Source organism: Salmo trutta, chromosome 1 (genome assembly GCF_901001165.1).
Source record: "Salmo trutta chromosome 1, fSalTru1.1, whole genome shotgun sequence".
In the NCBI taxonomy this organism is placed as follows: domain Eukaryota; kingdom Metazoa; phylum Chordata; class Actinopteri; order Salmoniformes; family Salmonidae; genus Salmo; species Salmo trutta.
In genome coordinates, this window is record NC_042957.1 from 31,531,679 (window position 1) to 31,643,630 (window position 111,952).

Genomic DNA, 111,952 nt, shown 5'->3' on the forward strand with positions numbered 1-111,952 from the left:
GGTGGGTTTACATTGGTCTGTGAGAGCCAGGCCATGGAAATCAACATATCTCATATGCTTAAATAAGAATCTTGCAATATCCTTCTAACAATATTGATTGACATATTGTTATTGTGATGTATCCGAGGAGATGAATTACAACAAGTTACCATGATTCATCAATGAAGTCACCAATCTTGGCAGCTGCTGGCTGATAGGGCTCAGTACACTCTGACAGTGTGCTTTCCCACACACAGTGATGAAAAAGACTCCCTCTTGTGGTCTTCAGAGAAAATACAACTTAAGATTACTGTTGAACTCACAAAGTTAACGTAACGTTTTTTTTTCTATTACAGAGCTTGTGCAGTGACTCTCACCTGATAACAAACGCCCTGCAGCTTATCAGCCAACATGTGACTGCCATTGCTGAGCTGTCCCTTTGCAAACTAATGGAGTTGACGATGTGCTCGACGAGTTGTGAGGTGATTGTATGAGCCGCAGGCTGTGTGTGTGCGTGTGTCGGTCTGACCGTAGAGTTCCTCTGTAACAAGCTGGCACTGGTGCCTCATCCCAGCTGCAGGCCTGCCCTGTGTTCATGCAGCAGTCATTTAGCACCTCCTTAGGTGCCTGCTGACCCTCCCCTCATCAGATGTCAAAAGGTGTAACTTCTTTAAATCCCTTCTGTTTCACCGTGGAGCAGCGTGGTCATGAAGGCAGAGATGGACAGGCCTGTTGGATTATGCCCTGACACACACAGCGACAGACGCAGAAATTCCATAGCATCAAATAATATATAAAATAAGTGGAAAGAGTGTAAAATGTTTATTGTTCTTTTTGAGTTTCAAATGCCAAATCACTGAATTAACAAAACAGAAAATGTTAACGGAAAAACAGAAGAATTAAACTAGGAAGGCTACTGACACTTAAAACCGTTAAGCTGTAAAACCGACGCTGGAGCTCAATCTTAAACAGACCCTTATTAGCACTTAAAACTATCGTAAGATAAGAACAAATACTACATTTAGATTAGACAAGGTCAAACTTTACAGCCGGCTGCTTCACCAGTGTCTTTGCAACGTTCCCCCTGAAGATACAATACACCCCGTTCCTCAAAGATCTCTCCATTAAGGTTAAATAAAACATACTCTGAAACAGGAGACGCAAGACTTCAGATATCCGCGTCAGTTTAAACATAAAAAAGGTAAAGTCATCCAAAGGAAGTGGTCCATAAATGAGCTGAGGAAGGATCCTACTGGTGGTGCTGTGCTGCACAGACAGACAGACAGACAGACAGACAGACAGACAGACAGACAAGCAGACAGACAGGCAGACGGACGGACCCAGTGTGGGACATGAGTTTGAGGAGCAGTTGGATGGGGACATGTCACTGTTCACAGAGGGAGGAAGAGACGTTACCCACTAAGACTTCCCAGTACATGGCTTCACAGCATGGAGGAAACAAGGACCGTGAGATGGATGCCTTGGAATGGCTGTTAAAATGGAACTCCGTATACAAGTTTAAATAAGACCATTAAAAGCAGAGATTAACATCTTTCTCTTCTTAAATAAACATCATGTCCTTCCAGTATACACTAAATAATACCTGGAAAGACCAATTTTATCCCCCATTATTTATTTTTCTTAAAACCTGGTAAGCGAGAAGAGATATGTTCAAAAGTATAATTCGCACACATTTGGCTGTAATTACAAAATGTAACATACATTATTTGTAAAATAACTTTGTTACGGCATTAGCCTAACATCTATTACTTTGAGGAGGACAAAACTATTTTACAAGGATGAACAAAATAAAAGCAAAATCATATCAAACTAAATTCATGAGGTGCAAAAGAAATCTCTACGGAGTATTTTGTCATGCTTGCCTCAAGTCCCTGTGAAACAGACGACTTTGCCCCCAAAATTATTTATACACTGAGGCGATACACTCAGGACTGGTGTTCTTATTTATTATTATACATGAGTAAAACCGCAAAAAGGAAATAAATAATTTATGGAGGTGTTCATTAAATTGCCCCCAAAATAATAATAAAAAAATATTAGCTTTGATAGGCATGTCCTGTATATTCTGGATTAGAAGTGACAAGATATCATTGACCATTTTCTTTACCATCATCATCATCATGGAGAAAATCAGTCAAAATGCCATCAGAAGCAAACAAACCAACAAAACATAAACCAAAAGTTAAGCAGACTAGCTGTTCATATTTACATTGAATACAGGCATTTCATTACATCATAACTAGCCCAACCACCCCCAAACCTCCCTCCCTCCCTCCCTCCCTCCCTCCCTCCTAATTGGTATCCAGTCTGTTGAGTCTGTCTCAGGGTTTGCCATGGAGAGTGTTTGAGAGTGTTGGGAGTTGGAGGAGAGTTGAGACAAGATGCTCTGTTGAGCTGAGGAAGATGTACAGGTCCCTGGTGTGGCTCCAGAGAACTACGGTTCAGTCCAGTCCCAGCCCAGAGCTCTGTGTTTAGAGGTTGTCCCCTGGCTGGTACTGCGGCTCCGTGGCCGTGAAGTAGTCCTCCAGGAAGGCCTGCAGGTACTCGAAGGTGGGCCTCTCCTCGGCGTCCTTCTTCCAGCACTGCACCATGAGCTCGTGGAGGGAGATGGGGCAGTCCTGGGGACAGGGCATCCTGTAGCCTCGCTCCACCTGCTCCAGCACCTCCCGGTTGTTCATCCCTACACACATGCAGACAGACGGACAGGCATAAGGAAAGAAAAAGGCTCTTCAAGTAATGGATAAGTCGGTTCAACGAAAGAGATCTGTTTAGACTTTACCTCTACTGAGTGACCTTAATGACACAGACATTGAGCTTTCAACCTCATACTGTAGATGCTGATCTTAAGGCAACATTTGGACCTGGGAAAAGCTTTCTCGTAACACAGGGGTCAAACGTTTTACAACCTGGGGACGTTGGAGTGGCTTGCCATCTATTTTTCACTTGCTACGAGATGTGGCTTCGGCATCAACAAGAACAGTCCGGAGGGAGGGCCTCAGAAAGCTGCTAAGACATCTTTCAGGATGATGCTATTATCCCCTAAATCCCAGCTCGGCCCCCATAGCGTGCAAACCCTCTCCCCTCACTTCCCCTCCCTCCCTCTTTTCGCACACCAGCCCAGCCCAGTGCAGCGTGGCCCATCTGGACAAACATGTGTTCCCCATCCCCCCTCCCTCCCACTCTCTCTCTCTCTCTCTCTCTCTCCCTCTCTCTCAGTGAGGCTGATCTCTGTCAACTCCCTGCCCAAGACCAGCCCTCTCACATGGACTAGCAGCGGCCCAGAGGCAGGCCCTGGATTACGGTTGTAAATCTCAGATTGTGTCAGGAAAACAAAGTTACTCAGCCGTGTTTAAAGACCCCTTCTTTTCTTTAACGTTCAGTAAACAGCAGGAGCTGCCTGCCACTTGTTATATAAGCTCTTGTTGTGGTGTATAATTGCATCATAGTCCTCTACCTATTTGCAATACAAGTGAGCACTCAACTCAGAATGTGGACATTACATCACAAGGGTTGCGTCCAAAAAAGGCCCCAGGACCCTAGTGTTCTAGAAACTAAATAGGGTGCCATTGGAGACGTGACCATTGAATCTCTGGTTATTTGACCCTCCTCACCTGGGTAGGGTACACGTCCCTTGGTGACCAGCTCTGTGAGCAGGATGCCAAACGACCACACGTCGGACTTGATGGTGAACTTTCCGTACAGCGCCGCCTCCGGGGCCGTCCACTTAATCGGGAACTTAGCACCTGGGAGAGAACAGAGGGGGAGATATGAATAAATGACAGAATGTAAGTTAGCTATGGTATTCTTTCTCTCTAGAGCTGGGAGTGTCTCTCAGTGTCTCTGTTCCAGTCTGTAGTACAGTGGAATAGGCAGACAGTGAGCACATGTTTGGATCTGAAATGGGAGCCATTGACATCCTGTCAGGGTGTGATGATGCGCACATTATGGCCAGTGTTGGAAGAAATCCCTTCGTGACCTGAAGGCAATCATTAGTGTGTGTCTCTGATTCGTTCTTGTGTGTGACCTCACCTTGCCGTGCTGTGTACTCGTTGTCCTCAATCAGCCTGGCCAGTCCGAAGTCGGCGATCTTACATACCAGGTTGTCCCCGACTAGGATGTTAGCCGAGCGCAGGTCTCTGTGGATGTAGTTCATCCTCTCGATATACGCCATGCCTGCTGCCACCTGGAACACACACACACACACACACACACAGTAAGCACAGTAAAAGCACTGCGTTCGACTTAGTTCCAGAGAGAGTGCTGCACACGGTGACACACCGCTGTCTTGACGTTTCAGTGCTGCTGAGTCGTCTTGTTTGTGAAGTCACTCAGAGTTCCGTTATAGAAACACCGAGCGGAACGAGTGACATTTTTTTTTATCAGGGCTTTACCTGGGCTGCCATGTCAACCAGATTGGGCAGTTTCAGTCCTCGTCCCTCCCCGTCCTTCAGGAAATCCAGGAGGCTTCCTAAACAACAGGAGATTTCTGTTGTCAAGAACATGCATTTGAAATAGCAGCTCTTTATTGAAACGTCCGTTGACAGTCTGACCAACATGTGGGATTCCTTCCCAGCCTGCCAACGAAACAATGATCACATCAAAAGTTTCCATCCCAGCTTTTTCTATACTTAATTCATGGATCTGAAGCTCTTTCATGTGGTGCTCGTAAAATGTCAGCTTCTTGGCCGACTCCGTCATAGTTAAATATAGGCTCTCATTATCGTCGTAATGAATAAAAACAATGCTCCAGAGTGGTAACAACTACCGGGCCGGCAACAAGGCAGACGATTACATAGTCGATCTAGCTAGACCTACAACGTGTCACCGAAGGTGGTGGTTCACCACACTGTCAATGTTGGATTGGGTGCTCCGGTCTGTTTTTCTCCATGGCATCGTCGCAGAGTACGTGGACAAAGGTATTGCGTGTGGGTTTGTGTGTGTCCTTCACAACATGAACTGTGTGTGGGTGGGAGTGTGTGTTACACCATGTATAGCGTGTGTGTGTGTGTGTGTGTCTGACTATGTGTACATGCGTCCACTCGTGTGTGTGAGAGTGACAATACCTTTGCCCATGTACTCAGTGACGATGTAGATGGGTTCCTCAGACACCACAGCGTAGAGCTGCACCAGCTTGTCATGCCGGAGCTTCTTCATGATCTGGGCTTCTTCCAGGAAGGACTCAGGAGACATGGTGCCCGGCTTCAGCGTCTTCACCGCCACCTTAGTGGTGCCGTTCCACGTTCCTGTTACCCACCAACGACAAAGAATTAGTACAGCCGTCACATCTCACAAGTCCCGGGGCCGGTGTCCTAGACCCGGTTCAAGCCTAGTGTTGGACTAAGAAGTTATTCAAATGGAGTATATCCGTGAAGCGTGCTTTTTAGTCCAAGACTAGACTTAATCTGGAAAATGGTCCAATTATGTATACGGTACATCATGTCACAAAGCAAGACGTGACCCCACTTCGTTGTGAATTTAATTAGGTATTGCTGTTGTACAATCTAGTATGTTCATATCTAAAAACAGTCTTGCTTTGGCATACTAACAACACAGCACACAACCCAGAAATGGACATTCAAGTCTGCTTGCCTTTAAAGGTTGTGCTGAGGGACGCGTCAATGTGCATCACATTTCTAGCGACCCTTCATTTCAAAACGGCTTTCAAAAGCCGCGGGAGAGATCTGGTGAGGTTTTAAACCCCACAATATACCAACACGGGGAAGGATAATCCATTGTAGGATGATTAACAAAAGCAACATCCTCATAACTAAAAGCCCTCTGCGGAGCTGTGCCTGTTACTGCACTGTAGTGGCCATGCCAATGTTCTTCTCTACAGTACTTTACATACACCCAATACTGAACCATTGAAATCATGGTTGATTCTTCATACAAGGTCATTTAGCTTGTTCTGTGGCTCAGTCGCAAATTGCACAATATTCCCTATATAGTGCAGCAGTTTAGACCAGGGCCCATAGGGCTCTGTTCAAAAAGTATTGCACCATATACAGTAAGGAATATGATGCCATTTGGGATGTGGTCTGTGTCAGTAAATAATGCAGAAATATCAGCTTTGACCTAAAGGCAAGACAGACCTCCAGTCATTCTGCGACATTTGGAATTCACATGCGTTTCTACTGTGGTGGGTTTAATTTAAGAGCGCACTCAGAAATCCTTGAGAGCAGTGTTGATTAGTGACACAGCTATGGCTGCTGGGCCTCGTCGGCCATTTTGTGGCCTGGCGCTGTGCAGTTACTGTGCTGAGGTCACCCGCTGGGTTCTGAGGTAATGGTATCCCAGGGGGCTGGGTGTCACTAGCAGCAGGGTGTGGGGCTAGCAGCTGGGACTAGCCCCAACCTAAACTCCAAACCCCTAAACAGCCCGTTGAAATGTTACAACAGGACAGGACACACCCCTGATTTCTGGATTTAAAAGTAGTCCATGTAGCCAGTTCTACACAGGATACATTCAAATAATAGTGAGATTGTATGCTTAAAAGTCAACCTAAGACTATTGATTTAAGCCTGAAGCCTCAACTGAAGCATGATACAAATAATATTTGCAAAAATCTAGGGTATCCTGGAAAAAGATGATAACGTACATGTTTACTAACCATTATAATACAGAACAGAATTACCTGCACAAAAGTTTCCTTTTGTGTTTTGCTGACTGGACTGAAAAAGTCCTCAGGTGATTCAATAAAACCCCTTTACATTTAGAAATAAATACATGTAAGTTATCCAATTTCCCTCCTGGACACCCATCAATAGAAATGAAAAGAACGGAATGGAACTATTTTGTTCTTACCACACCACACCTCAGCAAAACATCCCGCCCCCAGCTTTACTTCGAACTCAAGTGAGTCTCTGGCGATTTCCCAGGAATCGTGAGTCAGGCCCATAGTATCAGGGGTGCAGTTCACACACACACCCGTTAAATTAAAGCACAAACCATCCGCACTCTCTACAGGGGAAGGAACAGGGAAGTCAAGGCACACAGGGTTAACTACTAGGGAGAGGAACATGCAAAAAGGCAGATGGAAGGCGGCCATATTGAACTGAGAGAGCGGAGCTTGTAGACATTGACAGACGATCTCATTTAACAGTAAAGACACAAATGTCGTTTTTTTTTTGGTTTCCGCCTTTTTTCCCTCAAAGAGAGAGGTTGTGAGTAGAGTGTCAATCTGTTCTCGGTTTGATGTCTCTGCTTGCTCAGTCAGTGGCCCCCTTCCACGCAGCCTGTGGTCGGACGTTTACGGAGGCGACTCTGCCCGTACCCATCCAGACCTCCCCAAACTGCCCATTCCCCAGACGCTTGATGAGCTGCAGTGACTCCCGGGGGATCTCCCACACGTCTTTGGTTTTGACGGACAGGTCGGTGAGGCGGGGCATCCCTTTGTGGCAGGGCACCACCAAGCGACAGCACAGCCCCGCGGCCCGCTCTGCACACAGGCACAAGGAGCACGCGCGCACACACACGCACGCACACGCATACAGAGACACAGGGTGAGATAGAGAAGGAAGGGGGTTGAAAGAAAGCAGTTAGCAAAGCGCTGTGAAGAGAGAGAGAGGAGGGGGAGAGAGAGAGAAGCTGCAGTAGACAGGAAGTTAAAGGGATATGCCATAGCGGAACAGTTCCAGGTGCATCCGGCAGTGAGCTCAGGTAAGCACCACAGCAGCCAGTCAATGTGTCCCACTAGATGTCTCAGACAGTGTCTGTCCCCAGGCCATAAGGTCAAGAATGAATCTGTCTAATGCCCTCTTAGCTACTGTTCATCAAATCACACTGAGTGCTGTTCCAACCTCCATCCTCCCCCCTACAGTACTGCACTAGGGTTCTGTCAGCTCCGTTGATGACACGCGTAACCAGAGGTTTTTACCAGCTGCACCGTACCTCTTTGAATGTAAGGAATTCCGTAAGGAATTCATTAAGGAATTCAAAACTAAATTGAAGGGTCAATATCGCTCAGGTTGCAGCCTGTTTCGAGGTTGCTCTTAGTTAAAGCTAGAACCCACTGCGCACTGGCGTCAGTTCAACGTCTAGTTTTGATTCAGACTCGGTTAACTTGTCAAATAACGTTAATTCAACATGAAACCAACAAACATTTCACCATGTCATTGGATTTTAGGGTAAAAGTTGGGTGAAACAAAGACGAAATACCCTTATGTTTTCCACGTTGATTCTTGATTTTTTTTTTTTTGGCAAAGCAGCCTGCTATAGATGACCACGTGAATGGTTCTACTTTGGCTAATGGCATGTGTGACTCCCAATGCTTTACAATAACGACTATAATTGTTTCGAGACGTGGCTAGTCAATCACTCCAGATGCACTACACGGTGCATTACATCTAGGACGTTTTAATGTTCATGCGTACTACGTAGTGAAGGAGGCTACTGTAATCTAGATTTGAGTCGGGGACAACAGAAGCCATTGTGGCTGGCAGCTGTGTCCATTACCGTGTGTGAGGATGAACACACGTCCTCTCATCCCTGACATGAAAATTGGCGTTTCTCCTTTCCGCAGTGGAAGTAGCTGTTTGCCCACCGCCGATTAAAAAGCGAGGCATGGGAATGGTGCTTCCGCCTACTTCCCTTCCACTTTGATTCCACTGACATTAAGCGTGCCACCTTCCTATGCTAGGGGCCCCGGGCCCCCCCGGAGATAAGGACCAGGCTGTTTGCTCAGGGCAGTAAAGGGGAGATAAAGGCTCACCATCGGGGGTGTTGTGTTCTGACTGCACGCCAGCCATTAAAGCCCATCGGTACCTGCTGCTGTGGCCAGGTATCAATACTGTACTTTATGTCTCAGTGTCACTATCATAAAACATGTCACTACGGCAAATGGGAGAGGCTGGCGTTGGACACACTGCATGCACACAATAGGTATCAAAACTATTATTAACCCTTGTTGGCTATTAAAAATAAGTGGTATTTCCAAGGAAAGGATTTCATAATTTTTTTAAAGATAGTTTGGGCTGGTGTTGTTTTTGACAACAGTATGTGATTGCTGTGTGACTGCTGTGGAAAGATGCGTTGATAATCTAGAAATTGAATCTCGATTAAAAAACCCAAGTGAGAGATTGTGAGAAAGCAAAAGGGTAATTCCACGAAATGAGTCCTTTTGCATTCCTTTGATATTTTAATTAGACATTTTTTCACCAATATTGGATTTTAAAAGCGTGTTATATTAAACGAGGTGCCCTTTAAAGCGGCAATCAGCAGTTGAAACAATAACAAATTGTCCTGCCAGGCCCTGTTTCAGTAAAAAGTTGAGGGAGGGGGCTGGAGAAATGTAACCACTTCCAAATTCATAGACAGAGCTATGGATCCAAGGACTGACCATCCATGATATTAAAATGATAGATTTAACCATGTTTTGAGGCTATTTAGTGTTTGTTTACATTAACATTGTTTACAAACATTGAAGTAAAGCAAGCTTGTATTTTTGGTTTTGACGGGGTATGACAGTTGAACTAAGTTCATGAGGCATTTACAAGTGATATTCTTCAAGAATCAATGGGTACATATCATTAATTTATTCTATAAATATGGATATAGGCTTGCTAAAATGCCAAAATTCAGCAATTTGGCATGTCCCTCTGTGCACTCTCCGACTTCTCTGAGGATTTTAACCCACTTAACCCCAACATATCTCATTTCTCACCATCATTATAAAGCCCTAGTTATTTTGTTGCTTTGAAAGTCATTTCTGAAGAATATTGTTCATTTCATGTGATTAGTGATTCATTTTAAGGTAAAAAAAACAACAACCTGTCCCTCAATTTAAGGTCAACTCTGTTACGTGAACTGAACTCTCATTTTATAAATGGTGAAAGTTTTCCTTAAAAAAAAAATTGTTTTTTTTTTGTAAAGAAAGATTGAACATCTAATAGTCAAATCATAGTATAAAATCAGGTGAGCTGGTCCAACACTTTTTGGACATTTTCTGATGTTTTGTGGTGGAAAACTGAGTGGGTTGAGCATAACAAGTCAACCCTGTTACCTGTAGATAGACAGGCTAGAAATGTTTTAACAATGAAAACTTTTTTTGTGAACACTGCATTCAATTGCCCCTCCCTGTTGCACACAACAAGCTTCCATTCCACCCTGTTACAAGGAGATTCATGGCTGTTTTACTCGTCAACCCTGTTACAAGGGGATTCATGGCTGTTTTACTCGTCAACCCTGTTACAGTCAACCCTGTTACTTTATTTGGCACTTAATAGGCACTTACTATAGTAATAGTCGTTTTTATTGAACCTCTTGAGATGGGAAAACGTGCATGTCAAGACCCAATGCTAAAATTACAATAATCTTTTTTTTTTTACCAACTTACACTACCCAAAAAGGGACTCATTTTGTGGAGCGACCCAAAAGGCAACAAGAAGCACAAGCCCTGGAAGAAAACAGCAGTCAAGGTCATTTGAAGAGGTGTGTTTGAACTTCACATATGTTCTCTGGAGTGGCGATAAGGGGGGAAAAAAATGGACAGTTAATGCACGGTGACACAAACATACACACAAAATCCATACTGTTCATTTCCAATGGGCTAAGTGGAGAGAGACGGACGGGAGAGAGAGACAGACACACACAGAGGGAGAGTGATCCGTAAAGAGAGAGGGAGAGAGAGAAAGAGAGAGCGTAGAGAGAGAAACAGTGGCGGAGAAAAAGAGAGAGTGATATACTGTATATAGAGAGAGAGACGTGGAGAGAGAGAGAGAGATGTCTCATCTGACACCAACACATGCTCATGAATGCAGTCTGTCGTCATCACAGAGTGACGTTCAACTTTCCTCGTGGTCTGTACAACTGGGACACTCAATAGCATGGTGACGGTACAGTACAGACCAGCGTTATTAAACGGGCTCATTACTCTCTACTGGGTGAGATAATAAGGCCCCTGTCTCACATTAAGACAAACAGTAGACTACCTCATCCCATCAGGGTCCCCTTTTCAAACCACAATAAGTGGCGCCGGAGTCAATCTAAAATGTATTCCTCTCAATATTTGTTGAATAGTTGATTTCAAACCACGCCACTTCATCCCTCCTTGAATCACTCAGCTGTTGCATTCTCAACAGTTTTCTGAAAGTTTGAAAGTACTTCGCTCAGTATTTGACGTTTGTGTTTATGGATCACATTACACCAGGCGTCACTTCAATTTCACTTCAGTTTCACTCGATTCCCTTCTGAAATGTTAAGTGTCAGCATCACTTTCTCTTTCTGCTGTTGAAGAGGCGTCCCCAGTGTAAATCACATTATACTGATTGTGTCAGCAGAATACACTTCTGGATTAATCCAAGGAATTGGACGCCAGGCCGAGGAGAAGCCTCTTGTATCTATTTGTTTTGAAATGACGTCTCCACTATAACACCAACATCCCTACAGCTATTAAAAAGAAAGGAGGACTAAGGTGCTCTTCATATAATTCATTAAAATACCTTTATTTGTATGGCGTGTTAAGTGTAAAGAAAGATTAAAAACTCTGACGCGTTTCAGCTGCATGGTCTTCTGTCTACAAAAACCTACTATTGTGCACTTTAGTAACTTCTGTCTACAAAAACCTACTATTGTGTACTTTAGTAACTTCTGTCTACAAAAACCTACTATTGTGTACCTTAGTAACTTCTGTCTACAAAAACCTACTATTGTGCACTTTAGTAACTTCTGTCTACAAAAACCTACTATTGTGTACCTTAGTAACTTCTGTCTACAAAAACCTACTATTGTGTACCTTAGTAACTTCTGTCTACAAAAACCTACTATTGTGTACCTTAGTAACTTCTGTCTACAAAAACCTACTATTGTGTACTTTAGTAACTTCTGTCTACAAAAACCTACTATTGTGTACTTTAGTAACTTCTGTCTACAAAAACCTACTATTGTGTACCTTAGTAACTTCTGTCTACAAAAACCTACTATTGTGTACTTTAGTAACTTCTGTCTACAAAAACCTACTATTGTGTACTTTAGTAACCTCTGTCTACAAAAACCTACTATTGTGTACTTTAGTAACTTCTGTCTACAAAAACCTACTATTGTGTACCTTAGTAACTTCTGTCTACAAAAACCTACTATTGTGGACTTTAGTAACTTCTGTCTACAAAAACCTACTATTGTGTACTTTAGTAACTTCTGTCTACAAAAACCTACTATTGTGTACCTTAGTAACTTCTGTCTACAAAAACCTACTATTGTGCACTTTAGTAACTTCTGTCTACAAAAACCTACTATTGTGTACCTTAGTAACTTCTGTCTACAAAAACCTACTATTGTGCACTTTAGTAACTTCTGTCTACAAAAACCTACTATTGTGTACTTTAGTAACTTCTGTCTACAAAAACCTACTATTGTGTACCTTAGTAACTTCTGTCTACAAAAACCTACTATTGTGTACCTTAGTAACTTCTGTCTACAAAAACCTACTATTGTGTACCTTAGTAACTTCTGTCTACAAAAACCTACTATTGTGTACTTTAGTAACTTCTGTCTACAAAAACCTACTATTGTGTACTTTAGTAACCTCTGTCTACAAAAACCTACTATTGTGTACCTTAGTAACTTCTGTCTACAAAAACCTACTATTGTGTACTTTAGTAACCTCTGTCTACAAAAACCTACTATTGTGTACCTTAGTAACGTCTGTCTACAAAAACCTACTATTGTGTACCTTAGTAACTTCTGTCTACAAAAACCTACTATTGTGGACTTTAGTAACTTCTGTCTACAAAAACCTACTATTGTGTACTTTAGTAACCTCTGTCTACAAAAACCTACTATTGTGTACCTTAGTAACCTCTGTCTACAAAAACCTACTATTGTGTACTTTAGTAACCTCTGTCTACAAAAACCTACTATTGTGTACCTTAGTAACGTCTGTCTACAAAAACCTACTATTGTGTACCTTAGTAACTTCTGTCTACAAAAACCTACTATTGTGGACTTTAGTAACTTCTGTCTACAAAAACCTACTATTGTGTACCTTAGTAACCTCTGTCTACAAAAACCTACTATTGTGTACCTTAGTAACTTCTGTCTACAAAAACCTACTATTGTGTACTTTAGTAACTTCTTTGAACTGTACCTTACTTTAACTCTAGGCCTACATACGGTATATTCTCATCATCGGTATAAACTTTGCACTCATAAAGGTCTTATAAACATTGTAATGGTGTATGAATGGTAGGTGTAATAAATGATATGTATACTTTTGCATCTGCCTCAGTTTAGGATATTTTCAACGTGCAGCACAGGAGGTTGCTGGTCCTTTATTTGGGGAGAATGAGTTCATGGTAATGACCGGAGCGGAATCAGTGGAACGGGATCATGTTTCCAAGTGTTTGATGCCATTCCATTCGCTCCGTTCCGGCCATTACTATGAGCCGTTGGTGTGCAGGCATACATATTTTCCATAATAAACATGGCCATAGCGGTGTATGAACGGTGTATGAACGGCGGGTGTAGTAATGTTCTATTAACGGTGTATCTTGGACCATTTCTGACTCTTACCCGAGTAGTGCTGTACCAGCTGCTGCAGGGTCTCAAACTGAGCCCTGGTGGTGATGTAGTAACCGCCGCTGTCCAGCTTACGGATCTTATAATGCTTCACGTGGTCCCCCTTCACGTCATCCCAGTCTCGTATGGACAGGGAGAAGGCACCTACAGAACACAGATGTGGAGGGGAGTGAGTCACTGGGAAAACATTCACTTACCTCATGCATTAATAATAATTGTGGTCATAGCGAACGGTTGATAGTATTACCAGATGCAGAAATAGCCCATCGGGAAAATATTCTGACGTCATTTCAACCAATTTTACCCGCCGGATAGTTTTTCTAGAACACTAGGCTGCTCCTCAAGTTGGGTACATCATGCATCCTATTACAGTGCCGTCCTGACAGTCTCTTGAGGTTACCTTTAGTGGTTTCACTCTCCCTGATGAGATAGGTGCCGCGGGGATTGCCAGTGAACAGAAGTTGCCTCTCTGCATCCTTCCGGCCCAGTTTCCCAAAGTACCAGCTACAGAGAGAGGGTTGAACACAGGGACAGGTCAATAATGAGTGAGGGAAGCCATTGTATAAGCCATCTATCCGGATCGATTCGAGCGCGGAAAGCCGTCTTTTGAAGTTGAAAATGACGATCTGACATACAGAGCTGAGAGACACAGGTCACAAGGCCAGTTGAAATTCTCACTATAAACCCTGTCAATAAAAATCACCCTTTGGCTGTGGTTTCTCAGACTAGAGGCGGAACAATGGCTAACTGCATGTTGAGAGTGAACAGGGGATTTAATACCCTGCATGAAATGTCTCCCCTTGTCTTACAGTAATAAGCCAGTGTTGGTAAATTGAGCCACACCCAAAGCAAACCCTGGCTGTGCTTAAATCCAGCATTAATGAGAGTTTGCCTTGTGGTGCGCCATTAGAATAATGACATCATTATTCCTCAGAGAGTCTGACGAGGAGGGAGGTGGGAGGGCCTGTAGCACCGTCAGACTCCCAGGTTCATTCACACATGACCCAGACAAAGCTCTAATACATTCTCTATGACATTTCAAATATCGGAACACACACACACAGCATTTAACGCAACTCTCCTGTCTTTTATAGTGTCTAATAAAAGTCGCTTTAATGAGCTGGGGAAAGTGCCAGCTCTGCAGAGACATACACATCCCCAGTATGATTAAATATCTGCTCAGAGCCTTGTGTTGACTGTTAACGCCAGACGCTGAGAGAAAGAGAGGACGTCTGCGCTTGTCTTATCTTCTGACATCTTCCTCTCGCCCTGTTGTCTCAGACAGTGAAGAGAATGAAGAGAGGAGAGAGAACCAGCGCTTGACTTGGGCAGGAGCTCACCGGAGCAGAGTACCGGCACCTCAAATGTTCTACTGCTTGAGCGCCTGTTCTTCTTATAGAATATTAGCTCAAAAGTATTGTGGAGCTCCTGTGCCTAAATATAAACAGTACCAGCACCCAAAATGAGTACCGGCAACTATTTTAGTCCAACTCAAGCGCTGGAGAAAAGACAGAGAGAGTGTGTGTGTGTTCAATCATTTAATTTTTCATTTCATTCTCTTTTTTTCATGCCATGTAGTCAGCTCTGTCAGAGCGTGTCCCATTGAAACTCAGTATGACAGACTGCTACTCACTCCTCAGCCTGGATGGAGTCCACTGGAGCCACGTAATTACTGGGAATGTAGCCATTTCCACCGGTGGTGAGGGAACGAGCATCCCACCAGTCCCCTTCACTGAGGGAGAGAGGGAGGGAGAGAGAAGGGGGGAGTCAGATGGTTTCATGTACAGAGTGTATTATTAGAGCGGCGAGAACACAAACCACTATGTTCAATAATGCAGTTGACAATGTGAATACATTGAAAGCAGTATATGCCTTGTTCATATGGAATCGTGGAGGGAGGTAGTATTTGGCAGCACTGGCTGATTACAAGCAGAGGAGGGAGGAAGACGGATGTAGAGAGGAGAGAGCACCTTGAGAGAGCTCGCATGCCTACACAGCCATTACTGCCTCTCTCATGTCCTCCCTCTTTCCCTAACTGCCTCCTCTCCTACTCTCCCTCCCTCCTTCCCTCCATCACTCTCACTTGTCTGTCCTCCAAACACACTGCCCTCTTTTACATCTCCCTCTCCCTCGCACATTTCATCTTTCTTTTTGCGCGAGCTAGTCTTTCATTTATCCTGAATAAAAACATGATGGGAGGGGGGGGGGGGGGGGCTAGGGTACGACATCACAGCAAGAAATGGGGCCGGTTTCCTTTGTTCTGAGAGCAGAATGGAGGTTCCCCCCGGAGGGCTAGTGTGTTCACCCTAACACGCTAACGCTAACAGCTGGGAGGAAGGATGGATTGCTGGGAGGAAAGCAAGATAGAGAGAGAGAGAGAGAGAGAGAGAGACGGGAGGGGCCCGTCTGTCTTCTTCAACCCTCTTCAAACCATCTCGACTCCGCCGCAAAGACAGAAAACAACAACATGTAAACAAAGGGAGAGCCATCCTCCTCCCATCTCCAGAAGTATTGTAATGCTCTGACTAGCCCCCCTTCCCTGTGGTCACTGCCGATGACAGACTAATGAGTGGATTGTGTCGACAGACTGGAGTCAGGCTGGTATCCACTAGCATAGTATTCATAGTTGGAACATGTACAAAAACAATACCCAATTTACTAACCATTAAGACTTGAACCATTGAACAACAAATCAGAGCTATTTCCTGCATATTTCTGAGGCCATTTTTCAGTCAGAGAAAAGTGTGCTCAATATGCCATTGTATTATAAACACTTATGAATGTGTCTTTATTTCAAAACTGCTATAGGAAACTATCACAAGCAATCAAACTGGAGCATTATAAAGACTTGAGTCTTATTGTTTAGGATGGTTCCCTGGAACGTGACGGACGCATACACCAAGCTCAGTGTTCCCTAGAGGATACCACCACATCGCAACACAACAGTCCCTTCACTCCCTGCTCGGTGCCCAGGGTGTCCGATGGAGTCCCAGGGCTTCTCACGTAAGCCCTGCCTGAACAGGCATCTGCCGTGGACTGTCTGTGCGCCAGGCAGCCCTGACTAAGAGGGAGAGACAGGGTCTGGGACTGGGTTGGGTGCAACTAGTCTTCTCTCCAGGAGGGGGCAGTGTACCCAGTTAGAGGTTCCTGCCAGGAAGGGAGGTAGGGAAGCAGCAGGCGTGGGCGGACTGAGGACGGACGATGGTGGGTGGTGGATGCAGCTCTTTCTGGCCACTGCCCAGGAGGAGGAGGAGGAGAGACGAGGAGAGGATAGGGAGGGTTACTAATGATGGTGCTCTTCCTGCCTTTTGCTCTAGATGGGGAAGGCGGTGGGTGGAAAGGGGAAAGGTGTGCTGCTGGGGTATGAGGAGGAAGAGCAGCCCTTCCGCATGGGGTGAGAGAACAGGATGTTAAAGCAGTATGAATGGGTGTGGTGACTAGAGAGGAGAGAAGACACTGTGCTGGGACTGGAGTTTAGGTTAAACAACTACAGGGGTGAACCTGGACATGGGGACAATAGAAGAGATAGGAAATCCCAAACCTAAAACAGACCCAGTCACACACGCTCCTGAGAGAAATATCAATTTTTATTTCGCAGTGCGCAGGCTATCAATTCAGCTGAGTGGAGTCTTTCACATAGAAAAAAAAAGCAGCATGTTTGAAATATCAGCTGTCTTCCCATTGGCTGGTCTGAGACAGTTTTGCTGACAGAAGGGTAACTGTACCCAACATGGCCGTAGAGTAGGCACAGGAAATAGGGCGTCTGCACTTCGTGTCAGACAGTTCAAAGCGAAAGTCCACACCAGACCAGAGCAGACTGAAGAACAACACAGAAGCATTCCACGTCACCCACTGCAATCTAAAAGACCCCTGGCTGCTCCACCCAGTTTAAATGTAGACGTAACCGCTGCTGTTCGTGGTTGAAAATGTAAATACAACCGCTGTCCCAGCCGCCATTCAATCACCACTTTCCCCGATCAAAATGCCTTACCTTGACAGCCAGACTGCAAAAGAGTGATTGCAATATGCATTCTAATTTACATACATAATATAGACCTGCCCCCCCCCCCTCGGCGCAGTGGGTGTGATGTGTGATGAGCATCTTTACTGTCACTGTACTTACGTGCTGTTGATTATCTGAAACTTCTCCCCTTTCCTGAAGCTGAGGTCGTCCTCTGTCCGGGCCTCGTAGTCGTAAAGTGCCACGAAGAGGGTGACTCCTGCCAAGAGAAAACACACGGCGTCAGCACTCACGCGATTAGGACGAGCAGCGAATGAACCTGAGAGCCTGACAGACTCACGTTGAACCGGCTGGCACGGAGAGGGAGGCTGGGTGCACTGTAAGCTTTTATACCAGAGACAGCAGCCATTTCTGGATGCAGTGGATACACTGTGTGTGAGCTATATTGAATTCAAATGTGAAATCGTCCATTTTATGGGCATAACTAGCTGGAAATTAGCCTTGGTACAGTACTGTACATCTTCCACCTAGAAGGTAGCACACAAATACTGCAGAAATGACGCAGGGGAAATAACCTCTCAGCAGACACGTCCGGTAAATAACATATAATAGCAGAGTTCTGTCAAATAGGAAAAACACATTCCTTTCCAAGATTAGACTGAGACTGAGACAAGTGTGAAAGCCTCCTAGTCCCTGGGGAAGTGTGTAGGGACTCCAGACAGACTGGGCTGAGAGAGGGGCTGAGCTCCATCTACCCAGGCGGGCCTGCTGAATCTCTCAGGATAAGCCTCCAAAAGTCTAAAGAGCTTTCTTTATTCATCTCATTTCCCTTATCTGAAAAGACTTCATGCATCACAGCAATATGGTGGAAGCCTACACAGTCTTAGACATCTAGTTTCAACACAGTGACAGTGGGTCAAATACAACCATGGACCTACAGAGATATCACACACTAACAGTGGTACTGCCTGGCTGCTCCACTGCAGTCTCCCAATCTCCACAAATACAGACAGACATAGCCAGAGGTATCATAATCCAGCCTTTCAAACGGGACTCTTTTTTTTATCAAAGAGCCTGTGGCTAATGCTGGCCTTGGCCTCCACACACTTGAGGATAGAAGGATGTCAGTGAGTTGTGGCCGTGATTGGGCAGGAACCAGGAAGGAACATCAAGAGGCATGATGTATGTTGACCTCGCAAGCTGGGCCGGCCTGATCTTTACCCATGCTGCCTGCAGGTGACCAGAGGAGCTAGCTGATTGGCTTGAAAGGGCTGATGAGGAAGCTGAGTGTGCTCTTCTTGTTCCTCAAGGGCCTCATCATCACATTTACCTCAGGTCACTTCATTGACCCTTTGGGGGCGGAAGGGACAATGTGTTCTGCGGAAATGATGAGCCTGTGCTTTGAGAGCAGGGCCCTTGATGATATCAGCAGTGAGAAGAGCACAAGCTGCTTGCTGCCTTTCACATGACACAGTACAGAGACAGAGAGAAAGAGAGAGACAGAGAGAGAGACAGAGTGAGAAACGGAGACACAGAGAGAGCACACTGGGGGCTTTTGAGAGCCACATCTCTGATGCATCTACCCGCCACACCAGTCCCAAGATACAGACTGCATCACTTTTGCAACAATAACTCCACATCTCCACCATTTACAAGAAACCCACAGAGCAAGCCACAAAACAACAACCAGGCTTGGTTATGCAGAATCTTAGAATCTTGGTATGTGAAGCCCATTCAATTCAGTTACATAAGGTCATGGGACAAACGACACTAGCTGTGAATTTCCATTCTGACTATTAACTAAGTGCATACAGATGAAGCTATGAGGCTGATCGGACAAGGCAGTACCATTATTTTGTCATTAAAGTGGTTGAGAGAGAGAGAGGGACAGCTTGTACCAAAGTTCCCAACTAGGAAGAAATGCTAAAGTTAAACCCCCTGGTCCACTGCGACCGCCTGTGTGGATTTGGACCACTTTGGGACAGAAATAATCCACACTTTGAGGGAAGCCGTGTTTAGTTAAGTGGAAACGCTAAGTTCTTCTTGTAACAGCTGTGGCTCAGTAAAACATGAAGGATATCCTGACTGGAAATATTCCCTATGTAAACAATGAAACCACACACAAAAGGCTGTGCAAAGCGCCGGCCGGACGTTCCAACACGGGGCGAGGCGCCGGGACGGGGCAGTGAGGTGAAGAGAGTCGGGGGAAATCCGTAAAGGGGTAAAAGGGAACATATCAAAACCCCTACCTGTTCCGCCACGGGTGCGGAGGGTCCCGGTGTGGGAGGAGGTGTGGACCCCTCCGAAAACCGTTATCCCCTGGCCAACGGGTGCCTGGAAGTTGTTGAAGTTTGGGATGGCGGTGACCCCGAAGCTGGGGTAGTGCTGGTGCTGTGGCGTGGGGTCGGCGCCATAGCGGTAGCCCGCGGCACTCTGGGAGGTACTGGTGTCTCGGTCGTCCGTGAGTTTCGTTGCTTCTTTATCCTTGCATTGCACACAGCCCATCATCTATATTCTACAAAGTCAAGGAGAAACACAGAGAGAGAAGAAGGATTATCAACTTGACTGGAAATCGATTGTACAACCAGTCTGAAAATGAAGTTAACAGGGGAGATGAGTAGTAATACATGCAATAGAGGTGAACTTTAGCATTGTTCTTGGTGTGCTCTCCCATCTCCTCAGATCACATTTCCTTGGGATGCTTTCTCTCAGGAACCACTGGGAAGTTTATAGCCTGATACACACACAAGCACGCACACACACACACACACACACACACACACACACACACACACACACACACACACACACACACACACACACACAGACAGAGCAGACTACTGGGAAGTTTATAGCCTGACACACACATACAGACACAGACGACACACGCAGCAGAGCTCCGGATGACTCTCTCTCACACACACAGTGTCTCTTTCATGGCCAGGAGAAAAACCACACTGTGATACACACTGGGCTTGGGGAAGGAGAGCTAGTCGGGGAGCAGGGGACCCATGGAGGAAGGGTCACAGGGATATTAGTGCATCGATTATTTCCATGATCACATCACTGCCAGCATCGACCATCCGTACGGTCAAATGGGCTCCAGTCAGCGGAAGGGTGGGAAGTGGGGATGGTGAGAGGAGAGCAACTGTAGTGTTGATGTTACTTCTGTCAGTTAAAGAGACAGGACATACTTCCAGTAGGACATCTCTATGTTCCTACCACTCATTGTTCAGCCAAGGGTAGTGTACTTCTATGGTATAAACTAGGTCATTAAACACCAGTATATAAACACACCTACATACAACGACAAAAATATATACCTTCAGTAGACTATTTATGCGTTAGCTGAGATGGTATTTGCACTGTCAAAACGAAAGCGTAAAGTTAATGAGCTGCCGAGAGCCGAGCTCTACTACTGTGGTGCTGGGGAAGATTACCACTGGACAGTTTTATTCACCCTGCGAGAATGAATGTCATCTCATTTCCAGTGTGCAAAACAAACACGGACATAACACTTTGTCTGTGTAGTAGATCAGTGGAGACAAATAGACTGTAAATTGCAGTGTTCCTATGGAGACAGACTGCTGATCTAGCCTTCAGCTAAAGCCACTGACTGCCCTCGAAACGTGTCATTTGAAAATATTCAGGATTTAAACAAGAGCCCTGTTTTTCTCTCTCTGTCTCTTTTATCCCTCCCTCCATCGCCCTCCTTCTCTCTCTCTCTCCCCCTCATTCCAAGCCTCCTGGCTCTTCCATCTCTTCTGAGTGGAGCAGGACGTGCTGTCTGCAGTCACTGAAGACACATGCAAGGAGAAAAGACTGGCTCAGTACGCTTCCCTTTGGTCAAAGGGAAAAAATAAGGCCCAAATTATAGGCAACCCTCCTCCTCTCCATCAATCAGCACAGCAGCAGGACAATGGCCACCCATAGAGCATGGCCGTGGCCCAGACCCTTCTTCCGTCATCGTCACTGACTGACTAGCGCCCGCTTGGCCAATGGAGAGAGAGAGAAAGAGAGGACAGCGAGAGAGACAGACAGACAGAGAAATAAAGAACATCAGGGTTCCAAATCTATTAAAGTAGAAACAACTAAGCTACATATTGGATTATATGTGTAGATTAAGGCTGAATCCACACAGATACAGAGATCAGATGAAAAGGTATCTCGGTGACGTCATCCAATCTCATAAACTACATAACATATCAGAGCATCGTATTTGCCCTGTGACCGTGACCTGGCAAACCAACCTGGCTCCGCAAAAAGGGCGTGCGAATGCAGTAAATGCCACAATGACTCAGCGGTCTAACTCTGTAATCCAAGTCGACAAGCCCTGAGTGGGAAGAGGAATCAGATAACTGCTATGGTCAGTGGTGGATTCCACAGCAGTTCTAATCGCCTAGCTACACCTACAACTTTTAGCATCACTGAAAATGCTCAAAAGTTGCTCGATAATCTACCTCACAACATAGCCGCCCAGCAGCAGAGGGAGATTGGATTGGCTGTTGGACATTGACATTTTCATTGATCTCTGTTAGCCGGTCAGAAGGCTTGGCTTGTGTTGTGGTAAATGTCAGCGTAATCTGTGGAAGCGGTATGTTGTTGACTAGATACAGTCAAAGCTGCCTCTGATAGCAGCACAGTATTATAGGTGATTCCAAAGGAGCCAGTTGGAATAGGTTGCTGCTATGTAGATGATGGGAGATGCTAAGAGTGGCAAGCGCGTACACACACACACACACACACACACACACACACACAGCAGTGTGTAGTCAGCTTCAACCATATCCCAGAGTACTGCAGGACCACTCCCAGTATTGTTATTCTATCCTGCAGTAGGCAGCTATAAGACAGTCCTCATAGCAGGAGACCGTCAGCCATGAACTAACAGAGCCTCAGCCCAGCACTACAAACACTGTTCACCATGGACCCCTCAACACTGCTCACCATGGACCCCTCAACACTGCTCACCGTGGACCCCTCAACACTGCTCACCGTGGACCCCTCAACACTGCTCACCGTGGACCCCTCAACACTGCTCACCATGGACCCCTCAACACTGCTCACCATGGACCCCTCAACACTGCTCACCATGGACCCCTCAACACTGCTCACCATGGACCCCTCAACACAGGCTAGGGACTGAGCTCAGCATCACTGCTCCCTTAGTTTGAACCCAACCTCTCATCTCTTTCTTTGCCCCCTTCCCTCTTTCTTTCTCCCTCCCCCCCTCTCTCTTGCTCTCTCCACTGATTAATTATTCCCTCCTGTTCAGAAAACAGAAAACACCTGCTAGCCGTAGGCGCTTGTATTGCTGTTTACTCCTCCCCTTCCTGCTGCAGAATAACAGCCTGAAAGCGACTGAAAGCCATCAGCACAGTGTTTCATATAGAAACCCACATCCTCCTCACTCTTCTTCTCCTCCTCAGATTGGTTCAGCCAATCAGATCAATGGTCCTTCAGGCAAAATCAATTATAAAGCAGAACGTGACCAGAAGCAGAGTAGCAGTTGGGTCTATAATTAGTTAAAATAAAGGCCATTTATTTAGGGTCTATATGGACCAAATTCATTAAGATTTTTAATTCAAAGCCAAAGATCTAAAGATTTAAAGAATCTAAGGCTCCTGTTCATTAAATAAAAAGCAAAAGGGACGAAAATTGATTAAATCAAGAAGGTGACATGTTCGAGCATATATCCGGCAATCAGTCTCTAAAGAGAAGAAAGAGATAGAAAAAAGATCCATCCACAGTGAACTCACGCTGGCTCAGAAAAGATCCATCCACAGTGAACACACGCTGGCTCAGAAAAAGATCCATCCACAGTGAACACACGCTGGCTCAGAAAAAGATCCATCCACAGTGAACACACGCTGGCTCAGAAAAAGATCCATCCACAGTGAACACACGCTGGCTCAGAAAAAGATCCATCCACAGTGAACACACGCTGGCTCAGAAAAAGATCCATCCACAGTGAACACACGCTGGCTCAGAAAAAGATCCATCCACAGTGAACACACGCTGGCTCAGAAAAAGATCCATCCACAGTGAACACACGCTGGCTCGGAAAAAGATCCATCCACAGTGAACACACGCTGGCTCAGAAAAAGATCCATCCACAGTGAACTCACGCTGGCTCAGAAAAAGATCCATCCACAGTGAAAACACGTTCATTCAGATCCATGTCAATTATTCATGGGACAGTTGTGCAAAATCAAGGTAGGCATGCCTCAGAGTCGGTGTTGGGCCAGCTGCAAAAGAACTGAGGGGGGAACGCCCTGGATGGAGTCATGTATATTTCATAGGGGGTGATGAACCATTAGCAAGGGGGGGGGGGCGCTACACTATCACGTTATGCACTGGGGGGGGTCTGGACCCTCATGGGACCCCCTCTATCTGGACAGAACACAGTAGGCCTTTACAGGATGCCATCATCTCTGAGCAGAGAGCAGGGAGGAGATGAGGGAGCAGGAAATAATATGGCCGCCTATTCAGTACAGTACATATCCATCTGTGGGTCTGTGGATGTTTTTGTGAGCTCATCTCAATGACCTAGGCCTTACTGTGTGGCCAAGCCAGCTCAATGATGTGGCCTAACCTATTTTACTTTCACCACTCCAGAGCCAGACAAAGGATAAAGACATTTGGTTTCGTTCTCTCACTTTAGTTCTGCGTGTGTGGAATATTAGCCTGCCTCAGTGTTGTACCCTTCATCAGGTGAAACCGAGTGAATGTTAAAATAGACTTCCAGACAGAGAGAGCAGGAGGTCTACAGAGATAATGAGATAGAAGATTATCAAGGGGGACGAGAGGAGAGACAGAGAGAGAGCGAGAGAGCGAGAGAAAGCAAGAGCGAGAGAAACAGAGTGAGGGGAAGGAGAGAGAGAAAGAGAGAGAGAGAGAAAGAGAGAGAGAGAGGGAGAGAGCGAGAGAGAGCGAGAGAGAGAGAGAGAGAGCGAGAGGGAGGTTAACTGGAAGTGTGAGACAAGGAGAGAGCAAAAGGGGGAGAGGGAGGAGGAGCAGAAGGAGGAGTGCCTTGGGGCGGAGCACAGCCCCCAAACACTTGACAAAAGGAGCAGTGCTGGGCGTCACATGCTGAGCCCCAGTCCGCCGGGGGACGGCCTTGCCTCTGTGCTCTCAGCGTGCTGCCAACCAGCCAGCCAGCCTCTGTCACGCACACAGGCAGCAGCATCACGAGCAGTCCTGCACCATTCAAGGTTAACGCTCAGAGGCTTATGCCTCATTCAATCCCCAACCGACATGCAGCCACTTAACATGAACAGGAACACAAACATAGCACCCAACACACGCAATCAAGGGGTGAGCGGTGTGTGCACGTGTAAGCGCTAGTGGCTCAATTATCACAACAGCTGCAAGGCGAACCATGGGATTAAGCCGAATCACTGCATCAACATTCTGCCACCGACCCTCGTAATAATTTTTTGATCCCTCCAAATCTCTATACTGTATGTTTAGGACTCTAAAATCAGACTGCGTGGTGCATCAGGTCCCCTCCTCTTTCTCCTCCTCCTCTCCCTCCCTCTATCACAAGGCCTGGTGTTATGTGATTCATCATCAGCTGGAGGAGAGAGAGTGAGTGCTGTGGTGTGCTGCTTCCGGGTCTGACTGACTGCTCTGGCTGTGTCTCTGTGAGGAGAGAGAGCTCGCGTTCAGGACGGGCTGGCCCACTGCCACCGGGTTACAGAGGTCACCTGGCACGGCCCTGAGGAAACAATTAGGCACAATACCACCGCTGGAGGAGCAGGCCTCAGGCGGGATCCAAACCTCCTAGAAACCGCTCAGGAGTCGCCTAGCACAAAGAGAGGGCTTGCGCTGGCCGGGCTCACCCCCCCCCCTTCTCTCCCGCATCCCACAAAACGAGAGATCTGCCACCGATTTTCTACAGAGAAGCCTTCACCAAAAGAGAGGGAGGGAAATAGATCATTTAAAAAAACTCTTACTCTCCATGGCCTACTCTGAATGAAAGGGAAACAACACGGAAGCTCCAATTTACGTTAGGAATCCTGTGAGATATGAAACTGATTAGGCCTCATAAGAAGCCGTATCATGCTGTCACCTTGATCAGCAACACACTGACTAACCAATCCACTGATCAGAGTCTCTTTGAGGACAATACTCAATCCAGAATGTAGTTCTCCTTTAAAGCCACAAAAAAGTGCCTTGCAAAAGTATTCAGATACCTTGCATTTCTTCAGATTGTAACACAATACAAAGTGGGATTAAAATGAATTTGTATTTTTTTGTCAACAATATACACAATGTACTCTGTAATGTCAAAGTTGAAGAACAATTTCAAAAAAAACATTGTATTCATATTTTTTTAATAATTAAAATATAGTCGTTGCATTCATATTCAGCTCCTTTTTTTTTTTAGGTAAGCCTAAAATAGTAAAAATGTGGCTTAAAAAAAAAATCACATAAAAAGGTACATGGACTCACTCTGTGTGAAATAATAGGGGTTGACATGATTTTTGAATGACTACCCCTTCCTCTGTCCCCCATACATACAACATCTGTAAAGTCCCTCAGTCAAATATTGAATTTCAAGAGTAGATTAAACTTCAAAGACCTAGGAGCTTTTTGAAAGCCTCATAAAAAAGGTATGTGTTTTGGTAGATGGGTAACAATAACAAATCAGACATTAAATATATCTTCAAGCATGGTCAAGTTAATAATTATGCTGTGGATGATGTATTAAACCACCTAGACACATCAAAGATGCAGTCGTCCTTCTGAACTGAGCTGCAGGACAGGAAGAAAACTGCTGAGGGATTTCACCATGAGGCCATTGGTGATTTTAAAACAGCTACAGAGTTCAATGTCTGTGATTGGAGAGAACTGAGGATGGATCAACAACATTGTAGTGACTCCACAATAATAACCTAAATGAGTGAAAAGAAGAACACAAATATACAGAATAAAACTATTCCAAAACATGCATCTTGTATGCAACAATGTGCTAATACTGAAGAAAAAAAAAACACGGCAAAGGAATACACCTTTTGGCGTAAATGAAAAAGCCCTGTTTGGGTATAAATGCAACACAACACATCACTGAGTAACTCCTTATTTTCAAGCATGGGGTGGCTGTACCGTGGTATGGGTATGCTTGTCATCTGCAAATACTGGGGAGTTTTCCAGGATAAAAAAAGAAAATGGAAAAGGGCTAAGCACAGGCAAAATCCTGACACCTTTTTTTTGTCTGCTTTCCACCAGACACCGGGAGGGGAATTCACCTTTCAGCAGGACAATAACCTACAACACAAGGTCAAATATATACTGGAGTTGCTTACCAAGAAGACAGTGAATGTTCCTAAGTGGCCAGTTTTACAATTTTAACTTAAATCTGCTTGAAATACAAAACATGAAAATGGCTGTCTAGCCATGATCCCCAGCATCTTGACAGAGCTTGTATAATAAAAAATGTAAAAAATATCCAGGTGTGCAAAGCTGTTACAGACTTATTCAAGAACACTCACAGCTGTAATTGCTGCCAAAGGGGTTTCTAACACTCAGGGAGCTGAATACTTAGGCAACAACTATATTTTTAATAAATGTTTACATTATTTTATATTTAATCTATAAAAAAAACTAATATTATATATATATATATATCAGTGGAATATATATATATATATATATATATTCCACTGACATTACAGAGTATTTTGTGTACATTGTTGACAAAGAAATGACAATTAAATCAATTTTAATCCTACTTTGTAACACAATAAAATGTGAAGAAATCCAAGGTGTCTGAATACTTTTGCAGGGCACTGTATCAGTGCCTTTCAAAGGGAATGGGAGTCAGTGCATTAGCCTTGTGTATCTGGGATTATCTTGTTTCATGGCTTTTTTTTTCTCCAACATGTGCCCACCAGGAGGTCTGCTGGAGGATGCTCCAAGCCTTGTAATTAAAAAGGCAAGCGGGGACCACTCTATCCCCCCACAATAAGCTCCTCAGTGTCTAACATTGTTTCCTGGGTTGAAGATAAGAAGAGCAGAATAGCCTGTAGCTATAAGCCTGCTTCTGTAGCTCGCCTCTCTCTGCCACAGCCGTAAAATACCGGGACAAAGTGAGACAGTCAAGTTGTGTGACGTTCATGCGTTTCTTCCTGGAATGGAGTGTGGAACGCAGCCCCCCCCCACACTGTTTATGGTTAATTTCAGCAAGTTGCTTTTGGGCATGGGAGGCTGCCTCTCTGGGTGGGATTATGAACTGTGAGCTGTCAAACTGTGGATAACCCTTCTCCCCAAATTCTCTGAGAAGCCTCTCACTCGTTACTTCCTCTTTCCACTGGCTGAGCCAGGATCACAACACTGAGCCATCTTCCTCCCCCTCCTCCTCCTCCTCCACCAACTCCCGAGGAAGGCCACTATCCTCTGCCCTGCCTGCGCCTGTCAGTCAAAGACCAGGCCAGCCATGGTTAGGCTGTGCTGGGCTGGGTGAGTGGGAGGGGCCTGGGTTGGCACCATTGTGTCAGGGTGACTTAGTGTCAGTGCATTCTGAGTACTGCTGGAGGAGGGACTGAGGGGACCCTAGTAGCTCAGTTGGTAGAGCATGGCGCTTGCAATGTCTGGGCTGTGGGTTCGATTCCCACGGGGAACCAGTATGAAAATGTATGCACTCACTACTGTGAGTCGCTCTGGATAAGAGAGTCTGCTAAATGACTGAGCACTTACCCATGGGGGAGAGGAGCTGCCTGGGTGAGAGGAGGACTGCTGCTCTCTCACCACTGAGCCTCAGCCTTCAGCCGTCCTGAGCCCTTAGCTGTTAGCCTGCCTGAGCCCAGTCTAATGCTCTCAGGGCGGGGATTAGCAAGGTGGCTTCCCTGCGTTCTCTCCCTGGGACTGCAGTTAGTGGAAACTGTTAGTTGGTTTTTAATCAGGCTAAGAATCAAGTACCAGCATTGTGTTATCATGCATTTACAACACAATCCACAGATACTGTTACTCAGACCCGGCGCCAGGTTAAAGTGACTAAAGGGCTGTTGAAATCCGTGAGGGGACACAATTTCGGGGAGTTCTTGCATTGGAATTATATAAAATTCTTCTTATAGCATCCAATACCACAATAAACAAAGTTCGAATGCCGAGACTCCGAGTCCATTGGGTACTTTTGAAGTGACAAGGTTGGTGCAAAATCTGTAACCCATCTCCGCTGTGCTATATCAGCACAATGAACAGCGACAATACAAAGAAAAGAAAGGCCTAGTTGGTAATGAATATAGGCTACAAGATAGATAGGCTGTTTGTAATAGGTGAATTACCTTATGCGAATGTAGCCAAATACAACTTGTATTTCTTTCCACAGTGCAGTGCATTTCAAAATGCTCCTTGCTTGATGCGTGCCTAGCGAATCCTGTGGAGCCATTATTCTGGCGATGCTTGTTGAAGGAGGGGTGGGCTATTCACGCGGACCTGTCTACAGCTCGGCAGCATCATCGCTGCTGGGCTTGGCGGCGTCGTCGGTGGTTTCATTTCTGATATCCATCGTGACAGATTAGCTGTTTAGAGCTAAATAGGCTAATAGCACTAACACATTTTAGAGTTAGCTAAGAAGCTAACTAAACTCTATAGTGGTGGACCGTGAGGCAGAGTTGAGTGATGCAGCTTCAACTGTAAACTTCGCCCCGTCCTTCTAAATCAAAATCAAGTATTTACGTAGCCTTCCACAGATGAGCAGCAGTTTTTCCCGAAAAGAGTCATACCTAACCGCCCAGTGGCTTTCCATAGCCCTCCTACACACACACACACACACACACACACACACACACACACACACACACACACACACACACACACACACACACACACAGCGGCTCGCTCTGTCCATGGTGCTGATACAGCGCAGCGGAGATAGAGATTTCGTGCCAACCTGTCACTCAATCACTAGAATTTTTTTGCTATTTTTATATATAGGGACATAAAACTAAAAGTGAGGAGGCACAAGTTTTAACTGAGGGGGCTAAGCCCCCTTCCCCCCCCCCCCCCCTCCCGTGGAGCCGGCACCGCTGTTACTGTACCTATTCCACTGTTATTTCTCATAGAATGATAACATAGTAAGCTATTGTAAGTTTATCAACCTGAATAACAAAGCTGTGTAAATCCCTATAGAATCTGAAGTTAATATGTGTGTGTTCTGCGTTACATATCACAGAGATGTTTCAAAACATAGCGCTAAGTAAATGATTGGCCGAGTGACAAGCATAAAAGCAGAGGATGAGTATAAAAAAAAGGTGACGTAAATACAACTGTCCCCTAAATGGAGCTTGTCAGCCAGGCGAGCTTAAACAAAAACGTCATTTTGAAAGCATGTCATCAAATAAAGTGGAATGGCAGATCCCTGTAATTTGAGCCCGCCAGAAGTATGCTGCCAGCTTACCTTGTGTTAACAATGCAGCTGTGTCCATGACTTGACCGTGACCTCTGCCCTATGGCTCCCCCAGGGAGGGCCCGTTCTAAATCATCAGCATTATACCACCCATCCAAGATGTTGCCCTGCCAAGGACCTAGCCAGCTACCCACTGAATGGAATATTCATTAAGTCTCCAGTCCAGCGAGAAAAATGTCTCTGATTGTTTGTCCTCTGATTATCTTTATATTCATTAGCTACCACATAGAACTGGCTTTGTGGTGGCAGAATGACACCATTACACATGAGCCATTATGCTAAGTCTAGTACAGAACCACCTAATTCAGAGAAATTTGAAAGATATTCCAAAAATGCGTATTGTTTTTCTCTAGCTAGGCTACATGACGTGTTAATGGTGTCGTAAGACTAACATCTAACATGGCTCTGTGGCTGTAAGTCAAGACATGTCTAGCTGCCATCTTGTTTTGAAGAGGACCACACCACCAGTAGCAACCCAAAGCCATCTGTCTGTACAACATTAACACCAGAGGCCAATTAAAGGACAGAGGAAGGCAACAGCAAGACATGGGGAGAATCTCACATGCATACTTCTCGCGTCCTCTCTCCTCACCTCCTTCTCAAAACCCATTGGAGGAGAAGGTCAGAGGGGAGGGACCTCTGGCTTTCTCATCCAATGAGTTTTGAGAACGAGGCGAGAAGAGAAAGGACGTGAGGAGCATGCAATTGAGATTCTCCCCATGGTCTCAGGGGCGACGGTATTTAATGCACGTGTAAGCATCCTCAATGATTTACACCCCCATTCACACCCCTGGAACATAGTTGTAACGGTCGTCGTATGTAATGGACCAAGGCGCAGCGGGTTGAGTGCTCATTTTAACGTTTATTAGAACACTGAAAAAACAAAACAAGAAAACGAACGAACAGTAATGCAGGCTACACACACAGCTATGCAAAAACAACTTCCCACAAAACCCATTACAAAAAACACCCCTCTATATAGGACCTTCAATCAGAGGCAACGAAGAACAGCTGCCTCCAATTGAAGGTCAAACCAATAACCCTAAACATAGACTAGACCAGAACATAGAAACATACTAACATAGAACATAACCAAAAACCCCGGAACACCCCTCTACATAAACACATAGCCCAACAAACCCCGAAACACTCTAAACAAATACCCCCTGCCACGTCCTGACCAAACTATAATAACAAATAACCCCTTTACTGGTCAGGACGTGACAATAGTAAACCTATTTTCAGCATGTTTTTACTATGTTGGTATTTTCAAAAGGAATCCATTACATTTTAGTCATTTACATTTGAGTCAATTTTTATCTACATGAATGAACATACGAGGACAAGAAACGATAAAATCCTGCAATAACCGACAATTGAATACCATTAAAAAGATGGAAGTGAAGTACTGTCCAATGGTAATTACATTACCAAGGGTGTCATGATTGACTAAAAATAGGCCTAACCCTTCCGCTAATGAGTTTCATTATAACTATAACAACGTGTCCCAATTTTCTCCCACGTGTCACTCACTACAGCGACGAGTGAAATGTGGGAGGCAGGCACGTCATCATTTCCCAAGTTCCTCTGTTTTCAGCACAAGGTCAAGCAGGTAGAGTGTTGACGCATGTTATTTGAATGAACAACACACAAAAACAGTGAGGTTACTAGTCGGAGACCGCTGATGGAAAGCTGTTGTTTTAGTATACTGCACTGATGTGTATTCCTTTCTCTTCGTACAGCAGTAGAGACCTCATTTTTAAATAATATATGCCATTTCACAGACGCTTTTACCCAAAGCGACAGTTATGTGCACATGCATTTTATGGATGGTCCCGGGAATCAAACCAAGTACCATGCTCTACTAAATGAGCTGCAGAGGACCACAAAATGGAGCCATGATTCTAGAGGCCTGAAATCAAAAGGAATTTAGCATTGGGGAAGTAATCTAGCCTCAAATTATATATATATTTTTTAAATAAAGAGGGAAATGCCTGGTGCTTTTGTGTGTCCAGCTGAAGGAAGCGACTGCACCCGCTGTTGTGTTTAGGTGCAACACTCTGTCCCCCCATTAACTAGCGAGCTACCTTGTCGGTTAACACATGTACACAAACAGCATGGAGACTATCTCACAAGGCTGCGAGAGCAGGATGTGGTTAACAATCACGTGTGCTAAAGTTTCCATTTACTGTGCCACTGAAGAATAACGTTGAGACTATAGGTGAGGGTATAAGAGCAGAGCTTTAGCATAACGCTATGGTTAGAGAACATAGAACCTCAGTCAGACAGTGAAAACAGGCACTATCTGCTTCCATATGTAGAAGGTACAGGTAGGACAGGTGAAGCCAAGTCCAGCTCTATGAATAGGCCAGGAGGACTAGGCTGTGCTCCATGAGCAGGGTAACTCGGTGGTTGCGTCCCAAACGGCACCCTGTTCCCTATAGTGCCTTACTTTTGACCAGAGCCCGTAGAATAGGGTGGCATTTGGGACGCAGCCAGAATGACTCATACTCGGGGTATCATCACCTCAGAAAGGGCAGAGAGAGAGAGAGAGAGAGAGCAGAGAGTAATTCTAATTCTACCATGTATCATCCTAATAAAATTAAAATAAAATCTATAAATAATAACCCTTGCACTTGTCTTTTCCTACTAGCGTTGACTTTGGTGATAACTTCTTTATTTACGACTGTGATATGTGGTTGTATCACACTAGCTATGTTAAATTGAAGCAGGTTGCAATTTATTATCATGAATCTTGCCCTGGAGGCAGCGCCGCAGAGTGGTCACTAGCTTGCGAAGCCACAAAGTCATAAAACCTGATTTTAAACGCTACCCTAACCACACTGCTAACCCTAATGCCTAACCTGAACCTTAAATGAAGACAAAAAAGCTCATTTTTGTTTTCATGCATTTTTACAATATATGCAATTTAGACTTGCAGCTGGCTCATCTAGCGGAAATCGCTCAATTCTGCCTCCAGGGCAAGATTCATGACAATAAACACTACCAGTCAAAAGTTTGGACACACCTACTCAAAGGGTTTTCTTTATTTGTACTATTTTCTACATCGTAGAATAATAGTGAAGACATCAAAACTATGAAATAACACATGGAATCATGTAGTAACCAAAGAAAGTGTTAAACAAATCAAAATATATTTTATATTTGAGATTCTTTAAACTAGCCACCCTTTGGCTTGATGACAGCTTTGCACACTCTTGGCATTCTCTCAACCAGCTTCACCTGGAATGCTTTTCCAACAGGCTTGAAGGAGTTCCCACAAATGCTGAGCACTTGTTGACTGCTTTTCCTTCACTCTGCGGTCCAACTCATCCCAAACCATCTCAATTTGGTTGAGGTCGGGGGATTGTGGAGGCCAGGTCATCTGATGCAGCACTCCATCACTCTCAACCTTGGTCAAATAGCCCTTACACAGTCTGGAGGTGTATTGGGTCATTGTCCTGTTGAAAAACAAATGATAGTCCCACTAAGTGCAAACCAGATGGGATGGTGTATCATTGCAGAATGTTGTGGTAGCCATGCTGATTAAGAGTGCCTTGAATTCTAAATAAGTCACTGACAGTTGCACCAGCAAAGCACCATCAAACCAACACACCTCCTCCTCCATGATTCGCATGAGTGGTTCCCACTGTGGAGATCATCTGTCTCACAAAAAATCTAAAATTTGGACCTAACAGACCAAAGGACAGATTTCCACCGGTCTAATGTCCATTGCTTGTGTTTCTTTCCCCTAAGCAAGTCTCTTCTTCTTATTGGTGTCCTTTAGTAGTGGTTTCTTTGCAGCAATTTGACCTTGAAGGCCTGATTCACGCAGTCTCCTCTGAACAGTTGATGTTGAGATGTGTCTGTTACTTGAACTCTGTGAAGCATTTATTTGGGTTGCAATTTCTGAGGCTGGTAACTGTAATGAACTTATCCTCTGCAGCAGAGGTAACTCTGGGTCTTCCTTTCCTGTGGTGGTCCTCATAAGAGCAAGTTTCATCATAGCGCTTGATGGTTTTTGCAACTGCACTTGAAGAAACCTTAAAAGTTCTTGAAATTTTCCACATTGACTGACTTTCAATTCTTAAAGTAATGATGGACTGTCATTTCTCTTTGCTTATTTGAGCTGTTCTTGCCATAATATGGACTTGGTCTTTTACCAAATAGAGCTATCTTCTGTATACCACCCCTACCTTGTCACAACACAACTGATTGGCTCAAACGCATTAAGAAGGAAATAAATTCCACAAATGAAAGTCACCGAGTAAAATACAACTTCACTAAAAGTCCAAAAGTATTTGGTTTTAAATATACTTAAATGTCAAAAGACAAATTCCTTATAATAAGCAAACCAGACGGCACAATTTTCTTGTTTTTAAATTTACAGATAGCTAGGGGCACACTCCAACACTCAGACATGATTTACAAACAAAGCATGTGTTTAGTGAGTCCACCAGATCAGATGCAGTAGGGATGACCAGGGATTTTCTTTTGATAAGTACGTGAATTGGACAATTTTCCTGTCCTGCTAAGCATTCAAAATGTAACAAGTACATTTGGGTGTCAGAGAAAATGTATGGAGTAAAAAGTACATTATTTTCTTTACGAATGTAGTGGAGTAAAAGTAAATTGGCTGAAACGCATTAAGGACGAAAGAAATTCTACAAATTAACTTTTAACAAGGCACACCTGTTAATTGAAATGCATTCCAGGTGACTACCTCATGATGCTGGTTGAGAGAATGCCAAGAGTGTCTCAAATATAAAATATATTTTGATTTGTTTAACACTGTTTTGGTTACTACATGTTTCCATATGTGTTATTCACAGTTGTGATGTCTTCACTATTTTTCTACAATGTAGAAAATAGAAAAAATAAAGAAAAACCCTGGAATGAGTAGGTGCTAAGAGGAATGCGCTAACTGTAAGTCCCTCTGGATAAGAGCGTCTACTAAATGACTAAAATCTAAAATGTCATCCACTGACTGTAGCAGCAGTAAGTCATAGCTCTCCCACCACCAGCATGCAGCAGCTCCATCCCAGCAGCAGCAGAGCAGTGTAATAATACCTGATGCACAGCCGCCCATCACACGCCAACAGAGCGATCTATCACTTCAGACCCTGTTGCTAGGTTACCGACATTCTTCTGCACACTGAGTACTCTCAGCCCTTTTGCTGCTGGCAAGTAGAGCTTTCAGGTCTGGGGAGTGTCAACTAGAGAGGGAAAATGACGCAGGAGCCTCCGACTAAAGCACTTGTGAATGAGGACAAGGCATGAGAGACAGGGATGAGTGTGTGAGACGTGTGCAGTAGTGTGTTGTGTAGTACGTGCAGCCTGCGTGTGTGTGTATGCTTGCGTGTGTGTGTGAGTGTGAGTGTATGCTTGCGTGTGTGTGTGAGTGTGAGTGCATGCTTGCATTTGTGTGTGAGAGTGTATGCTTGCGTGTGAGTGTATGCTTGCGTGAGAGTGTATGCTTGCGTGTGAGTGTATGCTTGCGTGTGAGTGTATGCTTGAGTGTGAGTGTATGCTTGCGTGTGAGTGTATGCTTGCGTGTGAGTGTATGCTTGCGTGTGAGTGCGCGTGCATTTATGAGTACGCAAGGGATACTGGGTGGCTTCAGGACGTCTTTCATCTGCCGGCCTTCCACTGAGAGAGAGAAAGAGAGACAGAGAGAGTGAAAAATAGAGAAATAAAGAGAGAGCGAGCGTGAATGCTACAGGGGTTGCTCACTGCGCCAGTCATTAGTTATCCCTGGGAACATACAGTAAATCCCCTGTGCTGGCAGCCAGCTTCACGATACAGGTCCATGTTCAGATCGGAGACGATGGTTCCTTGTTTAGGGATAATCTTAGACAGAGGGCGACCGTCACTCTGTGGTCCCCCCCGTTTCTACGATAGGATGAACCTGGAGACCTGACCAGAGGTGGTCTGATGAGTTGAGTAACTGACCGACGTGGCTGGACATGGAGCTTATACTATTTAGAAACTTTGAAACTTGAATTTAACTTCAGAGGTGCTAGTCTTTCTGACAGTATAACATCCACTTTCTAGGTCTGCCTACGTGCGACTGATTGATGACAAATACAGGTTCAATGGTGTGAACGGGTGCAAAACTGAACAGGAACGGTCCTCGTCATTACTGTTCTGTCAACTGGAGAAGCCTGTTGTATTGTCTGTTGGTGCAAGCCATGTTCACTGAACCAGCAACGTCAACTTGCAACGTCTATACTGAACATTGTTACTCTGATAGCGCTTCCCTTTGTTCCCACATTCATCTTCCCTTTTGACCAACGCTCTGTTTACACCCTTATAAAGATGCAGTGGTGGAAAAAAGACCCAATCGTGATACTTGAGTAAAAGTAAAAGATACCTTAATAGAGAATGACTCAAGTAAAAGTGAAAGTCACTGAGTAAAATACAACTTGAGTAAAAGTCCAAAAGTATTTGGTTTTAAATATACTTCGGTATCAAAAGACATATTAAGCAAACCAGAAGGCACGATTTTCTTGTTTTTTACATTTACAGATAGCTAGGGGCACACTCCAATACTCAGAAATGATTTACAAACAAAACATGTGTTCAGTGACTCCGCCGGATCAGATGCAGTTGGGATGACCAGGGATTTTCTCTTGATAAGTGCGTGAATTGGACAATTTTCCTGTCCTGCTAAGCATTCAAAATGTAACAATTAGTTTTGGGTGTCAGAGAAAATGTATGGAGTAAAAAGTACATTATTTTCTTTACGAATGTAGTGGAGTAAAAGTAAAAAATATAAATAGTAAAGTACAGATACCACAAAAAACTTAAGTAGTACTTTAAAGTATTTTTACACCATTGGAAAGATGGTACTTGAAGATATTCTGTCAAACCACAATCACTGATGCTCTGCTTGCCCTCATCACCTCTTTTGCATCTAACCCAGTGCTAGTCACTAGAGGTAAATATTCTACTCAGAATGGTCTGATCATCTTTCTCCTCACATTTCTCAAAGCTTTTGCCATCACTTGGTAGGTGGTTTCCATTAAGATCAACCAACAGATAATGTCTGAACACCTCAAAGAGCTGACCGCAGTAACACATTTGTTGAGTGCTGAGACAGACTCAGTCCTTTGGAAATTCCATGTCATGGAGAAATAAACAAAATAAGAATAATTTCATAGCAGAAATGAAATAAAAGCGTAGAGATGTTGGCTAGTAAATTACTGTCGCAGTTGTACTGTACAGTTGAAGTCGGAAGTTTACATACACCTTAGCCAAATACATTTAAACTCTGTTTTTAACAATTCATGACATTTAATCCTAGTAACAATTCCCTGTCTTAGGTCAGTTAGGATCACCACCTTATTTTAAGAATGTGAAATGTCAGAATAATAGTAGAGAGAATGATTTATTTCAGCTTTTATTTCTTTCATCACATTCCCAGTGGGTCAGAAGTTTACATACACTCAATTTGTATTTGGTAGAATATTGTTTAAATTGTTTAGCTTGGGTCAAACGTTTAGGGTAGCCTTCCACAAGCTTCCCACAATAATTTGGGTGAATTTTGGCCCATTCCTCTTGACAGAGCAGGTGTAACTGAGTCAGGTTTGTAGACCTCCTTGCTCGCACACACTTTTTCAGTTCTGCCAACAAATTTTCTATAGGATTGAGGTCAAGGCTTTGTGATGGCCACTCCAATATCTTGACTTTGTTGTCCTTAAGCCATTTTGCCACAACTTTGGAAGTATGCTTGGGGTCATTGTCCATTTGGAAGAGCCATTTGTGACCAAGCTTTAACTTCCTGACTGATGTCTTGAGCTGTTGCTTCAATATATCCACGTAATTTTCCCGCCTTGTGATGCCATCTATTTTGTGAAGTGCACCAGTCCCTACTGCAGCAAAGCACCCCCACAACATGTTTCACGGTTGGGATGGTGTTCTTCGGGTTGCAAGCCTCCCCCTTTTTCCAACAAACATAACGATGGTCATTATGGCCAAACAGTTCTATTTCTGTTTCATCAGACCAGAGGACATTTCTCCAAAAAGTACGATCTTTGTCCCCATGTGCAGTTGCAGTCCGTAGTCTGGCTTTTTAATGGCGGTTTTTGAGCAGTAGCTTCTTCCTTGCTGAGCTGCCTTTCAGGTTATGTCGATATGGGACTCGTTTTACTGTGGATATAGATACTTTTGTAGCTGTTTCCTCCAGCATCTTCACAAGGTCCTTTGCTGTTGTTCTGGGATTGATTTGCACTTTTCGCACCAAAGTACGTTCATCTCCAGGAGACAGCACATGTCTCCTTCCTGAGCGGTATGAGAGCTGCGTGGTCCCATGGTGTTTATACTTGCGTACTATTGTTTGTACAGATGAACGTGGTACCTTCAGGCGTTTGGAAATTGCTCCCAAGGATGAACCAGACTTGTGGAGGTCTACACACAGGCCTTGGCTGATTTCTTTTGATTTTCCCATGATGTCAAGCAAAGAGGCACTGAGTTTGAAGGTAGGCCTTGAAATACATCCACAGGTACACCTCCAATTGACTCAAATGATATCAATTAGCCTATCAGAAGCTTCTAAAGCCATGACATCTGTTTCTGGAATTTTCCAAGCTGTTTAAAGGCACAGTCAACTTAGTGTATGTAAGCTTCTGAACCAGTGGAATTGTGATACAGTGAATTATAAGTGACATAGTCTGTCTGTAAACAATTCTTGGAAAAATTACTTGTGTCATGGACAAAGTAGATGTCCTAACCGACTTGCCAAAACTATAGTTTGTTAACAAGAAATTTGTGGAGTGGTTGAAAAACAAGTTTTAATGACTCCTAAGTGTATGTAAACGTCCGACTTCAACTGTATGTGAGAGGTGTGGGGGGGAGCATTTAATGTCTTCTACCCTGTTCAGATCGGCCAAATGTGGGAGCCACAGTAAAAACCAGAACAGCACACAGAGTTAAAACACAACCTCACAACTCTACTATCACAGCCCAGGATTAAAACACTGCGACGTGGCCAGATCCACTGCGCCACACAAGCTGTGCCAGCGCGTTTATATGGAAGCCTGTTGCCGCCAATCACCTAAATAGCCATTCTTTTACTGTAGGTTTGTGTCCCCAATAGCACTCTATCCCCTTTATACTGCACTACTTCTGACCAGAGCCCCATGGAGCCTGGTCAAAAGTAGTTTACTACATAGGCCCTATTATAGGGAATTGGGTGCCATCTGGGACGCAATCATATACATTTCTTTGTCTTGCGTGCAAGAGGAGTCATCCACAGTGCCATCAGTGGGTAATAAAGCGGCCAGGCACTATTAGGCACTAGAGCAGGGGTGTCAAACATACAGGGGGTAACAAAATTCAAAACCAAATCAAAATTGTGTAGAAATTATAATCGACCTACATTCATACAGTTTCACTGTTCAGCTCTCTAATTATCAGCTAAATAAAAGCTAGACAGTCAGGGAGCTTAAAATACATTTAAAAAACGATGGATAGAGGACAATTTTCTATTACATTATTTTACGGCGAAGAAATATAACCAATTTTCAGTGTGGTCCTCTGGACCTCAATGAAGACCAAATGTGCCCCCCCGGGGCAAAATGAGTTTGATACCCCTGCCCTAGAGTGCCCATATGGCCAGAGCCCAACAGTCTGCCTCCTTCGTAAAGGACATCATTGTCAACAAACCAAACCACCAACATGTGGAGTGGTGCTCATGTAAGCTGCAGACCATTATGGGCCCAGAGCAAGGGGAAGCAAACAGAACTTCAAAGAGCTTCTCCTCCTACTCTGGCACTACACTACGCCCGGGCCCTGTTGAAATGGGACTGACCAGCCGGTCCACATCATTCAATAGATTGATTCCAAGTGTATGGCTAGCTACGTGAATCATCAGTGAGCAACATTAACATCAGAGATTCGGTCTGATGTTTTGAGCTACCCTTTTCTTTGTACTTTTTCATATCGAATCCAAATCTTGAGTTGAATTTGAGTTCACTAGCTAAAGCATTCTAAAATGGGCCCCAACCACTAATACAGAGGGAATGAAGGGTTCTTTGTGTCAGCTGCCATCTTGACTGGGTAGATTAGGCTAATTTGCAAACCCTGCGACGGATGTTCCATACAGGAGTGTCAGACGCAGAACGGTCAAGTGAAAGAGACCATTGTCACCGTCCACCCAAGTCCATAATAAGCCCATCCATGTGTGAAGCCATTAGTTAGCCTGGTCCAGTCTTAAGGCTTTCTCAAGTCCTCTCATAATATACCTATCACGCCTCTCAACAGGGTGAGCAGTAAATCTAACCTTAACAATGAGGAAAAGGCAGCGACCATTGTCACCTTGACCCTGATTCCTGAATCAATGCCTTTTCATGTAAGGCCAATAAAACCACTGCAGACTCAAAGTAACGCTCAGCTCAGCTCCACTGTAATGAGCACATTGTGTTCAGTGAGGCAATATGGCCGCCTGAAGCCTACAGCCCTCCCTCTCGTACATATAAGCTAACAGCACAGAGTGTGACGTGTCCTTGTCAATACGAGAGGTTTCTGAGAGGAGCATGTTGCTTGTACATCACACACTCATTTTGTAGTGGGGGGGGGGGGGGTTCATGCATTTCTGCTGTAGGAGTCAGCAAGACATGGTGGGGTCATAGTAAGGCCACACTGGCAGTCACGTGTCATGACTGCAGTCAAATTCCATGTGACCGTTGAGTCACTGTAAATAGGCTTCTCCAATGCTGCGCTCTGATGCCGCTGATGGTCATTAGTAGTCTACCAAACTTGCTAACGTCCGTTCCCTAACGGCTGGTACTCAGCGATCTATTGTCCCTCTAAATCACTCTGACATCAATGCTTGACGCATGGAATGAAATAAGTGTTCATATAAGCCCATGTTGCGCAACATTTCTATAGGCTATGCAATTGTGCGAGAAACAGAGTTTTGATGGCCTCTATTAAAAAGAGGAGGTTCCCATCAGCTGTCTATAGGCTAGGCCTTCTGTATTTATTTCTCAACGTCCCTAATACTCAGCACATTGTTTCGCTTTACAACCGGAGTAGCCTGCCTTGTTGGCATGAAAATGAACCGCGGGAAAAGCGTCCTCCATTTGCTATCCAAGTGTTTACGTATGACGTGTCTTTGTGTCCCCTGCCCATGTTCTGACAGGTGCATGATAATGGCCCATTCAAATCAAAACTAAATGTCACACATATACTAAATAATGTATGTAAAGACAAGATTAAACTAAGAATATTCTGATGGGTGAAAATATTATAACTTGTGAATGATGCCCAACGTGTGCATTCAGCTAATAGTCTAGCCCATAGTCATATACTGTATGTTTGATAAGGTTTGTATCACAACTAAAGGGGCCAAATAATTCCAAAATGTAGCCTAAAAGGCCCAAGACCCCTGGAACAAGGTTGGAGAGCTCATAGCCTACAGAGCCTAGTGAAACGTGTTCTTATAAGCTCAGTCATTGCGCAATCGCGCGTGATAACAGTTTTGACTGCCCACTATTTAATAGAGAATCCCAGCTTTCTCATGCTGCTACATGTATTGCTCAATTCTTAAAATGAAGCACATTACAAATGGTGTAGCCTACCTGGCACATTAGAAACGTAACTGCAAGTAACCTCCATTCGATATTCGAGTGCAGCCTATGGATGACATTTTTCTTTTGTGGGTCATTCTAATATATTAGTAGGCTATAGGTAAAGACCAGATTAAATGGAGAATAGTCTGATGGGTGAGAATATTATCAAGTGCTTGTCAAATTGTGAATGAGAGACTGATGAAGTGTGTGCAGCCTGCGCAAGAAACAGAGCGCTTCCCTTTCATGCACATTTTTTCAAATCATCATTAGAGTCGCATCATGCAGCCTTCGAATGTATTACAAATCAAAACATAGCCTAACATTTGTACCACAACTTAAGTTGCATAAATAACCATAAATGAAGCATATAGGAGCACCTGTTTTGTTGTTAACTGCTCAACACAGAATAGCAGCATGTGCGCACCCCCTTGGAAATCGCTGGGGAGAAATATCCTTTCTATTTTATTCAGCTATGTTCAATTGTATTATTCTTACTATTAAATAATGCCAAGGGAATTATAAGCAAATCTTGCCTGCTAAATGAAATACCATAGACAAATCAGGGCCTAACATAAGGATGACTCAGAATATGCTATTCTGTTCTTTTGAAATAGGCTACATATCTTCATATCATTTACACACACACACACACACACACACACACACACACACACACACACACACACACACACACACACCCTGCAGCAGAGTACTCCTCCACCATAGCGAGCATCGAGCTGCAGCAGCAGCCACAGCGACAGGTCATAACCTCTCAACCACGTTGACTTCCTGAGTCAAACAAACAGATAAATCCAGAGAAAACAGAGACGATCAGCATAAATAAGTCCCCTTGGAGCCAAACATACATGCCCTGCACGTGTGTGCTCGTCCATCAGCCCTGCCCCCACCCAATAAGAGGGACAAACTGAGGCAAAGTAAGAAGGGGTAGAATGAGTCAGAGATCATTAAACCTTCTTGCCCTTTCTCCTCTTTCATCTGCAGAGAGAGAGAGAGGAAGGAGGAGAGAGGGGGGAGCTTCAAAAGGCCGCATGCTGTAACTCTTGATTACATCCATCTGTGGCAGTCCTCCCTTTATCGTCCGTCTCTACCCTCCCGCCTTTCCTCCACCTTTCCATGCCCTATGCCTGCAGGTTAGAGGGAGAGAGCCCTGCTAACCTGGCCCAGTGGCGTGAGACCGTGAAGAAATCATTGACATGGGAGCAGCAGGGCAGAGAGACTGGAGGAGCTCTTCTCTTTGTGAAGGAGGAGGAAAGCCTGATGGTGGTGGTGGTGGTGGCTCCCGAAAGCGAAGCGCCTCACCGAGACACTTTGATGTTTCCTGGAGCTGACGTCTCTCGGCGGGACTAATCTGCGTCAGTACCTTTCATTTTCTGACGTCTTGTGTTTCTCCACTGCCGCTGCACCTCGACATAGCGATAGCGATGGCGCAAGAGGAAGATGAGCTTTACCAAGAGGCTGGCAATTATGAGACTGAGGAATGATGTGGGTGGGTGGGGGACACGAAGGCGGCTTCCCCTTCCTAAGGTGAATAGCACATGACCACAGAAGAGCCTGTCTGTAACCTGACTAGAAGGTTAAAGTGGAGTCTAGTGTTTTAGTCTGTCTGCTGAGGTTTTAATGAGGTGTTTCTCACAGGAAATAGTACCATTCTGGAGGGGGCCTATAGCCTATTTTATATTGGGTGGTAGAGCAGTGATCACCAACCGGTCGATCTTCAAAGCATTCCTAGTCTATCACCAAACATTTATTTTCTGCTTGCGCTCCTTTTATTTTATTCATGTTGCGCTGTTGGCGGCAGGGACACTTGATTCAGAAGCCCTGCACACCGGGTAGGCAAAGTGTTCCCATTTTTAACCATTTCATTTGTTTGAAAAGACACTCTGACCGAGAGATCTGGGGCTAAAATCCAGTCGTATAAAGTACTTAAGTAAAAATAGTTGAAAGTACTACTTAAGTCGTTTTTGGGGCATCTGTACTTTACGATTTGCATTTTTGACAACTTTTACTTCACTACATTCCTAAAGAAAAGAATGTACTTTTTACTCCATACATTTTCCCTGACACCCAAAAGTACTCGTTACATTTTGAATGCTTAGCAGGACAGGAAAATGGCCTAATTCACATACTTATCAAGTGAACATCCCTGGTCATCCCTACTGCCCCTGATCTGGCAGACTCACTAAACACAAATGCTTCATTTGTAAATTATGTCTGAGTGTTGGAGCATGTCCCTGGCCATCCGTAAATCAATAAACACAAAGAAGAAAATTATGCCATCATGGTTTGCTTTATATAAGGAATTTGAAATGATTTATACTTTTACTTTTGATACTTAAGTATATTTTAGCAATTACATTTACTTTTGATACTTAAGTATATTTAAAACCAAATACTTTTAGACTTTTACTCAAGTAGTATTTTGCTGGCTGACTTTCACTTTGTTTCTTGAGTCATTTTCTATTAAGGTATCTTTACTTTTACTCAAGTTTGACAATTGGGTACTTTTTCCATCAGTGCTAAACTCGAGTGTGCCTAGACTACAGCGCTGGCCAAGTCATAAAACTAAAATCACTGTGCCTACTGCTTCCACGACCCCGGCGACAGCGAAGTTTGATACTGGCGTATGTAAGATTTTATAACTTTTAAAACCATGACCAGAGAGAGAGTGGGTGGGGTGCACGAAGGCAGTTTGGTTTCCCCTTCCTAAGGTGAATAGCACATGACCACAGAAGAGCCTGTCTGTAACCTGACTAGAAGGTTAAAGTGGAGTCTAGTGTTTTAGTCTGTCTGCTGAGGTTTTAATGAGGTGTTTCTCACAGGAAATAGTACCATTCTGGAGGGGGCCTATAGCCTATTTTATATTGGGTGGTAGAGCAGTGGTCACCAACCGGTCGATCTTCAAAGCATTCCTAGTCTATCACCAAACATTTATTTTCTGCTGGCGCTCCTTTTATTTTATTCATGTTGCGCTGTTGGCGGCAGGGACACTTGATTCAGAAGCCCTGCACACCGGGTAGGCAAAGTGTTCCCATTTTTAACCATTTCATTTGTTTGAAAAGACAATCTCTGACCGAGAGATCTGGGGCTAAAATCCAGTCGCATAAAGTACTTAAGTAAAAATAGTTGAAAGTACTACTTAAGTAGTTTTTGGAGGTATCTGTACTTTACTTTACCATTTATATTTTAGACAACTTTTACTTCACTACATTCCTAAAGAACATGATGTACTTTGTACTCCATACATTTTCCCTGACACCCAAAAGTACTCATTACACTTTGAATGCTTAGCAGGACAGGAACATGGCCTAATTCACACACTTATCAAGTGAACATCCCTACTGCCTCTGATCTGGCAGACTCACTAAACACATGCTTCATTTGTAAATTATGTCTGAGTGTTGGAGCAATAAAATGATGCCATCATGGTTTGCTTTATATAAGTAATTTGAAATGATTTATACTTATACATTTGATCCTTAAGTATATTTTAGCAATTACATTTACTTTTGATACTTAAGTATATTTAAAACCAAGTACTTTTAGACTTTTACTCAATTAGTATTTTACTGGCTGACTTTCATTCGAGTCATTTTCTATTAAAAGGGATCTTTACTTTTACTCAAGTGCGACAATTGGGTACTTTTCCACCACTGCTAAAGTCGAGTGTGCCTAGCCTACTGCACTGGCCAATCGGATAGCTAAAATCAGTACCTACCGCTTCCACGACCCCGGCGACAGCGAAGTTTGATACTAGTGTATGTGATATTTCCTAACTTTTGAAAGCATGACCAGAACGAGACTGTCAAAGAATAGAGCTGCTGTTTTTATGAGTGAGTTAATGTCTAAGTTTATTCAACACTATTACAAAACGTAAGACGTGCTTCTCTCTACTTCGACTCGCTCTGCTGCTGCAATGAATGATTATTCAAGTGTATCGATAGCCCAGAGTTTTTATTTTTGTTAGCAGCTCGTAGTGTCTACTTTAACATAGAGGAATATTTCACTCTCTGGTCATAGGAACAACATGAATTTGTGCATGAGACATGTGGTGCGACTCGATGGAAGACGGTGTCCACTCTCTCTGGTCAGTCTCACCGGAGGAGAGAGCAGGGTCTGTGGGAGGTGGAACTCCGAAATGTCCGACTTGTTGAGTCGTTGAACGCGGTGCGTGTGTAACTACAACCAGTTAGCAAGTTGGATATTTCTGAGTTTCCTAGTTCCGGCTAGCATGTCAATGCGGCATAATGGCATCTTCAGAACAACTGGGAAATCGGAACTGGAAAATCACAGACTTCCAACTTCAGTGTATTCAAGACAACTGGAAAATCGGAAAAAAACGAGAACCGACTGGGTAAAAACGTTTTGAACGGTCATCCAACTCAGAATTCCAAGTCGCAAACTCTGCCATCTTTCTAGAGCTCCGACTTTCCAACCTGAAGATCACTGACGTCATGATTTGACCTTCTTTTATTTCAGATTTCCCAGTTGTCTTGAAAGCACCACGACCATCAGATACAATTACCATCAGTCTAGTAAAAAATGTTTAACTAATTATAAGCAAATTACTTCAATTTATGCTCAGCTGTGTCTCGCAAGTGCTACACCAACTGATCTATTTTGTTATCAAAGCTTGAGTTTTGAAATATAATATGGTTTGAGAAGACCAATATTGTGAGGCCAGGCATATAGCCAATATGCTGTGATAATGTATTAGGCCTATTGCGCAAAGCTCATTCCTACAGAACAGTTGTTTTATTAAGTTAATGTTCCATTTTTTTAAGCAAGGTTTTAACAAATTCTGAGCGGTAGATCTCGGCTTGCTTTTTGACTGTGAAAGTGATCTTGACTCAGAAAAGGTTGATGACAACTGCCCTATAGCTATTGGCGTCTATAATGAATTGCTTCATTAAGATTGCACAGGGGAAGGAGAGCAGCATGTGGAGGGAAAATGCCAACAGAAGCGTCAACATAGCGTGCAGCTACAATGGGTTAGCAGTTAGTACCACCATTACCACAGCCTAGCCTGCTTTGTCCCAGGCTCATCTGATTTCCTGTCAACCACAGGGGAACAACAACCGTTTGAGGGTTAACTCTGACATTTCAGATGTCTTTTTCCAAGCCCACACCCCAGCTAATCATTGAGTTTGAGAGAAAGGGGTCAGAGAAAGGAACGGATTAAAACAGATAATTGAGTGGGTGGTGGGAGGTCTTCGCATGGAACAATCTCACTGGAATGAGTGACTCATTTTCGGATCTCACTAACCGTCACCCACACGCAGCACCGACAACAAACTCACACTGCTTTCCACTGTTTCACTCAGGGTGCGACAGTGAGGGGTGTCTCTGTACCATGGTGCCATGATGACACCACTGCAGAGCTCCTGATTACTCCAGCATGTCATGTCTAACCAGGCAGACAGGCACCACTACATTATACACACTGACTCCCAAATGGCACCCTTCCCTACACAGTGCACCGCTTTTGCTCACTATGTAGTGAATAGAGTGCTATTTGGGACCGCTTGCCGCAATCTCAACTCAGACCACCAGCGTTACAGCCACATCCGCGCACAACTCTTCATGATCGCATAAGCTCCCGTTACAAACCGTCAGCGCGCCGTCCGCCATTAGCGCCGTCCGCCATGGCTCAACCAGATCATGGGATTACCGTCGATGCACGGGAGAGAGCATGCATATACTGTGACAAAACAGAGGCCTGCATAACGCATGCATCTGCCGTGACTGCTAAATACCCAGTTGGCTTGATGGAAGCTAAAAGCTGGTTCTTGGAAGAGGAAACCCTTGTGCATCAACCGGTTTCCACTCTGCCACTGCTGAGGAATTCAGTCCCCCCCAAAAAAGCTTCCTTTCCATTTATAGCCCGTTGTACACTTGCTCCGGACTGACCGGCGGGGTTCCCACCACAATACATCCCCTTTGTCTGTCAGCCTGCCCATATTGCACTCCACACACAGGAAGGGGAAACCGCAGAGTGCAGGCCCTTTGACGGGGCCAAAGCATGGCTCGAGCTCTATGCTGATATTCCCAAATGGTCACAAAACAAGTGAGCTCACTGCCAAGCGAAAGAAAGCCACTGTGTTTTTGACTGATATAGACTAGGTCCCAATTGGCACCCTATTTACTATCACTATATAGTGCACTAGTCCCAGCGATCATGATCAAATTGAAAAACATGCTTCTTAAGAATTCATTTTTTCAAACACATTGTGCGTCACTTGTGAAAGAGAAACGTTAAGACAGTAGGAAAGCTGGATAACTGCTCAGAACGGTTGTATGTATAAAGACAGTGAGAAAGCTGGATAACTGCTCAGAACGGTTATATGTATAAAGACAGTGAGAAAGCTGGATAACTGCTCAGAACGGTTGTATGTATAAAGACAGTAGGAAAGCTGGATAACTGCTCAGAACGGTTATATGTATAAAGACAGTGAGAAAGCTGGATAACTGCTCAGAACGGTTGTATGTATAAAGACAGTGAGAAAGCTGGATAACTGCTCAGAACGGTTATATGTATAAAGACAGTGAGAAAGCTGGATAACTGCTCAGAACGGTTGTATGTATAAAGACAGTAGGAAAGCTGGATAACTGCTCAGAACGGTTGTATGTATAAAGACAGTAGGAAAGCTGGATAACTGCTCAGAACGGTTGTATGTATAAAGACAGTGAGAACACATGTATGTGCACTCTGTGACACCAGATTAACCTGCTGGTAGAGTAAAGTTCTGGGCCAACCCGCAGAGAGCTTTAGCTTGCAGCACAGAGAGGATTAAAGTAGAGCGAGAGAGCGAGCGAGCGAGAGCAAGCGACAGACCGACAGAGAGAGCGAGAGACAGACAGATGGACAGAGTAAGAGACAGACAGACAGTCAGGGAGAGAGAAAGAGAGAGACAGAAAGCGAGAGAGAGCACAGCCCGCTGGAATCCCATTGGAGTCAGGTCACATAAAGTCAAGCCAAAACATCCTTATGCCTTTTTTTTTACCCTACAGGTCCTAGACAATGTGAGACTCTGAAATAAATGGGGATACTACTGAATATCTCCTTGCTGACCTGGTCACATGGGATTTGAGGTACACTAGGAAAACCACAGCCCCGCTGCCAAGCTAGAAGACACATTTGCTATGAGTGCTGTGTATAACAACCTACTTGTAGAGGTTGACAAAGACAGACAGTGTAGCTGTGGACAGCCTTATAGCACAAACTCCAGAACAGCGGTTGCCAGCTGGTGTGTGTGTGTGTGTGTTTGTGTTTGTGTTTGTGTGTGTGTGTGTGTGTGTGTGTGTGTGTGTGTGTGTGTGTGTGTGAGAGAGAGAGCCTGGCTGGTTTGAGAGCAGTAATTGCTGTGACAGCGTGCGTGTACGTACCTCTGGTTTCAGCGTATCAGGATATTTATTTACTCCACATTGCTTTGTGCAGCGCAAAAACAAAAAAAACAGAGGCCCTGCGGGGGAGAGAAATACATTCAATTATTCATCTATCGCATTCAATGACATGACAATCAACGGTGTGCGTCAGCCAATGTCCTTTACTGTATCCTTCACTCAAAATGTTTATTTCTGCCCCGGCCCCGGCCCCGGCCCCGGCCCTCAGAGCTAATGGTAGTGACAAGCTGCGCTCTGTTGGACAGTGACCTCAAGATCTGCCCATTGGTAAGCAACAGGTTGAAGTGCAGAACACACTCTAGGAGGTAGCTTAATCAAAAACCCTGTCTGTATGATGGCCTCTTTTCTCTCCGGCATTTCCTGTAGCAGGTACGTGGATTTTGGGGGGGGGGGGGGGGGGGCTTAATTCATTCAAATGTTCTGAGCTGAAAGAGTACTGCCTGAACGAGAGTGGCTTTCATCAAGTATCCTTCAATCAAGAGCCTCAAACAGGTGTTACCAAGCTTTGATACTTGGAATTACCACAGATGATATGCGTGAGGCAAGGCGTGATTTAAGCAATTAACAACCCATTTATTGAGTAACTTATGCCAACTTGAGTATCTAGGAAACCTTATATTGGCTTCATAACAGACAGAGGCCACTTCAGCCTTCCAGTAGAAATCACAGCAGTAACTGATCAAAGCACGAAAAAGCAGACATAAATTCATTAAAACTGAGATGGCAAGATCTGAAGAACCATCACTTTTTTTTTGCCCAATATTAACCGAGCATCTACTACCCCCAAATACATTCACACATAAAGGAGAGCAGCCAATGTACTTGCACATCAATCAATCTCCACTTGAAACAGCGAGCAACAAAATGCACCACGCCCTGCCAGCAGTTTGAAACACTAATGTTTCAACAGGGGCGTCATTATGCCCATAGGGACAGGCTTTAGCTACATGGTCAATTGACTAAACGCACTTCATCTACAACAGCAATGATAACTTATAAAAACACACAAACTTGACTTCTAAGCAGAGCACTGTTATGATGCATCTGCTTTTATCTGAATCTGTTAACGGTTTGTGACTTTGTTGTAACGGGGATGAGAATAAACGTGAGATATTATTTCGTCTCCATGGTTTGGTTGTGTGTAATTCTCCAGTTTGTATATAGTCTAAATATTCTGCCTGTTTTGACTGTATTAACTGGCTTCAGTAGTTAATTACCTCTGTCTGACGGTGGCTTGGTCAGACAGACAGACCTTGCTGGCAGAGAACAGAGAACGGGCTAGTAGAGACAGGCAATGATCATGTTTGACATTCTCACTCCTCCTTCAGACTTTCCTTGACCCATTGACCCATACTGTTGTTCTGGGATGGTCATGACGTCACATATTGGAGCCATACCATTGTACTGTAGATATCACAGACGGATGGCTGAGATAGCTATTCAAAAGGCTGGTAATTCAACATAACGGATAAAATGGCATGCAAATGTAAAAGGATATCAATTTGTCAAAACCCTGCAAACATTTAAAATGTCTCATTTGGAGATAAAGGGACAAAAAAAGCAAGTAACCTCATTCAGTAGCATTCTGCTCTGCCAGACACCATTATTGAGGGTTTGCTGAGCTATCATATTTTGGGCGTATATGTGGATGAAACATTGGGAGTCCCAAAAATACACTGGCAGTGCCCTATGTGTGGAAGTGGAACGGGATTTGTCGTCCACATGCGTGCTCTCTCTCTCTATCGAACATAATGGGGCTGAGGCCTGCGGGGGAGAGCATTCAGCCACACACAGATCACATGACTGGCCGGGCACAACGAGCTCAGTCATTCTTACTGTTGCTCTTTACTGAGTGGAGAGCAGAGGACAAACGCTACGGCTGATACAGTGGCTCTGCAGAGGGGGAGGAGCTCTCCATTCACAGCCTGCTGGGTAGGTACTAAGCCGGGGCACGTCATATACAGCCTGAGAGAGAGTAGCCACAGCCCAGCCCCAATCTCAGACTCCTACATTTATACTCTCGTATAATGCACACCAAGTTCATTCCATGGCTTACCTCTAAAGGCAAGGAACTAGTCCCTTTGCCATTTCAATGGAAGCTGAATCTACAGTATGTCCTTTGACAGATGTGGACTTTGATTGACAGGTCAGGAATGGATGTGAGCAGACAGCCTTCAAATGGAGGCTCTCTGGCTGCGTCTATTCCTTATATAGTGCACTACTTGTGATCAGAGCCCTATGGCACCTGGTCAAAAGTAGTGCACTATACAGTACCAGTCAAAAGTTTCGACACACCTACTCATTCAAGGGTTTTTCTTTATTTTTTATTATTTTCTACATTGTAGAATAATAGTGAAGTCATCAAAACTGTGAAATAACACAAATGGAATCATGTAGTAACCAAAGAAATTGTTAAATATGAAATAGATTTTTGATTTGTTTAAGATTCTTCAAAGCAGCCAACCTTTACCTTGATGACAGCGTTGCACACTCTTGGCATTCTCTCAACCAGCTTCACCTGGAATGCTTTTCCAACAGTCCTGAAGGAGTTCCCACATGCTGAGCACTTGTTGGCTGCTCTTCCTTCACTCTGCGGTCCAACTCATCCCAAACCATCTCGATTGGGTTGAGGTCGGTGATTGTGGAGGCCAGGTCATCTAATGCAGCACTCCATCACTCTCCGTCTTGGTCAAATAGCCCTTACACAGCCTGGAGATGTGTTTGGGGGAATTGTTCTGTTGAAAAGCAAATGACAGTCCCACTAAGCCCAAACCAGATGGGATGGCGTATCGCTGCAGAATGCTGTAGTAGCAGTTGATGTTGAGATGTGTCTGTTACTTGAATTCTGTGAAGCATTTACTTGGGCCACAATCTGAGATGCAGTTAATTGCTGATTTCTGAGGCTGGTAACTCTAATGAACTTCTTTAGCAGAGGTAACTCTGGGTTTTCCTTTCCTGTGGCGGTCCTCATGAGAGCAAGTTTCATTATAGCGCTTAATGTTTTTTTGCGACTGCACTTGAAGAAACCTTCAAAGTTCTTGAAATTTTCCCGATTGACTGACCTTCATGTCGTAAAGTAACAATAGACTGTCGTTTCTCTTTGCTTATTTGAGCTGTTCTTGCCATAATATGGACTTGGTCTTTTACCAAATAGGACTATCTTCTGTATAACAACCCTACCTTGTCACAACACAACTGATTGGCTCAAACCCATTAAGAAGGAAAGAAATTCCACAAATTAACTTAAGAAGGCACACCTGTTAATTGAAATGCATTCCAGGTGACTACCTCATGAAGCTGGTTGAGAGAATGCCAAGAGTGCGCAAAGCTGTCATCAAGGCAAAGGGTGGCTACTTTGAAGAACCTCAAATATAAAATATATTTTGATTTGTTTAACACTTTTTTGGTTACTACATGATTCTATATGTGTTGTTTCATAGTTTTGATGTCTTCACTATTATTCTACAATGTAGAAAATTGTAAAAAATAAAGAAGTACCCTGGAATGTAGAGTGTTTATACAGATATAGTGGAGACAATGGATTACAATGAATGAAAGGCTAGAGTTTAATGACATTGTGGATGACGACTCACTGTAGCCTATACCCCAATGAGACCTCACATTAACCTAGCGTTGGGGAAATTTGCAATAAAGGGCCAGGTTTGTAATTGTCACCACTGAATATGCAACATAATTATGAGATAATGAAATTCCTTCAAAATGACTTGCAGAGGAAGTGTTTTTTTTAAAAATAAACCCATATTACATCCAGCTCTGTTGCTGCTCTCCCAGTACAGTAATTAAAGAGAAAGAAATTAACATTAACAATGGCTTAAGGCCCCTTTGACGTTTACTGAGCTTCCTCGAGGTAAAGCTCTATACTTCTGTCAATATTGCTTTATCCTCTGGCAATGAGGGGGAATTTAAATGGGGCATAATGAGGGCCTAGGCCTGGTGCTCCAGCCAGGAGGCCGGGGTGATGCCAGGATGAGCAATCGTCTCCTTTGTCAGCCCCCCAGCCAGCAGCAGCTGCATCAGCATTGCAGAGAAATGACACTGCAGAGAGGCAACAGAGAGGAGCGGGGAGCATGGAGGGCAGACAGGCCCTCCCCAGAGACAGTTTAACTGCTACCTGTTGTACAGTTCTACTGTACAGGTGTATCTCACTATACAGTAGTACAGTAAAGTATGGAGGCCAGACAGGCACCACTCAGACAATGTTTAACTGTTTCAAATGTGTCACAAATCCAATGCAAGTCAATGGTACCTATATTAGCATTTTCACATTTTCATGTCCAATTCATCCTAAAGTATCTAAAAATGTATTGTGTATCTCAATTATGTTACTTCTAGAGGATTTGGATATGAAGTGTGAAAATGCTTATATTTTATTGGATTTGTGCCACTAATGCTAAAGAGTTAGCATTTGAAACAGTGGCCAGGTAAACAAAACCAAAGCCTGGGTTACTGTCGTAGCTTGTCACAGACTGCTTACAGGGTAAGAAAACCAATATGTAATTTTGTAATTTGGGTGAACTATCCCTTTAACAATGGGGTGGGGGGGTTCTTTATAAAATAATACCCTAATAGCAGGAACAGCACCATCTAGTGGTCAGAGCCTGGTAATATCAAGATGTAGGATAGGCTATTCATTGATGGAAATACCAGATGATGGAAATACATTTGACCGGTCATGCTTACTGGTCTACGGGTTGCATAATTCTGTGGAATTAAATTGCCAGGTTTATATATTCGTTGTGTAACTTCAATAACTAACTTCTCTGAACAGACAAAAACAAAAATTCACTGAGAACACATAACATAAGATGAAGAAACAATACTCATAGCTGCAGCTCCATACTACTTGTCAAACATAGAGAACTGCTACTTTATACCCGTTATTGGCGTGGGATTGGCATGGGGTGTGGGGGTCCGTGGATGGCTTTAGGCCACTTCATTGGATTCCTCATGTCGTTTTCATTGTTAGAAAAAAAGTTTGGTCCAAATAGGATGTAAGGTACTATAATTATTGAATATTATATGAATCATATCAATTTAAAATGGCCTATTTGGGTGCAATCAATTAGCTTAATTTCTCAGAGATAAAAAATATTTCAACAAAATAATGTTTCTGGAATGCTTATCTAATCGGTTTCTAACTACAGAAACGATTTCATAACAATCTGAGATGGCCGGTGTCATGGCTTACTGAAATGACATGGAACGGCCCATGTCTATGACATTAAACACAGCTAGCACATTCATAGGATGAATTAAATATTCATTCGAAAAAACTTCCTGGTCCACAGACACACGGCATACTTTTGTTTCCCCTGAAAATGCAGACATCAGGGCAGCATATCATCATTAATAAATGACCAAACATACTGTACTGTATTCTCTTTTCATTCTCTTGTTCAATGGAGAGAGCACCACCCTCATGATTCATACTTTATTATGGCGGGGGGAAAATGACGCTTTTTTATGTATTTTTTTAATTTCACCTTTATTTAACCAGGTAGGCCAGTTGAGAACAAGTTCTCATTTACAACTGCGACCTGGCCAAGAAAAAGCAAAGCAGTGCGACAAAAACAACAACACAGAGTTATTACACATGGGATAAACAAACGTACAGTCAATAACACAATTGAAAAATCTATATACACTGTGTGCAAATGTAGTAAGATTAGGGAGGAATGGCAATAAATAGGCCATAGTGGCGAAATAATTGCAATTTAGCATTAACACTGGAGTGATAGATGTGCAGATGATGGTGTGCAAGTAGAGATACTGGAGTGCAAAAGAGCAAGAATAAATAACAATATGGGGATGAGGTAGTTGGGTGGGCTATTTACAGATGGGCTGTGTACAGGTGCAGTGATCGGTAAGCTGCTCTGACAGCTGATGATTAAAGTTAGTGAGGGAGATATAAGTCTCCAGCTTTAGTGATTTTTGTAATTAGTTCCAGTCATTGGCAGCAGAGAACTGGAAGAAAAGGCGGCCAAAGGAGATGTTAGCTTTGGGGAGGAACAGTGAAATATACCTGCTGGAACGTGTGCTACGGGTGGGGCTTTACCTAGCAAAGACTTATAGATGACCTGGAGCCAGTGGGTTTGGCGATGAATATGAAGCGAGGGCCAGCCAACGAGAGCATACAGGTCGCAGCATACTACGAGAGCATACGACTCAAATGTTTACAATTGAAAGCCTATTTCATGAAGTTACATGTCCGAGTCATACATATCACAACATACACAGGCACACAATCTTACCACCCACAATATGTTATATTGATATCATTTCATATGCAAAATACTTAGGAGAGAGAAATCGTCCTGCCATTCAACAAAGGACGAAGCATTCCCTATATACAATCCAACACAAGGCAATATGAAGTCTAACATTGATTCATAAAGTAATAAAGGGAAAACCCTCGGTTTTCATTTTCTCTTCATTTTCCACAGGAAATAATATGTGTGCTCTCCCAGCTATGTGTATAGCCCCACGAGGAAGTGATGGAGATTTGTTGTTCAGACAGCAGCATATGGCGGAAACCTGCTATGAGAACCTATCATTGCTGCCTCAGTACTTGTGCAGTGGTAAGAACATTTAGGTTGGTGGTTGGTAGAATCCATGTACTTATTTAGCAATATAATCTTAAATATAGTCTTGCCAGTTTGCACATAAGAGCGCCATTAGGACTGCAAGACTCCTGAATACAGACCTTTATTGAAGATGAAAGGTACAGTACATTGGAGTTTGAGAGATTAAATATGAGAGAGAGAGCGAGACTAAAATAGAAACAGTTCGGGACACTATTAGGGGAAGCCCTGGCGCTGCGCTAATGCTCTCAAACCAATTTCAATTGAAAAAAACCCAGTACATTTCCTTGAATGATATCTGTATAGTCAGTTACCACTTAGTGACACCAAACCAGTGTATAGGCTATTTCTGCCTTCACTGTAAACATCTTTCAGTACCAAGAAATCACTAGCTTCCTTCCCCACGCAACAAAACCACACGCACACGCACACACACACACACACACACACACACACACACACACACACACACACACCAGGGTTTCCATTAGCCAGTAATAATCAGCTTTTGGCCAAAAAATATATTTAAAAAATAAATCAGATGTCCGGGAGAAGAAAAAAAATCTGATTGCAAAATAATGCTTTTTAGCCTATTCATTAATGGAAATACCAGTTGATGGAAATACATTTGACCTGTCATGCTTATCGGTCTATGGGTTGCATAATTTAGTGGAATTAAATTGCCGGGTGTATATATTCGTTATGTAACTTATTTATCACAAGCGCACAGTACAGAGCCTTTGGGCTTCTAAAAACGCTGTCATCCGCTCAATCATTACGCAACAATTCTACTGTAAATGCAATCGTGTGTTAAAAATAGTTTTTGGGCCACGATTAAAATAAGCTACTATTTTTATTTCTCAACTGGTAATTGAAGCGCGTTTCCCATTCGCCATTCAAATGCATAGGCAACGTAAGGCAGACTTCCTCAGCGCCTCACACACCACTTTGCAATGAGCTGGAGGCAGCATCCATTTTGAAAACATATGACCAAAAATATAAACGCAACAATTTCAAAAGATTTTACTGAGTTACAGTTCATATAAGGAAATCAGTCAATTGAAATAAATTAATTAGGCCCTAATCTATGGATTTTACATGACTGGGAATACAGATATGCATCTGTTGGTCAAAAAAAAGGTACGGGCGTGGATCAGAAAACCAGTCAGTAAATAGTGTGACCACCATTTGCCTCACGCAGCGTGACACATCTCCTTCGCATAGAGTTGATAAGGCTGTTGATTGTGTCCTGTGGAATGTTGCCCCACTCCTCTTCAATGGCTGTGTGAAGTTGCTGGATATTGTCGAGGACTGGAACACACTGTCGTACACGTCGATCCAGAGCATCCCAAACATGGGTAAAATGTCTAGTGAGTATGCAGGCCATGGAAGAACTGGGAAATGTTCAGCTTCCTGTCACACCCTGATCTGTTTCACCTGTCTTGTGCTCATCTCCACCCCCACCAGGTGTCTCCCATTTGTCCCCATTATCTCCTGTGTATTTATACCTGCGTTTTCTGTTTGTCTGTTGCCAGTTCGTCTTGTCCCATCTAGTCCTACCAGTGTGTTTTCCCGTTTTCGAGTTGCTATAGTTGCTGTTTTCTAGTCCTCCCGGTTTTGACCATTCTGCCTGCCCTGAGCCTGTCTGCCGTTCGGTACCCTTCTGACACTGCCCTGGATTACTGACCTCTGCCTGCCCTTGACCTGTCGTTTGCCTGCCCCCTGTTTGATAAACATCTGTGATTCGAACTCTCTGCATCTGAGTCTTATCCTGAGTCCTGATACTTCCAGGAATTGTGTACAGATCCTTGCAACATGGGGCTGTGCATTATGCTGAAACATGAGGGGATGGTGACAGATTTTTGGCACGACAATGGGCCTTAGGATCTCACCACGGTATCTCTGTGCATTCAAATTGCCATCTATAAAATGCAATTGTGTTCGTTGTCCATAGCTTTTGCCTGCCCCTACCATAACCCCACCGCCATTATGGAGCACTTTGTTCACAATGATGACATCACCAAACCGCTCACGCCCACACGACGCCATACGTTGTCTGTCAAATTCTCAAAAATGACATTGAAGACGGCTTAAGGTAGAGAAATTAACATCAAATTATCTGGCAAGCTCTGGAGGACATTCCTGCAGTCAGCAAGCCAATTGCACGCATCCTTTAAAACTTGAGACATCTGTGGCATTGTGTTATGTGACAAAACTGCACATTTTAGAGTGGCCTTTTCTGTCCTCAGGTGCATCTGTGTAATGATCATGTTTAATCAGCTTGTTGATATGCCACACCTGTCAGGTGGATGGATTATCTTGGCAAAGGAAACATTTTCACTAACAGGGATGTAAACAAATTTGTGCACAATATTTTTGTGCATTTGGAACATTTCTGGGATCTTTTATTTCAGCTCATGAAACCATAACATTACATGTTGTGTTTTATATTTTTGTACAGTGTAGCTACTTAATTATTTGAAACCTGAATGTTTTACTACATATTATGAGGCATGTTTTACCTTGCTTCATAGTAGCTTATACAAAATCCGACCATATCTGTGGAGGATATTATTGTATTAAAGACTTTCATATGCCATGGAAACCATCTTCTATTGGTTTTCAACTGTCTTTCATTGTCCGGTATTCAAATTCGCACGTAGCCTACAGCCTTGTGCCCATTGCTGCGCTAATAATGTTTAGAAATAATAGCTGATCAACATTTTAAGCTTTTAAACTTTTTTTTTTAAATGTATCCTTGGCCTACTGGTTGTATGAATTTGAGATCTATTGTCCCACAACTGTCCCAGAGTCTGTTTGGGCAATTTCTTTCTCGACAAGCTGACCAATAGAATAGAGAGTATAACACTTTATGGGGGATAGTAGATTCTCATAGGTGGCGCGTCCATAAGGCTAGGTAGGGGAAACTAAGCTTTCCCTAAGTAAATTGAATTAAATTGACAAAATGATAAATGGACAATGTTGTTTTTATTGATCTGTTTGTCAGTGTCAGCAGAGTAGGCTACCCTGTAATTTGTAGTATTAAAAAATATTCTGCTAAAATGTCTCCAGTCATATAAAATGTAGTAAAATTGCATGAAGTGTGTTTTTTCCCCATGCAAAGAAAGAATAAAAGTATCTGATATTGCCTATAACCCAGGTCTCTTCGCTGTGTGCTCAGCCAGAACGGTATTTTTTGCGAACAGTGATTGAGTTATATTATTAGCCTAAATTATGACTATCCAATCTACTCATCACATTACATAAGTCTGCAAATGCGATGATGCATGGAATGCTTTATTGTAAAGGTGCATTTTTGTATACATTTTTTTGCTTCCCCAAACTTGAAACTCACGTGCTGCCTATACATAGACTACTGTTCATTACTCACCTTGTTGGTGGAGAAAAGCAAATGCGGATAGTTATTATAACATCTTCAAAGTGCACGGTAAGGACACACGTCATTGCATCCTCGACTTGTATGTTGATTAATTACCATCATCTGAATGTGATTTCTGTCATTCTGAGCAGCGTGTGTGGACTCCCTAATCAGGTTATGTACCCAATGCATATGGGTCCGGTAAATTTCTCAAAATGTCTGGTAAATTAAAATGCTGCCGGTCAAATGTCTGGTGCCACATTTTCATAATGGGACTTGTTAGACAAACAGTCCAGCTAATTGAATTCCGCCTTGAAGGAATATTCCCAAAATGGCCATCTCCATGAGGCCTGAGCCAACCCTGTTTTGACAGGCTTTCATGCAAGCATATCAGTTGCGCACATCATTTAATCCGATGATGTTAGTGCAACAATGACCCAGCGGCACATGCTTGGGTTTCAGTCATATTCTTTCCACCATGTTTCGTTTTGGGGTGGAGTCTACGAGCTGTAAAGAAGTGAACACACCGGCCTTTCATATCACTAAAGTAAAAATGCAAAAGCAGAAATGACACAAAGATGCTTCTGGGGATTCACGTGGAGGATATGATATCATATGATATATATGATATATATCTGATATCATATGATTATATGATCTCCTAGCTTGACATGTCAACCACAGGAGGCTGCTGAGGGGAGGACAGCTCATAATGAAGTCTGGAATGGAGTAAATGGAATGGTATTAAATCAAGCTTTATTTATACAGCACATTTCAGAAGTGGAATGCAACGGAATGTGCTTTACAGGAAAAAACGAATAAAAAACGAAAAAAAGCTGAAATATTTACTACATAACAAACAAGATAAAAAACGAAAGAAAAGCAAAGCTAAAAAGATGTTTTAATATCTCTTAAATATGTCCACAGTTTCGGGTTTTCTGGACGGCTATTCCAGAGGCTTGGGGCATAGTAACTAATGGCTGCCTCTCCATGCCTCTTGGTCCTAGGCTTTGGGATTGTTAAAAGGCCAGTGCCAGAGGACCTGAGGGACCTACTGGGTACATAACTTAAAAACATGTCTGACATGTATTGGAGTGCACAAATGTGGATTGACTTACAGTGGAAAGAAAAAGTATGTGAACTCTTTGAAATTACCTGGATTTCTGCATAAATTAGTCATAAAATTTGATCTGATCTTCATCTTAGTCACAACAATAGACAAACATAGTGTGCTTAAACTAATTACACACAAATTATTGTTTTTTTCTTGTCTATATTGAATACATAATTTAAACATTCACAGCGTAGGTTGGGAAAAGTATGTGAACCTCGAGGCTAATGACTTCTCCAAAAGCTAATTGGAGTCAGGAGTCAGCTAACCTGGAGTCCAACATATGAGACGAGATTGGAGATGTTGGTTATAGCTGCCCTGCCCTATAAAAAACACGTTCAAAATTTGAGTATTGCTATTCACAAGAGGCATTGCCTGATGTGAACCATGCCTCGAACAAAAGAGATCTCAGAAGACCTAAGATTAAGAATTGTTGACTTGCATAAAGCTGAAAAGGGTTACAAAAGTATCTCTAAAAGCCTTGACGTTCATCAGTCCACGGTAAGACATTGTCTATAAATGTAGAAAGTTCAGCACTGTTGCTACTCTCCCTAGGAGTGGCCGTCCTGCAAAAATGACTGCAAGAGCACAGTGCAGAATGCTCAATGAGGTTAAGAAGTATCCTACCTAGAGTGTCAGCTAAAGATTTACAGAAATCTCTGGAACATGCTAACATCTCTGATGACTAGTTTACGATATGTAAAACATTAAACAAGAATGGTGTTCATGGGAGGACACCATGGAAGAAGCCACTGCTGTCCAAAAAAACATTGCTGCACGTCTGAAGTTCGCAAAAGAGCACCTGGATGTTCCACAGAGCTTCTGGCAAAATATTATGTGGACAGATTAAACTAAAGTTGAGCTGTTTGGAAGGAACACACAACACTATGTGTGGAGAAAAAAAGGCCCAGCACACCAACATCAAAACCTCATCCCAACTGTAAGGTATGGTGGAGGGAGCATCATGGTTTGGGGCTGCTTTGCTGCCTCAGGGCTTAGACAGCTTGCTATCATCGACAATTGAAGCTGAACAGACGTTGGGTGATGTAACAGGACAACGACCCAAAACACAGAAGTAAATCAACAACAGAATGGCTTCAACAGAAGAAAATACGCCTTCTGGAGTGGCCCAGTCAGAGTCCTGACCTCAACCCGATTTAAAATGCTCTGGCATGACCTCGAGAGCGGTTCACACCAGACATCCTAAGAATATTGCTGCACTGAAACAGTTTTGTAAAGATGAACGGTCCAAAATTCCTCCTGACCGCTGTGCAGGTCTGATCCGCAACTACAGAAAACGTTTGGTTGAGTTTATTGCTGCCAATGGAGGGTCAACCAGTTATTAAATCTTAACGGTTCACATACTTTTTCCACCCTACACTGTGAATGTTTACCTGGTGTGTTCAATAAAGACATAAACGTATAATTGTTTGTGTGTCATTAGTTTAAGCAGACTGTGTTTGTCTACTGTTGTGACTAAGATTAAGATCAGATCAAATTTTATGACCAATTTATGCAGAAATCCAGATAATTCCAAAGGGTTCACATACGTTTTCTTGCCACTGTAAAAACCAATAAAAGAATCTTAAAATGAATTATAAAACTCACAGGCAGCCAGTACAGAGACCTTAAAACCGCTGTAATGTGTGCTCTCCGTCTGGTCTTGGTCAGTACCCACGCTGCAGCATTCTGTATGTTTTGCAGTTGACCAATGGCTTTCTTGGGTAGACCAGACAGGAGAGCATTACAGTAGTCAAGCCTGCTTGTAATAAAAGCATGGATGAGTCGCTGTATCAGCCTGACAGAGAAATGGCTGTGACTTGGCAATGTTCCTCAGGTGGTAAAAACCTATTTTGGTCACATTCCTAATGTTTGATGTGTTCGATACCATTCCATTGATTCGTTCCAGTGATTACTATGAGCCTGTCCTCCCCAATTAAGGCGCCACCAGCCGCCCGTGATGTCAACATTCACCCCTAGTGAAGCTGTCATACTCTGAATTCATCCATGGTTAAACATTTACTCATCTGTAAAAATCGGTTAATTTTAGCCCATCAGTACGTCAGTGTAAACCACACAATCTGAACAAAAAAACTGTAAAACACAGAGACAGATTTCATCTCCCCACACTAGATTTGTCACACAAATGGCATCATTGTTGTTGTGTGTGTGACCTTCGGAGCACTGGGCTGATGCTGAGCACAGAGCGGCTACTGAGCTCTGAGGTTAGGGGGACGACCCACGCGTGAGCCCCACATCTGACCGAACGTGGGCTTAGAGCAGAACAGCAGCTATGTGATTACATCAGCACTGAACACAACACAGGCCCCTGGTCATGGCCCTTTCAAAATGGCCTCTGCTATTAGAGGAGAGGGTGAGGGGACAGGGAATGTCACACAGAAGACTGTGACTACAGTGGCCCCAACCAGATTGTCAAAATGGAGCACAAAGTGGTTGGGTTGTGTTTCGCACATCCAACTAGCATAAATCCAGCCAAAATGACAATACAAAGACCTGGATTGATTTAGCCAACAAATGTGGTGATGTTGGGCAAGATATGAACCAAAGCATCCCAGTTCAAATGAAAGCACCTGAAAAGCACAAAAACCCAGTCCAAAGAAGCGGCTGTATAGCGTGATTTACTGTATGAGCAGGTCAGAGCAGTTTTGTCTCTCTGTGGTGCGACAGCAGAGAGTAGCAGCATGCCATGCTGTCACAGGATCAACAGTGAGCAGCATCATGGTGGTTTGGCAGCTCTCTCTCTCTCCAGCAGAAGAATGGGAGTGAATGGGAGAAAGTGCACAGTTCTGTATCTCTGATTTACAAACTGCACTGTATGCAGACTGACTGGGCTCCAGGTGCCAAATGGTGAATTACACAGAGGAAAAGGCTCTGCATACCTCATTACTATCAGGTTAAATTACTCAAAAGAGCTCGCCTCTGTAGGAAAGTTCATTATGACAAGAGCAGCATGCACTTGCCCTTTCCAAGCTGAAATTTCTACAAGGACAACAGTGGCTAAAATGCATTATGGAAAAGTCCAAACCTTTTTTCAAATCATTAAGGAATATTGAAGAGAGAGGAGGGAATATTTGCTCAATCTTGTGCTGAAATTAGACAAAACAAACCTCATTCATGTACATCGGGGATGGGCAAATTTGATGGGGGTGGGGGCCGCGAAATTATCTGAACTCATCATGAGGGCCCTCAAATGCTCCCGAGTCTGCGCACCCACATGTGCAAAAGAGGGCCGCCGCCCATGGAACGTAACCTTGTGAACCATGTTGAGTTGGTGTATGTGTGGCTTCTATGTAAGATGATATTTCAACATGAGCAGGGATTTCTGTAGTTTCCAAGGTTACCATTGTGGATCCTGCAACCAAAAAAAAACGCAGGAGCACCTTGCAGACAGCTTTTCACACCAAACAATTATACTATGCATCCATGCCTGACACCTGAAATCAAGCTGACAATATAGGCCTATGTTCAGCAATTGTAATACAAGCAGCTTTTCTGTAAAAGACTTGTAGTAAGTTTAGTCAGCAAGTTGCCGTGCCAACCCGAGTCAATGGTCAAAAACCAACAGATACAGGAACTCTGGAAGTTGGGATAATAGTACAAGCCTAGGCAAGTTGTCTGTACATTCTTAGCTTTAGTAAAAAATAAAAAATAAAAAATCAATTTGAGAGAGTTATACACATCAATACTGAAGAGCAGCATATGTGATGTGTAGCCCAATAATTAAGCAACTTGTCTCTCCATCAACTAAGATGATGGAGAGACAAGATACAATAGTCCCGACATCAACTACCGTACCGGATAACCAACTGTAAAGTTTGGTGGAGAAGGAATAATGGTCTGGAGCTGTTTTTTATGGTTCGGGTTCCAGTGAAGGGAAATCTGAACTCTACAGCATACAATGACATTCTAGACGATTCTGTGCTTCCAACTTTGTGGCAACAGTTTGCGGAAGGCCCTTTCCTGTTTCAGCATGACAATACCCCTGTGCACAAAGTGAGGTCCATACAGAAATGGTTTGTCAACATCAGTGTGGAAGAATTTGCCTGGCCTGCACAGAGCCCTGACCTCAACCCCATCGAACACCTTTGGGATGAACTGGAACGCCGACTGCGAGCCAGGCTTAATTGCCCAAAATCAATGCCCGAACCTCACTAATGCTCTTGTGGCTGAATGGAAGCAAGTCCCCACAGCAATGTTCCAACATCTCGTGGAAAGCCTTCCCAGGTGAGTGGAGGCTGTTATAGCAGCAAAGCGGCTGGCAACTCCATATTAATGCCCATGATTTTGGAATGAGATGTTCAACAAGAAAGTGGCCACATATTTTTGGTAATGTAGTGTATTTAACCTATCTTTGACAAAACCTTCCTACAGGGTATGAAGGAAACGGACCAAATATAGCTTGGTATGGCATCTGACCTTCGTTGACAAGTAGTTAAAGAATAAGAAACTAACAATACAACAGTACTCCCATTTGGTACAGTAAGCATAATGCAAAACAATGAAAATGTATTGGCCTATGTAAACTAGGCCACAGCTATGTAATAAACAACCAGTTACTATGTTTGGGACCTGTACTGCATAGAGGAAATAGCATAAGTGCATTCATGACTTGATTTTAGGAAGGATGTCTAGTATTGTATTGATAGAAGAATGTGGAGATCAACCAGCACAATTGACCCCAACTAACAAAGGAAAGTGGCAACCAATTTCACAACAACGGGTTGGTATATTCTCAAAGACTGCATATTCTCAGGAGTATTCAATGATGAGGTTATTATCCAACCCACTTCATGTAATTACGATTATTTGAAATATGGATAAATAGCATTGTTATTCTGAATGAGTCATATCCAAGTCTTGAAATATTTCTAAATTATTTTAATGGAAAAAGTGGGTCATCAACAAATGCTGTGATGAACACATAGTAAAAGATGTGAAGGAATACAAGTTGGCAACATACAGTACGACGGTCTTCACAACCAAGTGATGGCAAGCTTGTTCACTGGTTGACTATAGCGCTTCACTATATACAGACTAGTCAACCAATAGAAACCAATCAAGAAATCAACATTTCCTTCATCGCGATGCCATCTTTTATGAATGAATTGGATAGAATGTTGATAGAGATGGTTATCACTTGGCTACTAGTGCTGTATGGTAAACAAATTCACCAAGCGGCTCAATGCGACAAGGCACTGAAGGTTGACTGTTTTTGCAGACACTGCACATTGATTTGATTTCTAATGAATACACACAACGCGTTCGAAGGATCGAGGGCAGGATACTTGAGATTGGCCAATGCAATTTGCACGTTCTTATTATGGCAACGAAAGCCTATAAATATATTTCGGAAACATCTGATCTGTAACATCAGCCTACAGACAAGAGACAAAATGCGTTATCCACAAGAACACACTAAATTGACCCCATTTGCTGTTACAATTGATACAATCAAAGTAATTCATTTCGCACTGTTAGCTATAGGGAGCGATTCAACAGAAACAGGATAGTAAAGGATAAATTGTTCCTTACCGATTCGAAGGCGTTTAATTAACCGGACGAATGTATTCCATTGCAGTTGTAGATGAGACAGACGCTTATAGTTTTTGTGAAAATAATGGCCAAATAGCTTGCAGAAATCCAGCGCTATCTTCGTGCTGCCCCACTCCCTCGCTGTAGCTGATGAGTGTGATGGCGTTGTCTTTGCAGGGCCACAATTAAACTAACGGGACCAGTGGCGTGATTGACAACACCGCCAGCCAATAGAATGGGAGGATGCTTTTAGTGAGGAACAGGGGATTGTAAACAGGGCCACGTTCAGTTTCCAAACGTGCTCGAACGTTGCAGATAGAAATGCCATAAATAGAGCCTCCGTGATTCCTTGTTCTACATGTCAGAGAGGCGTGTTTGCTTTAACATATTGATATCTGAACATTCCAAAATGTGTGACCTACTAGACGCGCCCCAGGTTTGATAAAGTCAATAGGCTAGGCCTATGTGGAGAGCGTTGAGGTTGAGATACTATTGCATTAGAAGTATTTCCATGACATCAGATTCATTTGGGGTCTAGACTAGGACAAGGCGTGGTTGCCTATAATGAATGTTAATCAAAAGATGGAGGGACGACGTATGCCTACTTCACATTTAGGCTATGAAAAAATATGGATTTTTTTTTATGGAAAGCTGTTCAATTAGAACAGTGCGTGGCCAATTAACATGCCAATAGGCCTACATGAATACCAACTGTTAGATACTTTTGGAGTTGAGAAGATACAAAAGAACTGCTCAATACCAGGAAAAAGTGTAGGACAATGCAATGTCCTCCTCCTCATCGTCATCCTCACCATCATCATCAGTGTGATTCAATCAAAGATTATTAGAATTCAGTCAATTATTCCTCGCGTTGACACCGCGCTCTGATAACCATTGCGTTGGGGCGCCCTCTGTTGCTTAAAGACAACAATGACCAGTTTTCGTCACTCAAACTGCCCCCCCTGTTTATCCCTTATTATAAACCAGGTAGTTTGGGTCCTGTATGCAGATTGGCTGAAAGCCATGGTATATTTAAGGGATAAACGCTAAACGCAACTGTACCACAGTTGCCAAAGACAAAAATACTTAGGCTCAAATTTACCGATAGAAAATAATAATTTGGTTGATATTTTCATTTTTATAAGCAAATTCACACTTTCTCATCTTTTGGTTGCTAGAGATGCAGCCGTTCGTTCAATTGGTTCTATATTTATGGACACGACCCAGTTGTTCGTTCTATATGTTCCGTTGCCATGCTCGGTGGCAACCTTTTTATCCCTTGCTTGCTAGCTAGCCAACTAGTTTGTTTAAGCAGTTTTCTATTGACATTTGGATACATAATTAGGATACATTCAAATGAGTGATGATGCCTGAATTTGCCTGGCATAGATAGACAAGTTTGCCTTCTCATCAGGACACTCAACACTGTTAATTACGAGGAAATCACAGTGCATATCAAACTCTAGGCTAGAAGCTAGCTAAATAGTTTGTTGCTGGCAAACATGCCAATATGACAAGCAAATAAAAACATACCAGTTGCTGCAAACAGCTGGTTAAACTAGAAACGTGGGAGGAATGGGCAGCATAGTGCCACTTGCGTCATGACTGCAACAGTACGAACCCGAGAAATTCACGTTCATGACATAAGTATATATACCTTTTTGCTTAATTATACCTTGATAGAATTCATGAAATTAGATCTGGATTATTCGAATACCAGTGAGATCAGATATGGAAATGTAGTCACACTTATGAAACTTCTGTTTTCAATGTCATGCCTTTATTCTAGAAACAGGGGTCTGGAAAGTAATTGCCATAGGCCTAGTGTAAACATTCTCAGCATAATACCAGAGCAAATGTCAGCGTGGGCATGATATTCTATGGAGAGGTTAGCCTACAGCTGGACCCTTGTTTCAGACTAGCTTCTCTGTAATTTCGAACAATGGATCTTTTCACATCACGCTTTACAATGACAGTAGGCCTACTTTACATATATGCATTGCCACAGACAATGCCACTACAACCATGAACTATTTAGTCAAAGCTCTCACAGACAAAGAAGGGTAGAACAGCTCTGAGCTCCCTGCATGTCAGTGTCGTGGGGGGGATGGTCAGTGGGTACTTGCAGCTGTTGCCTCTCAGAATCCTCTGTTATAATTGAAATGGCAATAATTGAAATGCCAGTTGTTTTCAAATGCCCCATGAGCAGTGAACCATTGACAGCCATGCTACATGCCTGTGCCAGCTACTCAGTCAGTCAGAGAGCACAGAACCTGCAGTTGTTCCCCACAATGAGGTGGAGTCTATTAACACTGGCATCTGGTCAGCCCCTTAGCTGCCCCTCACCATTGGCTATAAGCCTTTTTGAAATGACACCCAGCATAGCGGACATTGTGTAAGCAGAACTATCTTATACACTGCGTGCACAATTGTTAGGCAAGTGAGTATTCTGATCTTATCATTATTTCTATTCACATTTTCCAACTCCAAACCATATAAACTTGAATGCTTATTGGATTTAATCATTTTCAGGTGATATGTATTTGTGTAATGAGGGAGGGTGTGGCGAAAGTGAATAACACCTTATATCAAGGTGTGCATAATTATTAGGCAGCCTCATTACCTCAGGTAAAATGGGCCAAAAAATAGATTTAACTGACACTGAAAAGCCAAAAATGTAAAATGCCTTTCAGACGGATGCGACACCCTTTAAATAGCTAAACTATTGAGGCGTGACCACCGGACAATCAAACGTTTTGTTGCGAATAGTCAACTGGGGTGCAAAGAAATACCTGAAGACAGATTTTTCAAAGGTTTTATGGACAGATGAAATGAAAGTGAGTCTTGATGGACCAAATGGATGGGCCTGTGGCTGGATCAGTAATGGACACAGGGCACCACTTTGAGTCAGGTGCCAGCAAGGTGAAGGAGGGGTACTGGCATGGGCTGCTATCATTGAGGATGAGGTAGTTGGATCTTTTCGGGTTGAAGATGGACTGAAACTCAACTCCCAAACCTACTGACAGTTTCTGGAAGATTCTTTCGTCAAACAGTGGTACAGGAAGAAGTCCTCAGCATTCTAGGCCATGATCTTTATACAGGACAATGCGCCATCACATGCATCCAAGTACTCCACTGCTTGGCTAGCCAGCAAGGGCCTCAAAGATGCCTGAATAACGACCTTGCCCCCTTCCTCACCTGACTTAAATCCTATTGAGAACTTGTGGGCCCTTCTCAAATGTGAGATTTACAGTGAGGGAAGACAATACACCTCTTTGAACAGCATTTGGGAGGCTGTGGTTGCTGCTTCAGTGAAAATTGATCGTGAACAGATCAAGAAACTGACAGACTCCATGGATGGAAGGCTCATGGCAGTTCTTGAAAATAAGGGTGGCTATATTGGTCACTGAATATTTTTGAAAGGCCAAAATGTTTATATAATTGTCATTTTGTGTTACTTATCTGTTACACTTACTCTAAAAATTGAGAATCAACAAGTGAGTTGAGAGAAATTATTTTTGTAATTTAGTTGCCTAATAATTCTGCACACTAATAGTTGCCTACTAATTGTGCACACATATATTTCCCTGAGAAAGACAAAACTCACTTTTCCTTTGTTAAACATTCAGGTTTGAGGTTCAATAACATTTTGGATAGACTGAGAGCATTGTGTTTGTTCAACAATAACATTAATCCCGAGGAATACAATTTGCCTAACAATTGTGCAATTAAGTTGAATTCCTGTTTTTCCCCCTCACAGTGTGGATACAATTTTCCAGTCGTACTTTTGTTCTGTAAATCTGAAACGCATATGTATGCATGTATTATGTATGTATAAAAGTACTAATTGCACAGAACAGTAGAAAGGAAATGCACATATTGTAACACAATCGCTGTGGTCATAATGCCTGTGCTTCGTTACAGTTCTTATAATGTATACAGCACCTGACCTCAGAATAGAAGCAAGTACAACTTTTCTCCAGAGAGTGGCAGTGATCAGTAACACAACGAGCCCTGACTCCTGTTGACCACCGTTACTAAACATTTATTACAGTGGGTTAGCCTACATGACTGCAAGGCAAACTGTCACGCCCTAACCTTGGAGATCCTTTATTCTCTATTTTGGTTAGGTCGGGGTGTGACTAGGGTGGGCATTCTAGTTTCTTTATTTCTATGTTGGCCTGGTATGGTTCCCAATCAGAGGCAGCTGTTTATCGTTGGCTCTGATTGGGGATCATATTTAGGCAGCCATTTCCCCACTGTGTTTTGTGGGATCTTATTTTGAGTAAGTGCATGTAGCGCCTCTGTCGTCACGGTTTGTTGTTTGTTTCTATTGGTTGTGGTTGTTTGTAAAGTTTCACTAAAATACATATGTGGAATTTAGAGCATGCTGCGCCTTGGTCCGTCTCTCCACACAATCCTGACACAAACACTGTATTTCATCCAAAACAAGAATTTGTGGCTTTGCTCTCTTAAGCCTTACAATGACAACGGAACAATTCAGACCCGTCAAATCATTCACTGTAATAACAAATGATAAGTTCCAACCCAAACCACAGTCCTAAAATTACTTTTTCCATCCTGCTCCACCCAATGTTGAAGATCACAAACTAGGATCTGTTTCTCTGCTGTTAGTGCTGCCGTTCAACTGCTTTATGTCATACACTTAATGTAAACACTCAGAATGAAAGCCTTCAGCAGAAGTATTAATAACGTAATGGAAATGTGAAATGTAAACTTCGTGTTTGAAGAGAGGGCACTGTCATAACGGTTTATCATTCAGTCCAGCCATCCCTGTCTTGTACAATGGCTTCCTTGTCTTGTATTAGGGCTCGCCACAGACATCACAGCATATCTGCTGACCCTATAGAGACGTGTAACTGGGTCATTTTAGAGTTGACGCTGGGACCTTGAGGTTCCATGGCTGGTAGAAGGTCGCACGCAGATGGTTAGTAATTCAACATGGTAATCTGACAAACATTCCGTGGAGCAGCCTGCTGTGCTGGAGAACGAGTCAAACTTACTGTATAAAAAGGCTCATCATGATCATGGATCAACAACTTCAAACACATTCACGTCTAAAAGTAAGAGTTAGGAGTGTCAAATACAAAATTCACAGAGTTTATTATCAAATAGAAAAAATGGTTCCCTATTCAACTTGCATATGTGTGATATTTTACATAATTGGTTCTCTCTGCTCTTTCACAGTGTGGACACTTGGGTCTTTCTATGAAATCACAATGCATGATGAACAGTAAGGCATTTGCTGGCTGGAACTGAGTTCACATCTCAAGGTGAACCGGTTAGGTATGAGCAGTACTGTAGGGGTGTGTAAACTGATAAGACAGGCACTCAGGGGCTTCCGGTGACGCAACTTAAGAAATGGCTGCCTAGTTTTTCGAACTGTACATCGGTTGGGTATTTACCCCCCTAAATTCAAGTATTTACTCAGAGCATTGTAATAACTTAAGCAAAATGGAAAAGGGGAAAATAGGAAAAGGTCGTGGAGCTACAACAGCCCGTAACAAGACAGCAGAAGATATAATCGTAGATGAATCCGAGATGGCTAATGCTAGCGCAAATAAGATAGCAGCAGCAAAAGAACCCTCATTTCGTGAGGTGATAAAGGAGGAATTGCGCGAGGCGCTCACAGGCTTACGAGAGGAACTAAATGTGTTCAAGAAAGACATTAACCAGAAACTTGAAGAAAACAAATTAGAACTTCACAGCATATCTACAAGAATGGGGGACGCAGAACAGCGCATTGGGGAAATGGACACATGGAACTCCGCAGTCAAGGAAATACTGAAAAACTGAAAAACCAACACGCACTACAGGCAAAAGTGACAGAACTCAAAGGTTTCTCACGTCGAAACAACATTAGACTTTAATACGTAGTAGAGGGCGCAGAAAAATACTCTATGCCCAAATTCGTGGAGGGTCAATTCAAAGACATACTTGAAGACGACACTGACCTGGGAATTGAGAGAGCACACCGAGCTCTGGCCCCAAAAACCCCCAGCGGCGCCCCACCAAGATCAATAGTAGTACGGTTCCTAAAATTCTCAGTCAAAGAGAAAGTCTTACATGCAACCTGGAAAAAGCCTGTCAGCTTCCAAGGCCAACGAGTGTTCTTTGATCATGACTACGCGGGATAGATACTGAAAAGAAGGAAAGAATACACCCCCATTAAGAAAGCACTTAAAGAGAAGGGTATACGCTTCCAAACACCATTCCCGGCAAAAATGCGGGTATTTCTGGAAAATGGCCCGATTACATACGAGCATGCAGACGAGGCGGCTGAGGATCTGAAGTCGAGGGGCATCCCAGTGGAGTATACCGCCAGGGGAAAGGCGACATCACCGGCGGGAAAACTTGAGCAGGCTCTCCCATGGATCGTTATCGACAAGCAGAGCCATGGAGAAAGAGGGAAACTGCCTCGGCGAGAGGACGTTCACATCCGAGAGAGACTCAGGCATTTCCAACGGGAAGATGGAAGACACTGAATCAGATTTAACAGAATGAATATTTACCGCGAGCTGTTAAGACGTTGGGTTGTTACGGTTGACATCGCAATAGGTAAAATATCTCCCCTATTTTCCCCCAATGCTGAACAAGGGCGAGTAGCCAAACGTATGTGTTCTTTATGAACACACTAAGTAGCGCCACGTTAATAACATATATATTAACTAAGTATTAATGACACATTGACAACGGGGTGACAGAAGGGCATATCAAGGGGAGGATTCATGATATGCACGCATGACCGATATAGTTTTCACTTGTAATTAACCGATGTGTATAAGCGACGAAATAGGCGCCCTTATTATTTTCGTTTCCAACAGGTCTTGTTTGTGACTACGTCAGGCATTTTCATATCTGAGCGAGGGGCCCCTCCTGCGGACAGGCTCATCCCCTCAAACCCCAGAGGCAAGAGACAGTCCTCTGACATGGGAGTCCAAATACCAAAGTATCTTCCCACTTTGGTTTACTTTATTATCGTTCTTGATTTTTCGTTCATTTTTAGGCTCAAGATAAGCAGGCAGATATGGTGCAAAAATATTTTTTTTATATCGATGCATCATCGGGAATTTAAGGTCATAAGTCTCAATGTAAACGGACTGGGGAGTGCCATCAAGAGAAGTAAGGTAATAGCAAAGATGAAACGGGAGAGAGTTGACATACTATTCTGGCAGGAAACTCACTTATCCACACCTGAACACGAGAAACTCAAGAAAATGGGATATAGGAATACATTTTTTTCTTCTTACAAAATGGTGTAGAAGGGGAGTTGCAATCTTGATCCTAAATTCAGTTAATTTTGAGTTTATGTCAGAAATAAAAGACGAGGAGGGTAGATTTATACTTGTTAAATGTAAACTGGATAACAAGGACATTACATTATTTCATGTATACGCACCCCCAAGACATGGTCTTCTACAGGAAGGTGTTTGATTGAATTGCCACAGAAACTTCTGGCACTCTTATCTGTGGAGGGGATTTTAACACAATTCTAAACTCAAAATTGGACGGCACAAATCAACATAGGAAAATGAGTCTAGTTGCTAAAAAGATCAATAGGATATTGCAGGATCTAGGACTGCTCGATGTATGTCGTGACACCCACAAGACCGATAAGGAATATACACTGCTCAAAAAAATAAAGGGAACACTTAAACAACACATCCTAGATCTGAATGAAAGAAATAATCTTATTAAATACTTTTTTCTTTACATAGTTGAATGTTCTGACAACAAAATCACACAAAAATAATCAATGGAAATCCAATTTATCAACCCATGGAGGTCTGGATTTGGAGTCACACTCAAAATTAAAGTGGAAAACCACACTACAGGCTGATCCAACTTTGATGTAATGTCCTTAAAACAAGTCAAAATGAGGCTCAGTAGTGTGTGTGGCCTCCACGTGCCTGTATGACCTCCCTACAACGCCTGGGCATGCTCCTGATGAGGTGGCGGATGGTCTCCTGAGGGATCTCCTCCCAGACCTGGACTAAAGCATCCACCAACTCCTGGACAGTCTGTGGTGCAACGTGGCGTTGGTGGATGGAGCGAGACATGATGTCCCAGATGTGCTCAATTGGATTCAGGTTTGGGGAACGGGCGGGCCAGTCCATAGCATCAATGCCTTCCTCTTGCAGGAACTGCTGACACACTCCAGCCACATGAGGTCTAGCATTGTCTTGCATTAGGAATAACCCAGGGCCAACCGCACCAGCATATGGTCTCATAAGGGGTCTGAGGATCTCATCTCGGTACCTAATGGCAGTCAGGCTACCTCTGGCGAGCACATGGAGGGCTGTGCGGCCCCCCAAAGAAATGCCACCCCACACCATGACTGACCCACCGCCAAACCGGTCATGCTGGAGGATGTTGCAGGCAGCAGAACGTTCTCCAGGGCGTCTCCAGACTCTGTCACGTCTGTCACGTGCTCAGTGTGAACCTGCTTTCATCTGTGAAGAGCACAGGGCGCCAGTGGCGAATTTGCCAATCTTGGTGTTCTCTGGCAAATGCCAAACGTCCTGCACGGTGTTGGGCTGTAAGCACAACACCCACCTGTGGACGTCGGGCCCCTGACCGTTTGAGCAGACACATGCACATTTGTGGCCTGCAGGAGGTCATTTTGCAGGGCTCTGGCAGTGCTCCTCCTGCTCCTTGCACAAAGGCGGAGGTAGCGGTCCTGCTGCTGGGTTGTTGCCCTCCTACGGCCTCCTCCACGCCTCCTGATGTACTGGCCTGTCTCCTGGCAGCGCCTCCATGCTCTGGACACTACGCTGACAGACACAGCAAACCTTCTTGCCACAGCTCGCATTGATGTGCCATCCTGGATGAGCTGCACTACCTGAGCCACTTGTGTGGGTTGTAGACTCCGTCTCATGCTACCACTAGAGTGAAAGCACCGCCAGCATTCAAAAGTGACCAAAACATCAGCCAGGAAGCATAGGAACTGAGAAGTGGTCTGTGGTCTCCACCTGCAGAACCACTCCTTTATTGGGGGTGTCTTGTTTATTGCCTATAATTTCCACCTGTTTTCTATTCCATTTGCACAACAGCATGTGAAATGTATTGTCAATCAGTGTTGCTTCCTAAGTGGACAGTTTGATTTCACAGAAGTGTGATTGACTTGGAGTTACATTGTGTTGTTTAAGTGTTCCCTTTATTTTTTTGAGCAGTATACTTTTTACTCAGCCCGCCACACTGAATACTCCAGGTTAGACTATTTTTTCATGTACAGTGCAGATAGACACAGGCTTAAGGATTGTAGGATCAGGCAGAGCGACTTATCAGATCATAATGGAGTTTTCCTTACTCTACACCTTGATAGCAAACCAAGAAATACTCTATGGAGACTTAATACAAGCATGCTGAATGATCCAGCATTCAAGGAATCAATAAAGACAGAATTGAACATCTATCTGGAGAATAATGATAACGGGGTAGTATCTCCTGCTACATTGTGGGATGCAGCTAAGGCGGTTATTAGAGGAAAGATCATAGCCACATCATCTCTCAAGAAAAAGATTAAAGCACAGAAACTGCTGAAATTACAGGAAACACTAAGAAACTTAGAATGATCTCATAGTCAATACAAAGATCCTCTTATATTACGAGACATTCAAAAGGTAAAAACAGGAAATTGACCAGATTTATAGAGAAGAAGTAGAGAAAAAGCTCAGGTTCCTGAAACAACGATATTATGAAGCAGGCTCAAAGGCAACCAAATTACTAGCATGGAGACTCAGGAAACAACAAGCACAGAATACAATTTTAAAAATAAAAGACCCCAAAACAAAGAAGATCACATGCAAATTAGATGAAATACAGAATGCATTTGAATCAGATGCGTGAACTTACACAATAGAGAAAAGTACCTCTTGAAGGTCCTACTGGCAGCCAGTAAAAAGACTATCACTAGGAAATGGCTACAAAAATAACCTCCCACAGTGACACAATAGATAGACATTGTAAAAGAAATACACCACATGGAGCGTATGACCTTTGCTTTAAGAACACAAGAGGAGAGAGGTCAGGAATACTGGGAAGAATGGGGTTCGTACTTGGAAAAGGTCTAATTCAAAGATGTCAATGTACAGTGAGGGAAAAAAGTATTTGATCCCCTTCTGATTTTGTACGTTTGCCCACTGACAAAGATCAGTCTATAATTTTAATGGTAGGTTTATTTGAACAGTGAGAGACAGAATAACAACAAAAAAATCCAGAAAACCGCATGTCAAAAATGATTTGCATTTTAATGAGGGAAATAAGTATTTGACCCCCTCTCAATCAGAAAGATTTCTGGCTCCCAGGTGTCTTTTATACAGGTAACGAGCTGAGATTAGGAGCACACTCTTAAAGGGAGTGCTCCTAATCTCAGTTTGTTACCTGTATAAAAGACACCTGTCCACAGAAGCAATCAATCAGATTCCAAACTCTCCACCATGGCCAAGACCAAAGAGCTCTCCAAGGATGTCAGGGACAAGATTGTAGACCTACACAAGGCTGGAATGGGCTACAAGACCATCGCCAAGCAGCTTGGTGAGAAGGTTACAACAGTTGGTGCGATTATTCGCAAATGGAAGAAACACAAAATAACTGTCAATCTCCCTTGGCCTGGGGTTCCATGCAAGATCTCACCTCGTGGAGTTGCAATGATCATGAGAACGGTGAGGAATCAGCCCAGAACTACACGGGAGGATCTTGTCAATGATCTCAAGGCAGCTGGGACCATAGTCACCAAGAAAACAATTGGTAACACACTAAGTCGTGAAGGACTGAAATCCTGCAGCGCCCGCAAGGTCCCCCTGCTCAAGAAAGCACATATACATGCCCGTCTGAAGTTTGCCAATGAACATCTGAATGATTCAGAGGACAACTGGGTGAAAGTGTTGTGGTCAGATGAGACCAAAATGGAGCTCTTTGGCATCAACTCAACTCGCCGTGTTTGGAGGAGGAGGAATGCTGCCTATGACCGCAAGAATACCATCCCCACCGTCAAACATGGAGGTGGAAACATTATGCTTTGGCGGTGTTTTTCTGCTAAGGGGACAGGACAACTTCACCGCATCAAAGGGACGATGGACAGGGCCATGTACCGTCAAATCTTGGGTGAGAACCTCCTTCCCTCAGCCAGGGCATTGAAAATGGGTTGTGGATGGGTAATCCAGCATGACAATGACCCAAAACACACGGCCAAGGCAACAAAGGAGTGGCTCAAGAAGAAGCACATTAAGGTCCCGGAGTGGCGTAGCCTGTCTCCAGTCCTTAATCCCATAGAAAATCTGTGGAGGGAGCTGAAGGTTCGAGTTGCCAAACGTCAGCCTCCAAACCTTAATGACTTGGAGAAGATCTGCAAAGAGGAGTGGGACAAAATCCCTCCTGAGATGTGTGCAAACCTGGTGGCCAACTACAAGAATCGTCTGACCTCTGTGATTGCCAACAAGGGTTTTGCCACCAAGTACTAAGTCATGTTTTGCAGAGGGGTCAAATACTTATTTCCCTCATTAAAATGCAAATAATTTTATAACATTTTTGACATGCCTTTTTCTGGATTTTTTTGTTGTTATTTTGTCTCTCACTGTTCAAATAAACCTACCATTAAAATTATAGACTGATCATTTCTTTGTCAGTGGGCAAACGTACAAAATCAGCAGGGGATCAAATACCTTTTTCCCTCACTGTAACTAATATGATGAAGGTATGACGTGCACTATAACTGCCAGATCTTTTTTGTCGTTCTTTTATTTTACTTTATTTGTACTTTCTTTGTGTTCCTACAATAAAAAAAAGACAGGCACTCGGGAAGACCTACTAGATAACAGACAGGGACGGGACGGAGTGAGTTCGGTTCAGGAAGAGGGATGCACCAGCAAAAATATTTAGATAAAAAGAGCACACGGCTATTCGAACCACACAAAGGTGTGTCCATGACAGTATACACTGAGTGTACAAAACATTATAGTATCCTAATCCTAATATTGACTTGCCCCCCCTTTTGTCCTAAGAACATTCTTAATTCGTCAGGGCCTGGGCTCTCCAAGGTGTCAAAAGCATTCCACAGCAATGCTGGCCCATGTTGAGTCCAATGCTTCCCACAGTTGTGTCAAATTGGCTGGATGGCACCTACTACCATACTCCGTTCAAAGGCACTGAAATATTTTGTCTTGCCTATTCACCTCTGAATGGCACACATACACAATCCATGTCTTAATTGTCTCAAAGCTTCATAATCCTTCTTTTACCTGTCTCCTCCACTTAATCTACACCAATTGAAGTGGTTTTAACAGGTGATAGCAATAACGGATCATAGCTTTCACCTGGATTCACCTGGTCAGTCTGTCATGGAAAGAGCAGGTGTTCCTAATGTTTTATACACTCATTGTATACAGAAGCTAAGAAAATATATTTGGTGCATAAATGAACTGTTACTATTGTACTTCATTATCAACCAATATATGAACTGATAGTCACCATAAAAATCTATATACTGTACATCTTTTCACAACAAAAGAACATTTTTGAAATATAAAGCAAAACTGTATAAACATGTCAGTTAAGTGACATCATTGTCTTACGTACGAAATAGGAAATAGCTTTACAAGCTACAACTATGTTCAAGCGCTCTTAGCAGATAGCTTACAATGCACAGTTGAGTTCCTTGGGCTAATGGTCTTTCCGTGTAGAAGTCATCCAGAAGACAGTACCACAGGTCTCAAAGTATCAGTGCGGACTGGTGGCTTGTCCCACTCCAAGTTCTTAAGTTTATGATGTCTGGGTTCCTTGTTGGACATTCCTCGTAAAGGTCTGGTTTCATGTTCCCTTCCTCTGAGTCCTCACTAGAAGAGACAAGGGGATATCCTTGGATTGCTATTAACATTACATGAACATAACACCAGTTCAGCACTGTAATTAAGCAATACGGCACGAGAGGGTGTGGTATATGGCCAATATAACATGGCTAAGGACTGTTCTTAATCACGACACAACCTGTGCCTGGATACAGCCCTTAGCCGTGGTATATTGGCCATATACCACAAACCCTGAGGTGCCTTATTGCTATTATAAACTGGTTACCAACGTAATTAGAGCAGTAAAAAAAATATTTCTCATACCTGTGGTATACGGTCTGACATACCACACCTGTCAGCCAATCAGCATTCAGGGCTCGAACCACCCAGTTTATAATAATAGTTATAGTACAATATTAAAGGTTGAAATGGCTACTAACCCAGGCTTAGATGTTCATCCCTGGTTTCAAGGCTGTATCTCCAGAGTATAATATTGACAGATAAATACTAAGGAATTTAAAGTGTTAAATACTATGTAATAGAATATTCCCTCTCTCTTCCCCTTCAGTGGACAAAAGAGGGTAAAGACCTGATGCTGGATCCTTCCACATCCTGGATGTTGTCAGCCAGGGGCTGGTGGACTGTCTCAGGCAGCAGCAGGGTGAGGGCTGCCCCTAGCAGAGTACACAGGCCAAACAGAACCATAGGAGCCTTCTTACTGACACCCCTCAACAGGTAGATGATTGGGGCCAGGACTCCCCCTGCCCGGGCACACATGGAGCCCATACCGATCCCACTCTGCCTGAGGATCACATTGGAGACTTGTTCAGCCAAACTAACGTCACAACGTTATATTTAAAGTGCTGTAATAAAGACTGTGGATCAAGATCAGTCTCGCCAACATCCCAAAACAATTACAGTACTTACTGTGGTTATTTACGTCAAGGCAAATGTATAACTTTGCATATCGAAAACAGAATACAATGAAAGAGGATTGTTAATACATTCAAAACCCTCTTGAGCAGTTTCAAACCTTATCAGAAGCTTGCGCTGACCCTAACATAAATCTACTGAGCCCAAGTTGGCTATTGCGATGGGGGAAATAAGTTATGTTACACACTGATGCCAGTTATCTTGCTTTAGAAATACCTCAGCCCCCTCTCCACGACAAAAGAAAGGTCACAGAGATATTGACTGAGTAGCGGAGAGGATTATTTAAACAACTCCAAAAATGGTTAGGCTCATTTTGTGACCTCATGATCTACACCTGTTTGACTCTGCTGGAAACACGCCTAGACATCAGCAGTCCATATTAGTCAGCAGAACACTACTTTTGACCAGAGCCCTATTGACCAGACGCTCACCTTATGACAGTAGGGAAAACCTCTGCTGAATAGATGTAGACTATGGACAGGGAGGCGGTGATCCCAAACTTTCCTACCATGGCCAGGACTGTTCTAATAATGGAGAGATCTGTGTGTGAGAGAGAGAGAGAGAGAGAAGTGATGGGGTTAGACGTTAAAGGGGTAAAGAGCTGGGCTGTGTATATGTATAGCACCTGCAACTCAAGTCTACATCCCTGTGGATCAATCTACCGCATTCCAACTGGTGACCGTAAACATCTAAGGTAGTGGCCTCGAGTGTGAGACTGACATGACTTCCCTGAGGGCCGCGGTGGGAGTTCTGAACAACTCTTACTCTACATCCAGGAGGTTACGTTGGCAACAAACTCTGGTTATTACAAAAGGACCTTGGTATATACAAATAAATATTGTGGCTTGAATACCTTTTTCAGTTTCAACCAAAAGCCAAGTTCCAAGCCACAAAGACTTTCCATTGACACTAGCTAAACCCTAATAAACAGGGCTATAAAACAACACAACTATGGCATCATTCAATGTCAATACAGTGAGGGAAAAAAGTATTTGATTCCCTGCTGATTTTGTACGTTTGCCCACTGACAAAGAAATGATCAGTCTATAATTTTAATGGTAGGTTTATTTGAACAGTGAGAGACAGAAAAAAAAAATAATAATCCAGAAAAACACATTGTAAACCTACACAAGGCTGGAATGGGCTACAAGACCATCGCCAAGCAGCTTGGTGAGAAGGTGACAACAGTTGGTGCGATTATTCGCAAATGGAAGAAAGACAAAAGAACTGTCAATCTCCCTCGGCCTGGGGCTCCATGCAAGATCTCACCTCGTGGAGTTGCAATGATCATGAGAACGGTGAGGAATCAGCCCAGAACTACACGGGAGGATCTTGTCAATGATCTCAAGGCAGCTGGGACCATAGTCACCAAGAAAACAATTGGTAACACACTACGTCGTGAAGGACTGAAATCCTGCAGCGCCCGCAAGGTCCCCCTGCTCAAGAAAGCACATATACATGCCTGTCTGAAGTTTGGCAATGAACATCTGAATGATTCAGAGGACAACTGGGTGAAAGTGTTGTGGTCAGATGAGACCAAAATGGAGCTCTTTGGCATCAACTCAACTCGCCGTGTTTGGAGGAGGAGGAATGCTGCCTATGACCCCAAGAATACCATCCCCACCGTCAAACATGGAGGTGGAAACATTATGCTTTGGGGGTGTTTTTCTGCTAAGGGGACAGGACAACTTCACCGCATCAAAGGGACGATGGACGGGGCCATGTACCGTCAAATCTTGGGTGAGAACCTCCTTCCCTCAGCCAGGGCATTGAAAATGGGTCGTGGATGGGTATTCCAGCATGACAATGACCCAAAACACATGGCCAAGGCAACAAAGGAGTGGCTCAAGAAGAAGCACATTAAGGTCCCGGAGTGGCGTAGCCTGTCTCCAGTCCTTAATCCCATAGAAAATCTGTGGAGGGAGCTGAAGGTTCGAGTTGCCAAACGTCAGCCTCGAAACCTTAATGACTTGGAGAAGATCTGCAAAGAGGAGTGGGACAAAATCCCTCCTGAGATGTGTGCAAACCTGGTGGCCAACTACAAGAAACGTCTGACCTCTGTGATTGCCAACAAGGGTTTTGCCACCAAGTACTAAGTCATGTTTTGCAGAGGGGTCAAATACTTATTTCCCTCATTAAAATGCAAATCATTTCATAACATTTTTGACATGCGTTTTTCTGGATTTGTTGTTGTTATTTTGTCTCTCACTGTTCAAATAAACCTACCATTAAAATTATAGACTGATCATTTCTTTGTCAGTGGGCAAACGTACAAAATCAGCATGGGATCAAATACTTTTTTCCCTCACTGTAACTTCAGTCAACTGAAGTCTTTTCAGTGCCAGGGGGATACTATAACTGATCAAGTACCTCAGGATGTTTATAAACAATACTTTAAAAGGCACATTAAAGGCAGCAGAGTTTTGTCTGGAAAGCTCCGTACCATCGGGAATGAAGACAGTGAGCAGGCAGGCTAGGCCTCCCACAGCGAGGAAGGCTATCTGGGATATCCTCCTGGAGCGGTTGAGGGTGAAGAGAGTGATGGTGCGAGCAGGAATCTCCACCAGGCCAAAGATCAGCTGGGTCAGGTAGATGCTCATCCCAAAGTCAGAGATGTTTAGGGACAGGCCGTAGTAGACCAGCACGTTGACAAACCTGGACAGGCAGAGATGGAATGGTAGGGGAAACACTGATGAGGCAAAGAAGGGGTTAATAACATTCTACTTTCACAGCAGTGAAACAAGGCCTTCTTCCTCTGGTTTGCCACAAGTCTACCATGCAGAATAGAGATGTACAGTACACAGGGTGAGAGATGAGAGGTTAATGTTACAATGAATAGGAAATTAGAAGAAAGTGTCAAGGAAGCAACAATGTCTCTCTAGCCACAGACAGGGTAATACAACCCTGGCATAATCAAGGGACTTTTCTACCAGAGTAAAATTACAAAGAAGGCCTCATCTAACTTGGACTGGATAGGGAATACAACACAACATTTCACAATAGTGAAAAAGTTACGTCTATTGGCAATTTTTTTCTCATTTCTCATGGCCTGGTAAGCTATGTAAAGTATTCACATTCGAATACTAATCCTCCAGTGTTACCTCAGTGAGTGACATACTGCAATTTGAATGGCTTACACAACATGCACAGTGACTTAAGGATTAAGGAGGCCTTGAGAAGCTTGGTCAGTAAATAATTCTGGAAACGGCATTGGCATACCACATCAAGTGATCAACCCACAATAAAAAGACTAGATGAAGATTAGTATGTTCGACTGATGCGTGAGTGTTCGGCAGAAACCTAACTGAAACAGTTGATGATGTGATAAATGCTTGTTTGCCCCCAAGAGGCATGTGTCCTGACAAAGATCTACTGTATGTCTATTTCTCCCTCAATGACAGATGGTATTTGAGGCTTAATCGCTGCCAACTTCACAAGCAATTAGTGAACCCTGAAATGAATGGCAGGACACTCACCACAGGTAAAACATGATCAATGAGCTCCTCCTCATTTTTGGAGTTCGGACCAGGTCAATGACTGTGTGTTTTGTCCTCTCCTCTATCTTCACCATGTCTTTGTACCCCTGGAAAATAACTGGCAGATTAGCCATGAGCATTTCACAGTGATGGTTATAAGTAAAGGAATGAGCTCATCAAAGCGATAAGCACACCAATGCAATTTATATAATGTTCATGCCACTGCATGCCTTACAGTATCGGGACAACATGCAAAGCAATTTAACATGTTCAGGCTTTAGCGCTATTGCTCTCAACATTGCTTGTATATAGAAGTGTTGTTTTGCAAGTGCTTTTATCAAGGCTGTTGGAATCTCTCTCTATAGCAATTAGCCTGTCGACAAAACAACATAACCAACAAACCACACCTGACATATCTCTATGTCCTCCCGCAGGGGTTTGCCGTTCATCAGAGCTGCTTTCCTGACCAGATCCATGGCCTCCTCGTACCTCTGGTTGGCCATCAGCCACCGAGCTGACTTTGGTAGGACCCTAAGAAGGTAGAGGAGAGGTGTTCAATTGAGCCACACACATAATCAACTACATATGACAACGGGCATTAGTTTGACCTCATGGGAACAAGAGATAAACATGAAGTTACATTTAGCCATGAGGTAGGAAGTAGGCCAATACTTGTCCTACAATATCAGTGAAAATATGCACACAATCTTACAATTTAGATATACTTAGTGTTGGCATGTGGACTAATATGTTGTTGAGTTGTGTTCTTACACTGGTACAGTCATGCCCTATGAGAGATGTATGACTGCGCATGTGCGAAAATAAATAAAGTGCATTTTCCCCCGTTCTGATTAAAACACCAATGATAAACATGTGTGTTTATTCCTCCGTTAAGTAAACCGGTATTCCTGTCCTGAAGATGTCAGCACCAACACTTAGATATTCCCAAATGGCATGTAATGACCCATCTGGCTTGGATTATTGAAGACAAAAGGGTTCCTCTTCATTCTCTTGAAATTCTCCTTTAGTGGGTTGGCGTGCTAGCCTGGAATCCAAACTGAATGATCCTTTCATTTTACTGAAGATAATGAAAGTGAGTGATATTCAGTTTGTAGTCCAGGCTATAGGCATACTGCAGCTGGCCAGTGACTCACCAAATGTAGAAGATGAAGAGGAAGCCTGGTGCTGAGATGGCCAGCTGGAGCTTACGCCAGTCTCGGATGAGGTAGGCCAGGCCTGCCAGGATGATGTAGCCAAACCCAAAGAAGTAGTCGGTGATGATCCCAGCTAGCATGCGGTGCTTTGATCCTGTCCACTCTGTGCCTTTGGGCCACAAACAAATCAGTATAGAGAGTAGAAAACCAGCACCTTATCATCTTCATTTTGCTAAGATCACAAGTCAATAACTTTATGAATATTTAATGTATGTATGTATGTGTGTGTATGAGAGAGAGAGAGAGAGAGAGAGAGAGAGAGAGAGAGAGAGAGAGACTGACCCAAAACAAATGCGTTCATGATGACAGCAGAAATAGTGGTTCCAACAACAAAGCGCAGAAAAACATACACGTAGAAATTTGGGGCGAAGGCAGCTCCGACCCCACAAGTTGACTGGATAGTCAAACCAACCAGGATTATGTTCCTGCGTCCATACCTGAAACAAGAAAGAGGGAGATTATATTTTTAAATGACTAGAAACTGTTTCACCTGAGGTGTCCTCACTCACGGTACTGTACGAGTGTGTTGAGAATGAATTGGACTGATAGGGAGTGGGAAATGTGCTGCAGATTAGATGCACTCTTTAATATCCCGTGTTAAAATGCTTCAAATGCTTTTGACTTGGCTGGCCTACAAGAGCTCTGAATAAGACTGCTACTACTGAAAATAGTCTGTGCAGACATTTCTCTGTGTACTTTCTATAAATAATCCGAGTTACACAAAGAAAATGTGCCAGCAAATGTAAATATCAATACAAGCTGCAAAGTGTTCATTGAGCTCAATTTTTGTTTTACTTCACCTAAAGTGGGACTGAGTTTGTGTGAGTTTTGTTTATCATGACCCTGCATTAAGTTTGTGACCTACCTAGAATGCATGTCTCATAGATCATCAGGCTAAATGAGATTAAAAAAACACATGGTGGAAAATGCACAGTTGTTTTATACTTACTTATCAGCTAAGAAACCAAACAGCACAGCGCCAACCACTAGACCAAACATGTAGATTGAGGAACCAACATTGTTTAGATTGGCGTGGTCACACACCAGATCCCACTGTCAAGGACAGAGGGTTCAAATTAGTTGAAAAGCTACGTCATATCGGCAAGCACCAATTGCACAGCCCTGTAACTGTATTTTGACTGTGGTGTCCAAATATTTTGCCCATGAGCTATAGAAGCCTATGAGCACATGCTTCTCAACAGATTCCATCTAAGTGTCTGTCATGGCTCTCACATCAATTATAACAGATTAGTCGTTACATGTAATTTCAGCATCCCATGACACGCACCATCTCAGATTGTTCTGAAATCGTGTCTGTATTTACAAATCGATAAGATTAGCATTCCTGCAACATTATTTAATTGAAAATCAAATAAAAGGGTCAAAAGCCACCGACCCACCCACCACCAATCTCACCCCTACAACCAGTATACAGTATCAGATCTCTATGTCTGACAAGTAGTATGGAGCTGTGGCTTGGAGTATTGCTTCTTCATCCAAAGTAATATATTCCCTGTGAATCTGATATTTTCCCCCCCTTGTTCAGAGAAGTTAGCCATTGAAGTCACTAGTTTGCATTTCTTTACCATAAATGTGTGTGAAAGTACAAGGTTTAGTCCATTAGATGCCACTGTTTCTGCTACTGCCACACCGTTTATTAACTTGCTGGTCTCTTTTTTGTGTTTATTAAATGGATCACAACCTTTTCTTTGCAAACCAATAGTCAAGACAGTCCTTCATGAAAGCCATTCAGTTTCACCTTCTCATAACAACCCTTATGCTTCAAACCAACTCTGTCATGTCCTGACCAGCAGATGGAGCTGTTGTAGTAGTTTTGGGGTCAGGACGTGGCAGTCTTGTGTGTGTGAATGTTCTGTGTTGGTCTTGTGACTCCTGATCAGGAACAGCTGGGGATCGTTGTTCCTGATTGGGAGTCATATATGTAGGAGTATGTTTGTCACTTGGTTTTGTGGGTAGTTGTTTTTGCACTGTGTTTGTGAGCCTGCACAACTGTTCATGTCGTGAGTACTCTCTATTATTTTGTTTTTCCTGTGGATGCCCTTTCGTTTTACCATTAAAGCATGAGTATCCACAAACCTGCTGCGCCTTGGTCCTATTCTCTCCCATACGACATTTTCTGTGAGGAGTACGACATTTTTTGTGACAGAACTACCCACCACCAAAGGACCAAGCAGCGGACGAACGAGGAGGAAGGATGGACCTGGGAGGACAAGTTAAGGGAGCTAAGGGAACCCGAGAGGCAGCCCCAAGAATTTTTTAGGGGGGGGGGCACAAGGGCTGTTTGACGGGGCAAGGATGGAGCCCCAGGCCAGCTCCCCGCACTAGCCCTGAGGTGCGTGTCTCCAGGCTGGCACATCTGGTACCAGCTCCCCGCATCAGGCGTCTAGTGCGCCAGCCCAGCCTCGCCAGTCAACAGTCACCAGAGCTGCCCGCCAGTCAAGAGTCACCAGAGCTGCCCGCCAGTCGTAAGTCGCCAGAGCTGCCCGCCAGTCGTAAGTCGCCAGAGCTGCCCGCCAGTCGTAAGTCGCCAGAGCTGCCCGCCAGTCGTAAGTCGCCAGAGCTGCCCGCCAGTCGTAAGTCGCCAGAGCTGCCCGCCAGTCGTAAGTCGCCAGAGCTGCCCGCCAGTCGTAAGTCGCCAGAGCTGCCCGCCAGTCAGGAGTCACCAGAGCTGCCCGCCAGTCAGGAGTCACCAGAGCTGCCCGCTAGTCAGGAGCCGCCAGAGCCGCCCGCTAGTCAGGAGCCGCCAGAGTGGCCCGTCTGCCCGGAGATGCCAGAGTGGCCCGTCTGCCCGGAGATGCCCGAGTGGCCCGACTGCGCGGATCTGCCCGAGTGGCCCGACTGCCCGGAACTGCCAGAGTGGCCCGACTGCCCGGAACTGCCAGAGTGGCCCGACTGCCCGGAACTGCCAGAGTGGCCCGACTGCCCGGAACTGCCCGAGTGGCCCTCCTGTCCTCCGGCCCAGCCCGAGTGGCCCTCCTGTCCTCCGGCCCAGCCCGAGTGGCCCGACTGTCCTCCGGCGCAGCTATCGGCGCCACCGAAGTGGGCGACGCCGAGGGTGGAGCAAGGTCCATGTCCTGCACCTAAGCCACCTCCAGGATAGGTGGGTTGGGGAGGGAGGGTGTAGCACAGTGCCGTCGTTGACGGCAGCCACCCTCCCTTCCCTCCCTTATTGTTTAGGGGTTATTGTTTATGGGTTTTGTTGGGGATTTTGTTTGTTGGTGTTTTCTGTTGTTAGGTGCATTCCGGGGTCTGCACCTTGAGGGGGGGGTACTGTCACATCCTGACCAGCAGATGGAGCTGTTGTAGTAGTTTTGGGGTCAGGACGTGGCAGTCTTGTGTGTGTGAATGTTCTGTGTTGGTCTTGTGACTCCTGATCAGGAACATCTGGGGATCGTTGTTCCTGATTGGGAGTCATATATTGGGAGTATGTTTGTCACTTGGTTTTGTGGGTAGTTGTTTTTGCACTGCGTTTGTGAGCCTGCAAAACTGTTCGTGTCGTGAGTACTGTCTATTATTTTGTTTTTCCTGTGGATGCCCTTTCGTTTTACCATTAAAGCATGAGTATCCACAAACCTGCTGCGCCTTGGTCCTATTCTCTCCCATACGACATTTTCTGTGAGGAGTACGACATTTTTTGTGACAAACTCTCCTTGAATTGTCCAACAAATAGCAGGCCTCTGAGGCAGCTATCCCTATGATACAATTCTCACATGATTATTTCCTGCAAGGCCAAAACTTTGATGGAGAAATGGCCTAGTGACTCAAATGTGGTGACAACCCGAATAAAATAATACAATTATAAGCCACTGCATTGCAGTCCTATGTTTTTCAATAAAATAATTGTATCTTTATCTACACTACCGTTCAAAAGTTTGGGGTCACCTTGGGTTTGAAAGAAAAGCACATTTTTTGTCCATTAAAATAACATCAAATTGATCAGAAATACAGTGTAGACATTGTAAATGTTGCAAATGACTATTGTAGATGGAAACTGATGATTTTTCATGGAATATCTACATAGGCGTACAGAGGCCCTGTAATGTCGTGTGTGTAGGTGGCATGGAAGTCAGGTGCAGGAAAATCGAACTTGGTATAAATGGAGTAGTTTAATAGTCTTTAACAAAACTCCAAAACCAAAGTACATAATACATAAAAGTGGGTACAAGAACCCGTCGCGCACCAATACATAATAAACGAGCATACAAAACAAACAATCTCTGACAAGGACATGAGGGGAAACAGAGGGTTAAATACACAACATGTAATGAATGGGATTGGAACCAGATGTGTAGGAAGACAAGACAAAACAAATGAAAAATGGATCAATGATGGCTAGAAGACCGGTGACGTCGATCACCGAGCACCGCCCGAACAAAGAGAAGCATCGACTTCGAAAGAAGTCGTGACAGTATTCCCCCCCTGACACGCGGCTCCAGCAGCGCGTCGACACCGGCCTCGGGGACGACCCGGAGGACGAGGCGCAGGGCGATCCGGATGGAGACGGTGGAACTCTCGCAGCAGGGAAGGATCTAACACGTCCTCCACTGGAACCCAGCATCTCTCCTCCGGACCGTACCCCTCCCAGTCCACGAGGTACTGAAGGCACCTCGCCCGACGTCTCAAATCCAGGATGGATCGAACGGAGTACGCCGGGGCCCCCTCGATGTCCAGAGGGGGCGGAGGAACCTCCCGTACCTCAGCTTCCTGGAGCCGGCCAGCCACCACCGGCCTGAGGAGAGACACATGGAACGAGGGGTTAATGCGGTAATCGGGGGGAAGCTGTAACCTATAACATACCTTGTTCACTCTCCTCAGGACTTTAAACGGCCCCACAAACCGCGGACCCAGCTTCCGGCAGGGCAGGCGGAGGGGAAGGATTCGGGTCGAGAGCCAGACCCTGTCCCCTGGTGTGAACACCGGGGCCTCACTGCGGTGACGGTACGGCGCGCTGAAGGTGGACCTGGGCGGCGTACCATGTTTCCTCCGCGCGCCGGAACCAGTCGTCCACCGCAGGAGCTTCAGTCTGACTCTGATGCCAAGGAGCCAGAACCGGCTGATACCCCAATACACACTGAAAGGGAGAAAGGTTAGTGGAGGAGTGGCGGAGTGAGTTCTGGGACATCTCTGCCCAGGGCACGAACGCCGCCCACTCCACGAACGCCGCCCACTCCTCCACTCTCTCCACCTGCCCTATACTCTCGGGGTGAAAACCTGAGGTAAGGCTGACCGAGACCCCCAGACGTTCCATGAGCGCCTTCCAGACCCTTGACGTGAACTGGGGACCCCGATCAGACCCCGATATATCCTCAGGCACCCCGTAGTGCTGGAAGACGTGTGTAAACAGGGCCTCCGCAGTTTGTAGGGCCGTAGGGATACCGGGCAAAGGGAGGAGACGACAGGACTTAGAAAAACGATCCACAACGACCAGGATCGTGGTGTTACCCTGTGAAGGTGGAAGATCGGTTTACAAATCCACCGACAGGTGCGACCACGGCCGTGGAACAGGTAAGGGTTGTAACTTACCTCTGGGCAGGTGTCTAGGAGCCTTGCACTGGGCGCACACCGAGCAGGAGGAAACATAAACCCTCATGTCCTTAGCTAAAGTGGGCCACCAGTACTTCCCACTAAGACAGCGCACCGTTGACCGATCCCAGGATGACCAGAGGAGGGTGACGTGTGGGCCCAATAGATCAGCCGGTCGCGGACAGCAGATGGAACGTACAGACGCCCAGCTGGACACTGAGGGGGAGCGGGTTCTGCACGTGACGCCCGCTCAATGTCCGAGTCCAGCTTCCACACTACCGGCGCCACCAAAGAAGAGGCGGGGAGGATGGGAGTGGGATCCATGGGCCGCTCCTCTGTGTCATACAGCCGGGACAGTGCGTCTGCCTTAACATTCTGGGAGCCTGGTCTGTAAGAGAGGGTAAACAGAAAATGGGTGAAAAACATGGCCCACCTTGCCTGGCGAGGATTCAGTCTCCTCGCCGCCCGGATGTACTCCAGATTGCGGTGGTCAGTCCAGATGAGAAAGGGGTGTTTAGCCCCCTCAAGCCAATGTCTTCACGCCTTCAAGGCTTTGACAACAGCCAACAGCTCCCGGTCCCCCACATCATAGTTTCGCTCCGTCGGGCTGAGCTTCTTAGAGAAGAAGGCAGAGGGGCGGAGCTTCGGTGGCGTACCCGAGCGCTGAGAGAGCACAGCTCCTATCCCAGCCTCGGTCGTGTCCACTTCCACTATGAATGCCAAAGAGGGATCCGGATGAGCCAACACAGGAGCCGAGGCAAACAGAGCACTCAGGTGCCTAAAAGCCCTGTCTGCCTCAGCTGACCACTGCAAGCACACCGGGCCCCCCTTCAGCAGTGAGGTAATGGGAGCAGCTACCTGACCAAAACCCCGGATAAACCTCCGGTAGTAGTTGGCAAACCCTAAGAATCGCTGCACCTCCTTCACCGTGGTGGGAGTCGGTCAATTACGCACGGCTGCAATGCGGTCACTCTCCATCTCCACCCCTGACGTGGAAATGCGATACCCTAGGAAGGAGACGGACTGTTGGAAGAACAGACATTTCTCAGCCTTGACGTACAGGTCATACTCCAACAGGCGACCAAGCACTCTGCGCACCAGGGACACATGCTGGGCGCGTGTAGCGGAGTATATCAGAATGTCATCGATATACACCACTACACCCTGTCTGTGCAGGTCCCTGAAAATCTCATCTACAAAGGATTGGAAGACTGATGGAGCATTCATCAACCCGTACGGTATGACGAGGTACTCATAATGAGGTGGTACTAAATGCCGTCTTCCACTCGTCTCCCTCCCGGATACGCACCAGGTTGTACGCACTCCTGAGATCCAGTTAAGTGAAGAAGCGCGCCCCGTGCATTGACTCAATCGCCGTGGCGATAAGAGGTAGCGGGTAACTGTACCTCACCGTGATTTGATTGAGACCTCGATAATCAATGCACGGGCACAGACCTCCATCCTTCTTCTTCACAAAAAAATAAAGTTGAGGAGACGGGTGAAGTGGAGGACCGAATGAACCCCTGATGCAGGGATTCGGAGACATTTGTCTCCATAGCCACTGTCTCCGCTTGCGACAGGGGATACATGTGACTCCTGGGAAGTGCAGCGTCTACCAGGAGATTTATCGCACAATCCCCCCGTTGATGGGGTGGTAATTGAGTCGCCTTCTTTTTACAGAAGGTGAGAGCCAAATCGGCATATTCTGGGGGAATGCGCACAGTGGAGACTTGGTCTGGACTCTCCACCGTAGTAGCACCAACGGAAACCCCTAAACACCTACCTGAGCACTCTCGCGACCACCCCGTGAGAGCCCTCTGTGGCCAAGAAACAGGATTATGACAGGCTAACCAGGGTAGGCCCAGCACCATGGGAAACGCAGGAGAGTCAATAAGGAAAATTACATTTTTTCCCGTGACCCCTTGCGTCACCATGCCCAAAGGAGCGGTGGTCTCCCTGATTAACCCTGACCCTAATGGTCGACTATCTAAGGCGTGAACGGGGAAGGGCACATTCACGGGAACAATGGGGGTCCCTAAACTATGAGCTAACGCTCTATCAATTAAATTCCCAGCCGCGCCTGAATCTACGAGTGCCTTATGCGGGGAAAATTCAGGAAAAGTGACAGACACAAACATATGTGCAACAGAGGGCTCTGGGTGAGAATGGTGCCGGCTCACCTGGGGTGACGCCAGAGCGCCCTGCCTGCTGCCTCGATTCCCAGAGGAACCAACCCGGCACCGACCAGCAGTGTGATCTCTGCGGCCACAGATGGTGCACGAGCCGGAACCCCTTCCGGTCTCCCTGCGCACCGCCCCTCCTAGCTCCATGGGTATCGGAGAGGGGGTGCGGGAGGATGGAACCACCAGACCCCGATCTGGATGTCCACGAGTAGGCAGCAGGTTGTCCAGCCGGATGGACAGGTCCACCAGCTGGTCGAAAGTGAGGGTGGTGTCTCTGCAGGCCAGCTTCCGATGGACGTCCTCGCGCAGACTGCAGCGGAAATGGTCGATCAGGGCCCTGTTGTTCCATCCCGCGCCGGCAGCCAGGGTCCTAAACTCCAGGGCAAACTCGTGGGCGCTCCTCGTCTCCTGCCTCAGATGGTAGAGGCGCTCACCTGCCGCTCTGCCCTTGGGTGGGTGGTCGAAGACTGCCCGGAAACGGCGGGTGAACTTCTCAAAATGGTCCATTGCCGCATCTCCCTCTCTCCACACGGCATTGGCTCACTCCAGGGCTTGCCCGGTGAGGCACGAGATGAGGGTGGACACCTCACGGTCCGATGGAGCTGGGTGGACCGTGGCCAGATAGAGGTTTAGTTGGAGGAGGAAACCCTGGCAGTTGGCAGCACTCCCGTCGTATTCCTGTGGCATGGAGAGACGGATCCCACTGGGTTCAGGCGGGAAAGGGGCGCTCAGGATAGACCCCGGTTGTGCTGGTGGAGGCGCTGGAAGAACTCCCTGTCTCTCCCAGCGGTCCATTGTCTGGACAACGCGATCCATGGCGGGGTACCTTCTCCTGCTGACTGGTGTTTTGCGGGCACTAGTTAATGAAGCTGCCATTTGAGGACTTGTGAGGCGAACCCACAAATGCTGATGCTCCAGATACTCAACTAGTCTAAAGAAGTCCAGTTTTATTGCTTCTTTAATCAGTACAACAGTGTTCAGCTGTGCTAACATAACTGCAAAAGGGTTTTCTAATGTTCAATTAGCCTTTTAAAATTATAAACTTGGATTAGCTAACACAACGTGCCATTGGAACACAGGAGTGATGGTTGTGGATAATGGGCCTCTGTAAGCCTATGTAGATATTCCATAAAAAATCTGCCGTTTCCAGCTACAATAGTCACCAGTCACAGACCTGCTGTTTTCAACTCTCTAGAGACAGCAGGAGCGGTAGAGATACTCTGAATGATCGGCTATGAAAAGCCAACTTCTGAGGTGCTAACCTGTTGCACCCTCAACAACCACTGTGATTATTATTATTTGACCCTGCTGGTCATCTATGAACATTTGAACATCTTGGCCACGTTGTGTTATAATCTCCACCCGGCACAGCCAGAAGAGGACTGGCCACCCCTCATAGCCTGGTTTCTCTCTAGGTTTCTTCCTAGGTTCTGGCCTTTCTAAGGAGTTTTTCCTAGACACCGTGTGTTACGGATACAGGTATCCTGTGTGTGTATCCTGTATGTGTGTTTCTTTGCTCTCCTTCTCCTTGCAGGTGACAATCATCACTCCCCAATCAGTCATCAACCAGTCCCCAATCAGAAGACACCTGTTCCCTTTTCCCTCAACCTATCACAGTCCCTTTCCCCTGGTTTAAAAACCCAGTCAGTTGTTTTCTCTATAGCTCATTATCACTCTGTGCTCATTCTCACTCTGAGATCAATCTTTGTGTTCATTCTCTCTCTCTCTCTCTCTCTCTCTCTCTCTCTCTCTCTCTCTCTCTCTCTGTGTCCCTCTCGCTATCTCTGTATTGATCTCTTTTGTTTTTGCAACTGCATGTCACATTTATCTGGTAATCCTGTGAGTATTGTTTTGTTGTTTGACTGTTTGTTTGTTTGGTGGGAAAAGGGGGTACTAAGACCAGTCGCCCATGGGCCTACATTACCCGTAGGAAAACAGTGTCTAAATACACTAGTTAGAACTGGGCGGACCACCCCCTGTATTTTTGGTTAGTTAGCTAGATTTTGTTGAAATAGGCTAGTCTAGCTTAGGGGTGGTTTTGGATTATTGTTTCTTTGTTTGGGTCCCGCTCAGCCCCTTTTCTCACAACCCCCCCTTCGTGTGTGTTTAAACAATAAACCTTTAGTGTTTGACGGTAGATTTCAATTGTCTATGGTTTTTGTTCTCACTGTTACTTTTCACTATTATAATTTGCATGATTTATGTTACGGGTCTCGTATCCATCCCCCCTAGACCGCTGGGCCAAAGGGATTCGTAACACCGTGCTTCTACACTTGCATTGCTTGCTGTTTAGGGTTTTAGGCTGGGTTTCTGTACAGCACTTTGTGACATAAGCTGATGTAAGAAGGGCTTTATAAATACATTTGATTGATTGATTGGTCTACACTGTATTTCTGATCAATTTGATATTATTTTAATGGACAAAAAAGGTGCTTTTCTTTCAAAAACAAGGACATTTCTAAGTGACCCCAAACTTTGAACGGTAGTGTATATGTAATGTGATTGGTGACATTTACCATTAAAGCCAACCCTTGGAAGTTGTGGGAACATAGGTTTTTGGTTTACCATTGGTTCTGGGAACGAAGCCAAGTTCCCTGACCGGTACAACTGAACATTTTTTAAAACGTTCTGAGAACTGAAGAGAATATTTTGCCTCTTCTGGGAAGGTAAATTTTTAGTTGCAGGGAGGTTCTGAGAATGTTTTACTATGGTTCCTTAAAAGTTTTCCTGTGAGGATTTAAAAAAACAAAAAAAACATTTCACCTTTTTCTCCCCAATTTCGTGATTACGATCTTGTCTCATCGCTGCAACTCCCCAACGGGCTCGGAAGCCAGCCGCACCAATGTGTCGGAGGAAACACTGTTAGACTGACGACCGAAGTCAGCCTGCAGGGGAACGAAGTCAGCCTGCATGCTTCCTTGTCTCATCGCTTCAACTCCCCAACAGGCTCGGCAGAGGCAAAGGTCAAGTCATGCGTCCTCCGAAACATGACCCGCCAAACCACGCTTCTTAACACCCGCTCACTTAACCCGGAAGCCAGCTGCACCAATGTGTCGGAGGAAACACCATTCAACTGACGACCGAATTCAGCCTGCAGGCTTCCTGGGAGGTTTTATTAACGTTCTGAGAACAGAAATGATAGGTTATTTTTAAGGTTCCTTAAAACTTTCACTGAATGTCTCAATAAGACTTTTAATAAAACGAATAGCTTAGGTTGTCACGATTGTCGTATGAAGGAGCGGATCAAAGCGCAGCATGTGTATCGTTCCACATCTTTATTTAACTGTGAAACTATGCAAGACATACAATAAACTAATAAACAAAAACAGAGGTGCAACATACACTAACTCAAAATATAATCTCCCACAAACCCAGGTGGGAAAAACAACTACTTAAATATGATCCCCAATTAGAGACAACGATGACCAGCTGCCTCTAATTGGAGATCATCCCCCAAAAAACAACATAGAAAAACAGAAACTAGAACCACACAACATAGAAAATTTAAACTAGCTAAAACCCCCTGTCACGCCCTGACCTACTCTACCATAGAAAATAAAAGCTTTCTATGGTCAGGACGTGACAGTATCCCCCCCCCAAATGTGCGGACTCCGATCGCAAAACCTGAAACAACAAAAAAACAGGGAGGGTTAGGGTGGGTGTCTAATGTCGGTGGCGGCTCTGGTGCAGGACGAAGAACCTTTTCATCCCGCGGATCCTCCTGCATCGGAGGCGGTTCTGGTGCGGGACGAAGAACCCTCTCATCCTGCTTATCCGCCAGCATAGGAGGCGGCTCCGGTTTGGGGCGTAGCCCCCGCTCCGCTCGCTGATCCCTCCGCTTTTGTGTCACCGGACCATGGATCGTCGCCGAAGGACCCGGACCGTGGATCATCGCCGGAGGCTCTGAACTGAGAACCCCCGCTGGAGGTTCTGGACTGCAGACCGTCGCTGGAGGCTCCGGACTGCGGACCATCGCTGGAGGCTCCGGACTGGGGGACATCGCTGGAGGCTCCGGACTGGGGGACATCGCTGGAGGCTCCGGACTGGGGGACGTCGCTGGAGGCTCCGGACTGGGGGACGTCGTTGGAGGCTTCGTGCCATGGATCATCACGTCGCTGGAGGCTCCAGACTTGGGACCCTCGCTGCAGACTCAGTGCCATGGATCATCGCTACAGGTTCTGCGCCATGGATCATCACTGGAGGCTTCTTGCCATGGATCATCACTGGAGGCTCCGGGCCATGGATCATCACTGGAGGCTTCGTGCCATGGATTATCATTGGAGGCTCCGTGCCATGGATTAACACTGGAGGCTTCGTGCCATGGATCATCACTACAGGCTCCGGGCCATGGATCATCACTGGAGGCTTCGTGCCATGGATCATCACTGGAGGCTTCGTACGTGGAGCCGGAACAGGTCTCACCGGACTGGGAAGACGCACTGGAGACCGGGTGTGCAGATCTGGCACAGGATATACTGGGCCGTGGACGCGCACTGGAGGTCTGGAGCGTAGGGCTGGCACAACCCGTCCTGGCTGGAAGCTTACTTTAGCCCGGCAAGTGCGGGGCGCTGGCACAGGACGAACTGGGCTGTGAAGGCGTACTGGCGACACAGTGCGTAGAGCTGGCGCAGGATATCCTGGACTGAGGAGGCATACTGGAGACCAGGAGCGCTGAGCCGGCACAATCCGTCCTGGCTGAATGCCCACTCTAGCACGGCAAATGCGGGGCGCAGGCACAGAGCGCATCGGGCTATGAATGCGCACTGGAGATATAGTGCGCATCACAGCATAACACGTTGCCCGACTGGTCACATGCTCCCCACGGTAAGCACGGGGAGTTGGCTCAGGTCTGAACCCTGACTCTGCCAATCTCCCCGTGGGGCTGCCTCTCGTGCTTGCCTTGATGGTATAACACCTCGTAACGTCGCCGTTCTGCTCTCGCTGCTTCAATCTCCTCCTTCGGACGACGATACTCCCCGGCCTGCCTCCAGGGTCCTTTCCCGTCCAGGATTTCCTCCCATGTCCATTGGTCCTGACCACGCTGCTTGGTCCTTTTGTGGTGGGACATTCTGTCACGTTCGTTGTACGAAGGAGCGGACCAAAGCGCAGCGTGTGTATCGTTCCACATTTTTATTTAACTGTGAAACTATGCAAGACATACAATAAACTAATAAACAAAAACAACACACCGTGACGAAGAGGTGCAACATACACTAACTCAAAATATAATCTCCCACAAACCCAGGTGGGAAAAACAACTACTTAAATATGATCCCCAATTAGAGACACCGATGACCAGCTGCCTCTAATTGGAGATCATCCCCCCCCAAAAAACATAGAAAAACAGAAACTAGAACCACACAAGATAGAAAATTTAAACTAGACAAAACCCCCTGTCACGCCCTGACCTACTCTACCATAAAAAATAAAAGCTTTCTATGGTCAGGACGTGACCTAGGTTAACTGTTATGAACTCCAAGCACAGTTAGGACACATACATTTATTTGCTTAGGCATTAATCATGCAAACACATTTAATTTTTTATTGTGGCACGGCATCAGTGAAATTCAAACCTACTATCTTATGTTCTCTACCCATGGAATTAGTTCACTGCTCCACCAGTATGGAGCTAACATGTCATGTTTTTTTTTTATTCATACAAAGCTGTTTATTTTAGTCAACTCAAACAGATCCCATTTCAAAGGAAACTAGCACTCATTAAGATCAGGTGTGGCCAATTAGTGGCCAACACACTTAACAAGATAGAGGATACTTCCTCAATATGTGCTGAGAATGTTCCAAAGCCAAGAAACTATGCTGCAACATTCCCAGAATGTTGTGGGAAGGTTATATGCAAAATAACCATAGGACAACCACACTCTCACCAAGCTCTAAGAAACATATGGTTCTCAGAACGTTATGTGCTAGCTGGGTGTGTGTTTGGGACTATATCCAGACCATTAAAACCATTAGAACTTCTGTAGTATAATGGTTTGCTTGTTCACCAAGAATGGTCTAACTAATCCAAAACTTTTGTGAAGGGAATAAACCACACATAGAGCAGCCATTTCCTGGACACAGATTAAGCCTAAGAGAAGGACAAACTGAATTGCTTTCATGGAGAACTGGTTTGAATTGTGAGGATGACCACACATTTTATTTTCATCATGAGCAAAAGCTATTGGTTTTCTACCCAAAGTTCCAAAGAAAATGTTGTAATCCATTTAAACACAAGACCAGCTGGATAAAATTGTGTGGCAGCAGCAGGGACAGTGGCATCTCCAATGGCATTGAGGAGTACACCACATCTGTCATTGGCTTCATCAATAAGTGCATCGATGACGTCGTCCCCACAGTGACCGTACGTACATACCCCAACCGGAAACCATGGATTACAGGCAGCATCCGCACCGAGCTAAAGGCTAGAGCTGCCGTTTTCAAAGAGAGGGACTCCCGCTATACCTTCCGACGAACCATCAAACAGGCAAAGCGTCAATACAGGACTAAGATCGAGTCGTACTACACCGGCTCTGACGCTCGTCGGATGTGGCAGGGCCTGCAAACCATTACAGACTACAAAGGGAAGCACAGCCGAGATCTGCCCAGTGACACGAGCCTATTGGACGAGCTAAACTACTTCTATGCTCGCTTCGCGGCAAATTACACTGAAACATGCATGAGAGCACCAGCTGTACCGGAAGACTGTGTGATCACGCACTCCGCAGCCGATGTGAGTAAGACCTTTCAACAGGTCAACATTCACAAGGCCGCAGGGCCAGAGGGATTACCAGGATGTGTACTGCGAGCATGTGCCCACCAACTAGCAAGTGTCTTCACTGACATTTTCAACCTCTCCCTGTCCGAGTCTGTAATACCAACATGTTTTAAGCAGACCACCATAGTGCCTGTGCCCAAGAAAACTAAGGTAACCTTCCTAAATGACTACCAACCCGTAGCACTCACGTCTGTAGCCACAAAGTGCTTTGAAAGGCGGGTCATGGCTCACATCAACACCAGCATCCCAGAAACCTTAGACCCACTCCAATTTGCATACCTCCCCAACAGATCCACAGATGATGCAGTCTCTATTGTACTCCACACCCTTCTCACCTGGACAGAAGGAACACCTATGTGAGAATGCTATTCATTGACTACAGCTCAGCGTTCAACACCATAGTGCCCTCAAAGCTCATCAATAAGCTAAGGACCCTGGGACTAAACACCTCCCTCTGCAACTGGATCCTGGACTTCCTGATGGGCCCCCCCCAGGTGGTAAGGGTAGGTAACAACACATCCGCCAAGCTGATCCTCAACACATGGGCCCTCAGCGGTGCGTGCTCAGCCCCCTCCTCTACTCCCTGTTCACTCATGACTGCACGGCCAGGCACGACTCCAACACCATCATTAAATTTGTCAATGACACAACAGTGGTAGGCCTGATCACCGACAACAACGAGACAGCCTATAGGGAGGAGGTCAGAGACCTGGCCGTGTGGTGCCAGGACAACAACCTCTCCCTCAACGTGATCAAGACAAAGGAGATGATTGTGGACTACAGGAAAAAGAGGACCAAGCACGCCCCCGTTCTCATCAACGGGGCTGCAGTGGAACAGGTTGAGAGCTTCAAGTTCCTTGGTGTCCACATCACCAACAAACTAACATGGTCCAAGCACACCATGACAGTCGTGAAGCGGGCACAACAAAACCTATTCCCCCTCAGGAGACTGAAAAGATTTGGCATGGGTCCTCAGATCCTCAAAAGGTTCTACAGCTGCACCATCGAGAGCATCCTGACTGGTTGCATCACTGCCTGGTATGGCAACTGCACGGCCTCCGACCGCAAGGCACTACAGAGGGTAGTGCGAACGGCCCAGTACATCACTGGGGCCAAGCTTCCTGCCATCCAGGACCTCTATACCAGGCGGTGTCAGAGGAAGGCCCTGAAAATTGTCAAAGACTCTAGCCACCCTAGTCATAGACTGTTCTCTCTGCTACCACACGGCAAGTGGTACCCGAGCGCCAAGTCTAGGTCCAAGAGGCTTCTAAACAGCTTCTACCCCAAGCCATAAGACTCCTGAACATCTAGTCAAATGGCTACCCAGACTATTCACATTGCCCCCCCTCCCCTCTCCACACCACTACCACTCTCTGTTGTCATCTATGCATAGTCACTTTAATTAACTCATGTACATGTACATGTACATACTACCTCAACTAACTGGTGCCCCTGCACATTGACTCTGTACCTGCACCCCCTGTAAATATTGTTGTTTTTTACTGCTTCTCTCTAATTACTTGTTACTTTTATCTCTTATTCTTATCCATATTTTTTTTAAACTGCACTGTCGGTTAGGGGCTCGTAAGTAAGCATTTTCCTGTAAGGTCTACACCTGTGTTATTCGGTGCATGTGACTAATAACATTTGATTTGATATAGTGGGCAAAACCTGGTACTTTCACAATCATTTATCATAAATAATGTAAGTGACTTCAATTGGTAATTTCTCTGAACAGGTGAACAAAACATCACAAGATACACAGGGAAGCAATAATCCAAGAATCTCAGAGAATCTCATCGAATCTTAATTCTATACTACAATCTGAGAAGAATTTGAGATGGTGGGTGTCAATCTTTTTGAGGTGGAACCACACCCAATGGAATGTAAACGAACGGGTCATGAGTTGTCATACATCCTACTGTATAAACAGCCTTTAACAGTCGGCCTCCGTTGTCGCAGGTGCGGTGAAATGCGCAGGTATCTCACCCCAACAATGCAGCAATATCTAGCAATACAATAACAATACACACATAACCCCCCCCCAAAATAAATAAAATAAAGTACAATAAACGAAGACATTAAGAACGGGCAATCCTAGGTCAGTGTTTGGAAATCAAAAACCTTCAACATGTTCTGCGGGCTGGGACCATTCCATTATGGTTAGTGTTGCTGTGTGAAGGTCCCTCAAGAAGCACTAGACCCAATCAGTTCATTCAAGTATCCCCCCACCCAACCATGATCCACATACTTACTAGTGGGTCATGGGGGAAATGAACTTCACTGGCCAGGCTTTAGAGAGAGAGAAAAGGAGAGAGAGAGCAAGAGAGAGAGCAAGAAAGAGAGAGAGAGAGAGAGAGAGAGAGAGAGAGAGAGAGAGAGAGAGAGAGAGAGAGAGAGAGAGAGAGAGAGAGAGAGAGAGAGAGGATGCCTGCACCACAGGAGTCCATCTCACAACCCTCCACTCTCCCCCCAGCCCAGCCTAGATCAGGTTCAGATATCACCACCACTACACAGTTACATAGCTGTAAAAATGCTTCCAGGGAAAAATGAGTTCCACATAACCAACTGCAGAATGGCTTCAATTCATATGAGAATGTGGGACCAGAAGGTGTTCATCACATTTGAAATGTGATGAACAGACAGACAGAGAGAGAGCCTGCCCTGCCTGCCACGTCCATTTTCCTGCCGTGTCTCTTACTCACCTCGGTTGCCACGGTGCTGTGGAAGGTCTCCTTGCTGAATTCCCACCCCCCTTGGCAACCCTCAGTGGCGTGGCTGTCACTAAGGGCCAGGGCAGTGCTGTGATTCAGCTGGGCCAGCGGGGTGCCAGGGATCCCCCCAGGGGCAGAGCAGGACCGGCCAGGGTCACCGTCTGGGCCGGTCACCAGGCTGAAGTTGAAATTGGGAGGGTCTGAGCTGGCGGTCAAGGGCCAGGTGGTGTTGGTGGAGCGACAGAGATGAGGGGGGACGGCCCCTGTGAATACGGATATCAGCATGTGGAACGCCAGCAGGATCTGGGGGAGGCAAATCCACACATACAGGCTCTTCTGGAACTTGCCAAAGCCCCCAATATGAGAAAGAATCTCGTCAAAATTCATGCTTCTTTCCATGGCTGCTATTCCAATGCAGACCTTACCCTAACATATCACCACAGATTCAAGAAGTCCAACACAGCAGTGCACTCTCAAGTTGCCACTAAAGATCTGAGAGTGGAACAGAAAGCTGAAGGCTGAGAGGCAGCTGGCACAGAGCTCAGGATCATCTATGAAGAATGGTTTAATAATGAGTTGTGTCAGTCTTCTCATTCAGATGTTATCACACCTGTCTGTAGCGTAGTGAACCCTGAGTGCAGGCAAGCTGTTGCTGTCATCTGCGGTGTTGTGAACCCGCAGCACTCCCCTAGCAGGGTAATATAACTGTCATATGCAGGGAGGGAGAGAACTAGATCATGGGGTGGAGTCCTAGCTCAGAAGGAGGAGTTGCTCTTTGTGATAGCTGAGTGACTGCATTCGCTCGCTCTCCCTCTCGCTCTGTTTATTTGCATGGTGAGAGTCTTACATTTTGGAAACAGTGGTAATAAGTCATATAGAAGCCCATAACACAACATACAGACATAAACATACAGACATATGTCCTGTGTGGCTCAGTTGGTAGAGCATGGTGTTTACAACGCCAGGGTTGCGGGTTCAATTCCCACGGGGGACCAGTATGGGAAAAAAATGTATGAAATGTATGCATTCACTACTGTAAGTTGCTCTGGATAAGCGTGTCTGCTAAATGACTAACATGTAAAAAAAAATAAAGTGAAGGCTAATTGTCAAATGTGTCAGAGGGACTCAAATTTCAAGAGGGATGTACAATAAAAGTCAACCAAAGCCCAAAGTTATCATGCAGATAACTCCTTAGAAAGTGTGTACATGTATTTTTGCTTTACATTACATTCCCAACAATGACGTGGGAATATTGCTAAACCTGTAAATCCACTTGCCTGCCCCCTGAGACACTACAGTTGCAAAACACCACCAAATGCCCCCAGTTTAAAGAAATGCATATTCTCTCTGGCACCCAATCATTCATCTGGCATGGGGATGCCAACAGGGGAGAGCTGGCTGGGGCTAAGCTGGCCAGACAAAAGCAGCAGATAAATACCATGGCAGGGGACTTGTACATGACACAAATGAAAGGAAAGGAACTCCAAAACTACCCATTTTCCCTGGCTCTTATCATTTAATCTTTTCCCCTGTTGTGGTGTCACATGTTTGAACATGGTGAGTGCTCTTTTCTCTCAATGAGCCACAGCCCATCAGTCTCAACTAGGGAGTAACTCAATAATGTCTGGATGTTGAAATGACTGCCACTGACTATCATGATCATATTCCTCAGACTCACATGTGAAACTAGGATATGAAGATTTCCTGTGTTTCTGGAGTGACATGAAGACAGCGTCTATGCAATAGATCCTGTGAATGGCAGTGTTGGAAGAACAGGAAGCCAATGAGAAACAATTTGTTTGTAAATTGTTTGTCAATAGTTTCTCCCTGATAATGATCCAAATTAATGTGTAGTTCCATAAAGGGTAAATGCTTTCTTCGGAATGATGGCTAGCGAAGTAGAACACTTGAAAAATTAAAGGAAAGCCGAAACACTCTAGGAGCTCAGATGCAAAAATTGAATAACCTAATAACCAACGTTTCAGACAAGCTGTTTTCATCAGGGTATAATGACAAACTGTAACGAGGGTCGTATAAAGGAAACCAAGGTGCGGCGTATGAAGTGCTCATATTTACTTTTAATGAATATACTTAAACCAAATTTTAAATAAAAAAAAAAAAAAAAAAAAAAAAAAACGACCCACAGTTCTGTCAGGTGACATACACTAAACAGAAAACTACCCACCAAACCCAGGAAGAAAAACCCATGCTTAAATATGATCTCTAATCAGAGGCAACGAGGATCAGCTGCCTCCAATTAGAGATCAACCCAAACAATCCCAACATAGAAATAGAAAAACTAGAACTTAAACAGAAAACGTAGAACCCAAAACACCCCCTGTCACGCCCTGACCTACTCTACTATAGAAAATGACATCTTACTAGGATCAGGACGTGACAGTACCTCCCCCCCCTCCCAAAAGGTGCAGACTCCGAATGCAACATAATCAAACCCCAACAAAACACAAAGGGAGGGTAGGGAGGGTGACAAAAGTCTATGGCGGCTCAAATGCAGTCCACAACTTCCAGGATAGGAGGCGGCTCCGGTTCTGGGCGTACTCCCCGCTCCACCCGCTGATCCTTCTGCTTTATTACCACCTGACCGTGGATCGTCGAAGGAACCGGACTGTAGATCATTGCTGGAGGTTCCGGGCTGCCGCTGGAGGTTCCGGGCTGCGGGCCGCCATTGAAGACTCCGGGCTGGGGAGCGTCGCTGGAGGCTCCGGGCTGGGGAGCGTCGCTGGAGGCTCCGGGCTGGGGAGCGTCGCTGGAGGCTCCGGACTGGGGAGCGTCGCTGGAGGCTCCGGACTGGGGAGCGTCGCTGGAGGCTCCGGACTGAAGAGCGTCGCTGGAGGCGCCGGACTGAAGAGCGTCGCTGGAGGCGTCATAATAGGTTCCGGACTAGTGACCGTTGCTGCTGGCTCCTTGCCATGGATCATCTCTACAGGTTCAGCGCTAAGGATCATCACTGGAGGCTTCTTACCATGGATTATCTCTACAGGTGCCGAGCCATGGATTATTCCTACAGGCTTCGTGCGATGGTTTATCCCTACAGGCTCCGGACCATTTATAATCCCTCCAGGCTTTTTGCCAAGGATTACTTCTTCAGGTTCCGGGCCATGGATTACCTCTTCAGGCTCCGGGCCATGGATCATCACTAGAGGCTTAGTGCCATGGATCATCACTACAGGCGTCGGACCATCGATTATCACTGGAGGCTTTGTACGAGGAGCAGGAACCGGTCTCACTGGACTGCCTGCTCAAAGCAGGCACCGGCCGTACTGGGTTATGGATGCGCACTGGAGGGAGAGTGCAAAGAACAGGCACAGGACGTACTGGATTCTGGAGGCGCGCTGGAGAGAGAGCACGAGGAGCAGGCACAGGACGTACTGTGCTATGGAGGCGCACTGGATAGAGAGTGCGAGAGGCAGGCACAAGCTCACCACAAAAAGCACGGGGAATTGGCTCAGGTCCCAGTCCTGGCCTAGCCAAACTACCCGTGTTCCCCCCCAATTTTTTTTTGGGGGGGGGCTGCCTCTCGTTCTTCCCAGGTAGGCTCCGATATCGCTCAATTACCTGGCCCCAAGTCCAGTCTCTCAATCCACTCCTGATGTGACCAGGTGTCCATTTCTGCCCGGGCACGCCGCTTGATCCAATCATTTTGGGTAGTTCTGTACCGAGGGTCGTATAAAGGAGACCAAGGTGCGGCGTGTGAAGTGCTCATATTTACTTTTAATGAATATACTTAAACAAAAAACCAACCGACAACAGTTCCATCAGGTGACATACACTAAACAGAAAACAACTACCCACCAAACCCAGGAAGAAAAACCCCTACTTAAATATGATCTCTAATCAGAGGCAACGAGGATCAGCTGCCTCCAATTAGAGATCAACCCAAACAATCCCAACATAGAAATAGAAAAACTCGAACTTAAACATAGAAATAGAAAACATAGAACAACCCAAAACACCCTTTGTCACGCCCTGACCTACTCTACTATAGAAAATGACATCTTACTAGGATCAGGACGTGACACAAACACTGTGGGGTGACTAGTTTATATGGTGTCAAAGGACACACACAGGTGTCTGTGATCATGGCTGGGTGTGGCCTGATATCATTGGTTAAGTCTCAGATGTAAAAATAACATACCAAAAACATGAATAGATAGCATACTATTATAGATACAATTTGGCTACATAGGCCTACAAACATTTACAATAGCAAAATCACAATAATCACAAGAATGGCTTCTACGTTGAGACCGAAGGGAGCAAAAGTCTTTAAATTAAAGATCCAGGCAGCCTCTCGTTTTAACAATAAATTGTCGAGGTCCCCCCCTCTCCCAGGGAGGGTGACATGTTTGATGCCGATATAACGTAGGGACGAGATCGAGTGGTTTGCTTCCAAAAAGTGGGCGGCAATTGGGTAAGTTGAGTTTTTGCACCTAATGATGCTACGATGCTCCGAGATTCATACTTTTAATTCACGCTTTGTTTTACCCAAATCATTTTTCCACAAGGACAAGTTATAAGATAAATAACTGCCTTCGTGGAGCACGTGATAACACCTTTGATTGGGATCTGTTTCCCTGTTTGGGGGTGTCACGCCCTGACCATAGAGAACCATTGTTTCTCTATGGTATAGTAGGTCAGGGCGTGACTAGGGGGTGATCTAGTATTTCTATGTCTATGGTGTGTTCTAGTTTCTATGTTGGTGTTTTGTATGATTCCCAATGAGAGGCAGCTGGTAATCGTTGTCTCTAATTGGGGATCATATTTAAGTAGTTGTTTTCCCCACCTGTGTTAGTGGGATCTTGTTTTGTATTTGTGCACCACTTAGTCACGGTTCTTTTATTTCATTTGCTGTTTTGCTAAGTTTCATATTATAATAAAGATGTGGAACGCTACTCACGCTGCGCCTTGGTCCAATTATTATGACGATCGTGACAGGGGGTGTTTGAAGGATCTACATTTATATGAGCCATTGCATTGAGCACAGCCATTTGTAGTTTCCATCCAGTAGGGGCGCAAATAGACGTTGTGCAGGGATATCTTGGGGTGGAAAATCAGAGTTTACCAATTGATCTCTGAGATTTCTGCCCCGCGAGAATATGATCAAGGGATGGTCCGAAAACACATTACCGATACGATCATCGGAGCTTAGAATATGCCAATGTTTGTGAACGGTTCCCTTAATTTGTTCAGAGGACTTTGAATAGCGGGTAGTTAGAACGCAAGAATGCTTCTTTTTGCGAGACTGTCCTTGAAAAGATCATGGCTCGGTTTGTTTTGAATTTTCTCAATGGCAGTATTAATCTGACCATTTTTGTACCCCCTCTCCTTGAATTTTCTTTGGTCTCAGCCATATTTCTGTCGAAATCTGATAGTTTTTTGCAAATTCTTTTGATTCGACAAAATTGGCTGTAGGGCAAACTGTTTCTTAAGGGAAGCGGGTGACAACAATCAGCCCTCAACAAACGATCAGTAGGTTTCCTGTAAAGATCAGTGTATAGAACGTTATCCTCACACAAGATCAGAAGATCAAGGAAACTGATTTGACGTGTGTCAGATTGCATAGTAAATCTCAGATGCTCAGAAAAAGAGTTCAGAAAAGCATGGAATGCCTGGAGCTGTTTTGCATCACCCCTCCATAGAACAAAAATATCAATATACCGTTTCCAAATAATGATGTTAGGCAAGAAAACATTTTTGAGAGGATTGAAAATGGACTGTTTCTCCATGTAACCTACATACAAATTAGCATAGTTAGGAGACATGGGGGATCCCATAGCAGTACCCTTCGTCTGAATAAAGAAATAATTTACAAACATGAAGTAGTTGTGCGTGTGTGTGTGTGTGTGTGTGTGTGTGTCTGAGTACTATTTCAGCCAATCTTATAATGCATGCACTGGAAGGTAGTTCATTAGGGTCACGTTGCAGAAGAAAATGTTCCATAGCTTCAATACCGCCCTCGTGTGGAATATTCGTGTATAACGACTCAACGTCAAAAGTAACTAACAAAGTATTATCAGGGAGAGGATCAAGAGATTCAATAATAGAGATCATAATGCTGGTGTCCTTTACAAAGGCGGGGAGCTGTTATGCGAGTGGTCTAATAAAAAAGTCGATAGAGGGCCGTTACTGCATCAATGCCCGCTACAATAGGGCGCCCTGGAGGTTTTGTAACATTCTTGTGTCATTTCGGCAAAGTATAGAAAGTAGCAATTTTAGGGTCTTGAATGGCCAAAAAGTTGTGTTCTTTTTTGGTTATCTGACCAGAACTTAAATTCCCATCTAGGACAGTAAAGATGGTCTTCTGAAATTGGGAAGTGGGGTCACTTCTGAGTTTCTTGTAAAAGGTGTTGTCAAGCAGTTGTCTACATAAACAGTCCTATCCAAGAGTACAACCGACCCACCCTTATCAACAGGGCGGGTAAGGACTGACGCATCGGACTGTAAATCAAGCAAAGCTTGTTTTTCATCCTTAGGTAAATTATGGAAAGATATGTACTCCTGTTTGTTCTTAAGGAGATGAACAAAATATTATTCAACGAGTCTGCAAAATGTCTCAATAGAGTGATTGCGATTGTATGGAGGTACAAAATAACTCGTACTTCTAAAAGGAGTCGGGGTATGTGCAGGTGAGCAACCTACATGTTCAGTGGAAATATCACGATTAGGGGAGATAAAGTATACCCCTTAAACGGATGTTTTGTTAAAAACTTAAACATGTCTACCTTAACATCGAAATCGTTGCACTGAGTTGTAGGCACAAAATATAACACTTTATTAAGCAAGGAGACATGGGCAGGGCTCAATATCTTGCTTGATACATTGAAGACACTCAGTCACGTGGGTCCCTCTGCCTCTGGTAGTCGTTTCTTCTTACCTCGTCGGGTGCGGCATCTCGTCGGTGCACGTGTCCGCCGCCACCTCCAAGCTTCGGTCGGCCCAGTCTCTGGTTGGATAAAAAACTGGCTCTGGAAGCGGGTGGATCGAAGTAAGCGGCCTCCCTCCTGCGTCTGTCATGGAGAGGAGGAGCAGAACATTCTGCCAGCTGTCCAAGGGTAACGTGGGGATTTCATAATGGAAACTACATCTTAGAGTGGGCTGGATAATGCAGGCAACGGCATGATATCACCAGACAGGAATAAAAACCTTAGTAAAGTGGAAAACAGGCGGGCCAGGGAATGGCTGTCACAGACTTGGCGTGGTGGGCACTAGGCAGTAATCTGCTGTAGTCTGATATAGGTTTAATGCAGATTCTTTGAATGGTGTGTTTCAAGGAAAACTACTAATAATGTAAATCAGGAATGGCCCTCGGATCAATTTCCAAAGGAAAAAAGATATATATGTTTTTGAGGGTTAGAATAGTAGAATACACCAGGTGCAATTTCAAAATTTGGTTATGCATCAGCAGTTTTTCTCTTGTTATGTCAGTCACTGACAGTCACTCAATTAGCCCATGCCAGCTAACATTTTTTAGATAGGTAAATTAGTCTAGCGGCCAGCTATCTAAACTTATAGTAATCATGGTTGAATTAACGACCGGGGTCCCCCCCTCTCCCACAGATATCATATTAAAAACTGCAACCATTTCCCTCTACTCCATGTGTGGGTATGGATGTGAGTACGCAGACCCGTGAGCCACTGTGGCCCCCCATGATGTGTTCAGATTTTTTGTGGCCCCCACCCCCATCAACGTTGCCCATCCCTGATGTAAGTGTATGTCATATCCATAAAACAATACATCTGTTTACAAACCATCAAAAACCGGTAGTCAAAACCGGCAGACCTGCCTTGAGAGCAGTCTTTGTTTCCACTACAGAAAGATTGACATGTGAACATTCCTTGACGTTTACAATTTATTTGCATAATTCCTCAAATCTAAGCGAATCAGATAAACAACCAAACTTACAACCTTTCATAAGCCTCATTATGTGAAGATGCGTTACACTTCTGTTGAAGCATCATGCTGTTAGTTCTTCAGTCCAACATATTGTTGACCACAGATGGTTTCTATGACGAAAACCACTTTGAGTAACTGGCAATGGCAGTTACTCTACTCCGTTTTAGTGTGAGATCATGTGAAAGGTGTGTGTGTGTGTAATTTATGAGCGGCTGAGCTGAGAACAGCACAGCTTTGGACAGGAATGTCCCCCAGGGCCCCCCTGTCTAGGGGACCTGTCAGAGATGGCTCCTGAGAGGAAGAGGAGGTGGCCCTCTGTTTCAATGTTTATTAAAGCACTCAGAGAGGTCTCACCTACATTTTTTGTTAAATAGCTTTTAGCGATCACCAACGGCGGAAACAGAAGTGTGAATAATTGCGCTGTAACTGTCAAGTCCAAGACATCAGGTAGTATATTTAAGACGAGAGTGAAAGTAAAAATAACTACTCAGTTTGAAAAGAGACATTTACTGCACAATGGGGTTCATGAAAGAAGCTCTGGCACAAATTCCTGTTTGTGATATAGAATTCCCTCTGATTGTTCTGTGTGCCCCCTTGTGGTAGGAGAAGTATATTTTATGCAACAGGCAGCTACAAAACTGTCGGCAGGGTTACTTTTTCAAAGACCTTCGGAAAGTTTTGCTGTCATGCACTGGCCATAAGAGAAACACTTTCATAACCCCATGATATGAATATGTTGGATGAAAAGTAAAAATAACCATTATGCACGGATATTATGAAAAATAACTTTGGCTATTGCTTTACCTTTTAATCAATACATGCTACTCTTGGAGAGATCATTCCTAGAAGGGAGTTTTGCCTGAACGAGTGGCTGCATTCCAGATCAGTGTGTGTGTGGGTGTGTGTGGGAAAGAGAGAGAGAGAGAGAGATAAACTGTGTGCGTTAGTGTGTCAGGATGCCACAGACCCTTCCACCACTTCATTAAGAAACTAATACATGTATGTGTTTGTGTGTGTGATGCCTACCTCAGCACCTACGTCCCAAGCCCAGTATCCTGTCCACAGACCCCATCCTTGCGTGCGGCACAAGAGGAAGGGGGACACATCAGCAGCTTGTGCCCCCACATCCACTGGGGCCTGTCTCTCTCTGTCTGTCTGTCTGTCTGTCTGTCTGTCTGTCTGTCTGTCTGTCTGTCTGTCTGTCTGTCTGTCTGTCTGTCTGTCTGTCTGTCTGTCTGTCTGTCTGTCTGTCTGTCTGTCTGTCTGTGTCTGTCTGTCTGTCTGTCTGTCTGTCTGTCTGTCTGTCTGTCTGTCTGTCTGTCTGTCTGTCTGTCTCTCGATATCAGGACGTCTGACTGTCAGTTAATCTCCGCATCTATACTGAACAAAAGTATTTTTTAATTTGCATTTTTATTTAACCTTTAATTAACTAGGCAAGTATAAACGCAACATGCAACAATTTCTACGATTTTACTGAGTTACAGTTCATATAAGGAAATCAATCAATTAAAATAAATTTGTTAGGCCCTAATGTATGGATTTCACATGGCTGGGAATACAGATTTGCATCATGCAGTGCGACACATCTCCTTCGCAGTTGATCAGGCTGTTGATTGTGGCCTGTGGAATGTTGTCCCACTCTTCAATAGTTGTGCGAAGTTGCTGGATATTGGCGGGAACTGGAACACACAGTCATTCTACACATCGATCCAGAGCATCCAAAACATGCTCAATGGGTGACATGTCTGGTGAGTATGCAAGCCATGGAAGAACTGGGACATTTTCAGCTTCCAGGAATTGTGTACAGATCGTTGTGACATGGGGCTGTGCATTATCATGCTGAAACATGAAGTGATGGCGGCGGATGAATGGTACGACAATGGGCCTCAGGATCTCATCACGGTATATCTATACATTCAAATTGCCATTGATAAAATGCAATTGTGTTCATTGTCTGTAGCTTATGCCTGCCCATACCCCACCACCACCATGGGGAACAACGTTATGTTTACCACCATATGTTTACAACGTTGACATCAGCAAACCGCTCGCCCACACAACGTCATACATGTGGTCTGTGGTTGTAAGGCCGGTTGGACGTACTGCCAAATTCTCCAAAACAAAGTTGGAGGGGGCTTATACAGTTTAAGTCGGAAGTTTACATACACTTAGGTTGGAGTCAACAAAACTCGTTTTTCAACCACTCTACAAATGTCTTGTTAACAAACTATAGTTTTGGCAAGTCGGTTAGGACATCTACTTTGTGCATGACACAAGTAATTTTTCCAACAATTGTTTACAGACAGATTATTTCACTTATAATTCACTGTATCACAACTCCAGTGGGTCCGAAGTTTACATACACTAAAATGACTGTGCATTTAAACAGCTTGGAAAATTCCAGAAACTTATGTCATGGCTTTAGAAGCTTCTGATAGGCTAGTTGATATCATTTGAGCCAATTGGAGGTGTACCTGTGGATGTATTTCAAGGCCTACCTTCAAACTCAGTGCCTCCTTTGCTTGACATCATGGGAAAATCGAAAGAAATCAGCCAAGACCTCAGAAAAAATATTGTAGACCTCCACAAGTCTGGTTCATCCTTGGGAGCAATTTCCAAATGCCTGAAGGTACCACATTCATCTGTACAAACAATAGTACGCAAGTATAAACACCATGGGACCACGCAGCCGTCATACCACTCAGGAAGGAGACGCGTTCTGTCTCCTAGAGATGAACGTACTTTGGTACGAAAAGTGCAAATCAACCCCAGAACAACAGTAAAGGACCTTGTGAGGATGCTGGAGGAAAGTATACAAAAGTAAAGGTACAAAATGATCTGTATCCACAGTAAAACAAGTCCTATAT

At 44.5% G+C, this 111,952-nt stretch overlaps 2 protein-coding genes and 2 long non-coding RNA genes across 10 annotated transcripts; all 4 read right to left on the minus strand.

Annotated features, from left to right (window-relative positions):
• Window positions 1-785: 785 nt before the first annotated feature.
• On the minus strand, window positions 786-65,696 carry LOC115194124 (tyrosine-protein kinase Fyn). Of its 4 annotated transcripts, none has more exons than XM_029753539.1 (13): window positions 65,526-65,696; window positions 48,863-48,939; window positions 19,723-19,988; window positions 17,636-17,732; window positions 15,146-15,244; window positions 13,913-14,016; window positions 13,507-13,656; window positions 6,805-6,960; window positions 5,064-5,243; window positions 4,392-4,468; window positions 4,030-4,183; window positions 3,612-3,743; window positions 786-2,680 (listed from the first exon to the last, which is right to left on the minus strand). In XM_029753539.1, the coding sequence occupies exons 3-13, from the start codon at window positions 19,979-19,981 to the stop codon at window positions 2,472-2,474; spliced, it is 1,617 nt and encodes a 538-aa protein (XP_029609399.1). In that variant the 5' UTR covers window positions 19,982-19,988; window positions 48,863-48,939; window positions 65,526-65,696; the 3' UTR covers window positions 786-2,471. The 4 variants fall into 4 exon arrangements, with proteins under 4 accessions (XP_029609399.1, XP_029609381.1, XP_029609390.1 ...); XM_029753521.1 differs by lacking the exon at window positions 6,805-6,960 and adding an exon at window positions 7,274-7,438; XM_029753530.1 differs by lacking the exons at window positions 6,805-6,960; window positions 48,863-48,939 and adding an exon at window positions 7,274-7,438.
• Window positions 9,855-13,500, minus strand: LOC115194136 (uncharacterized). Of its 3 annotated transcripts, none has more exons than XR_003878304.1 (2): window positions 13,058-13,500; window positions 9,855-12,784 (listed from the first exon to the last, which is right to left on the minus strand). It is a non-coding gene; the product is annotated as an uncharacterized LOC115194136 (long non-coding RNA). The 3 variants fall into 3 exon arrangements; XR_003878303.1 differs by having other exon boundaries at window positions 9,855-12,862; XR_003878302.1 differs by having other exon boundaries at window positions 9,855-13,018.
• An 11,573-nt stretch (window positions 65,697-77,269) lies between the features above and the next one.
• On the minus strand, window positions 77,270-101,855 carry LOC115194144 (solute carrier family 22 member 6-A). 2 transcript variants are annotated; one of them, XM_029753588.1, is made up of 10 exons: window positions 101,162-101,855; window positions 84,904-85,007; window positions 84,237-84,391; window positions 83,895-84,057; window positions 83,148-83,271; window positions 82,741-82,847; window positions 81,708-81,919; window positions 79,696-79,804; window positions 78,921-79,133; window positions 77,270-78,379 (listed from the first exon to the last, which is right to left on the minus strand). In XM_029753588.1, exons 1-10 carry the CDS (start codon window positions 101,567-101,569, stop codon window positions 78,256-78,258), a joined length of 1,719 nt encoding a protein of 572 aa, XP_029609448.1. In that variant the 5' UTR covers window positions 101,570-101,855; the 3' UTR covers window positions 77,270-78,255. The 2 variants fall into 2 exon arrangements, with proteins under 2 accessions (XP_029609448.1, XP_029609439.1); XM_029753579.1 differs by having other exon boundaries at window positions 83,895-84,063.
• A 6,084-nt stretch (window positions 101,856-107,939) lies between these two features.
• On the minus strand, window positions 107,940-110,008 carry LOC115201902 (uncharacterized). Its single transcript, XR_003879844.1, has 2 exons — window positions 109,890-110,008; window positions 107,940-108,198 (listed from the first exon to the last, which is right to left on the minus strand). It is a non-coding gene; the product is annotated as an uncharacterized LOC115201902 (long non-coding RNA).
• Window positions 110,009-111,952: the final 1,944 nt, after the last annotated feature.

Excerpts from the sequence above, each read along its gene's own strand:
- LOC115194124 (XM_029753530.1), bottom strand. The coding sequence starts at position 19,981 with ATGATGGGCTGTGTGCAATGCAAGGATAAAGAAGCAACGAAACTCACG. Across the intron at positions 4,469-5,063 it reads CACTGAGTACATGGGCAAAG|GAAGCCTCCTGGATTTCCTG; the intron begins GTATTGTCACTC and ends CCTGTTGTTTAG. Across the intron at positions 2,681-3,611 it reads GGGACGTGTACCCTACCCAG|GGATGAACAACCGGGAGGTG; the intron begins GTGAGGAGGGTC and ends GCATGTGTGTAG.
- LOC115194144 (XM_029753579.1), bottom strand. The coding sequence starts at position 101,569 with ATGGAAAGAAGCATGAATTTTGACGAGATTCTTTCTCATATTGGGGGC. Across the intron at positions 83,272-83,894 it reads CTCTTCATCTTCTACATTTG|GGTCCTACCAAAGTCAGCTC; the intron begins GTGAGTCACTGG and ends CTACCTTCTTAG. Across the intron at positions 79,805-81,707 it reads CACTGTCTTCATTCCCGATG|ATCTCTCCATTATTAGAACA; the intron begins GTACGGAGCTTT and ends TCTCACACACAG.